General features: G+C 42.1%; 3 protein-coding genes across 7 annotated transcripts; all 3 read right to left on the reverse strand.

The window, feature by feature from the left end:
- Positions 1–6,108: 6,108 nt before the first annotated feature.
- Positions 6,109–114,293, reverse strand: LOC113008249 (collagen alpha-3(VI) chain). Of its 5 annotated transcripts, none has more exons than XM_080290466.1 (45): positions 113,959–114,293; positions 106,435–106,549; positions 103,343–103,939; positions 100,933–101,526; positions 99,482–100,105; positions 98,795–99,382; positions 25,338–25,949; positions 24,521–25,141; positions 23,768–24,358; positions 23,022–23,633; positions 22,563–22,897; positions 21,766–21,844; positions 21,521–21,666; positions 21,344–21,436; positions 21,200–21,253; positions 20,995–21,066; positions 20,863–20,889; positions 20,635–20,679; positions 20,471–20,524; positions 20,326–20,388; positions 19,984–20,049; positions 19,750–19,803; positions 19,623–19,658; positions 19,477–19,539; positions 19,265–19,327; positions 19,120–19,182; positions 18,757–18,819; positions 18,536–18,586; positions 18,335–18,370; positions 18,153–18,215; positions 17,783–17,845; positions 17,244–17,276; positions 17,084–17,120; positions 16,951–16,962; positions 16,341–16,834; positions 16,147–16,249; positions 15,241–15,942; positions 14,992–15,094; positions 14,838–14,893; positions 14,287–14,547; positions 13,340–13,414; positions 12,192–12,377; positions 8,786–8,845; positions 7,822–8,007; positions 6,109–6,931 (listed from the first exon to the last, which is right to left on the reverse strand). In XM_080290466.1, the coding sequence occupies exons 2-45, from the start codon at positions 106,523–106,525 to the stop codon at positions 6,891–6,893; spliced, it is 8,868 nt and encodes a 2,955-aa protein (XP_080146592.1). In that variant the 5' UTR covers positions 106,526–106,549; positions 113,959–114,293; the 3' UTR covers positions 6,109–6,890. The 5 variants fall into 5 exon arrangements, with proteins under 5 accessions (XP_080146592.1, XP_080146590.1, XP_080146591.1 ...); XM_080290464.1 differs by having other exon boundaries at positions 12,180–12,377; XM_080290465.1 differs by having other exon boundaries at positions 12,180–12,377; positions 18,335–18,366; positions 18,532–18,586.
- LOC145421161 (collagen alpha-3(VI) chain-like) lies at positions 29,581–36,361 on the reverse strand. The gene is made up of 8 exons (XM_080291015.1): positions 35,684–36,361; positions 34,826–35,425; positions 33,961–34,567; positions 33,120–33,700; positions 32,301–32,900; positions 31,444–32,043; positions 30,592–31,191; positions 29,581–30,337 (listed from the first exon to the last, which is right to left on the reverse strand). Exons 1-8 carry the CDS (start codon positions 36,204–36,206, stop codon positions 29,721–29,723), a joined length of 4,728 nt encoding a protein of 1,575 aa, XP_080147141.1. The 5' UTR covers positions 36,207–36,361; the 3' UTR covers positions 29,581–29,720.
- Positions 105,280–106,380, reverse strand: LOC145421162 (collagen alpha-3(VI) chain-like). The gene is made up of 2 exons (XM_080291016.1): positions 106,354–106,380; positions 105,280–106,198 (listed from the first exon to the last, which is right to left on the reverse strand). The coding sequence occupies exons 1-2, from the start codon at positions 106,378–106,380 to the stop codon at positions 105,392–105,394; spliced, it is 834 nt and encodes a 277-aa protein (XP_080147142.1). The 3' UTR covers positions 105,280–105,391.
- Positions 114,294–136,221: the final 21,928 nt, after the last annotated feature.

A 136,221-nucleotide genomic window follows, 5' to 3' on the forward strand; every position in this document is an offset into this window, starting at 1 on the left:
AGTCACCAAAGTAAAATAGTACATTTTGAATGAAAGGCTCCAAAGAGCTAATGAAAGGATTGCTGCTTTTTCACATTCTCTATGACCCATTAATTACCTCACTATAACTGAAAGAATAGTTTCCTCTGTCACACAGTTCTGAAGTTATTTGTTTAGTTCAAATTCTGCCTTGTAGCTGCAAGTTGGAAGACAGTGGTTTGCTTTGGCCTGTGCTGAATGCCCCGGCAGTGTATCACAGTGAGCCGCTGTCAGTAACTCACTCCATGCTATGGAAACTCTGACACACAATTACCAGTTTCTGTGTCGTTTTTTCTACATCAGTGAGGTCTGGCAAGTTGGTTTTAACTTCTGTAGGTCTAGTTTTACAACCTGTGAACTTGCAGTGAACAAAGCCCTGTGTTTAAAAACAAAAAAAAGACTTAATCTGCGTGGGTGGCATTCCCTCAAGTATTAGTAAAAGGTGATCTATGATCCAGGAAGCTGTATCCTACATTTAGGTCATCTACCTTGTGAAATCATTACACATAGTGTATTACACTGAGCATTTGTCCCAAAATTAAAGAAACTCTGCCAAGATCTTCCTAATATAGCTGGCTAAATATATATTTGAGTCTTGAGTCTGGAGACTGAATGTGTCACTTGGATGAGTGTTAAAATGCAGTATCCAGATAAACAGAATAAACTTTTCGAGAAAGAAGAGTTAGAGAGGCAAGATTGAGATGGTTTGGATGTGTTAAGGAGAGATAGTGGTTATATTGGACAAAGGATGTACAATATCTATTTTCCTCCTGCCAGCCAGGATATTTGATTATTCATCAAATATCAGCATAATTTTTGTCCTCGTGCATTAGTTTTTGTATCTTGTTTTTGGCAGAAAAAAAGTTCATGAAAACTATGGTAAAAATTGTTTGGCAATCAAATGAACTGTGTGAAATGACACCCCCCCCCCCCCCCCCCCACACACACACACCAAAAAGAAAAAAAAAATTCTGATAGCCCATTTGGAACCTTTATGTATACATCACATTATAATCTGTGTAAAATAACTTCTTAAAGTCTATTAAATTCCATAAAACGATCAATTTTATTTTTCTACATTTGTGTTTTTTTCCATGTTAACTGTTCGAAAAAGAAGATTTAAAAAATGAAATATACTGTTCAGAAGTCACTGCTGGTGGCTGGATGAGTTACTGATTCATTGCATCAGCTCTTGCATATTTGATCAGTTTGCACCACAGTGTGCCATCATTGCTCAAAACAAACCATTTACTCTGATAGATATAAAGGAGAAAAATGACAACTGTGACAAGTGTGTTAGTGATAAACTCCAGAAACATGCAACCCACAAATGTGTATATTCAGTATCTCAGAAGAGGATTACATGTGTACATCTGAATTTTAGCCTCAAGCAATGTAACCAATCTTTGACACATCAGACCAAAAGTACAAATTCCCACCCATGTAGAGAAAAAGACAGCACTGGTGTAAATACATCAAGTCTCACCACTAATTGTGAGCAGTTGTTTTTAGTTAAAGAACTGGTTTTGAATTATTGTCCTCTAGCGGAATGTTTGTGATATGCTAACAAGGTCTGACTGTATGTGATGTTTGTCATTCAAAATACTTTAACTAAAGCCTTAACAGCAAAGCGTGGAAAACCAAAACAACTAGATCATAGGGTGAGGTTTTTGTCTATTTATGTATCATGTCTGGAGCAGTACTTGTAAAAAAAGAAAAGAAAAGAAAAACGTTATATTTGATTGGTGTGGCCTTTTGCAAATAGAGTATTTAGCTACATATAAGTAGATATCTGAACATCACCCTTATGTGTTTGCTAAAAATGACATTCCAAAGTGTTAATCTGCTGGTTAAACTGCCTTCACTTTTCTTTCCAGTCACTCTTTCCAACCAAAGGAGAATTAGAGGCCCATCTCTGAGTACCACTACTGTGCTCAGTAATGGGCTCTGCCATATTCTATATTGAAAGTAGCCAGTTGGCATGGTTCGGTCATCTGACTTCGATGCCTCCTGGGCGTTTCCTGGGTGAAGTATTCCGGGCATGTCCTGTCCCAAGCAGGTCCTTGGCACACCCAGGATTCACTGGATGCAGGGGTAGCTGTCTCTGCTCAGACAGCTGCCCCTGCAATGCAAAAAAAGATAACCAGCAGAAAATTGATGAATGAATGGATGAGCACAGATTGTGTATAAAAGCAAAGCCAGTACAGGCTTGTCTTAAACCAGGATTCTTTGTAATGACACTCCTATGTTTGCAAAAAAAAAGTCAAGAGTATTAAAATAAATGGGTAAACCGCCCTGTGATCTGAGTAACAGGAGCTGAAGAGTTTATGGGCTCAATTTCTAGCTTCAAGTTCTATAAATATAAAATGACCATTTTGTAAATTTTGGTCCTCTAAGAATCAAAAACATCAATAAAACTGGGTGTGAACCTTGTCATCACAAGCATGAGGACATGGCTCAGTGAAACCAACAAAAGGACATCATCTACAAAAGGCAGAAACTGGACTTTGTTGCCACTGTTATGTCATCAGTGAAACTGCTCAAAGTTGGCAGATACAAAGATATTTGGCACAGTACTGATTAGTAACCACTGAGGGTTAAAAATATTTCAATCCAATAAATCAATGTCTTGATGACTGCTGGAGTGAGGGACATGATTGGCAGGTGTTTGGGGAATGAACTGTAGCCATGTTCCATCTGCTAGGTTTCACCTGAGCTAATTTTAATTACTGAACTCAAGCATTTTAGTGAAATTACTAGGCTAATAATATGGCTCACTGTGCACTTAACGTACCATCCAAGGAGTTGGTGCTTCGTTTCTGTGGACCAGGCTTGTTAACCTTAGGTGACCATTTTATCTGTCATGAGACAGCCTACGCTACTGATGTGTTGGGTGAGTGTAGCTCAGGATGTAGAGCAGGTCAGCTACTGATTGGAAGGTTCGTGATTCAATCTCTGTCTGCTCCAGTCTGCATACTAATATCCTTGGGCAAGATCCTAATCCCAAGGTGCTTTCTGATGCATTTATCTGAGTATGAACCTTTGATAGAAAGATTATAGGGGAAAAGTGCAAGGTGAGTGAGGCAAGTTGTATAAAGTGCTTTGAGTGCTCAGATAGAGTAGAAAAGCACTGTATAAGAATCATTTCATTTAACATAACTTAGCCTCCCATTCCGTCATTCAAATATGGTCATTTCTAGCTTAAAAGAACTATAATCTCAATAATGATAATATGAATCTTTTTTTAAGATGAACATTTAGTTTAACTTTCTGTTACTAATGTTACATTCTGTTGCATAATGGGAAACGAGGATGATTGTGGTAAGATACAGAATGATGATGAAAGAACTGATAATATTTAAAGACCCCATGAGTGATGACATCTGGAGATTTTGCTGTGGCTGAAGAGAAATCACATCTGCAGACTTTTTATATTCACACGCTGTTTGCATTTCTCCTCTCCTTTGTATGCTTATGAAAGATTATCTGATCACTTTGGAATCTTTAAAGCTTGCAAATACAATGTGTTGCTTTAAAAGTTAAAAAGAGAAATGATCTATGAAATGATTTACGGATGCATTACATTCACAGAATCACAAAGGAGTAGAATAAAATTTCAGTGGCTGCCCTGAGAATAAATCAGAGATCATAACTGTCAGAGACAATTAATTGTAAATATTTTGATTTTTATTGTTTCTGGGAAGTAGTCGGGATTTTAAGAATATAGTGCTGTATAAAAATAGGATAGTTATTAATCACTGACATTTTCACCATACTTGTGAAGATAGGATGAATTATTAGAATCTGTCAGTTATAAGGATTAAGGATGCAACAGGGCTTCCATAAAATTTGGTTCTGAGCTTATTGTTACTGGATTGGAGATGCTGCAAGCTGAGCTGAAGATGAGCTCTTGTTACTGTTCAAAATCACAGCTCTATCATGAAAATACAGGAGAATCTGATAGATTATAACAACTCAACTGTAGAAAAAATATTTCATAGGAAGACCTACTCAGCAGCTATCTGAAAAAGATGGAGGGTTAAAATCTAGTCTTGTAGAGCAATCTCTGGAGGGTAAGGGGTTAACAAAGGAAAAAATATATATGTGTAAAACAATAAACTTGCTTTGAAAATATTTGCAGCCAACAGGATAAAACAAGTTGAGTCTAAGAATCTATATTTCTTATTGATGCTCATCAGAAAAAACAAATGAACTGTCTTCCATCAGCTATCTGCATGCAGAGGTCTGAGGAGTCTTCCAGGAATGGTGACGTTTTTTGTTTTTCCCAGACAATTGATTTGTCACCTCTCTACAGTGATAGGCAGTGATTTCATACCTCTTGATCTCTAATCTTGAATACTACCTGCTCTGGAGCAGGTTTTGTTCACCATGTTGATACATCCTGTTGTGAAGAGAAACACATTTATAGTACAAAAAAACCCAGGGTTAGGCCCGAAGTCAATAAGCCCAAATCCAATTCATAGTACAGCCCTAATGATACTAGGTTTCTGTGTTTACTTTATGTCTATATTAATGAGTTTTAGATTTAGTGCTTTCTTGGGGTTTTTTTTTTTTTTTTGGGGGGGGGGGGGGGGGGTTGCATCTACTTAGTTGTAACAGTTTTAGTGCTATAGTAGTAACTGTTATGATCTTTCTGGTGTTTCTGCTTCCCTTATTCTGTGTTTATTCCTTGGTCCTTTTCTGTTTCCTTGTTTCTTATGTCTTTTGGTTATTTCCTCTTTTACTGTGAAAGTTTATTTTCCTTTGCAGTGCTTCCTGTCCTTCTCCCCCTGATTGTCTCGTTCCAGGAACTGTCTAATCCCCAGTTAGCCCTCCTCTAGTGTGTATGCTTAGTTCTATCTTCCTCAGTCTCTTTGTTCTCTCATCTGTTATGTTACCAGTTGTGCTGCCTGAGTTTTCTCTGAATGTTTTACTGAATGTTTTACATTTCTCTTGTGTTTCTAGTTCTTCACCATTTGATTCCTCTTTGCACAACCATCTGGGATTCATTCTGACCCCAATAAAGATTTGTAGTTTATGATAATCTGACATCATATATTACCAAAAATATGGGGGGTCGGGGGTCAGGGGAAGCCCTACTCAGCAGCTATCTGAAAATGGTGGAGGGTTTGGATCTAGTCTTGTTAAAGAGATTGCCTGGGGTCTAAAGGATTGACAAAGAATTAAGCTTGCCACAAAAAAATCAACCTAAAATTTTAGACAAATACTTGGAAAAATAACTAAGTTAACTAAGTCTACAATCCTAATGGCCACTAATTCAACTGAAAGTAAGTTCAGCACTAAAATGCTAGGTGCTTGTTGTTCTGCTTTTCTCTAGTTAATGCAATCAGATTGCCAACTAAAACTCTAAACCTCAGTACTTAAATGAGCTGTGGCCCCCTGATAGCACTGTCATCTCACTGGAGGGCCACTTTAGTGCTCAAGTTGTACAAAAATCTCCGAAAATATAGTGTTTTGTTTGTTTGTTGTTTTTTAAATATATTGTATTGCAAGACAAAACTGCAAACGTGAATGCAATTTTTTTCCCTCACTCTTAACTGAAGCCTTTCATTGAACTATCAAATAAACACATTGTTACTCTCTCTCTCTGACCAGACACGTGGCAGGACTTCTGCTATAATTTTGTTCATATTTAACAAAATAAAAATGCAGTCATAAGTGTACACAGTAGTTTTTGACTGGCAGTGAAAACTGTTTCCTTTACTCCAACTCTCTCACTGAACTAACACAGCCAGTCCCTCAACATGTATTCTCTGCTCATATTGTCTTCATATTATATAATGTTTTGTTTTACTTACGTTAACATTGCACTCAACAGCAAACAAGTCCTCCTTAACAAAAAATGTAATTTCAAGGGCCAAATTGCATTATATTTCTTCATGTCAATATACAAGTAAGTACGGTTGAAGTGGGCCGCAAATTTGATACCCCTGCTCTAAATCATGCTACTCCAATGAAGTAAACTATCACTTTGCAAATGAACTTCCATTAAACACATCTCTGTGTGACATGAATGTCTAGCATTTTACTGCTGTGCAACATTTAATTCAAAACAAGAAATAAAATGAATCAGTTGCTCATGTTTATTAGAAAGTCTAATTCATTTTTATTTCACCCTTTCCCACATGGAACATAACTTTCTGCAAATCCAAAATGAAATGAAAAATAAAAACAGCTTGAAAAGTACATTCTGTTTCTCAATAGCTGGAAATCTTGTGTTTGAGGCAACGGATCCAGAAGTGCACTAAACATTACATTAATGTTGGCATCCCAGCAGTTGGTCGCTGTCTTTACATACACACACGCTGCCACACTAGACTTGTGTAAACATTGCTGTGGATTTGGTGACAGTGAAATAGTGAAATAATCCACAGGGATGAAGTGAGTTTAAAAAAAAAACAAAACAATGCTGCTATGTGAATCTGGAATGTAAAAAGAAGACTTAACCACAATATAAAAAAAGATTACTGCTTTAAAATCCTTCATGTACTGAGTCATTGCTAAACACTGTCCAAGATATTCATACATGTTTCTTGTTTAATCATAAAACTGAATTTTAAAAAAATATGAAAACTGTGATCGTTCAAGAGAACGTGATTTTACAAAACCAAATCCACTAAATAACTTCTGTAAAACAAACATATCATGTAGCACCAGTAGGTTAAAACAAATCATGCAGCAAATTGTGTTGCTTCCTTCTTGTTGTGAAAAAGACTACTTCACGAGTTGGGGGATAAAGTCCATGTTTGTGGAATCCAGTGCAGCCACCATTACTTTATGCCCATTTTGGATGGTTCCCCTCAGAATCTGCTAAATGGAGGTAAGAGCTGGCCATGTCTGTGACTTTCGTCCTATGTTTTTATTGTAGCAATGACTCTTTGGTTCACTGGTTCTGGGGATGAAGGAAGAAGAAAACATGATTAAGTCCTTTGTATTTGACAAAATTCCACGTGTATTTCTATTAAATCTCTATTTAATCACTTGATTCTCAAGAGACTGTCTAGAGAAGTGTATGTGTTATGCTAGCAGCAACTAAACATCAATTTATTAACTCTATTTCTATGTAGATGCTTTACATTCAACCAAATATGGGCTAGCTAATTTGGTCATTATTAAAAGCATATTTAGATAAGGAAGGCAGGGGAGTTTGTGCTTAAGCCAGTTAAGAAAGGCTTGAAGATACAATTTTCTGCAACATGATAACAACCATTTTTCAGTGATAAGTGTAATCAACTTGTACTCCTTCAGAATGATGGCTTATGACTTTTAAACCTATTTTATGGGATTGTGTTGGGCGTCTCCTTGCCCATGCAAGCAGTGAAATGGTTCATAATATTGTTTTCTGAGCAGCGGCTCTTTTTGGTAAAAGAGTGAAACATAGCTCAATATCATTATAAGCTATAAAACTTTATTTTGTTATAATCAGCCTGTTTTGTGCTGCATTTTAACTCCTTACTCCAAAGTTTTTTCCTGATCTGGGGTCAATTCCTTCCAAAAAGTCACAAAATTCATTTTTAGATACAGGAGAGAAAAATAAGGGCATATTTTCATTTCTGCTAGATTTGTCTTAAACATATCTGTGACAAATAGTTAAACAATAAGCCATCTGAAAGATTTATACATCTAAGATGATTCATCACATGATTTGATTTACTTGTGCTTAATGTCTTGTTACATTTACTGTGACATTTAGCGCAGAACAGCAAGCTGATTTCAACTTTTCCATTCATTAAATATGACCAGTCCCTACTGAGAGAAGAGTACTACTAACAAGAGGAGTACCTGGTTTTCCACAAGCCTTCACACACTGCTCGTAAGTGTCGAAGCGATTCTGGTTTCCACCACAGCCACCGTACCAGAAGCGCATGCAGCTCTTGTTGGCAGCATCGTAGTGCCACTTGAGAACAAATTTGGCACAAGTACCTTCTTCTTGTGGAAGCTGGCAAATGTCCACAGCTGTAAAAGCAGCTGGGAAGAAAATGAGAAAGAATAGTATTCAGTAAAAGGATGAAAACATGTGCAGCTAAAGGTTATGCGATATGTGCTAAATTACACTTTAAATATGAGATTTGGTGACTGATGGGATCAGCAGTTTTCCATATGAGATGAGATATGTGGACATATAGGTAGATAAAGGTTTATAGTACATTTCCTAGCTGTGAGTATGTGATGGCAGTTTACTCCAAAGCTGATAAGTTACTGATGACTTAACCTTGTTATCTAATAAGCCTTCTGCTAAAAAAAAAGTAATGAATCCTTGAATATAGCTTTCTTTCCATTAATTTTCTCCATGTGACTTGGCTCACGCCATTGAGAAAAAAATATAACCTTGGCTTGGCTTTTTATTTGCACCATCAGCCATGTTTAGAGAATGTGAAGGGCAGTAGAGGATCCAGATGCCCCTGAAGACATAGTATTAATTGTACTGCAAAGTCAGCACAGCGTACAGCAGTGTGGAAAATATACGTAACACTAATATTACTTCCAAAGCCAGTGGCTGTTATGTATATGTTTAATGATGGTCTAAAAAGGTTTGATATGGATTTGCTTGCTTAAAACTAGACCAAAGGGAAAGTTTATTTTCTTCTGGTTAATATTTGCATACCATGCACATGCATTTACATCAATTTCAGCTAATCAATAAAGTGGGTTGGCAAGGAAAGCATGTGTAACATAATATTTTTGGAAAGAAGTAATCATGATATTCAGGTCTTAATATTGCCAGTGAGTGTATATTGGAGCTTACCAGGATCTGGGAGGACCTCCACCTGTTCAACTTGCTTCACCATTGGCTGAAGCTCTCCCACTGTGAAAATACAAAAATATTACCGTGGTTTAACCTTAAAGGGGCAGATGTTGTTATAAAATACATAAATAAATACCACAACATTTTTCATTGGCTGTTTCATAAGCTCCCACCCCTACTACCTGGTTTGGATGCTATTAGACTGTCTCAAAGTGAGCTGACTCCTGAAAAACTAGCTTTAGACTAGAAATAATTATTTCTGGTGTCTATGACTAGTGCCTCATTTTTAACAAGGTTTTGATTTTAAAATAATCTCTAGCAGCTTGAACTATATTAAAGGGTGCATTTTTAGGAATGACAGATGGTTGCAACTAGGCTAGGTTGGGATCTGCTAGACTTCAAACAATGGCCTATTCATGAAGTAGCTGTATGATAAGCCTTTCTATGAACTTTTGCGAGATTTCGCAAAAGTTCATCTTCATTTTTTTTTCTCCCATGTCCCTTGAGGGGCTCCGTAATATATGTCAAAAATGACAATTTAAATAGTAAGTTTTGCATATCCAGTTGAGGCCCATGTTGCATACGTTGCATTAACCAGGTGATGGCACACTCCCACTGAAATCCTGACAACATCACTTACCCAGAGGTGGGTAGTAACGAGTTACATTTACTCCGTTATATTTACTTGAGTAAGTTTTTGAAAAAAATGTACTTTTAAGTACAGTGTGTGAATGTGTGTGTGAATGGGTGGATGACTGGATATGTAAAGCGCTTTGGGGTCCTTAGGGACTAGTAAAGCGCTAGATAAATACAGGCCATTTACCATTTAAAGTACCTTTTTTGCACGATACTTTTTACTTTTACTTGAGTACATTTGTGAAGAAGAAACGGTACTTTTACTCCGCTACATTTGCAAAATTCGACTCATTACTTTTTTAAAAATAATTAGTTTAACACATTAGATAACATGCCACCAGTGGAGTTTCCGGTAACCTTTTTACCAATGAGATGTGGCCATGCAGTCACATGACCAGTTTGAAACTGTGGCGGGCAGAGTGATCCAAGCGTTTCAAAGTAGCGGACACACGGAAAGAAGAAACATGAAAACGTGGCAGAGTCTATGCTAGAGCTGAAGATGATGAACAGCATTTTCCTCACATACAAAGGATGTTTCGCTTAAAAGCAGTACAAAAGAACAGGTATGTCTTCAGTGTCGGTGTCTTCAGTGAGAGCCAAAACAAACCAACTTTTCAGCATGAAACAACTCAACTCGTGTAACCTGAGGAAACGGTAAGTTCTCTCTAAATATCTTTTTAGCTGTGGTAAGCTGGATGTCAGTCTTATGTTACAGCAGCTGTGTCGAGCTCGAGCTGCGAGTCATATTTTCGGCGCTACGTTGTAGTGAGATAAGTTTGTGGGTGTTTTGTGCAGCTTCGGCTGTCCTGTTAGCTGCTCGCTGGTTAGCCTATAAGCTAACAGCTAGCCTGGTTAATGACGCTGGAGTTCCACGAACATGCAAACAGCTTGTCTCTACTGCTTAAACTGTTAAAACAGAAGGCAATACTGCAGCTGACAGGGTTTATTATGCGAAACAGCAGCTTGTTTAGTTTAAACAGTCTGCATTAAGCTGGTCAAACACTGCGATTTTTTTTAGTCACGTTATTCCGCTCCTGCTCAAACTGTACAATTAAATAGCAGAGGTTAGAAGTTCATAGGTCACGATGCAGGGCCTGATGCTCTGATGCGACCTGAGTGCTCAAACTGTGCATCCATAACATAAAGCTTATCATACAAAATCTGTCTCTCGCTCTCCCTCTTTGTGTCTTTCACTCACACAGACACACCACCACCATCAACTTTGCTAAATTACTAATGAAAAACATTGACCAGGCAGCTGCAATTGAGCAGCAATGTCCATCCAACTCTTTTCATGGTTGTTGTAGTCGTGATAATTTTGTGAGGCCACATTGAAAAGCCTCCGATACGTAAGCGTAGAGCTGCCACCCAGGCAAAAGAAAAATAGAGCTATATCATGTTATAACGAACAATATACTTTTCATGTTTGTACAATATACATAATTATCACGTTCGAAAGGTATATTGCACGAACATGAAAAGTATATTGTTAGAACAATAAACTTTTAACGTTATAACGTGATATAGCTCTATTTTTCTTTTGCCTGGGTGGCAGCTCTAGCTTACGTACTCGGATGAGCTTGCCTCATCCTACAAGTTGTGCCTCAATCTCTTGTGTCCAGATCACACGCTGCACTGACGTGCTGCTCCACCTTTTCACTTTCATTTCTGTGTTTGTGTGTGTGCAGTGTGAGAGGTTGCGTTGAGGGGCGACAGGATTTCAAACAGGTTTGATTATCATGGGACCATATGATTGATGATTGGGAGCTGGTCGTGAGGTGTTAACTGCTTTTCGTTACCCCATGTATACTACACGATGCACACACGATTAAGGCAAAACTCGGGCCGATCCCCAAAATGGTTGCGCGAGTGAAAAATCGTCTCAAAATGGGCCAAAAATCGCACAGTGTATGCCCAGCTTTTGGAGGCTAGCTCCAAACAAACATCTGCAGCTTGGCAGTGTATACAGCACTATAATGACCAGACCTACCGTAATTGTCGGGCTATAAGCCGCTACTTTTTGCACAAGCTTTGAACCCTGCTGCTTTTAGTCAGGTGCGGCTTTTCTGTTCCGCTGTTGTACGGCACTACGTTGCCTGGCGGAAGGGCATGTGATCAGACACACAGTATCGGGGTTCAAGAGTGGTATGTTGGTCACATGTCCATCCGCCAGGCAACATAGTGCTGTACAAGTAGCGTGAAAAACAAACTTCAAAGTAGCGCTATGCATTCAGCGGGAGTCGTGGATGACGAGCGGCGATAAACTTGCGAAAAGCAAGTTATGCTCAACTCCACCGGTGGAATCTGACAGCGTGGAAAAGTGTGCAAACATCCATGATCACCAACGGATTTCGAAGGGCTGGACTGCTGCATGATGGAGAGGAGGACACCGCCATGGCCCTTCAGAGGGTGTTCGACTCTGACACTGACCGGTACCGGTCCGTGACTCGTTTGGTACCGGGCCGCGAGAGTTGAGGCTCAGGTGTGAAATGTATGGTTTTCAGGGTTTTTATCGGTTTTCAGCGTTATTTTGTTACCGTTTTTATCGTTAACTCAGCTTTCCTGGGTCTTTTCACGTGTGTTATGAATAAATTTTATTTTTTTCGGTACCGGAACTAGTTTTATTTTGTTGTATTTATCCGCAACACCTTAAAGGCCGGTCCGTGAAAATATTGTCCGTGGCGCAAAAAAGGTTGGAGACCGCTGTTTAAAGTAATGCTACTCTTACTTGAGTACAATTTTTTGATACTCAACCCACCTCTGCACTTACCTGACCTCACGCAGTTTTTCAAGCAGAGGGCCTCACTGTCGAACCTATTTCCATTCCCTCCACAACCTCCATACCAGAATTGTACACAGAACCCGTTCTTTCTGTCAAAGAACCACTTAGCCTCATAGTCTTTGCAGGGCATTCCAGGGTCATAGTCAAGCGAGCATGGGCCTGCCAATTCATTAACTAGAACATGCAGAACAAAAAACAAACAAACAAACAGATAGCTGTGATATAGCAGTGATGGAGGACAAATAGAGAAAGAGGATGCATTTGTGTGAGGATTAGATGAACAAATACAGCATACAACAAACTGTAAGCTTTGAAAGTAGCAAGTAAACAAATGTATTAGAAGTTCAGATGTATTTGAAAGGGGTTTTAAATTAGTTTAAGTGCCTGCAGAGGAAAAGAAATGGCATTCAGCATGAGACTATATCCACTACATGGGAGTCTGGATAATTGCAATATATTAGAAGAGGTTTTGCTTATTTAAAAAATAAAAAAGTTGTGATTAGAATGAAAGAAGATTATTTTTAAGTTTTCATGGATGGATCTGACAAGTTAGTTGTAACTAAATTCATTAAATGTTAGTTACTTTTGTGTTTTCATGCCTTAGTTGTGCTCTAAATTCTATGCCTTTCACAAGGACCAACAGCTATAAGGTTTCTTTTCCTTTGGTATTTTCTGATGAAACAAACTCCTTCATAGTGCCACACATTTTACCCACAAGTGCATTGTTTGTCACGATACATAAGGGAAAAGATTAGATTAACAAACCGAGACACTAGGGCTTAAACTGCCGATTTTGTAAGGTTTTGTAAACAACTTGCGGTGTATCTTTGCACGTACTAGTGACTTGATAAATAAAATATTAGTGCAGTAGTCCCATTTGATATTGCTGCATTACAGAAGACCACGATCTTTGACTTGAACCTACAGGTTTTATTTACATAGCTAATATAATACCTTGGAAACCCAGCAAAACACAACTCTATGGGGGCTACTTCGAAGATATATTACTGGCCCATTTTGATTACAGGTCCAATATACTGGTATTCCGATATATGGCTGCTAATTATATAGGAAATGTTATAAAAGCAAAGAAGTTTCCAAGCAATATACAGACACAAGCATGCAAAGTTACTCACCAGTTTCTGGTTTGTCCAGGGGTGTGGTATTTGGAGTACTTGTGTTTTGGCTGGCAAGCTTATGCTCAGCTGCTTCTGTGAAATAATAAATAATGTATTTGTCAATACAACTTTAAAAATAGAAAGCATGCAATAAATTTATTTATTTAGCTAGGAAAGGGCAATTCTTAGGGTGTGTCTGCGGCTTGAGGTGGTCCCTAAAACCAAAGAAGCTAAAACAAGCTAGTTCATTTTATTTTGCCATTTTGGGGAACTATTTAATTTGAATCACAGGGTTGGGACAGCTGTGAAATCAAGACCAGTGTTACATGGTGTTAATACAAATGTTAATACCAATGTCCACACATATTACAGTTTCCTCCTCCTGTACTGCAGTACCTATGTGGGGTAATCTGTATTCAAAGTATGGTAATCTGGTAGAGGTTGTATTCTATTCCATTCGGGGTAATTTATTTCGAGTCAAATCACACCAGTTGCCTCAGGGCACTTTACATTGCAAGGTAAAAATCCTACAGTGGTTTAAAAAAACAAAACAAAAAAACCCAACATCAAACAACTCTTTATGAGCAAGTACCTTTCAGCAAAAGATTGTTCCAATAATGAATGTACATGGTATACATCAGAATGCAGACACTTTTGTTTTGTTTATGATCTAATCACCATTAAGTTATCAGGCCTGTGGTAATTAAAAAAAACAAACTCTAATATACTGAGAATTATACACCCCTAAAATTTATTAGGATACACAACCTGTAATGGATAGTTACATCTGTAACAGCTTGAAGCTAGCTCTTTTTAAGTGGTCTCCATAAGAGCTTTTGAAGACTTCCACATTTGTGCTTGTGTACTTCTGTACCCCAATGGCATGTTTACAGTTGAATATGCAACACATGCAAAATATGAATGAATAATTTCTGAAAAAGCTAAAGCTGTCTTTATAAACTCACTTGTAGTAATGACGCCTTTGAGAGTAGAGACAATTTGGCCCTCGGCCGTGTAAGCTGTGACTACAGCCTGATACATTTGAGCACTTTCCAAGTTGTCCACCGCAAGCTCTGTACCCGACACATTGGTCTTCAGCACCAGTGCATGGTCATGGAGCCTCACCACAACAACCTCAAAGTAAACAAAGAGCTTTGCATCTGGCCTGCTCCAACGCAATTTCAAGCTGCTGGAGGTGACATTAGAGACGTGCAGCTCCTCTGCATCTGTGTGTAAGAAAATAACAGAAAAAGAGTATGTTGTAGTTGTGGTGGATGATGTCAACAAATGTTATTTTGCTGCATGGCCAAGAAGCATAAATTTATAAGTAATCTTTACTTTGTGAAGCATGATAAAAGTAATATTCTAAAACAAGTGTAAAAATATTATTGAATTATGGGCAGGCAATTTTAGCAGTTAGCGACAGTGTGTATGACTTAAAGTGACCAAAGCTGTCAGTACTTCTAGCCGAAAATGCAAAAGTAGTAAAGAAAAATTTGTTCAACAACAGTCTTACCCTTGTGCTTTCTTTCATGAACTGCTTGGTGATTTTCATGATGCTTCTGGTGTTTCCTACAAATGTGGCAATGTTAAGGGAAAAAAAATTGTAAAGAAAACCACCAATGTTTCCAGCATTAATAATACAGCATTACAAAAATTACAAAACTTACTCCACTTCCTGTGATGGTGTGAAGGGGTTTTTTAGTGGCTGGTCATTCTGAAACCACTTGCAGTTTTTGGAGACTTCAGGGGACATGTGGAAAGCATTTTCAACTGAAAAGCAATGCAACATAGAACACAACTAGTTCAGGATTTGTTAGACTGATGTAACAAATAGAATCTATTCTAAAATATTAAAAAAAGAAAAGCAAAAGGTATTGAAAATGTATCATGCCCATCAAAATATATCTTGAACTTACTACTGATATACTTGGGCAGTAGCTGGCCAAAGGTCTGGATGTTTCTGTCATAAAAGTCTGAGCTACTCTTCAGCTGCTTGAAGAAGACATCTGAAGGCTCGCTGGCCATGTTTGACAAGACACTTGCATCCTTAGCACTCAATGTTTCACCTACACCAAAGATGACGAGGAAGTAGCCCCTGCACTTGACCTCAGTGGCAATGCGTATCAGCTGCTCCTGGTCTTGTTCCACACTTCCTGTCACAAACAGTATGAGTACCTTTTTGTCACGTTGTACAGGTGCCTTCTCAAACACTTGATCCACCGTCCTTTCAATTGCCTCTGCGAGTGCCCGGCCACCTTCCAGCTGGGGTGTTTTCTCTACCAGGAATTTGATAATATCTTGTGCTGAAGTGTGTTCAGTCAAGCCAATGTCAACATGAAGGGGGGACCCAGATTTGTTATTTAGGAACTCATAAGGTGCTTGCTGAATCACAGACACTCTGGCGTGGTTAGCAGATGATGTGGGATTTGAAGACACATGAAGATGCTCTACCATGTAAGATATATAGTGTTTAATCTCGGCAAAGACAGTTGGGTAGGTAGACTCAGAGCTGTCCATGACAAAAGCAATGTCAATGTCGACATCTGAGGTGAAAGATCTCCTATCTCGGCCAGCCGTTGGGGGAACATAGTCACAGATTTGGTCCGGAGAGCAGAAATCTTAAAAAAGAAGAAATAAAATTATGCATTTTTTTTCCTTTACATGGACTGAGACAATCTGTATTCAACAGTTTTTCATCTAGTCTCTTTTTATACAATGCTTGGAAAAAATGGCTCTATTCTTAGATAAAAGTACATCAAAATCTGACAAAATAAAAGTGAGAAGCTGTTTCATAAATACTAATCCACCCAAACAGGTCTTACCCAGGCAGACATGGCAGTTCATAACCTTCTGGATGACTGAATTGTACTGTGGACTATTAGCGTTGGGAAGGACAATGACCTGGGCCAGTGCTGTGTTGTTGGCCTGGTATACAAGGAGAGGAAAGTTATAAGTTGAATACAAACTGATGGCCTATAAGATTAACATTTGCTTTGGCTGTATGTTGTTATGTTACCTGCACCGCTCTGGAGAGTGCTCTGTCCTCCTGTCTGACCAGCAGCAAAGTGGCAATTCCAGCATTGTGAAGGCGGAGGGCTGCACGAGTAATTGCTTGTGGCCGACCAACTTGATCACCTACAAAGAAGATGGCTACCTTCCTTATGAGGAAGCCACTGCGTATCCTCTTGAAAGTGTTCTGGGCCACAAAGTTCATGGCTGTTTCCAAGTTGCGGGGCTTTCTTGTCTGTGGGATCTGAAGTCCTTCAATGCGTTCCTCCAGGGCACGTTTCTTCATGGCATCAGCAAACCGGACCTCAGTGGTGACTTCGTTGTTATACAGGGTCAAAGCAACACGAGCTCCTCTTGGACAGTTACTTTCAGCGATTGTAATTTTTCTGACTATGTTTAGGACTGTGTCACGCATGTTGTTGAAGACTGGACGGCCAAGGCCTTGTGAGATGTCGAGGGCAAAAGCCAGCTCAGTGGGGTAGAGTGGGCATTCCTGCTTACCTAATGATGTCAACATAAAGGATTTTTGTTCTCACTGTGGTTGTGGATACAGTACATAAACAAAAAGTCTAAGTCGAAGAAATTATTATTTCATTAGCAAATCATTTTGCACTTACCAAAGCAGCAAGCTGGTAAAGAAAATTGCACAGAATATGGTAAGATGTTTCATGAAGCACACAGTGCATAGGCATTAATAGTTCACAAAAATAAATTAAATCACATTGCTGAAAATTACTAAATTATACTTACGACAATTGTCTCTGATCTTTCTGACAAGGTCACATTGCTGAGGGAACAAAGAAACCACAGAAACATTTCTTTAAAAAAAGGCTGTGATGCGTAGAACTGAGTAAAGTTATGAGAATTATGCTCTGTTCAATGCAGTTCACACAAATATCTGATCAAATACCACAGCTCCTTGTCCTCTTTGTCCTTTGATACCCTGTTAGAGAGAAAACAGGGTATCAGCAACTAAATAAACATCCAGCCTAGGGGTGAGAGTTACAGCCAATATAATTTGATTCAGTTTTATTTATATAGCGCCATATCACAACAACAGTTGCCTCAAGGTGCTTTATATTGTAATGTAAAAGCCCTACAATAATACAAAGAAATCAGAGAAAACCCCAACAATCATATGACCCCCTATGAGCAAGAGCTTTGGCGACAGTGGGAAGAAAACTCCCTTGTAACAGTAAGAAACCTCAGAGAGAACCAGGCTCAGGAAGGGGGCAGTCATCTGCCGCAACCAGTTGGGGGGATAAGGTGAAGAGCTTACACTAATAGGTTATAAAATAATATAAAGAAATTGGCCATAACTGTGTATTTAAACATGAAACACCTGTATCTAGGCAAAGTTATAAATGAACTTGAAATAAACTTGTTGATGACATAATGTCATGCAAATTAAATTCACGCAAGTTGTAAAATAGATTTTTTGATGCTTACATATGGCCCAGGATATCCAACTTCTCCCTTTTGTCCCTGTGTACCAATATCCCCAGAGACTCCCTGGAAATAGTTAACAGTTAGGGGAAAGAAAGAAATTCACATTTAAAGCAGTTCAGATGTCCGTACTTTCAAACAGACCATCAGTCCCTGTACTTTGCTATCTTCAAACATAAAACAAATGTGCATGCAAGTCATTTGCTGCCAAGAATGCATGATATATATTTAAACCAAAACTTCAGAACCTGTCCTCTACTTCACAACAGCAAACACATCTGCTCAGCTGAGATCTGGAACAAAGCTGGGGCATCTGATGAAACTGTAACAGACGTGTATATTAACCTTATTCAAATGTGGACTTAAAACTTACCCTCTGTCCACGATTTCCTCTGGATCCAGGTCCACCCGAGGTGCCAGGGTCTCCAGCTGCTCCCTGAAATGATGGATAAAAAGAGGATAAATGGAAATGACGAGTATCTAATAATAAGTTTACTCATCTGAGGAAAACACAACAGTTTGTTTTAAAGGTTCACTGCTAGTGTTCTGCATTACCTTGGGACCTGGGAATCCTGGGAATCCTTCATCTCCCTGTAAAGAAGAATCACATATGCATTAAGTACTCTTTGTATAAAACTGCAAAAATAATTTTTATTTTGGATGCATCAGAGCCATCACCCTGTATACAGCTCTATTCAACATTACAGAAGGGGTTGTTATCTTTAATTAGGCATGTTCAGTTCACAAATCACTTGCCTTTCTTCCTTTAGGCCCTTGAACACCAAAACCATCTCTACCATCTTCACCCTGTAAAAGAAAAACATATTTTAATTCAAAATACTGGGGTAGCAGAGGGAAAACAATAGCAACGCTATCATCTTCCCTTCCCCCCCCCAATTAAACAATAATTTCTTGCTCAATATTCAGAAAATTTACATTCAGTAACATTGCAATAAAATAAGATGATTTGCTCTTACAGGCTCTCCAAAGGGGCCAGGTGGTCCAACATCACCTTTAGGTCCTGGTTCTCCTGGCTCTCCCTACAAAGATATGAAGATAATGAAATACCTTTAGATGTAAGGTAAATGTCAAAGTGATGAATAAAGTGTGACTATATATATTTAATATGATTGGTTTACTATAGATTTAACTAATAACATGTGCTTGTTTTGCAAGGAGATCCTTAATGTTTTCTTACAGTGCTTTCTGGTTCACTGAAATAGACTCCACATGTATGTCCAGTAATGTGATAGAGCTTGGCTTAAGCCAGTGTGTTTATGATTAAATCAAACTTGTTATGAAAGAACATGAGCCACTCCAAATTTAGTTCCATTCAGTACCTTGCGGCCAAGAGGTCCTCTTCTACCTTTTTCTCCACTAGGACCTGGGGTACCTCCAGGACCCTAGAATAGAAGAAATTAGAACATTAAAATTAGATTTTGAATGCAATCAACATAGAAAATTTGACCTATTGTATTCACTCACTCTAGGTCCAGGATTTCCATCTTCTCCTCTTGCTCCCGGTGCACTATTTGGTCCAGGCGGACCCTTGGAAAAAGACAAATCCGCCATCAGTGATGCACCACTTACTTACATATTAGAGCTGCAGTACCAGTTCATGAGACAGACAGACAGACAGACAGACAGACAGACAGACAGATATGCACCAAAATAGGGTGAGAAGATGACAAACTTACCCTTGGTCCATCAATACCAGACTCTCCCTGCACACCAGGCGATCCAGGGCCTCCAACATTTCCCTTTAATGATAATGCAGAAAGATGTTACTGTCATTACGAGGGCAGGTATTAAACTCTATTTTAACAATGAAAAAGGCACTTACAGCTGGTCCAAGTGAACCTCTTCTACCATTGGGTCCCTAATAAGGAATGAGTAAATTAAAAAAAAAAAACTTCATTAACATAATCTTTGGCAAGTAAGTGATCAGAAAAGACAGTGAAAGCGTTTACCCTTCTTCCAGGTTCACCAGGGCCTCCCCTCCTTCCATCCTGACCAGGCTCTCCCTGTCATACAGGACAAACATCCCAGTGAATTAAATTCATGCTGAGAGATATCCAAAAAAAAAATAAAACAACAAAACAAACGAACAATATACAAGAGATATTAAGCCTCAAAAATTAAATTGAGTACAGAGATGCAGAATTTATTTCAGCAGCACTATAATTAGCTCAGGGGGGTATTACCGCTGGTCCAGCATCACCAGGGTCTCCTTTGGGTCCTGCCTGGTTGTTATCTTGTCCAGTTGTTCCCTATTAAACAGAAATCACTCTTTCAGTCGCTGCTACATCCAAACACCAATAAATACAAATTTGTCTTAAAAAAACCAAACAAAATAACCATATTTAAACATTGCCTTAATCACAAGAACTGTATTCATTAGAAAGTAAGTATGTGCAGCTTCACATGAAGCATTAGTAACACTCTCTTCTTACACATTCCTTTCTCACATACTATGTATGCATGCAAAATAAAAGTGATGCACATAAAATCAGTCAAAAACTATGCCATAATAATCAGCTTCTTACAGGGTTTCCTCTGATTCCCTGTTGTCCTATGTCTCCTGTTTGTCCTTTGGCACCTTTGGGACCCTAAAAAAACAAAAGAATTTCTCAGCATTAACCATATTCAGTATTAAGAAAAAAAACAACCCAGATGCATCTAGTCACTCACTCTTCTGCCAGGGTTTCCTCTTTCTCCAGGGGGCCCAGCCACACCACTTTTGCCCTAAAACCAAATCAAACACAGCCTTTAAAGCTGATAATTTTATATGATTTTGTATGATTAATTGTTAATATATGGAACACATGGCATAAAAGACAAAATACATGACTCACCTCTTCTCCATTGATGCCATCAAGACCAAGTTCTCCAGCTTCACCCTGAAATAAGGGGGCAGTGGGTTAGCCTTTTTTTGTCAGAATGTAAGAAAGAAAGAAAGAAAGAAAGAAAGAAAGAAAGAAAGAAAGAAAGAAAGAAAGAAAGAAAGAAAGAAAGAAAGAAAGAAAGAAAGAAAGAAAGAAAGAAAGAAAGAAAGAAAGAAAGAAAGAAAGAAAGAAACGTACCTTTTCTCCTGAGTATCCACGAGACCCCTAAATAGAAATAAAGAGTGTTAGATTATTGTATTCACGAACAAAACAATATATAACAATTAAACCATACAACTTGAATGGCAGGGTTAATATTAAAGGGCTTACCTTGACACCTCTCTGGCCAGGACATCCTTGGAAACCCTGGGTTCCATTCACACCAGGAGGACCCCGTTCTCCCTGTATTAACAGAACATGACAACAAAATTCACTGACAAAATACCACAGAACAGAATCTTAAGAAAGGACACAGAGAGGTGATAAATGAAGAAGATAATAGAACAACAACCATAAACAAAACATTCAAACTTACAGGTCCACCTTCATCTCCAGGATGTCCTTGACTTCCTGACAATCCTGGACCACCCTAACAGACAAAAACAAAACATATATAAGCTTTGTAATTAAAAACAAAATCTCCAAGTATAACTGAGGGGTATTTTTTAGGATAAGATACCTTAGATCCAGGCTGTCCAACTCCTCCTCTGTCTCCTCTGTTGCCAGTACATTTGCATGGCACTCCACAGATCTCTCTTTCTGCAATGTTGTCCTGTGCAGTAAAAGAAAGCATTTTCAGTTTATGGGTGTCATAAATGAAAGGCATAGTTTTTATGTATTAATCATCAGTACCCACCAGTTCTTCCAGAAGCTCATAGTCCAAGTCCATGATATTCAGTCTTAAGGGTCTTGTGTACCTGAAGCCACGACCAAATTCTAATAGCGATGCCTCTTCCAAATTGGGTACCCCCTCCAACCCAACCAGAATGAAACTGTTCACTCCTGTTTTCCAAAACGCAACATATTTAAGTTCACTAATTACCTTTGCGATTTCAGGATAGATAATACCTGAGTGCACTTTATGTTTCATCATCTTTTTACCTGACAGCCGAAGCTCCTCAACTCGCCTTTTCATTTCAGCATATGGAGCATCAATACCATCAGTCAGATGAATAACAACCTTCAGGGGAAAATAACAAAAATACAAGTTTTATACTTTCTTAATTTTCAAGTTTCCAATAGTCTTTTCACTGTATAAACTCTAAAGTTTAAACTCTACAGTTTGGCAAAAAGGTTTTTTAGCCTTGATCTTATTCTTTAATATTAAAAAAATACAATTAATATACACTGGCAGTGACCAATTCAAGGACAAACCTAAACAACTGACCCCAACAATGAGGGGATCTGGCTGATTTCATGTGAAATTTTTACTTTAGCTCCAGGAAAGATTCAAGGTCATGGCATACTAAAGCTATTCTGATGGTATATGGTGTCCCAGGTAAAAACCAACAACCTAAAAAAAGCTTTTGGTTTGTTTGTGTTTTTTTGTTTTGTTTTGGGGTTTCTTTGTTTTTTTGCTTGTTTTGTTTTGGGTTTTTTTGAGTTTTGTCGGCAATGTCTATAGGTCAAACTAACTCAGCTCAATAATTACACTAAGTTGCTAAACCAATCAAGTCAGATTATTAATACATGAATGAAACGTTAACTAAGAAGTGCACCAGTTGAAGCAAATGCACAAGAGAAATTTTATGACTCTTGTGACAATACATGACATTTTCAACATCAACTTGAGATATACATTATTTTAGCAGATATTGAAATATTCCTAGAATAGCCCTGACACCGACACATGTAAACTGCTTGGGCCATTTCTACTTTAGTATATTTGAGTAACTAACCTTGACAGTGTCATCCTGTCTGACTTTGAATCTGTTGGTGTAAGCTGATATGGTCTTGCCATTGAGAACAAAGGGGCCACGACTCCGCAAAGCTCTGAAAGCCTCAAATAACTCATCTGGATTTGTTGTGAAGTCCAGCTGGACCGGCTCAGAAGCAGAATCCATGGCCAGCATGCCCACTTGTACAGATGGAATCTGCCCATCGGAGCAGCTAATGGATGCCATTTTGGAAATCCTCTGCAAAATAGCCTCCATCTTGCTCTGGAGGTTGGTCTGAGAACTGAAAATATTCTGGGCGGACACATCAAATCCGACCAACACTTCTATATTGGAGGCTGTAAAACATAATATTATTTTACCTTAGACACTTTTGGTCACCCCAAATCATGTGACAACCTTTAATCATTTAATTTAATGTATCATCGACAAGCAAGAAACACATAATATTACTTCTCTTACTTTTAGCAAGTTCTTTCGCACCGACACACAGCTTCCCTTTTACTTCATCATCCAGAGTTTCCAGGATTTGTTCATTGAGCTCTGAGAGTTCCTGAACGGTACTTGCTCGAGCCACCATGGAAGGTTCACTTGCCAGGTTTTCCAACTCATTCTGAATGTTGCCCACTCCCACTGCAAAGACTCTCACACCTTTATTCTTCAAGCCAAGCACTGCTGATTTACTGTCATCAGCTGAGTTTCCTCCAGTGACAGTTATAAGAATTTGAGGAGTGCCCTCATCAGCCCTACTGCCCCTTTGTTTAGAAAAGTAAACATCTTGAATAGTGCGAAGGGCTGCACCGGTGTTCAGTCTGCGTCCACCTTTGTACTCTATTTGACCAAGAGCATTTAGCATATCATCCCTGTTACTGTATGTGTTGAGGTAAAAGCCATCATTGACATCTTCAGCATAATGTGCCAAGCCAATCTGTAAGTTATCTCTCTCAGTGAAGAACAGATCAATTAAGTTGTTGATAAAAATCATGATTTCTTTGAAGTCCTCACGGCCCACATTAATGGAGCCATCCACCAAAAACACTATATCAGCCTTTTTAGATGGAGGCAGGCCTGGTGCTACAAGAAGGGAAATACAGATATGTTAAGATATGTTTATATTGAAAATATTTACCTTGGTTTTTAGTCCAAATCCACAACACGTCCTAATCATTCTAGGCCCTGTAAAATGAGTACATTTTAGTGTTACTTACTTGGAGTGTCATATCCTGGTGTATCCTCAACAACATTCAACCTGTTAATAAACTTGTCCTTTATTGTTGGCAGGTTTGAGAACTTAGAAACCTGAATGACATCAGCGGAGCTCTTGGAAATACTCATCAGTTGCCTTGTGTCAGCACGATCAGCACCAATACCAATACAGTTAACTCGGGAGGTCTTGAGCAAAGGTCCATAGAGGGAAACATCTTGGGGTGAACGTCCACCTGTGAGAACCACAAGATGCTGGGAGGCCTCAGTTGGTCGAGCACCAGCAAAAGAGTTTAACTCAAAGCGCAGAACGTGATCAATAGCATCAGCCAGGTCTGACGATCGTCCACCCATCTGACGGAGTCTTCTGATAGCAGAGAGAACAGCTGCCTTGTTGTTGTGTGAATTGAGCGAAAATTCAGTTTTAACTTTGTCTGCATACTGGACAAGAGCGACACGAATTTTATCGGGCTGCACATCAAGTTGTTCAACAATTTTGAGGATGAAGTCACGGATGTGAGCAATCCCTTCAGAATCTGTATTATCTGAGCCATCAATTAGGAAAATAATGTCCTTTTTCCCGAGATCTAGAATGACTGAAAAAAAAAAACACAACATAAGGAAAGAAATGCCTCCATAACAGTGAAGGTAAATTATAAAAAGCAAATGATGTAGACAATCAGTAACTGCCTTTAGCACTTTCAGTTGAACTTAATTGGAGTCTTAAATATACAGAATGATTACACACTATTTCTTACCTTCTGGGACACGAGTATAAATTTCAGTGATATCATCGGTGGATATTTTCTTGACTGAATCAATAAGCTGTTTTTCCACCTTTGAAAAATCTCTCAAGCTGTCAACTGTATACACAAGCTCTGGCTTCATGGAAATCTGTCTCAGTTCATCTTGGTCTGCATTTCTTGTACCAATGGCCAGAGGTGCTATCAGGCTTTTCTTGAGTTCATTGGCTGAGCTGGATACATCATCAGTAGATTTGCCAGCCGTAACTAGAATGAGGAATTGAGGCACACGTTCCTCAAGACGGCTTCCGCCTGATCTCTGGTAGACTCTTCTGGCGACAAACTCGAGAGCACGTCCTGTGTTTAGATTATTTCCACCTTTGTTTCGAAGTCTCGACACGGCCTGGAGCACTTCATTTTTTGTTGAGTGTGCATTCAATAGAAATTCTATCTTTGGATCATCGCTGTACTGAACCACTGAAACTCGGACCTTATCCAGTCCTACATCCAGCTTCTCCACAACTCTTCCTATCATATCACGGATGGAAGGGAATTCACTACGCACTGCTGTTGTGCCATCAATAAGAAATACAACATCCCTTTTTTCTCCTCCTGTGGGTACAGATGGTACTGGTGCTTGAAAGGAATAGAAGCAAAATAACACAGTCTGATTACTAATCCTGAATGGAGAGTTCCTAATAGTGTACACAGATAAATATATATAACATACAGTATGATTTGGGGTATAATTCTAGCTTTAATATAGTAGTAACACAGTAATAATATAAATGAGGACTGTGTTAACCTGTAGATTTTATTAAATTCAATTTACCTTCATAAGTTGGGAACTCTGGACGCAACCTGCTGATGTCATCATCTGACAGCTCAGTGAGTTTGTTGATTAATTCTTCTTGAACTGTGTACAGGCCAGGAAGGTCATCTATTACGTGGGCGTAATTGGAGATATACGACACCACCCTCAGCTCTGTGGGGTTCACATCCCTGGTCCCAATGCTGAATGGAAGAACTCTAGATTGTTTAAGAGAAGAAGCTGCACGACGGACATCATCTGTAGAAGGCCCACTAGACACAACAATAACAAATTGTGGAACACCATCCTGTTTTCTGCTACCCCGTGCTGCTGTCAGAATATCCTGATTGAGAAACTGTAAGGCCTGACCCAGGTTACGTTGTGTTCCACCTTGCTTCCTCATTCCCTTGATGCCATTCAAAACACCTTCTTTGGTTGTATGTGTGTTTAAATACATATTAGCCCGAGCAGTGTCACCATACTGGACCACACCAACACGGATTTTATTTTCGCCCACATTGAGACTCTCGACGACCCTGCGGATAAACTCCTGGATGATTGGAAATTCCCTTCCAACGCCATCAGATCCATCAACGAGGAACACGACATCCTTCTTGGGGCCCTGTGATGCAGCTGGAAAAGACAGAAGTTGATATTAGGCTCAGTTTCATCAATGTATGACAATAAAATGGTCGTATTGGTGGTAAATTGAGCCTACATCTTTTTTTATCATGAAGATTCTGGTGCATATTCGAAGAAATAAGTCACTTTTTTCCTGTTTTTGACAAAAAAAAAGTTGTATATCTCTTAATATATCTTACTCATTTCCAAGTTTTTCAAAACTTTCAGCTAGAAAGTTTCATAAAACCCCAAATTAGATCAAATTACGAAAATTTTACATTTCAACACCGGTTCTCCAAATGAGAAACTCAAAAAAATTAGACTTTAGGTATGACCCCAAATGAATGAAAAGAAGGCCCTTTTAAAATGTTCTTCTGATAATCAAACATTCTTGAGAGCTCTATATTTAAAAAAACAAAACAACAACATAATTTTACGTCACCCAGCAGCCTAAAGCTGTTGCAGCATAACTAACGGAGGATTCAAGGTCACCTGATCCAGGAAGTTTTTAGGACAGCGCAACACTAATTAATTACAATAGTCCAGCCTAGGAGTAATAAATTCAATAACTAGTTTGTCAGCATCACTCCGAGACTTGATGTTTTTATTTTTGTTTATTCATTTATTGCACAATTGCTGCAATAAATTTAATGTGCTGAATATGCACATTAAAGGACGTATCCTGGTCAAAAATGACTGGACAAGAACGTTTGATCTGTCTTGTGGCATCTATTGTAATACATTATTGGTTTGTAAATCACTGCACAAAAAATGCCTGAGACATTGCCTGCATTTTAATGTAAATAGTTATGTATATATTTATGTTGTTTGCAAAATTTGTACATAAGTTTTTGAAATTAAATTTATATTTGACTTTCAAGTTGGGCGCCTCCTGGGTGAGGTGTTCCAGGCATGTCCCACCGGGAGGAGGCCCCGGGGCAGACCCAGGACACGCTGGAGAGATTATATCTCTCGGCTGGCCTGGGAACGCCTTGGTATTCCCCCGGATAAGCTGGAGGAGGTGGCTGGGGAGAGGGAGGTCTGGGCCTCTTTGCTTAGGCTGCTGCCCCCGCGACCCGGCCCCGGACAAAGCGGATGAAGATGGATGGATGGATGGACTTTCAAGTTATGAAAATGATCTGTTAAACATGTTTGTGGGTATATTCAGAGAGACAGACAGATCCTATTTAAGTTTAATTGCAGGACTTTATTGAACAGTCTCAAAGAATAAGAGCTCAACAGAGCTCTGACTAATTGTCAGCCTGGCTACAGTGGTGAAAAGAAAACTGGAGTTGACTTGGTTTTAAGGATCATTGGTTAACAGTAAGATATCCTGGTTATCCAGAGATCTCTACAGTATAGATAAATTTGTATAGATAGCAACATGTTTTCTAGAGCTTACATGTTACCTGCATTAAAGTATGTGTGTGTCTGTGAGTTATACAAGGGACTCAATCACTTTTGATTGCAAACTGTCTTCATCGGTGGAGCCTCAGCATTGTAATCAGTTAGAATTCATATGCATTATTAATCATTTATAACACTTTTAATGGCATTATGAGATAAAAGAAATGAGTGGGGCTAGAATTTAGGCAACTACTCTGCATGTTGGCACATGGCATGTGACAAATTGATTCATTTCATGTATAATGATTTATATTATTAAATGCTTTTAACTATAGTAGTTCAAAAAGTGACAAATTCTACAGATGTAAAAGACGTGAGGTTATTTGGTGAAAATAGCAGTGAAAGAATCGTTGGTTTAATGGATAACAAACTAAATAAGATTGGTGGCTGGGGGATAATAATGAAAACTGCAGCCTCAAAAGACAATTTAAAATGAACTTCAACAATAAGAAGTTCAAAAGAGTGACAAAAAATTAAATATCGTAGCTTAAAGCAGATGATGGAAAGTTCTGTGTTCTCACAGAAGTTCAGACGATCATACTATGTTCTCAAAGTCTTAAAGACAATAGCCTGGCCAACTTCTGTTTAAGAAAGACCAAAGCATGCTTCCAACTGGTTTGAAATGCACCAGAAAATCACATTCATTTATTTGCTTTTCCTCACTGTAGCTGAAATTAGTAACTTTTGGAGCCAGCATTAGGATGTGTCTGACAACGTACCAATTATGGTTGGTAATTCTGGGGTGACTTCAATAACTGCAACCTCCACAGAGGACTCAAGTTGCTGTTGCACTTTGGGTAGGTCAGTAAGTTCAGACACAGATAGAGCATAACTGGGCTCGCCAGTTATGGTCTGAAGTTCTCTGGGGTCAGAGCCTCGGGTTCCAATTGCAATGGTCAAGACACCCAGCTGTTTGAGAGCAGAGGCTGGTTCATCAATACTGTCAAATGATCTTCCACCAGTGATCAATATTAGGACCTGCGGAACTCCTGATGGTCGCCTGCTTCCGGCAGAGGCCGTGAAGACGTTATCCTTCAAATACCGGAGAGCTGCTCCAGTGTTGAGGGGTCGTCCGCCTTTGTGCCTCAAACCTCTGACACTGTCAAGGACCTCTCTTTTTGTGGTGTAAGTGTTCAGATAGAACTGGATGGCTGGATCGCTGCTGTACTGAACAACCGACACACGGTCTTTGCCATCATCCACACTGAGTGTGTCTACTTGTTTTTGGACAAAGTCTCTCATAGCTGGGAATCCACTTCTAGTAGCATCAGATCCATCCAGCAAAAACACCACATCCCTTCCTGCTGGCTGTCTGACCACTAAGAGACATGAGATTTACCATATGTTTAACTTGGTCAATCAAATATTTTGCAGCTAAAAAGCACCATGGTAAAAGTGAACTCTTTCTTTACAACCACAACTATTTTGTAAAAAAACAAACAAAAAAACAAACAAAAAAAGAACTAAAAAAAAAGAAAAAACAATCCACTGGCTGATTAAACACAGCAAAACCAAATGATTTCTTTTCACACTGTTTCCTACAATGATACTGGACTTTGAAGATGGGTCATGTTCTTACCAGTCACTGTTGGGGTCAAAGGTGTGACCCTCATTGGCACTGTGCTCAATACAGAAGAGAGCTGTTCTTGAACATTGGGAAGGTCAGTGAACTCAGACACAGATACAGCATGACTGGGCTCGCCAGTTATGGTCTGAAGTTCTCTGGGGTCAGAGCCTCGGGTTCCAATTGCAATGGTCAAGACACCCAGCTGTTTGAGAGCAGAGGCTGGTTCATCAATACTGTCAAATGATCTTCCACCAGTGATCAATATTAGGACCTGCGGAACTCCTGATGGCCGCCTGCTTCCGGCAGAGGCCGTGAAGACATTATCCCTCAAGTACCGGAGAGCTGCTCCAGTGTTGAGGGGTCGTCCGCCTTTGTGCCTCAAACCTCTGACACTGTCAAGGACCTCTCTTTTTGTGGTGTAAGTGTTCAGATAGAACTGGACGGCTGGATCGCTGCTGTACTGAACAACTGACACACGGTCTTTGCCATCATTCACACTGAGTGTGTCTACTTGTTTTTGGACAAAGTCTCTCATAGCTGGGAATCCACTTCTAGTAGCATCAGATCCATCCAGCAAAAACACCACATCCCTTCCTGCTGGCTGTCTGACCACTAAGAGACATGAGATTTACCATATGTTTAACTTGGTCAATCAAATATTTTGCAGCTAAAGAGAAACATCTTGAAATTGAACTCTTTCTTCGCAAGCACAACTATTTAAAAAAAAAAAAGACAATCCACTAGCTAACTGAACACAGCAAATCACATTTGGTTTCTTTTCACACTGTTTCCTACCATGATACTGGAGATTACAAAGGAGTCACGTTCTTACCGGTCACTGTTGGTGTCATGGGTGTGGCCCTCACTATCACTTTGCTCATTACAGAAGAGAGCTGTTCTTGGACACTGGGAAGGTCAGTGAACTCGGACACTGACAGAGCATAACTGGGCTCATATGATATTTTCTGCAGCTCTCTAGCATCTGAGGTCCTAGTTCCAATGCCAATCACATAAATGCCCTGCTGTTTGAGAGCTGAGGCTGGGCTATCTACATTGTCAAAAGACCTTCCCCCAGTTACTAAGATCAATATCTGTGGGACACCCTGCAGGCGTCTACTTCCAGAGGAGTTTGTAAAGACGTTGTCTCTGACGTATTGGAGAGCTGCCCCAGTGTTTAGGGGTCTTCCTCCTCTGTGTCTAAGCCCTCTGACCGAGTCCACCACATCCTCCCTTGTGGTATATGTGTTCAGATAGAAATGGACCCCTGGTTCTCTGCTGTACTGGACCACAGAGACATGGTCTTTGTTTTCTCCCACATTGATTTTCTCCACCACTCTCTCTACAAAATCACGCATGGCAGGAAAGCCATTCCTTGTGCCATCAGAACCATCCAGAAGGAATACAATATCTTTTATGACACGTGAAGCTGAGAAAAGACAGTAGGACAAAAAAATGAAAACCTTTCACAAAGCTTGTGAAATTATCTTTCACTGGCACACTAATATTTTAACAACACTAGCCTGGCCTACTTCTGTTTTAGAAAGACCACAGCATGCTACCAACTGGTTTGAAATGCACAAAAAACCTATACAAACATCACATTCAATTATTTGCTTTTCCTCACTGTAGCTGAAATTAGCAACTTTTGGAGCCAGCAATAGGATGTGTCTGACAACGTACCAATTACGGTTGATAATTCTGGGCTGACTTCAAAAACTGCAGCTTCCACAGAGGACTCAAGTTGCTGTTGCACTTTGGGTAGGTCAGTAAGTTCAGACACAGATAGAGCATAACTGGGCTCGCCAGTTATGGTCTGAAGTTCTCTGGGGTCAGAGCCTCGGGTTCCAATTGCAATGGTCAAGACACCCAGCTGTTTGAGAGCAGAGGCTGGTTCATCAATACTGTCAAATGATCTTCCACCAGTGATCAATATTAGGACCTGCGGAACTCCTGAGGGCCGCCTGCTTCCGGCAGAGGCCGTGAAGACGTTATCCCTCAAGTACCGGAGAGCTGCTCCAGTGTTGAGGGGTCGTCCGCCTTTGTGCCTCAAACCTCTGACACTGTCAAGGACCTCTCTTTTTGTGGTGTACGTGTTCAGATAGAACTGGACGGCTGGATCGCTGCTGTACTGAACAACCGACACACGGTCTTTGCCATCATCCACACTGAGTGTGTCTACTTGTTTTTGGACAAAGTCTCTCATAGCTGGGAATCCACTTCTAGTAGCATCAGATCCATCCAGCAAAAACACCACATCCCTTCCTGCTGGCTGTCTGACCACTAAGAGACATGAGATTTACCATATGTTTAACTTGGTCAATCAAATATTTTGCAGCTAAAAAGCACCATGGTAAAAGTGAACTCTTTCTTTACAACCACAACTATTTTATACAAAAAACAAAAACGAAAACAGAACAAAAAAAAAAAGGAAAAACAATCCACTGGCTGATTAAACACAGCAAAACGTAAAGTTTTCTTTTCACACTGTTTCCTACAATGATACTGGACTTTGAAGATGGGTCATGTTCTTACCAGTCACTGTTGGGGTCAAAGGTGTGACCCTCATTGGCACTGTGCTCATTACAGAAGAGAGCTGTTCTTGAACATTGGGAAGGTCAGTGAACTCAGACACAGATACAGCATGACTGGGCTCGCCAGTTATGGTCTGAAGTTCTCTGGGGTCAGAGCCTCGGGTTCCAATTGCAATGGTCAAGACACCCAGCTGTTTGAGAGCAGAGGCTGGTTCATCAATACTGTCAAATGATCTTCCACCAGTGATCAATATTAGGACCTGCGGAACTCCTGATGGCCGCCTGCTTCCGGCAGAGGCCGTGAAGACGTTATCCCTCAAGTACCGGAGAGCTGCTCCAGTGTTGAGGGGTCGTCCGCCTTTGTGCCTCAAACCTCTGACACTGTCAAGGACCTCTCTTTTTGTGGTGTAGGTGTTCAGATAGAACTGGATGGCTGGATCGCTGCTGTACTGAACAACCGACACACGGTCTTTGCCATCATCCACACTGAGTGTGTCTACTTGTTTTTGGACAAAGTCTCTCATAGCTGGGAATCCACTTCTAGTAGCATCAGATCCATCCAGCAAAAACACCACATCCCTTCCTGCTGGCTGTCTGACCACTAAGAGACATGAGATTTACCATATGTTTAACTTGGTCAATCAAATATTTTGCAGCTAAAAAGCACCATGGTAAAAGTGAACTCTTTCTTTACAACCACAACTATTTTATAAAAAAAACAAAAAACAAAAACGAAAACAGAACAAAAAAAAAGGAAAAACAATCCACTGGCTGATTAAACACAGCAAAACCAAATGATTTCTTTTCACACTGTTTCCTACAATGATACTGGACTTTGAAGATGGGTCATGTTCTTACCAGTCACTGTTGGGGTCAAAGGTGTGACCCTCATTGGCACTGTGCTCATTACAGAAGAGAGCTGTTCTTGAACATTGGGAAGGTCAGTGAACTCAGACACAGATACAGCATGACTGGGCTCGCCAGTTATGGTCTGAAGTTCTCTGGGGTCAGAGCCTCGGGTTCCAATTGCAATGGTCAAGACACCCAGCTGTTTGAGAGCAGAGGCTGGTTCATCAATACTGTCAAATGATCTTCCACCAGTGATCAATATTAGGACCTGCGGAACTCCTGATGGCCGCCTGCTTCCGGCAGAGGCCGTGAAGACGTTATCCCTCAAGTACCGGAGAGCTGCTCCAGTGTTGAGGGGTCGTCCGCCTTTGTGCCTCAAACCTCTGACACTGTCAAGGACCTCTCTTTTTGTGGTGTACGTGTTCAGATAGAACTGGACGGCTGGATCGCTGCTGTACTGAACAACCGACACACGGTCTTTGCCATCATCCACACTGAGTGTGTCTACTTGTTTTTGGACAAAGTCTCTCATAGCTGGGAATCCACTTCTAGTAGCATCAGATCCATCCAGCAAAAACACCACATCCCTTCCTGCTGGCTGTCTGACCACTAAGAGACATGAGATTTACCATATGTTTAACTTGGTCAATCAAATATTTTGCAGCTAAAGAGAAACATCTTGAAATTGAACTCTTTCTTCGCAAGCACAACTTTTTTTAAAAAAAAACACAATCCACTAGCTAACTGAACACAGCAAATCACATTTGGTTTCTTTTCACACTGTTTCCTACCATGATACTGGAGATTACAAAGGAGTCACGTTCTTACCAGTCACTGTTGGTGTCATGGGCGTGGCCCTCACTATCACTTTGCTCATTACAGAAGAGAGCTGTTCTTGGACACTGGGAAGGTCAGTGAACTCGGACACTGACAGAGCATAACTGGGCTCATATGATATTTTCTGCAGCTCTCTAGCATCTGAGGTCCTAGTTCCAATGCCAATCACATAAATGCCCTGCTGTTTGAGAGCTGAGGCTGGGCTATCTACATTGTCAAAAGACCTTCCCCCAGTTACTAAGATCAATATCTGTGGGACACCCTGCAGGCGTCTACTTCCAGAGGAGTTTGTAAAGACGTTGTCTCTGACGTATTGGAGAGCTGCCCCAGTGTTTAGGGGTCTTCCTCCTCTGTGTCTAAGCCCTCTGACCGAGTCCACCACATCCTCCCTTGTGGTATATGTGTTCAGATAGAAATGGACCTCTGGTTCTCTGCTGTACTGGACCACAGAGACATGGTCTTTGTTTTCTCCCACATTGATTTTCTCGACCACTCTCTCTACAAAATCACGCATGGCAGGAAAGCCATTCCTTGTTCCATCAGAACCATCCAGAAGGAATACAATATCTTTTCTGTCACGTGAAGCTGAGAAAAGACAGTAGGACAAAAAAATGAAAACCTTTCACAAAGCTTGTGAGATTATCTTTCACTGGCACACTAATATTTTAACAACACTAGCCTGGCCTACTTCTGTTTTAGAAAGACCACAGCATGCTACCAACTGCTTTGAAATGCACAAAAAACCTATACACACATCACATTCATTTATTTGCTTTTCCTCACTGTAGCTGAAATTAGTAACTTTTGGAGCCAGCAATAGGATGTGTCTGACAACGTACCAATTACGGTTGGTAATTCTGGGGTGACTTCAAAAACTGCAGCTTCCACAGAGGACTCAAGTTGCTGTTGCACTTTGGGTAGGTCAGTAAGTTCAGACACAGATAGAGCATAACTGGGCTCGCCAGTTATGGTCTGAAGTTCTCTGGGGTCAGAGCCTCGGGTTCCAATTGCAATGGTCAAGACACCCAGCTGTTTGAGAGCAGAGGCTGGTTCATCAATACTGTCAAATGATCTTCCACCAGTGATCAATATTAGGACCTGCGGAACTCCTGAGGACCGCCTGCTTCCGGCAGAGGCCGTGAAGACGTTATCCCTCAAGTACCGGAGAGCTGCTCCAGTGTTGAGGGGTCGTCCGCCTTTGTGCCTCAAACCTCTGACACTGTCAAGGACCTCTCTTTTTGTGGTGTACGTGTTCAGATAGAACTGGACGGCTGGATCGCTGCTGTACTGAACAACCGACACACGGTCTTTGCCATCATCCACACTGAGTGTGTCTACTTGTTTTTGGACAAAGTCTCTCATAGCTGGGAATCCACTTCTAGTAGCATCAGATCCATCCAGCAAAAACACCACATCCCTTCCTGCTGGCTGTCTGACCACTAAGAGACATGAGATTTACCATATGTTTAACTTGGTCAATCAAATATTTTGCAGCTAAAAAGCACCATGGTAAAATTGAACTCTTTCTTTACAACCACAACTATTTTATAAAAAAAACAAAAAACAAAAACGAAAACAGAACAAAAAAAAAGGGAAAAACAATCCACTGGCTGATTAAACACAGCAAAACCAAATGATTTCTTTTCACACTGTTTCCTACAATGATACTGGACTTTGAAGATGGGTCATGTTCTTACCAGTCACTGTTGGGGTCAAAGGTGTGACCCTCATTGGCACTGTGCTCATTACAGAAGAGAGCTGTTCTTGAACATTGGGAAGATCAGTGAACTCAGACACAGATACAGCATGACTGGGCTCGCCAGTTATGGTCTGAAGTTCTCTGGGGTCAGAGCCTCGGGTTCCAATTGCAATGGTCAAGACACCCAGCTGTTTGAGAGCAGAGGCTGGTTCATCAATACTGTCAAATGATCTTCCACCAGTGATCAATATTAGGACCTGCGGAACTCCTGATGGCCGCCTGCTTCCGGCAGAGGCCGTGAAGACGTTATCCCTCAAGTACCGGAGAGCTGCTCCAGTGTTGAGGGGTCGTCCGCCTTTGTGCCTCAAACCTCTGACACTGTCAAGGACCTCTCTTTTTGTGGTGTACGTGTTCAGATAGAACTGGACGGCTGGATCGCTGCTGTACTGAACAACCGACACACGGTCTTTGCCATCATCCACACTGAGTGTGTCTACTTGTTTTTGGACAAAGTCTCTCATAGCTGGGAATCCACTTCTAGTAGCATCAGATCCATCCAGCAAAAACACCACATCCCTTCCTGCTGGCTGTCTGACCACTAAGAGACATGAGATTTACCATATGTTTAACTTGGTCAATCAAATATTTTGCAGCTAAAAAGCACCATGGTAAAATTGAACTCTTTCTTTACAACCACAACTATTTTATAAAAAAAACAAAAAACAAAAACGAAAACAGAACAAAAAAAAAGGGAAAAACAATCCACTGGCTGATTAAACACAGCAAAACCAAATGATTTCTTTTCACACTGTTTCCTACAATGATACTGGACTTTGAAGATGGGTCATGTTCTTACCAGTCACTGTTGGGGTCAAAGGTGTGACCCTCATTGGCACTGTGCTCATTACAGAAGAGAGCTGTTCTTGAACATTGGGAAGGTCAGTGAACTCAGACACAGATACAGCATGACTGGGCTCGCCAGTTATGGTCTGAAGTTCTCTGGGGTCAGAGCCTCGGGTTCCAATTGCAATGGTCAAGACACCCAGCTGTTTGAGAGCAGAGGCTGGTTCATCAATACTGTCAAATGATCTTCCACCAGTGATCAATATTAGGACCTGCGGAACTCCTGATGGCCGCCTGCTTCCGGCAGAGGCCGTGAAGACGTTATCCCTCAAGTACCGGAGAGCTGCTCCAGTGTTGAGGGGTCGTCCGCCTTTGTGCCTCAAACCTCTGACACTGTCAAGGACCTCTCTTTTTGTGGTGTACGTGTTCAGATAGAACTGGACGGCTGGATCGCTGCTGTACTGAACAACCGACACACGGTCTTTGCCATCATCCACACTGAGTGTGTCTACTTGTTTTTGGACAAAGTCTCTCATAGCTGGGAATCCACTTCTAGTAGCATCAGATCCATCCAGCAAAAACACCACATCCCTTCCTGCTGGCTGTCTGACCACTAAGAGACATGAGATTTACCATATGTTTAACTTGGTCAATCAAATATTTTGCAGCTAAAGAGAAACATCTTGAAATTGAACTCTTTCTTCGCAAGCACAACTTTTTTAAAAAAAAAACACAATCCACTAGCTAACTGAACACAGCAAATCACATTTGGTTTCTTTTCACACTGTTTCCTACCATGATACTGGAGATTACAAAGGAGTCACGTTCTTACCGGTCACTGTTGGTGTCATGGGTGTGGCCCTCACTATCACTTTGCTCATTACAGAAGAGAGCTGTTCTTGGACACTGGGAAGGTCAGTGAACTCGGACACTGACAGAGCATAACTGGGCTCATATGATATTTTCTGCAGCTCTCTAGCATCTGAGGTCCTAGTTCCAATGCCAATCACATAAATGCCTTGCTGTTTGAGAGCTGAGCCTGGGCTATCTACATTATCAAAAGACCTTCCCCCAGTTAGTAAGATCAATATCTGTGGGACACCCTGCAGGCGTCTACTTCCAGAGGAGTTTGTAAAGACGTTGTCTCTGACGTATTGGAGAGCTGCCCCAGTGTTTAGGGGTCTTCCTCCTCTGTGTCTAAGCCCGCTGACCGAGTCCACCACATCCTCCCTTGTGGTATATGTGTTCAGATAGAAATGGACCTCTGGTTCTCTGCTGTACTGGACCACAGAGACATGGTCTTTGTTTTCTCCCACATTGATTTTCTCGACCACTCTCTCTACAAAATCACGCATGGCAGGAAAGCCATTCCTTGTGCCATCAGAACCATCCAGAAGGAATACAATATCTTTTCTGTCACGTGAAGCTGAGAAAAGACAGTAGGACAAAAAAATGAAAACCTTTCACAAAGCTTGTGAGATTATCTTTCACTGGCACACTAATATTTTAACAACACTAGCCTGGCCTACTTCTGTTTTAGAAAGACCACAGCATGCTACCAATTGCTTTGAAATGCACAAAAAACCTATACACACATCACATTCATTTATTTGCTTTTCCTCACTGTAGCTGAAATTAGTAACTTTTGGAGCCAGCAATAGGATGTGTCTGACAACGTACCAATTACGGTTGGTAATTCTGGGGTGACTTCAAAAACTGCAGCTTCCACAGAGGACTCAAGTTGCTGTTGCACTTTGGGTAGGTCAGTAAGTTCAGACACAGATAGAGCATAACTGGGCTCGCCAGTTATGGTCTGAAGTTCTCTGGGGTCAGAGCCTCGGGTTCCAATTGCAATGGTCAAGACACCCAGCTGTTTGAGAGCAGAGGCTGGTTCATCAATACTGTCAAATGATCTTCCACCAGTGATCAATATTAGGACCTGCGGAACTCCTGAGGACCGCCTGCTTCCGGCAGAGGCCGTGAAGACGTTATCCCTCAAGTACCGGAGAGCTGCTCCAGTGTTGAGGGGTCGTCCGCCTTTGTGCCTCAAACCTCTGACACTGTCAAGGACCTCTCTTTTTGTGGTGTAAGTGTTCAGATAGAACTGGACGGCTGGATCGCTGCTGTACTGAACAACCGACACACGGTCTTTGCCATCATCCACACTGAGTGTGTCTACTTGTTTTTGGACAAAGTCTCTCATAGCTGGGAATCCACTTCTAGTAGCATCAGATCCATCCAGCAAAAACACCACATCCCTTCCTGCTGGCTGTCTGACCACTAAGAGACATGAGATTTACCATATGTTTAACTTGGTCAATCAAATATTTTGCAGCTAAAAAGCACCATGGTAAAATTGAACTCTTTCTTTACAACCACAACTATTTTATAAAAAAAACAAAAAACAAAAACGAAAACAGAACAAAAAAAAAGGGAAAAACAATCCACTGGCTGATTAAACACAGCAAAACCAAATGATTTCTTTTCACACTGTTTCCTACAATGATACTGGACTTTGAAGATGGGTCATGTTCTTACCAGTCACTGTTGGGGTCAAAGGTGTGACCCGCATTGGCACTGTGCTCATTACAGAAGAGAGCTGTTCTTGAACATTGGGAAGATCAGTGAACTCAGACACAGATACAGCATGACTGGGCTCGCCAGTTATGGTCTGAAGTTCTCTGGGGTCAGAGCCTCGGGTTCCAATTGCAATGGTCAAGACACCCAGCTGTTTGAGAGCAGAGGCTGGTTCATCAATACTGTCAAATGATCTTCCACCAGTGATCAATATTAGGACCTGCGGAACTCCTGATGGCCGCCTGCTTCCGGCAGAGGCCGTGAAGACGTTATCCCTCAAGTACCGGAGAGCTGCTCCAGTGTTGAGGGGTCGTCCGCCTTTGTGCCTCAAACCTCTGACACTGTCAAGGACCTCTCTTTTTGTGGTGTACGTGTTCAGATAGAACTGGACGGCTGGATCGCTGCTGTACTGAACAACCGACACACGGTCTTTGCCATCATCCACACTGAGTGTGTCTACTTGTTTTTGGACAAAGTCTCTCATAGCTGGGAATCCACTTCTAGTAGCATCAGATCCATCCAGCAAAAACACCACATCCCTTCCTGCTGGCTGTCTGACCACTAAGAGACATGAGATTTACCATATGTTTAACTTGGTCAATCAAATATTTTGCAGCTAAAGAGAAACATCTTGAAATTGAACTCTTTCTTCGCAAGCACAACTTTTTAAAAAAAAAAAACACAATCCACTAGCTAACTGAACACAGCAAATCACATTTGGTTTCTTTTCACACTGTTTCCTACCATGATACTGGAGATTACAAAGGAGTCACGTTCTTACCGGTCACTGTTGGTGTCATGGGCGTGGCCCTCACTATCACTTTGCTCATTACAGAAGAGAGCTGTTCTTGGACACTGGGAAGGTCAGTGAACTCGGACACTGACAGAGCATAACTGGGCTCATATGATATTTTCTGCAGCTCTCTAGCATCTGAGGTCCTAGTTCCAATGCCAATCACATAAATGCCTTGCTGTTTGAGAGCTGAGCCTGGGCTATCTACATTATCAAAAGACCTTCCCCCAGTTAGTAAGATCAATATCTGTGGGACACCCTGCAGGCGTCTACTTCCAGAGGAGTTTGTAAAGACGTTGTCTCTGACGTATTGGAGAGCTGCCCCAGTGTTTAGGGGTCTTCCTCCTCTGTGTCTAAGCCCGCTGACCGAGTCCACCACATCCTCCCTTGTGGTATATGTGTTCAGATAGAAATGGACCTCTGGTTCTCTGCTGTACTGGACCACAGAGACATGGTCTTTGTTTTCTCCCACATTGATTTTCTCGACCACTCTCTCTACAAAATCACGCATGGCAGGAAAGCCATTCCTTGTGCCATCAGAACCATCCAGAAGGAATACAATATCTTTTCTGTCACGTGAAGCTGAGAAAAGACAGTAGGACAAAAAAATGAAAACCTTTCACAAAGCTTGTGAGATTATCTTTCACTGGCACACTAATATTTTAACAACACTAGCCTGGCCTACTTCTGTTTTAGAAAGACCACAGCATGCTACCAATTGCTTTGAAATGCACAAAAAACCTATACACACATCACATTCATTTATTTGCTTTTCCTCACTGTAGCTGAAATTAGTAACTTTTGGAGCCAGCAATAGGATGTGTCTGACAACGTACCAATTACGGTTGGTAATTCTGGGGTGACTTCAAAAACTGCAGCTTCCACAGAGGACTCAAGTTGCTGTTGCACTTTGGGTAGGTCAGTAAGTTCAGACACAGATAGAGCATAACTGGGCTCGCCAGTTATGGTCTGAAGTTCTCTGGGGTCAGAGCCTCGGGTTCCAATTGCAATGGTCAAGACACCCAGCTGTTTGAGAGCAGAGGCTGGTTCATCAATACTGTCAAATGATCTTCCACCAGTGATCAATATTAGGACCTGCGGAACTCCTGAGGACCGCCTGCTTCCGGCAGAGGCCGTGAAGACGTTATCCCTCAAGTACCGGAGAGCTGCTCCAGTGTTGAGGGGTCGTCCGCCTTTGTGCCTCAAACCTCTGACACTGTCAAGGACCTCTCTTTTTGTGGTGTAAGTGTTCAGATAGAACTGGACGGCTGGATCGCTGCTGTACTGAACAACCGACACACGGTCTTTGCCATCATCCACACTGAGTGTGTCTACTTGTTTTTGGACAAAGTCTCTCATAGCTGGGAATCCACTTCTAGTAGCATCAGATCCATCCAGCAAAAACACCACATCCCTTCCTGCTGGCTGTCTGACCACTAAGAGACATGAGATTTACCATATGTTTAACTTGGTCAATCAAATATTTTGCAGCTAAAAAGCACCATGGTAAAATTGAACTCTTTCTTTACAACCACAACTATTTTATAAAAAAAACAAAAAACAAAAACGAAAACAGAACAAAAAAAAAGGGAAAAACAATCCACTGGCTGATTAAACACAGCAAAACCAAATGATTTCTTTTCACACTGTTTCCTACAATGATACTGGACTTTGAAGATGGGTCATGTTCTTACCAGTCACTGTTGGGGTCAAAGGTGTGACCCTCATTGGCACTGTGCTCATTACAGAAGAGAGCTGTTCTTGAACATTGGGAAGATCAGTGAACTCAGACACAGATACAGCATGACTGGGCTCGCCAGTTATGGTCTGAAGTTCTCTGGGGTCAGAGCCTCGGGTTCCAATTGCAATGGTCAAGACACCCAGCTGTTTGAGAGCAGAGGCTGGTTCATCAATACTGTCAAATGATCTTCCACCAGTGATCAATATTAGGACCTGCGGAACTCCTGATGGCCGCCTGCTTCCGGCAGAGGCCGTGAAGACGTTATCCCTCAAGTACCGGAGAGCTGCTCCAGTGTTGAGGGGTCGTCCGCCTTTGTGCCTCAAACCTCTGACACTGTCAAGGACCTCTCTTTTTGTGGTGTACGTGTTCAGATAGAACTGGACGGCTGGATCGCTGCTGTACTGAACAACCGACACACGGTCTTTGCCATCATCCACACTGAGTGTGTCTACTTGTTTTTGGACAAAGTCTCTCATAGCTGGGAATCCACTTCTAGTAGCATCAGATCCATCCAGCAAAAACACCACATCCCTTCCTGCTGGCTGTCTGACCACTAAGAGACATGAGATTTACCATATGTTTAACTTGGTCAATCAAATATTTTGCAGCTAAAGAGAAACATCTTGAAATTGAACTCTTTCTTCGCAAGCACAACTTTTTAAAAAAAAAAACACAATCCACTAGCTAACTGAACACAGCAAATCACATTTGGTTTCTTTTCACACTGTTTCCTACCATGATACTGGAGATTACAAAGGAGTCACGTTCTTACCGGTCACTGTTGGTGTCATGGGCGTGGCCCTCACTATCACTTTGCTCATTACAGAAGAGAGCTGTTCTTGGACACTGGGAAGGTCAGTGAACTCGGACACTGACAGAGCATAACTGGGCTCATATGATATTTTCTGCAGCTCTCTAGCATCTGAGGTCCTAGTTCCAATGCCAATCACATAAATGCCTTGCTGTTTGAGAGCTGAGCCTGGGCTATCTACATTATCAAAAGACCTTCCCCCAGTTAGTAAGATCAATATCTGTGGGACACCCTGCAGGCGTCTACTTCCAGAGGAGTTTGTAAAGACGTTGTCTCTGACGTATTGGAGAGCTGCCCCAGTGTTTAGGGGTCTTCCTCCTCTGTGTCTAAGCCCGCTGACCGAGTCCACCACATCCTCCCTTGTGGTATATGTGTTCAGATAGAAATGGACCTCTGGTTCTCTGCTGTACTGGACCACAGAGACATGGTCTTTGTTTTCTCCCACATTGATTTTCTCGACCACTCTCTCTACAAAATCACGCATGGCAGGAAAGCCATTCCTTGTGCCATCAGAACCATCCAGAAGGAATACAATATCTTTTCTGTCACGTGAAGCTGAGAAAAGACAGTAGGACAAAAAAATGAAAACCTTTCACAAAGCTTGTGAGATTATCTTTCACTGGCACACTAATATTTTAACAACACTAGCCTGGCCTACTTCTGTTTTAGAAAGACCACAGCATGCTACCAATTGCTTTGAAATGCACAAAAAACCTATACACACATCACATTCATTTATTTGCTTTTCCTCACTGTAGCTGAAATTAGTAACTTTTGGAGCCAGCAATAGGATGTGTCTGACAACGTACCAATTACGGTTGGTAATTCTGGGGTGACTTCAAAAACTGCAGCTTCCACAGAGGACTCAAGTTGCTGTTGCACTTTGGGTAGGTCAGTAAGTTCAGACACAGATAGAGCATAACTGGGCTCGCCAGTTATGGTCTGAAGTTCTCTGGGGTCAGAGCCTCGGGTTCCAATTGCAATGGTCAAGACACCCAGCTGTTTGAGAGCAGAGGCTGGTTCATCAATACTGTCAAATGATCTTCCACCAGTGATCAATATTAGGACCTGCGGAACTCCTGAGGACCGCCTGCTTCCGGCAGAGGCCGTGAAGACGTTATCCCTCAAGTACCGGAGAGCTGCTCCAGTGTTGAGGGGTCGTCCGCCTTTGTGCCTCAAACCTCTGACACTGTCAAGGACCTCTCTTTTTGTGGTGTAAGTGTTCAGATAGAACTGGACGGCTGGATCGCTGCTGTACTGAACAACCGACACACGGTCTTTGCCATCATCCACACTGAGTGTGTCTACTTGTTTTTGGACAAAGTCTCTCATAGCTGGGAATCCACTTCTAGTAGCATCAGATCCATCCAGCAAAAACACCACATCCCTTCCTGCTGGCTGTCTGACCACTAAGAGACATGAGATTTACCATATGTTTAACTTGGTCAATCAAATATTTTGCAGCTAAAAAGCACCATGGTAAAATTGAACTCTTTCTTTACAACCACAACTATTTTATAAAAAAAACAAAAAACAAAAACGAAAACAGAACAAAAAAAAAGGGAAAAACAATCCACTGGCTGATTAAACACAGCAAAACCAAATGATTTCTTTTCACACTGTTTCCTACAATGATACTGGACTTTGAAGATGGGTCATGTTCTTACCAGTCACTGTTGGGGTCAAAGGTGTGACCCTCATTGGCACTGTGCTCATTACAGAAGAGAGCTGTTCTTGAACATTGGGAAGATCAGTGAACTCAGACACAGATACAGCATGACTGGGCTCGCCAGTTATGGTCTGAAGTTCTCTGGGGTCAGAGCCTCGGGTTCCAATTGCAATGGTCAAGACACCCAGCTGTTTGAGAGCAGAGGCTGGTTCATCAATACTGTCAAATGATCTTCCACCAGTGATCAATATTAGGACCTGCGGAACTCCTGATGGCCGCCTGCTTCCGGCAGAGGCCGTGAAGACGTTATCCCTCAAGTACCGGAGAGCTGCTCCAGTGTTGAGGGGTCGTCCGCCTTTGTGCCTCAAACCTCTGACACTGTCAAGGACCTCTCTTTTTGTGGTGTACGTGTTCAGATAGAACTGGACGGCTGGATCGCTGCTGTACTGAACAACCGACACACGGTCTTTGCCATCATCCACACTGAGTGTGTCTACTTGTTTTTGGACAAAGTCTCTCATAGCTGGGAATCCACTTCTAGTAGCATCAGATCCATCCAGCAAAAACACCACATCCCTTCCTGCTGGCTGTCTGACCACTAAGAGACATGAGATTTACCATATGTTTAACTTGGTCAATCAAATATTTTGCAGCTAAAGAGAAACATCTTGAAATTGAACTCTTTCTTCGCAAGCACAACTTTTTAAAAAAAAAAAACACAATCCACTAGCTAACTGAACACAGCAAATCACATTTGGTTTCTTTTCACACTGTTTCCTACCATGATACTGGAGATTACAAAGGAGTCACGTTCTTACCAGTCACTGTTGGTGTCATGGGCGTGGCCCTCACTATCACTTTGCTCATTACAGAAGAGAGCTGTTCTTGGACACTGGGAAGGTCAGTGAACTCGGACACTGACAGAGCATAACTGGGCTCATATGATATTTTCTGCAGCTCTCTAGCATCTGAGGTCCTAGTTCCAATGCCAATCACATAAATGCCCTGCTGTTTGAGAGCTGAGGCTGGGCTATCTACATTGTCAAAAGACCTTCCCCCAGTTACTAAGATCAATATCTGTGGGACACCCTGCAGGCGTCTACTTCCAGAGGAGTTTGTAAAGACGTTGTCTCTGACGTATTGGAGAGCTGCCCCAGTGTTTAGGGGTCTTCCTCCTCTGTGTCTAAGCCCTCTGACCGAGTCCACCACATCCTCCCTTGTGGTATATGTGTTCAGATAGAAATGGACCTCTGGTTCTCTGCTGTACTGGACCACAGAGACATGGTCTTTGTTTTCTCCCACATTGATTTTCTCGACCACTCTCTCTACAAAATCACGCATGGCAGGAAAGCCATTCCTTGTTCCATCAGAACCATCCAGAAGGAATACAATATCTTTTCTGTCACGTGAAGCTGAGAAAAGACAGTAGGACAAAAAAATGAAAACCTTTCACAAAGCTTGTGAGATTATCTTTCACTGGCACACTAATATTTTAACAACACTAGCCTGGCCTACTTCTGTTTTAGAAAGACCACAGCATGCTACCAACTGCTTTGAAATGCACAAAAAACCTATACACACATCACATTCATTTATTTGCTTTTCCTCACTGTAGCTGAAATTAGTAACTTTTGGAGCCAGCAATAGGATGTGTCTGACAACGTACCAATTACGGTTGGTAATTCTGGGGTGACTTCAAAAACTGCAGCTTCCACAGAGGACTCAAGTTGCTGTTGCACTTTGGGTAGGTCAGTAAGTTCAGACACAGATAGAGCATAACTGGGCTCGCCAGTTATGGTCTGAAGTTCTCTGGGGTCAGAGCCTCGGGTTCCAATTGCAATGGTCAAGACACCCAGCTGTTTGAGAGCAGAGGCTGGTTCATCAATACTGTCAAATGATCTTCCACCAGTGATCAATATTAGGACCTGCGGAACTCCTGAGGACCGCCTGCTTCCGGCAGAGGCCGTGAAGACGTTATCCCTCAAGTACCGGAGAGCTGCTCCAGTGTTGAGGGGTCGTCCGCCTTTGTGCCTCAAACCTCTGACACTGTCAAGGACCTCTCTTTTTGTGGTGTACGTGTTCAGATAGAACTGGACGGCTGGATCGCTGCTGTACTGAACAACCGACACACGGTCTTTGCCATCATCCACACTGAGTGTGTCTACTTGTTTTTGGACAAAGTCTCTCATAGCTGGGAATCCACTTCTAGTAGCATCAGATCCATCCAGCAAAAACACCACATCCCTTCCTGCTGGCTGTCTGACCACTAAGAGACATGAGATTTACCATATGTTTAACTTGGTCAATCAAATATTTTGCAGCTAAAAAGCACCATGGTAAAATTGAACTCTTTCTTTACAACCACAACTATTTTATAAAAAAAACAAAAAACAAAAACGAAAACAGAACAAAAAAAAAGGGAAAAACAATCCACTGGCTGATTAAACACAGCAAAACCAAATGATTTCTTTTCACACTGTTTCCTACAATGATACTGGACTTTGAAGATGGGTCATGTTCTTACCAGTCACTGTTGGGGTCAAAGGTGTGACCCTCATTGGCACTGTGCTCATTACAGAAGAGAGCTGTTCTTGAACATTGGGAAGATCAGTGAACTCAGACACAGATACAGCATGACTGGGCTCGCCAGTTATGGTCTGAAGTTCTCTGGGGTCAGAGCCTCGGGTTCCAATTGCAATGGTCAAGACACCCAGCTGTTTGAGAGCAGAGGCTGGTTCATCAATACTGTCAAATGATCTTCCACCAGTGATCAATATTAGGACCTGCGGAACTCCTGATGGCCGCCTGCTTCCGGCAGAGGCCGTGAAGACGTTATCCCTCAAGTACCGGAGAGCTGCTCCAGTGTTGAGGGGTCGTCCGCCTTTGTGCCTCAAACCTCTGACACTGTCAAGGACCTCTCTTTTTGTGGTGTACGTGTTCAGATAGAACTGGACGGCTGGATCGCTGCTGTACTGAACAACCGACACACGGTCTTTGCCATCATCCACACTGAGTGTGTCTACTTGTTTTTGGACAAAGTCTCTCATAGCTGGGAATCCACTTCTAGTAGCATCAGATCCATCCAGCAAAAACACCACATCCCTTCCTGCTGGCTGTCTGACCACTAAGAGACATGAGATTTACCATATGTTTAACTTGGTCAATCAAATATTTTGCAGCTAAAAAGCACCATGGTAAAATTGAACTCTTTCTTTACAACCACAACTATTTTATAAAAAAAACAAAAAACAAAAACGAAAACAGAACAAAAAAAAAGGGAAAAACAATCCACTGGCTGATTAAACACAGCAAAACCAAATGATTTCTTTTCACACTGTTTCCTACAATGATACTGGACTTTGAAGATGGGTCATGTTCTTACCAGTCACTGTTGGGGTCAAAGGTGTGACCCTCATTGGCACTGTGCTCATTACAGAAGAGAGCTGTTCTTGAACATTGGGAAGGTCAGTGAACTCAGACACAGATACAGCATGACTGGGCTCGCCAGTTATGGTCTGAAGTTCTCTGGGGTCAGAGCCTCGGGTTCCAATTGCAATGGTCAAGACACCCAGCTGTTTGAGAGCAGAGGCTGGTTCATCAATACTGTCAAATGATCTTCCACCAGTGATCAATATTAGGACCTGCGGAACTCCTGATGGCCGCCTGCTTCCGGCAGAGGCCGTGAAGACGTTATCCCTCAAGTACCGGAGAGCTGCTCCAGTGTTGAGGGGTCGTCCGCCTTTGTGCCTCAAACCTCTGACACTGTCAAGGACCTCTCTTTTTGTGGTGTACGTGTTCAGATAGAACTGGACGGCTGGATCGCTGCTGTACTGAACAACCGACACACGGTCTTTGCCATCATCCACACTGAGTGTGTCTACTTGTTTTTGGACAAAGTCTCTCATAGCTGGGAATCCACTTCTAGTAGCATCAGATCCATCCAGCAAAAACACCACATCCCTTCCTGCTGGCTGTCTGACCACTAAGAGACATGAGATTTACCATATGTTTAACTTGGTCAATCAAATATTTTGCAGCTAAAGAGAAACATCTTGAAATTGAACTCTTTCTTCGCAAGCACAACTTTTTTAAAAAAAAAACACAATCCACTAGCTAACTGAACACAGCAAATCACATTTGGTTTCTTTTCACACTGTTTCCTACCATGATACTGGAGATTACAAAGGAGTCACGTTCTTACCGGTCACTGTTGGTGTCATGGGTGTGGCCCTCACTATCACTTTGCTCATTACAGAAGAGAGCTGTTCTTGGACACTGGGAAGGTCAGTGAACTCGGACACTGACAGAGCATAACTGGGCTCATATGATATTTTCTGCAGCTCTCTAGCATCTGAGGTCCTAGTTCCAATGCCAATCACATAAATGCCTTGCTGTTTGAGAGCTGAGCCTGGGCTATCTACATTATCAAAAGACCTTCCCCCAGTTAGTAAGATCAATATCTGTGGGACACCCTGCAGGCGTCTACTTCCAGAGGAGTTTGTAAAGACGTTGTCTCTGACGTATTGGAGAGCTGCCCCAGTGTTTAGGGGTCTTCCTCCTCTGTGTCTAAGCCCGCTGACCGAGTCCACCACATCCTCCCTTGTGGTATATGTGTTCAGATAGAAATGGACCTCTGGTTCTCTGCTGTACTGGACCACAGAGACATGGTCTTTGTTTTCTCCCACATTGATTTTCTCGACCACTCTCTCTACAAAATCACGCATGGCAGGAAAGCCATTCCTTGTGCCATCAGAACCATCCAGAAGGAATACAATATCTTTTCTGTCACGTGAAGCTGAGAAAAGACAGTAGGACAAAAAAATGAAAACCTTTCACAAAGCTTGTGAGATTATCTTTCACTGGCACACTAATATTTTAACAACACTAGCCTGGCCTACTTCTGTTTTAGAAAGACCACAGCATGCTACCAATTGCTTTGAAATGCACAAAAAACCTATACACACATCACATTCATTTATTTGCTTTTCCTCACTGTAGCTGAAATTAGTAACTTTTGGAGCCAGCAATAGGATGTGTCTGACAACGTACCAATTACGGTTGGTAATTCTGGGGTGACTTCAAAAACTGCAGCTTCCACAGAGGACTCAAGTTGCTGTTGCACTTTGGGTAGGTCAGTAAGTTCAGACACAGATAGAGCATAACTGGGCTCGCCAGTTATGGTCTGAAGTTCTCTGGGGTCAGAGCCTCGGGTTCCAATTGCAATGGTCAAGACACCCAGCTGTTTGAGAGCAGAGGCTGGTTCATCAATACTGTCAAATGATCTTCCACCAGTGATCAATATTAGGACCTGCGGAACTCCTGAGGACCGCCTGCTTCCGGCAGAGGCCGTGAAGACGTTATCCCTCAAGTACCGGAGAGCTGCTCCAGTGTTGAGGGGTCGTCCGCCTTTGTGCCTCAAACCTCTGACACTGTCAAGGACCTCTCTTTTTGTGGTGTAAGTGTTCAGATAGAACTGGACGGCTGGATCGCTGCTGTACTGAACAACCGACACACGGTCTTTGCCATCATCCACACTGAGTGTGTCTACTTGTTTTTGGACAAAGTCTCTCATAGCTGGGAATCCACTTCTAGTAGCATCAGATCCATCCAGCAAAAACACCACATCCCTTCCTGCTGGCTGTCTGACCACTAAGAGACATGAGATTTACCATATGTTTAACTTGGTCAATCAAATATTTTGCAGCTAAAAAGCACCATGGTAAAATTGAACTCTTTCTTTACAACCACAACTATTTTATAAAAAAAACAAAAAACAAAAACGAAAACAGAACAAAAAAAAAGGGAAAAACAATCCACTGGCTGATTAAACACAGCAAAACCAAATGATTTCTTTTCACACTGTTTCCTACAATGATACTGGACTTTGAAGATGGGTCATGTTCTTACCAGTCACTGTTGGGGTCAAAGGTGTGACCCTCATTGGCACTGTGCTCATTACAGAAGAGAGCTGTTCTTGAACATTGGGAAGATCAGTGAACTCAGACACAGATACAGCATGACTGGGCTCGCCAGTTATGGTCTGAAGTTCTCTGGGGTCAGAGCCTCGGGTTCCAATTGCAATGGTCAAGACACCCAGCTGTTTGAGAGCAGAGGCTGGTTCATCAATACTGTCAAATGATCTTCCACCAGTGATCAATATTAGGACCTGCGGAACTCCTGATGGCCGCCTGCTTCCGGCAGAGGCCGTGAAGACGTTATCCCTCAAGTACCGGAGAGCTGCTCCAGTGTTGAGGGGTCGTCCGCCTTTGTGCCTCAAACCTCTGACACTGTCAAGGACCTCTCTTTTTGTGGTGTACGTGTTCAGATAGAACTGGACGGCTGGATCGCTGCTGTACTGAACAACCGACACACGGTCTTTGCCATCATCCACACTGAGTGTGTCTACTTGTTTTTGGACAAAGTCTCTCATAGCTGGGAATCCACTTCTAGTAGCATCAGATCCATCCAGCAAAAACACCACATCCCTTCCTGCTGGCTGTCTGACCACTAAGAGACATGAGATTTACCATATGTTTAACTTGGTCAATCAAATATTTTGCAGCTAAAGAGAAACATCTTGAAATTGAACTCTTTCTTCGCAAGCACAACTTTTTAAAAAAAAAAACACAATCCACTAGCTAACTGAACACAGCAAATCACATTTGGTTTCTTTTCACACTGTTTCCTACCATGATACTGGAGATTACAAAGGAGTCACGTTCTTACCGGTCACTGTTGGTGTCATGGGCGTGGCCCTCACTATCACTTTGCTCATTACAGAAGAGAGCTGTTCTTGGACACTGGGAAGGTCAGTGAACTCGGACACTGACAGAGCATAACTGGGCTCATATGATATTTTCTGCAGCTCTCTAGCATCTGAGGTCCTAGTTCCAATGCCAATCACATAAATGCCTTGCTGTTTGAGAGCTGAGCCTGGGCTATCTACATTATCAAAAGACCTTCCCCCAGTTAGTAAGATCAATATCTGTGGGACACCCTGCAGGCGTCTACTTCCAGAGGAGTTTGTAAAGACGTTGTCTCTGACGTATTGGAGAGCTGCCCCAGTGTTTAGGGGTCTTCCTCCTCTGTGTCTAAGCCCGCTGACCGAGTCCACCACATCCTCCCTTGTGGTATATGTGTTCAGATAGAAATGGACCTCTGGTTCTCTGCTGTACTGGACCACAGAGACATGGTCTTTGTTTTCTCCCACATTGATTTTCTCGACCACTCTCTCTACAAAATCACGCATGGCAGGAAAGCCATTCCTTGTGCCATCAGAACCATCCAGAAGGAATACAATATCTTTTCTGTCACGTGAAGCTGAGAAAAGACAGTAGGACAAAAAAATGAAAACCTTTCACAAAGCTTGTGAGATTATCTTTCACTGGCACACTAATATTTTAACAACACTAGCCTGGCCTACTTCTGTTTTAGAAAGACCACAGCATGCTACCAATTGCTTTGAAATGCACAAAAAACCTATACACACATCACATTCATTTATTTGCTTTTCCTCACTGTAGCTGAAATTAGTAACTTTTGGAGCCAGCAATAGGATGTGTCTGACAACGTACCAATTACGGTTGGTAATTCTGGGGTGACTTCAAAAACTGCAGCTTCCACAGAGGACTCAAGTTGCTGTTGCACTTTGGGTAGGTCAGTAAGTTCAGACACAGATAGAGCATAACTGGGCTCGCCAGTTATGGTCTGAAGTTCTCTGGGGTCAGAGCCTCGGGTTCCAATTGCAATGGTCAAGACACCCAGCTGTTTGAGAGCAGAGGCTGGTTCATCAATACTGTCAAATGATCTTCCACCAGTGATCAATATTAGGACCTGCGGAACTCCTGAGGACCGCCTGCTTCCGGCAGAGGCCGTGAAGACGTTATCCCTCAAGTACCGGAGAGCTGCTCCAGTGTTGAGGGGTCGTCCGCCTTTGTGCCTCAAACCTCTGACACTGTCAAGGACCTCTCTTTTTGTGGTGTAAGTGTTCAGATAGAACTGGACGGCTGGATCGCTGCTGTACTGAACAACCGACACACGGTCTTTGCCATCATCCACACTGAGTGTGTCTACTTGTTTTTGGACAAAGTCTCTCATAGCTGGGAATCCACTTCTAGTAGCATCAGATCCATCCAGCAAAAACACCACATCCCTTCCTGCTGGCTGTCTGACCACTAAGAGACATGAGATTTACCATATGTTTAACTTGGTCAATCAAATATTTTGCAGCTAAAAAGCACCATGGTAAAATTGAACTCTTTCTTTACAACCACAACTATTTTATAAAAAAAACAAAAAACAAAAACGAAAACAGAACAAAAAAAAAGGGAAAAACAATCCACTGGCTGATTAAACACAGCAAAACCAAATGATTTCTTTTCACACTGTTTCCTACAATGATACTGGACTTTGAAGATGGGTCATGTTCTTACCAGTCACTGTTGGGGTCAAAGGTGTGACCCTCATTGGCACTGTGCTCATTACAGAAGAGAGCTGTTCTTGAACATTGGGAAGGTCAGTGAACTCAGACACAGATACAGCATGACTGGGCTCGCCAGTTATGGTCTGAAGTTCTCTGGGGTCAGAGCCTCGGGTTCCAATTGCAATGGTCAAGACACCCAGCTGTTTGAGAGCAGAGGCTGGTTCATCAATACTGTCAAATGATCTTCCACCAGTGATCAATATTAGGACCTGCGGAACTCCTGATGGCCGCCTGCTTCCGGCAGAGGCCGTGAAGACGTTATCCCTCAAGTACCGGAGAGCTGCTCCAGTGTTGAGGGGTCGTCCGCCTTTGTGCCTCAAACCTCTGACACTGTCAAGGACCTCTCTTTTTGTGGTGTACGTGTTCAGATAGAACTGGACGGCTGGTTCGCTGCTGTACTGAACAACCGACACACGGTCTTTGCCATCATCCACACTGAGTGTGTCTACTTGTTTTTGGACAAAGTCTCTCATAGCTGGGAATCCACTTCTAGTAGCATCAGATCCATCCAGCAAAAACACCACATCCCTTCCTGCTGGCTGTCTGACCACTAAGAGACATGAGATTTACCATATGTTTAACTTGGTCAATCAAATATTTTGCAGCTAAAGAGAAACATCTTGAAATTGAACTCTTTCTTCGCAAGCACAACTTTTTAAAAAAAAAAACACAATCCACTAGCTAACTGAACACAGCAAATCACATTTGGTTTCTTTTCACACTGTTTCCTACCATGATACTGGAGATTACAAAGGAGTCACGTTCTTACCGGTCACTGTTGGTGTCATGGGCGTGGCCCTCACTATCACTTTGCTCATTACAGAAGAGAGCTGTTCTTGGACACTGGGAAGGTCAGTGAACTCGGACACTGACAGAGCATAACTGGGCTCATATGATATTTTCTGCAGCTCTCTAGCATCTGAGGTCCTAGTTCCAATGCCAATCACATAAATGCCTTGCTGTTTGAGAGCTGAGCCTGGGCTATCTACATTATCAAAAGACCTTCCCCCAGTTAGTAAGATCAATATCTGTGGGACACCCTGCAGGCGTCTACTTCCAGAGGAGTTTGTAAAGACGTTGTCTCTGACGTATTGGAGAGCTGCCCCAGTGTTTAGGGGTCTTCCTCCTCTGTGTCTAAGCCCGCTGACCGAGTCCACCACATCCTCCCTTGTGGTATATGTGTTCAGATAGAAATGGACCTCTGGTTCTCTGCTGTACTGGACCACAGAGACATGGTCTTTGTTTTCTCCCACATTGATTTTCTCGACCACTCTCTCTACAAAATCACGCATGGCAGGAAAGCCATTCCTTGTGCCATCAGAACCATCCAGAAGGAATACAATATCTTTTCTGTCACGTGAAGCTGAGAAAAGACAGTAGGACAAAAAAATGAAAACCTTTCACAAAGCTTGTGAGATTATCTTTCACTGGCACACTAATATTTTAACAACACTAGCCTGGCCTACTTCTGTTTTAGAAAGACCACAGCATGCTACCAATTGCTTTGAAATGCACAAAAAACCTATACACACATCACATTCATTTATTTGCTTTTCCTCACTGTAGCTGAAATTAGTAACTTTTGGAGCCAGCAATAGGATGTGTCTGACAACGTACCAATTACGGTTGGTAATTCTGGGGTGACTTCAAAAACTGCAGCTTCCACAGAGGACTCAAGTTGCTGTTGCACTTTGGGTAGGTCAGTAAGTTCAGACACAGATAGAGCATAACTGGGCTCGCCAGTTATGGTCTGAAGTTCTCTGGGGTCAGAGCCTCGGGTTCCAATTGCAATGGTCAAGACACCCAGCTGTTTGAGAGCAGAGGCTGGTTCATCAATACTGTCAAATGATCTTCCACCAGTGATCAATATTAGGACCTGCGGAACTCCTGAGGACCGCCTGCTTCCGGCAGAGGCCGTGAAGACGTTATCCCTCAAGTACCGGAGAGCTGCTCCAGTGTTGAGGGGTCGTCCGCCTTTGTGCCTCAAACCTCTGACACTGTCAAGGACCTCTCTTTTTGTGGTGTAAGTGTTCAGATAGAACTGGACGGCTGGATCGCTGCTGTACTGAACAACCGACACACGGTCTTTGCCATCATCCACACTGAGTGTGTCTACTTGTTTTTGGACAAAGTCTCTCATAGCTGGGAATCCACTTCTAGTAGCATCAGATCCATCCAGCAAAAACACCACATCCCTTCCTGCTGGCTGTCTGACCACTAAGAGACATGAGATTTACCATATGTTTAACTTGGTCAATCAAATATTTTGCAGCTAAAAAGCACCATGGTAAAATTGAACTCTTTCTTTACAACCACAACTATTTTATAAAAAAAACAAAAAACAAAAACGAAAACAGAACAAAAAAAAAGGGAAAAACAATCCACTGGCTGATTAAACACAGCAAAACCAAATGATTTCTTTTCACACTGTTTCCTACAATGATACTGGACTTTGAAGATGGGTCATGTTCTTACCAGTCACTGTTGGGGTCAAAGGTGTGACCCGCATTGGCACTGTGCTCATTACAGAAGAGAGCTGTTCTTGAACATTGGGAAGATCAGTGAACTCAGACACAGATACAGCATGACTGGGCTCGCCAGTTATGGTCTGAAGTTCTCTGGGGTCAGAGCCTCGGGTTCCAATTGCAATGGTCAAGACACCCAGCTGTTTGAGAGCAGAGGCTGGTTCATCAATACTGTCAAATGATCTTCCACCAGTGATCAATATTAGGACCTGCGGAACTCCTGATGGCCGCCTGCTTCCGGCAGAGGCCGTGAAGACGTTATCCCTCAAGTACCGGAGAGCTGCTCCAGTGTTGAGGGGTCGTCCGCCTTTGTGCCTCAAACCTCTGACACTGTCAAGGACCTCTCTTTTTGTGGTGTACGTGTTCAGATAGAACTGGACGGCTGGATCGCTGCTGTACTGAACAACCGACACACGGTCTTTGCCATCATCCACACTGAGTGTGTCTACTTGTTTTTGGACAAAGTCTCTCATAGCTGGGAATCCACTTCTAGTAGCATCAGATCCATCCAGCAAAAACACCACATCCCTTCCTGCTGGCTGTCTGACCACTAAGAGACATGAGATTTACCATATGTTTAACTTGGTCAATCAAATATTTTGCAGCTAAAGAGAAACATCTTGAAATTGAACTCTTTCTTCGCAAGCACAACTTTTTAAAAAAAAAAACACAATCCACTAGCTAACTGAACACAGCAAATCACATTTGGTTTCTTTTCACACTGTTTCCTACCATGATACTGGAGATTACAAAGGAGTCACGTTCTTACCGGTCACTGTTGGTGTCATGGGCGTGGCCCTCACTATCACTTTGCTCATTACAGAAGAGAGCTGTTCTTGGACACTGGGAAGGTCAGTGAACTCGGACACTGACAGAGCATAACTGGGCTCATATGATATTTTCTGCAGCTCTCTAGCATCTGAGGTCCTAGTTCCAATGCCAATCACATAAATGCCTTGCTGTTTGAGAGCTGAGCCTGGGCTATCTACATTATCAAAAGACCTTCCCCCAGTTAGTAAGATCAATATCTGTGGGACACCCTGCAGGCGTCTACTTCCAGAGGAGTTTGTAAAGACGTTGTCTCTGACGTATTGGAGAGCTGCCCCAGTGTTTAGGGGTCTTCCTCCTCTGTGTCTAAGCCCTCTGACCGAGTCCACCACATCCTCCCTTGTGGTATATGTGTTCAGATAGAAATGGACCTCTGGTTCTCTGCTGTACTGGACCACAGAGACATGGTCTTTGTTTTCTCCCACATTGATTTTCTCGACCACTCTCTCTACAAAATCACGCATGGCAGGAAAGCCATTCCTTGTGCCATCAGAACCATCCAGAAGGAATACAATATCTTTTCTGTCACGTGAAGCTGAGAAAAGACAGTAGGACAAAAAAATGAAAACCTTTCACAAAGCTTGTGAGATTATCTTTCACTGGCACACTAATATTTTAACAACACTAGCCTGGCCTACTTCTGTTTTAGAAAGACCACAGCATGCTACCAATTGCTTTGAAATGCACAAAAAACCTATACACACATCACATTCATTTATTTGCTTTTCCTCACTGTAGCTGAAATTAGTAACTTTTGGAGCCAGCAATAGGATGTGTCTGACAACGTACCAATTACGGTTGGTAATTCTGGGGTGACTTCAAAAACTGCAGCTTCCACAGAGGACTCAAGTTGCTGTTGCACTTTGGGTAGGTCAGTAAGTTCAGACACAGATAGAGCATAACTGGGCTCGCCAGTTATGGTCTGAAGTTCTCTGGGGTCAGAGCCTCGGGTTCCAATTGCAATGGTCAAGACACCCAGCTGTTTGAGAGCAGAGGCTGGTTCATCAATACTGTCAAATGATCTTCCACCAGTGATCAATATTAGGACCTGCGGAACTCCTGAGGACCGCCTGCTTCCGGCAGAGGCCGTGAAGACGTTATCCCTCAAGTACCGGAGAGCTGCTCCAGTGTTGAGGGGTCGTCCGCCTTTGTGCCTCAAACCTCTGACACTGTCAAGGACCTCTCTTTTTGTGGTGTAAGTGTTCAGATAGAACTGGACGGCTGGATCGCTGCTGTACTGAACAACCGACACACGGTCTTTGCCATCATCCACACTGAGTGTGTCTACTTGTTTTTGGACAAAGTCTCTCATAGCTGGGAATCCACTTCTAGTAGCATCAGATCCATCCAGCAAAAACACCACATCCCTTCCTGCTGGCTGTCTGACCACTAAGAGACATGAGATTTACCATATGTTTAACTTGGTCAATCAAATATTTTGCAGCTAAAAAGCACCATGGTAAAATTGAACTCTTTCTTTACAACCACAACTATTTTATAAAAAAAACAAAAAACAAAAACGAAAACAGAACAAAAAAAAAGGGAAAAACAATCCACTGGCTGATTAAACACAGCAAAACCAAATGATTTCTTTTCACACTGTTTCCTACAATGATACTGGACTTTGAAGATGGGTCATGTTCTTACCAGTCACTGTTGGGGTCAAAGGTGTGACCCTCATTGGCACTGTGCTCATTACAGAAGAGAGCTGTTCTTGAACATTGGGAAGATCAGTGAACTCAGACACAGATACAGCATGACTGGGCTCGCCAGTTATGGTCTGAAGTTCTCTGGGGTCAGAGCCTCGGGTTCCAATTGCAATGGTCAAGACACCCAGCTGTTTGAGAGCAGAGGCTGGTTCATCAATACTGTCAAATGATCTTCCACCAGTGATCAATATTAGGACCTGCGGAACTCCTGATGGCCGCCTGCTTCCGGCAGAGGCCGTGAAGACGTTATCCCTCAAGTACCGGAGAGCTGCTCCAGTGTTGAGGGGTCGTCCGCCTTTGTGCCTCAAACCTCTGACACTGTCAAGGACCTCTCTTTTTGTGGTGTACGTGTTCAGATAGAACTGGACGGCTGGATCGCTGCTGTACTGAACAACCGACACACGGTCTTTGCCATCATCCACACTGAGTGTGTCTACTTGTTTTTGGACAAAGTCTCTCATAGCTGGGAATCCACTTCTAGTAGCATCAGATCCATCCAGCAAAAACACCACATCCCTTCCTGCTGGCTGTCTGACCACTAAGAGACATGAGATTTACCATATGTTTAACTTGGTCAATCAAATATTTTGCAGCTAAAGAGAAACATCTTGAAATTGAACTCTTTCTTCGCAAGCACAACTTTTTAAAAAAAAAAACACAATCCACTAGCTAACTGAACACAGCAAATCACATTTGGTTTCTTTTCACACTGTTTCCTACCATGATACTGGAGATTACAAAGGAGTCACGTTCTTACCGGTCACTGTTGGTGTCATGGGCGTGGCCCTCACTATCACTTTGCTCATTACAGAAGAGAGCTGTTCTTGGACACTGGGAAGGTCAGTGAACTCGGACACTGACAGAGCATAACTGGGCTCATATGATATTTTCTGCAGCTCTCTAGCATCTGAGGTCCTAGTTCCAATGCCAATCACATAAATGCCTTGCTGTTTGAGAGCTGAGCCTGGGCTATCTACATTATCAAAAGACCTTCCCCCAGTTAGTAAGATCAATATCTGTGGGACACCCTGCAGGCGTCTACTTCCAGAGGAGTTTGTAAAGACGTTGTCTCTGACGTATTGGAGAGCTGCCCCAGTGTTTAGGGGTCTTCCTCCTCTGTGTCTAAGCCCGCTGACCGAGTCCACCACATCCTCCCTTGTGGTATATGTGTTCAGATAGAAATGGACCTCTGGTTCTCTGCTGTACTGGACCACAGAGACATGGTCTTTGTTTTCTCCCACATTGATTTTCTCGACCACTCTCTCTACAAAATCACGCATGGCAGGAAAGCCATTCCTTGTGCCATCAGAACCATCCAGAAGGAATACAATATCTTTTCTGTCACGTGAAGCTGAGAAAAGACAGTAGGACAAAAAAATGAAAACCTTTCACAAAGCTTGTGAGATTATCTTTCACTGGCACACTAATATTTTAACAACACTAGCCTGGCCTACTTCTGTTTTAGAAAGACCACAGCATGCTACCAATTGCTTTGAAATGCACAAAAAACCTATACACACATCACATTCATTTATTTGCTTTTCCTCACTGTAGCTGAAATTAGTAACTTTTGGAGCCAGCAATAGGATGTGTCTGACAACGTACCAATTACGGTTGGTAATTCTGGGGTGACTTCAAAAACTGCAGCTTCCACAGAGGACTCAAGTTGCTGTTGCACTTTGGGTAGGTCAGTAAGTTCAGACACAGATAGAGCATAACTGGGCTCGCCAGTTATGGTCTGAAGTTCTCTGGGGTCAGAGCCTCGGGTTCCAATTGCAATGGTCAAGACACCCAGCTGTTTGAGAGCAGAGGCTGGTTCATCAATACTGTCAAATGATCTTCCACCAGTGATCAATATTAGGACCTGCGGAACTCCTGAGGACCGCCTGCTTCCGGCAGAGGCCGTGAAGACGTTATCCCTCAAGTACCGGAGAGCTGCTCCAGTGTTGAGGGGTCGTCCGCCTTTGTGCCTCAAACCTCTGACACTGTCAAGGACCTCTCTTTTTGTGGTGTAAGTGTTCAGATAGAACTGGACGGCTGGATCGCTGCTGTACTGAACAACCGACACACGGTCTTTGCCATCATCCACACTGAGTGTGTCTACTTGTTTTTGGACAAAGTCTCTCATAGCTGGGAATCCACTTCTAGTAGCATCAGATCCATCCAGCAAAAACACCACATCCCTTCCTGCTGGCTGTCTGACCACTAAGAGACATGAGATTTACCATATGTTTAACTTGGTCAATCAAATATTTTGCAGCTAAAAAGCACCATGGTAAAATTGAACTCTTTCTTTACAACCACAACTATTTTATAAAAAAAACAAAAAACAAAAACGAAAACAGAACAAAAAAAAAGGGAAAAACAATCCACTGGCTGATTAAACACAGCAAAACCAAATGATTTCTTTTCACACTGTTTCCTACAATGATACTGGACTTTGAAGATGGGTCATGTTCTTACCAGTCACTGTTGGGGTCAAAGGTGTGACCCTCATTGGCACTGTGCTCATTACAGAAGAGAGCTGTTCTTGAACATTGGGAAGGTCAGTGAACTCAGACACAGATACAGCATGACTGGGCTCGCCAGTTATGGTCTGAAGTTCTCTGGGGTCAGAGCCTCGGGTTCCAATTGCAATGGTCAAGACACCCAGCTGTTTGAGAGCAGAGGCTGGTTCATCAATACTGTCAAATGATCTTCCACCAGTGATCAATATTAGGACCTGCGGAACTCCTGATGGCCGCCTGCTTCCGGCAGAGGCCGTGAAGACGTTATCCCTCAAGTACCGGAGAGCTGCTCCAGTGTTGAGGGGTCGTCCGCCTTTGTGCCTCAAACCTCTGACACTGTCAAGGACCTCTCTTTTTGTGGTGTACGTGTTCAGATAGAACTGGACGGCTGGTTCGCTGCTGTACTGAACAACCGACACACGGTCTTTGCCATCATCCACACTGAGTGTGTCTACTTGTTTTTGGACAAAGTCTCTCATAGCTGGGAATCCACTTCTAGTAGCATCAGATCCATCCAGCAAAAACACCACATCCCTTCCTGCTGGCTGTCTGACCACTAAGAGACATGAGATTTACCATATGTTTAACTTGGTCAATCAAATATTTTGCAGCTAAAAAGCACCATGGTAAAATTGAACTCTTTCTTTACAACCACAACTATTTTATAAAAAAAACAAAAAACAAAAACGAAAACAGAACAAAAAAAAAGGGAAAAACAATCCACTGGCTGATTAAACACAGCAAAACCAAATGATTTCTTTTCACACTGTTTCCTACAATGATACTGGACTTTGAAGATGGGTCATGTTCTTACCAGTCACTGTTGGGGTCAAAGGTGTGACCCTCATTGGCACTGTGCTCATTACAGAAGAGAGCTGTTCTTGAACATTGGGAAGGTCAGTGAACTCAGACACAGATACAGCATGACTGGGCTCGCCAGTTATGGTCTGAAGTTCTCTGGGGTCAGAGCCTCGGGTTCCAATTGCAATGGTCAAGACACCCAGCTGTTTGAGAGCAGAGGCTGGTTCATCAATACTGTCAAATGATCTTCCACCAGTGATCAATATTAGGACCTGCGGAACTCCTGATGGCCGCCTGCTTCCGGCAGAGGCCGTGAAGACGTTATCCCTCAAGTACCGGAGAGCTGCTCCAGTGTTGAGGGGTCGTCCGCCTTTGTGCCTCAAACCTCTGACACTGTCAAGGACCTCTCTTTTTGTGGTGTACGTGTTCAGATAGAACTGGACGGCTGGATCGCTGCTGTACTGAACAACCGACACACGGTCTTTGCCATCATCCACACTGAGTGTGTCTACTTGTTTTTGGACAAAGTCTCTCATAGCTGGGAATCCACTTCTAGTAGCATCAGATCCATCCAGCAAAAACACCACATCCCTTCCTGCTGGCTGTCTGACCACTAAGAGACATGAGATTTACCATATGTTTAACTTGGTCAATCAAATATTTTGCAGCTAAAGAGAAACATCTTGAAATTGAACTCTTTCTTCGCAAGCACAACTTTTTTTAAAAAAAAACACAATCCACTAGCTAACTGAACACAGCAAATCACATTTGGTTTCTTTTCACACTGTTTCCTACCATGATACTGGAGATTACAAAGGAGTCACGTTCTTACCGGTCACTGTTGGTGTCATGGGCGTGGCCCTCACTATCACTTTGCTCATTACAGAAGAGAGCTGTTCTTGGACACTGGGAAGGTCAGTGAACTCGGACACTGACAGAGCATAACTGGGCTCATATGATATTTTCTGCAGCTCTCTAGCATCTGAGGTCCTAGTTCCAATGCCAATCACATAAATGCCTTGCTGTTTGAGAGCTGAGCCTGGGCTATCTACATTATCAAAAGACCTTCCCCCAGTTAGTAAGATCAATATCTGTGGGACACCCTGCAGGCGTCTACTTCCAGAGGAGTTTGTAAAGACGTTGTCTCTGACGTATTGGAGAGCTGCCCCAGTGTTTAGGGGTCTTCCTCCTCTGTGTCTAAGCCCGCTGACCGAGTCCACCACATCCTCCCTTGTGGTATATGTGTTCAGATAGAAATGGACCTCTGGTTCTCTGCTGTACTGGACCACAGAGACATGGTCTTTGTTTTCTCCCACATTGATTTTCTCGACCACTCTCTCTACAAAATCACGCATGGCAGGAAAGCCATTCCTTGTGCCATCAGAACCATCCAGAAGGAATACAATATCTTTTCTGTCACGTGAAGCTGAGAAAAGACAGTAGGACAAAAAAATGAAAACCTTTCACAAAGCTTGTGAGATTATCTTTCACTGGCACACTAATATTTTAACAACACTAGCCTGGCCTACTTCTGTTTTAGAAAGACCACAGCATGCTACCAATTGCTTTGAAATGCACAAAAAACCTATACACACATCACATTCATTTATTTGCTTTTCCTCACTGTAGCTGAAATTAGTAACTTTTGGAGCCAGCAATAGGATGTGTCTGACAACGTACCAATTACGGTTGGTAATTCTGGGGTGACTTCAAAAACTGCAGCTTCCACAGAGGACTCAAGTTGCTGTTGCACTTTGGGTAGGTCAGTAAGTTCAGACACAGATAGAGCATAACTGGGCTCGCCAGTTATGGTCTGAAGTTCTCTGGGGTCAGAGCCTCGGGTTCCAATTGCAATGGTCAAGACACCCAGCTGTTTGAGAGCAGAGGCTGGTTCATCAATACTGTCAAATGATCTTCCACCAGTGATCAATATTAGGACCTGCGGAACTCCTGAGGACCGCCTGCTTCCGGCAGAGGCCGTGAAGACGTTATCCCTCAAGTACCGGAGAGCTGCTCCAGTGTTGAGGGGTCGTCCGCCTTTGTGCCTCAAACCTCTGACACTGTCAAGGACCTCTCTTTTTGTGGTGTAAGTGTTCAGATAGAACTGGACGGCTGGATCGCTGCTGTACTGAACAACCGACACACGGTCTTTGCCATCATCCACACTGAGTGTGTCTACTTGTTTTTGGACAAAGTCTCTCATAGCTGGGAATCCACTTCTAGTAGCATCAGATCCATCCAGCAAAAACACCACATCCCTTCCTGCTGGCTGTCTGACCACTAAGAGACATGAGATTTACCATATGTTTAACTTGGTCAATCAAATATTTTGCAGCTAAAAAGCACCATGGTAAAATTGAACTCTTTCTTTACAACCACAACTATTTTATAAAAAAAACAAAAAACAAAAACGAAAACAGAACAAAAAAAAAGGGAAAAACAATCCACTGGCTGATTAAACACAGCAAAACCAAATGATTTCTTTTCACACTGTTTCCTACAATGATACTGGACTTTGAAGATGGGTCATGTTCTTACCAGTCACTGTTGGGGTCAAAGGTGTGACCCTCATTGGCACTGTGCTCATTACAGAAGAGAGCTGTTCTTGAACATTGGGAAGGTCAGTGAACTCAGACACAGATACAGCATGACTGGGCTCGCCAGTTATGGTCTGAAGTTCTCTGGGGTCAGAGCCTCGGGTTCCAATTGCAATGGTCAAGACACCCAGCTGTTTGAGAGCAGAGGCTGGTTCATCAATACTGTCAAATGATCTTCCACCAGTGATCAATATTAGGACCTGCGGAACTCCTGATGGCCGCCTGCTTCCGGCAGAGGCCGTGAAGACGTTATCCCTCAAGTACCGGAGAGCTGCTCCAGTGTTGAGGGGTCGTCCGCCTTTGTGCCTCAAACCTCTGACACTGTCAAGGACCTCTCTTTTTGTGGTGTACGTGTTCAGATAGAACTGGACGGCTGGATCGCTGCTGTACTGAACAACCGACACACGGTCTTTGCCATCATCCACACTGAGTGTGTCTACTTGTTTTTGGACAAAGTCTCTCATAGCTGGGAATCCACTTCTAGTAGCATCAGATCCATCCAGCAAAAACACCACATCCCTTCCTGCTGGCTGTCTGACCACTAAGAGACATGAGATTTACCATATGTTTAACTTGGTCAATCAAATATTTTGCAGCTAAAGAGAAACATCTTGAAATTGAACTCTTTCTTCGCAAGCACAACTATTTTGTAAAAAAACAACAACAATACACTAGCTAACTGAACACAGCAAATCACATTTGGTTTCTTTTCACACTGTTTCCTACCATGATACTGGAGATTACAAAGGAGTCACGTTCTTACCGGTCACTGTTGGTGTCATGGGCGTGGCCCTCACTATCACTTTGCTCATTACAGAAGAGAGCTGTTCTTGGACACTGGGAAGGTCAGTGAACTCGGACACTGACAGAGCATAACTGGGCTCATATGATATTTTCTGCAGCTCTCTAGCATCTGAGGTCCTAGTTCCAATGCCAATCACATAAATGCCTTGCTGTTTGAGAGCTGAGCCTGGGCTATCTACATTATCAAAAGACCTTCCCCCAGTTAGTAAGATCAATATCTGTGGGACACCCTGCAGGCGTCTACTTCCAGAGGAGTTTGTAAAGACGTTGTCTCTGACGTATTGGAGAGCTGCCCCAGTGTTTAGGGGTCTTCCTCCTCTGTGTCTAAGCCCGCTGACCGAGTCCACCACATCCTCCCTTGTGGTATATGTGTTCAGATAGAAATGGACCTCTGGTTCTCTGCTGTACTGGACCACAGAGACATGGTCTTTGTTTTCTCCCACATTGATTTTCTCGACCACTCTCTCTACAAAATCACGCATGGCAGGAAAGCCATTCCTTGTGCCATCAGAACCATCCAGAAGGAATACAATATCTTTTCTGTCACGTGAAGCTGAGAAAAGACAGTAGGACAAAAAAATGAAAACCTTTCACAAAGCTTGTGAGATTATCTTTCACTGGCACACTAATATTTTAACAACACTAGCCTGGCCTACTTCTGTTTTAGAAAGACCACAGCATGCTACCAACTGGTTTGAAATGCACAAAAAACCTATACACACATCACATTCATTTATTTGCTTTTCCTCACTGTAGCTGAAATTAGTAACTTTTGGAGCCAGCAATAGGATGTGTCTGACAACGTACCAATTACGGTTGGTAATTCTGGGGTGACTTCAAAAACTGCAGCTTCCACAGAGGACTCAAGTTGCTGTTGCACTTTGGGTAGGTCAGTAAGTTCAGACACAGATAGAGCATAACTGGGCTCGCCAGTTATGGTCTGAAGTTCTCTGGGGTCAGAGCCTCGGGTTCCAATTGCAATGGTCAAGACACCCAGCTGTTTGAGAGCAGAGGCTGGTTCATCAATACTGTCAAATGATCTTCCACCAGTGATCAATATTAGGACCTGCGGAACTCCTGAGGACCGCCTGCTTCCGGCAGAGGCCGTGAAGACGTTATCCCTCAAGTACCGGAGAGCTGCTCCAGTGTTGAGGGGTCGTCCGCCTTTGTGCCTCAAACCTCTGACACTGTCAAGGACCTCTCTTTTTGTGGTGTAAGTGTTCAGATAGAACTGGACGGCTGGATCGCTGCTGTACTGAACAACCGACACACGGTCTTTGCCATCATCCACACTGAGTGTGTCTACTTGTTTTTGGACAAAGTCTCTCATAGCTGGGAATCCACTTCTAGTAGCATCAGATCCATCCAGCAAAAACACCACATCCCTTCCTGCTGGCTGTCTGACCACTAAGAGACATGAGATTTACCATATGTTTAACTTGGTCAATCAAATATTTTGCAGCTAAAAAGCACCATGGTAAAATTGAACTCTTTCTTTACAACCACAACTATTTTATAAAAAAAACAAAAAACAAAAACGAAAACAGAACAAAAAAAAAGGGAAAAACAATCCACTGGCTGATTAAACACAGCAAAACCAAATGATTTCTTTTCACACTGTTTCCTACAATGATACTGGACTTTGAAGATGGGTCATGTTCTTACCAGTCACTGTTGGGGTCAAAGGTGTGACCCTCATTGGCACTGTGCTCATTACAGAAGAGAGCTGTTCTTGAACATTGGGAAGGTCAGTGAACTCAGACACAGATACAGCATGACTGGGCTCGCCAGTTATGGTCTGAAGTTCTCTGGGGTCAGAGCCTCGGGTTCCAATTGCAATGGTCAAGACACCCAGCTGTTTGAGAGCAGAGGCTGGTTCATCAATACTGTCAAATGATCTTCCACCAGTGATCAATATTAGGACCTGCGGAACTCCTGATGGCCGCCTGCTTCCGGCAGAGGCCGTGAAGACGTTATCCCTCAAGTACCGGAGAGCTGCTCCAGTGTTGAGGGGTCGTCCGCCTTTGTGCCTCAAACCTCTGACACTGTCAAGGACCTCTCTTTTTGTGGTGTACGTGTTCAGATAGAACTGGACGGCTGGATCGCTGCTGTACTGAACAACCGACACACGGTCTTTGCCATCATCCACACTGAGTGTGTCTACTTGTTTTTGGACAAAGTCTCTCATAGCTGGGAATCCACTTCTAGTAGCATCAGATCCATCCAGCAAAAACACCACATCCCTTCCTGCTGGCTGTCTGACCACTAAGAGACATGAGATTTACCATATGTTTAACTTGGTCAATCAAATATTTTGCAGCTAAAGAGAAACATCTTGAAATTGAACTCTTTCTTCGCAAGCACAACTTTTTTTAAAAAAAAAACACAATCCACTAGCTAACTGAACACAGCAAATCACATTTGGTTTCTTTTCACACTGTTTCCTACCATGATACTGGAGATTACAAAGGAGTCACGTTCTTACCGGTCACTGTTGGTGTCATGGGCGTGGCCCTCACTATCACTTTGCTCATTACAGAAGAGAGCTGTTCTTGGACACTGGGAAGGTCAGTGAACTCGGACACTGACAGAGCATAACTGGGCTCATATGATATTTTCTGCAGCTCTCTAGCATCTGAGGTCCTAGTTCCAATGCCAATCACATAAATGCCTTGCTGTTTGAGAGCTGAGCCTGGGCTATCTACATTATCAAAAGACCTTCCCCCAGTTAGTAAGATCAATATCTGTGGGACACCCTGCAGGCGTCTACTTCCAGAGGAGTTTGTAAAGACGTTGTCTCTGACGTATTGGAGAGCTGCCCCAGTGTTTAGGGGTCTTCCTCCTCTGTGTCTAAGCCCGCTGACCGAGTCCACCACATCCTCCCTTGTGGTATATGTGTTCAGATAGAAATGGACCTCTGGTTCTCTGCTGTACTGGACCACAGAGACATGGTCTTTGTTTTCTCCCACATTGATTTTCTCGACCACTCTCTCTACAAAATCACGCATGGCAGGAAAGCCATTCCTTGTGCCATCAGAACCATCCAGAAGGAATACAATATCTTTTCTGTCACGTGAAGCTGAGAAAAGACAGTAGGACAAAAAAATGAAAACCTTTCACAAAGCTTGTGAGATTATCTTTCACTGGCACACTAATATTTTAACAACACTAGCCTGGCCTACTTCTGTTTTAGAAAGACCACAGCATGCTACCAACTGGTTTGAAATGCACAAAAAACCTATACACACATCACATTCATTTATTTGCTTTTCCTCACTGTAGCTGAAATTAGTAACTTTTGGAGCCAGCAATAGGATGTGTCTGACAACGTACCAATTACGGTTGGTAATTCTGGGGTGACTTCAAAAACTGCAGCTTCCACAGAGGACTCAAGTTGCTGTTGCACTTTGGGTAGGTCAGTAAGTTCAGACACAGATAGAGCATAACTGGGCTCGCCAGTTATGGTCTGAAGTTCTCTGGGGTCAGAGCCTCGGGTTCCAATTGCAATGGTCAAGACACCCAGCTGTTTGAGAGCAGAGGCTGGTTCATCAATACTGTCAAATGATCTTCCACCAGTGATCAATATTAGGACCTGCGGAACTCCTGAGGACCGCCTGCTTCCGGCAGAGGCCGTGAAGACGTTATCCCTCAAGTACCGGAGAGCTGCTCCAGTGTTGAGGGGTCGTCCGCCTTTGTGCCTCAAACCTCTGACACTGTCAAGGACCTCTCTTTTTGTGGTGTAAGTGTTCAGATAGAACTGGACGGCTGGATCGCTGCTGTACTGAACAACCGACACACGGTCTTTGCCATCATCCACACTGAGTGTGTCTACTTGTTTTTGGACAAAGTCTCTCATAGCTGGGAATCCACTTCTAGTAGCATCAGATCCATCCAGCAAAAACACCACATCCCTTCCTGCTGGCTGTCTGACCACTAAGAGACATGAGATTTACCATATGTTTAACTTGGTCAATCAAATATTTTGCAGCTAAAAAGCACCATGGTAAAATTGAACTCTTTCTTTACAACCACAACTATTTTATAAAAAAAACAAAAAACAAAAACGAAAACAGAACAAAAAAAAAGGGAAAAACAATCCACTGGCTGATTAAACACAGCAAAACCAAATGATTTCTTTTCACACTGTTTCCTACAATGATACTGGACTTTGAAGATGGGTCATGTTCTTACCAGTCACTGTTGGGGTCAAAGGTGTGACCCTCATTGGCACTGTGCTCATTACAGAAGAGAGCTGTTCTTGAACATTGGGAAGGTCAGTGAACTCAGACACAGATACAGCATGACTGGGCTCACCAGTTATGGTCTGAAGTTCTCTGGGGTCAGAGCCTCGGGTTCCAATTGCAATGGTCAAGACACCCAGCTGTTTGAGAGCAGAGGCTGGTTCATCAATACTGTCAAATGATCTTCCACCAGTGATCAATATTAGGACCTGCGGAACTCCTGATGGCCGCCTGCTTCCGGCAGAGGCCGTGAAGACGTTATCCCTCAAGTACCGGAGAGCTGCTCCAGTGTTGAGGGGTCGTCCGCCTTTGTGCCTCAAACCTCTGACACTGTCAAGGACCTCTCTTTTTGTGGTGTACGTGTTCAGATAGAACTGGACGGCTGGATCGCTGCTGTACTGAACAACCGACACACGGTCTTTGCCATCATCCACACTGAGTGTGTCTACTTGTTTTTGGACAAAGTCTCTTATAGCTGGGAATCCACTTCTAGTAGCATCAGATCCATCCAGCAAAAACACCACATCCCTTCCTGCTGGCTGTCTGACCACTAAGAGACATGAGATTTACCATATGTTTAACTTGGTCAATCAAATATTTTGCATCTAAAGAGAAACATCTTGAAATTGAACTCTTTCTTCGCAAGCACAACTATTTAAAAAAAAAAACACAATCCACTAGCTAACTGAACACAGCAAATCACATTTGGTTTCTTTTCACACTGTTTCCTACCATGATACTGGAGATTACAAAGGAGTCACGTTCTTACCGGTCACTGTTGGTGTCATGGGCGTGGCCCTCACTATCACTTTGCTCATTACAGAAGAGAGCTGTTCTTGGACACTGGGAAGGTCAGTGAACTCGGACACTGACAGAGCATAACTGGGCTCATATGATATTTTCTGCAGCTCTCTAGCATCTGAGGTCCTAGTTCCAATGCCAATCACATAAATGCCCTGCTGTTTGAGAGCTGAGGCTGGGCTATCTACATTGTCAAAAGACCTTCCCCCAGTTAGTAAGATCAATATCTGTGGGACACCCTGCAGGCGTCTACTTCCAGAGGAGTTTGTAAAGACGTCGTCTCTGACGTATTGGAGAGCTGACCCAGTGTTTAGGGGTCTTCCTCCTCTGTGTCTAAGCCCTCTGACCGAGTCCACCACATCCTCCCTTGTGGTATATGTGTTCAGATAGAAATGGACCTCTGGTTCTCTGCTGTACTGGACCACAGAGACATGGTCTTTGTTTTCTCCCACATTGATTTTCTCCACCACTCTCTCTACAAAATCACGCATGGCAGGAAAGCCATTCCTTGTGCCATCAGAACCATCCAGAAGGAATACAATATCTTTTCTGTCACGTGAAGCTGAGAAAAGACAGTAGGACAAAAAAATGAAAACCTTTCACAAAGCTTGTGAGATTATCTTTCACTGGCACACTAATATTTTAACAACACTAGCCTGGCCTACTTCTGTTTTAGAAAGACCACAGCATGCTACCAACTGGTTTGAAATGCACAAAAGACCTATACACACATCACATTCATTTATTTGCTTTTCCTCACTGTAGCTAAAATTAATAACTTTTGGAGCAAGCAACAGGATGTGTCTGACAACGTACCAATTACGGTTGGTAATTCTGGGGTGACTTCAAAAACTGCAGCTTCCACAGAGGACTCAAGTTGCTGTTGCACTTTGGGTAGGTCAGTAAGTTCAGACACAGATAGAGCATAACTGGGCTCGCCAGTTATGGTCTGAAGTTCTCTGGGGTCAGAGCCTCGGGTTCCAATTGCAATGGTCAAGACACCCAGCTGTTTGAGAGCAGAGGCTGGTTCATCAATACTGTCAAATGATCTTCCACCAGTGATCAATATTAGGACCTGCGGAACTCCTGAGGGCCGCCTGCTTCCGGCAGAGGCCGTGAAGACGTTATCCCTCAAGTACCGGAGAGCTGCTCCAGTGTTGAGGGGTCGTCCGCCTTTGTGCCTCAAACCTCTGACACTGTCAAGGACCTCTCTTTTTGTGGTGTACGTGTTCAGATAGAACTGGACGGCTGGATCGCTGCTGTACTGAACAACCGACACACGGTCTTTGCCATCATCCACACTGAGTGTGTCTACTTGTTTTTGGACAAAGTCTCTCATAGCTGGGAATCCACTTCTAGTAGCATCAGATCCATCCAGCAAAAACACCACATCCCTTCCTGCTGGCTGTCTGACCACTAAGAGACATGAGATTTACCATATGTTTAACTTGGTCAATCAAATATTTTGCAGCTAAAAAGCACCATGGTAAAAGTGAACTCTTTCTTTACAACCACAACTATTTTATAAAAAAAACAAAAACGAAAACAGAACAAAAAAAAAGGAAAAACAATCCACTGGCTGATTAAACACAGCAAAACCAAATGATTTCTTTTCACACTGTTTCCTACAATGATACTGGACTTTGAAGATGGGTCATGTTCTTACCAGTTACTGTTGGGGTCAAAGGTGTGACCCTCATTGGCACTGTGCTCATTACAGAAGAGAGCTGTTCTTGAACATTGGGAAGGTCAGTGAACTCAGACACAGATACAGCATGACTGGGCTCGCCAGTTATGGTCTGAAGTTCTCTGGGGTCAGAGCCTCGGGTTCCAATTGCAATGGTCAAGACACCCAGCTGTTTGAGAGCAGAGGCTGGTTCATCAATACTGTCAAATGATCTTCCACCAGTGATCAATATTAGGACCTGCGGAACTCCTGAGGGCCGCCTGCTTCCGGCAGAGGCCGTGAAGACGTTATCCCTCAAGTACCGGAGAGCTGCTCCAGTGTTGAGGGGTCGTCCGCCTTTGTGCCTCAAACCTCTGACACTGTCAAGGACCTCTCTTTTTGTGGTGTACGTGTTCAGATAGAACTGGACGGCTGGATCGCTGCTGTACTGAACAACCGACACATGGTATTTGCCATCATCCACACTGAGTGTGTCTACTTGTTTTTGGACAAAGTCTCTTATAGCTGGGAATCCACTTCTAGTAGCATCAGATCCATCCAGCAAAAACACCACATCCCTTCCTGCTGGCTGTCTGACCACTAAGAGACATGAGATTTACCATATGTTTAACTTGGTCAATCAAATATTTTGCAGCTAAAGAGAAACATCTTGAAATTGAACTCTTTCTTCGCAAGCACAACTATTTAAAAAGAAAAACACAATCCACTAGCTAACTGAACACAGCAAATCACATTTGGTTTCTTTTCACACTGTTTCCTACCATGATACTGGAGATTACAAAGGAGTCACGTTCTTACCGGTCACTGTTGGTGTCATGGGCGTGGCCCTCACTATCACTTTGCTCATTACAGAAGAGAGCTGTTCTTGGACACTGGGAAGGTCAGTGAACTCGGACACTGACAGAGCATAACTGGGCTCATATGATATTTTCTGCAGCTCTCTAGCATCTGAGGTCCTAGTTCCAATGCCAATCACATAAATGCCCTGCTGTTTGAGAGCTGAGGCTGGGCTATCTACATTGTCAAAAGACCTTCCCCCAGTTAGTAAAATCAATATCTGTGGGACACCCTGCAGGCGTCTACTTCCAGAGGAGTTTGTAAAGACGTTGTCTCTGACGTATTGGAGAGCTGCCCCAGTGTTTAGGGGTCTTCCTCCTCTGTGTCTAAGCCCTCTGACCGAGTCCACCACATCCTCCCTTGTGGTATATGTGTTCAGATAGAAATGGACCTCTGGTTCTCTGCTGTACTGGACCACAGAGACATGGTCTTTGTTTTCTCCCACATTGATTTTCTCCACCATTCTCTCTACAAAATCACGCATGGCAGGAAAGCCATTCCTTGTGCCATCAGAACCATCCAGAAGGAATACAATATCTTTTCTGTCACGTGAAGCTGAGAAAAGACAGTAGGACAAAAAAATGAAAACCTTTCACAAAGCTTGTGAGATTATCTTTCACTGGCACACTAATATTTTAACAACACTAGCCTGGCCTACTTCTGTTTTAGAAAGACCACAGCATGCTACCAACTGGTTTGAAATGCACAAAAAACCTATACACACATCACATTCATTTATTTGCTTTTCCTCACTGTAGCTAAAATTAATAACTTTTGGAGCCAGCAACAGGATGTGTCTGACAACGTACCAATTACGGTTGGTAATTCTGGGGTGACTTCAAAAACTGCAGCTTCCACAGAGGACTCAAGTTGCTGTTGCACTTTGGGTAGGTCAGTAAGTTCAGACACAGATAGAGCATAACTGGGCTCGCCAGTTATGGTCTGAAGTTCTCTGGGGTCAGAGCCTCGGGTTCCAATTGCAATGGTCAAGACACCCAGCTGTTTGAGAGCAGAGGCTGGTTCATCAATACTGTCAAATGATCTTCCACCAGTGATCAATATTAGGACCTGCGGAACTCCTGATGGCCGCCTGCTTCCGGCAGAGGCCGTGAAGACGTTATCCCTCAAGTACCGGAGAGCTGCTCCAGTGTTGAGGGGTCGTCCGCCTTTGTGCCTCAAACCTCTGACACTGTCAAGGACCTCTCTTTTTGTGGTGTACGTGTTCAGATAGAACTGGACGGCTGGATCGCTGCTGTACTGAACAACCGACACACGGTCTTTGCCATCATCCACACTGAGTGTGTCTACTTGTTTTTGGACAAAGTCTCTCATAGCTGGGAATCCACTTCTAGTAGCATCAGATCCATCCATCAAAAACACCACATCCCTTCCTGCTGGCTGTCTGACCACTAAGTGACATGAGATTTACCATATGTTTAACTTGGTCAATCAAATATTTTGCAGCTAAAAAGCACCATGGTAAAAGTGAACTCTTTCTTTACAACCACAACTATTTTATAAAAAAAAACAAAAAACAAAAACGAAAACAGAACAAAAAAAAAAAGGAAAAACAATCCACTGGCTGATTAAACACAGCAAAACCAAATGATTTCTTTTCACACTGTTTCCTACAATGATACTGGACTTTGAAGATGGGTCATGTTCTTACCAGTTACTGTTGGGGTCAAAGGTGTGACCCTCATTGGCACTGTGCTCATTACAGAAGAGAGCTGTTCTTGAACATTGGGAAGGTCAGTGAACTCAGACACAGATACAGCATGACTGGGCTCGCCAGTTATGGTCTGAAGTTCTCTGGGGTCAGAGCCTCGGGTTCCAATTGCAATGGTCAAGACACCCAGCTGTTTGAGAGCAGAGGCTGGTTCATCAATACTGTCAAATGATCTTCCACCAGTGATCAATATTAGGACCTGCGGAACTCCTGATGGCCGCCTGCTTCCGGCAGAGGCCGTGAAGACGTTATCCCTCAAGTACCGGAGAGCTGCTCCAGTGTTGAGGGGTCGTCCGCCTTTGTGCCTCAAACCTCTGACACTGTCAAGGACCTCTCTTTTTGTGGTGTACGTGTTCAGATAGAACTGGACGGCTGGATCGCTGCTGTACTGAACAACCGACACACGGTCTTTGCCATCATCCACACTGAGTGTGTCTACTTGTTTTTGGACAAAGTCTCTCATAGCTGGGAATCCACTTCTAGTAGCATCAGATCCATCCATCAAAAACACCACATCCCTTCCTGCTGGCTGTCTGACCACTAAGTGACATGAGATTTACCATATGTTTAACTTGGTCAATCAAATATTTTGCAGCTAAAAAGCACCATGGTAAAAGTGAACTCTTTCTTTACAACCACAACTATTTTATAAAAAAAAACAAAAAACAAAAACAAAAACAGAACAAAAAAAAAAAGGAAAAACAATCCACTGGCTGATTAAACACAGCAAAACCAAATGATTTCTTTTCACACTGTTTCCTACAATGATACTGGACTTTGAAGATGGGTCATGTTCTTACCAGTTACTGTTGGGGTCAAAGGTGTGACCCTCATTGGCACTGTGCTCATTACAGAAGAGAGCTGTTCTTGAACATTGGGAAGGTCAGTGAACTCAGACACAGATACAGCATGACTGGGCTCGCCAGTTATGGTCTGAAGTTCTCTGGGGTCAGAGCCTCGGGTTCCAATTGCAATGGTCAAGACACCCAGCTGTTTGAGAGCAGAGGCTGGTTCATCAATACTGTCAAATGATCTTCCACCAGTGATCAATATTAGGACCTGCGGAACTCCTGATGGCCGCCTGCTTCCGGCAGAGGCCGTGAAGACGTTATCCCTCAAGTACCGGAGAGCTGCTCCAGTGTTGAGGGGTCGTCCGCCTTTGTGCCTCAAACCTCTGACACTGTCAAGGACCTCTCTTTTTGTGGTGTACGTGTTCAGATAGAACTGGACGGCTGGATCGCTGCTGTACTGAACAACCGACACACGGTCTTTGCCATCATCCACACTGAGTGTGTCTACTTGTTTTTGGACAAAGTCTCTCATAGCTGGGAATCCACTTCTAGTAGCATCAGATCCATCCAGCAAAAACACCACATCCCTTCCTGCTGGCTGTCTGACCACTAAGAGACATGAGATTTACCATATGTTTAACTTGGTCAATCAAATATTTTGCAGCTAAAGAGAAACATCTTGAAATTGAACTCTTTCTTCGCAAGCACAACTTTTTTTTAAAAAAAACACAATCCACTAGCTAACTGAACACAGCAAATCACATTTGGTTTCTTTTCACACTGTTTCCTACCATGATACTGGAGATTACAAAGGAGTCACGTTCTTACCGGTCACTGTTGGTGTCATGGGCGTGGCCCTCACTATCACTTTGCTCATTACAGAAGAGAGCTGTTCTTGGACACTGGGAAGGTCAGTGAACTCGGACACTGACAGAGCATAACTGGGCTCATATGATATTTTCTGCAGCTCTCTAGCATCTGAGGTCCTAGTTCCAATGCCAATCACATAAATGCCCTGCTGTTTGAGAGCTGAGGCTGGGCTATCTACATTGTCAAAAGACCTTCCCCCAGTTAGTAAGATCAATATCTGTGGGACACCCTGCAGGCGTCTACTTCCAGAGGAGTTTGTAAAGACGTTGTCTCTGACGTATTGGAGAGCTGCCCCAGTGTTTAGGGGTCTTCCTCCTCTGTGTCTAAGCCCTCTGACCGAGTCCACCACATCCTCCCTTGTGGTATATGTGTTCAGATAGAAATGGACCTCTGGTTCTCTGCTGTACTGGACCACAGAGACATGGTCTTTGTTTTCTCCCACATTGATTTTCTCCACCACTCTCTCTACAAAATCACGCATGGCAGGAAAGCCATTCCTTGTGCCATCAGAACCATCCAGAAGGAATACAATATCTTTTCTGTCACGTGAAGCTGAGAAAAGACAGTAGGACAAAAAAATGAAAACCTTTCACAAAGCTTGTGAGATTATCTTTCACTGGCACACTAATATTTTAACAACACTAGCCTGGCCTACTTCTGTTTTAGAAAGACCACAGCATGCTACCAACTGGTTTGAAATGCACAAAAAACCTATACACACATCACATTCATTTATTTGCTTTTCCTCACTGTAGCTAAAATTAATAACTTTTGGAGCAAGCAACAGGATGTGTCTGACAACGTACCAATTACGGTTGGTAATTCTGGGGTGACTTCAAAAACTGCAGCTTCCACAGAGGACTCAAGTTGCTGTTGCACTTTGGGTAGGTCAGTAAGTTCAGACACAGATAGAGCATAACTGGGCTCACCAGTTATGGTCTGAAGTTCTCTGGGGTCAGAGCCTCGGGTTCCAATTGCAATGGTCAAGACACCCAGCTGTTTGAGAGCAGAGGCTGGTTCATCAATACTGTCAAATGATCTTCCACCAGTGATCAATATTAGGACCTGCGGAACTCCTGAGGGCCGCCTGCTTCCGGCAGAGGCCGTGAAGACGTTATCCCTCAAGTACCGGAGAGCTGCTCCAGTGTTGAGGGGTCGTCCGCCTTTGTGCCTCAAACCTCTGACACTGTCAAGGACCTCTCTTTTTGTGGTGTACGTGTTCAGATAGAACTGGACGGCTGGATCGCTGCTGTACTGAACAACCGACACACGGTCTTTGCCATCATCCACACTGAGTGTGTCTACTTGTTTTTGGACAAAGTCTCTCATAGCTGGGAATCCACTTCTAGTAGCATCAGATCCATCCAGCAAAAACACCACATCCCTTCCTGCTGGCTGTCTGACCACTAAGAGACATGAGATTTACCATATGTTTAACTTGGTCAATCAAATATTTTGCAGCTAAAAAGCACCATGGTAAAAGTGAACTCTTTCTTTACAACCACAACTATTTTATAAAAAAAACAAAAAACAAAAACGAAAACAGAACAAAAAAAAAAGGAAAAACAATCCACTGGCTGATTAAACACAGCAAAACCAAATGATTTCTTTTCACACTGTTTCCTACAATGATACTGGACTTTGAAGATGGGTCATGTTCTTACCAGTTACTGTTGGGGTCAAAGGTGTGACCCTCATTGGCACTGTGCTCATTACAGAAGAGAGCTGTTCTTGAACATTGGGAAGGTCAGTGAACTCAGACACAGATACAGCATGACTGGGCTCGCCAGTTATGGTCTGAAGTTCTCTGGGGTCAGAGCCTCGGGTTCCAATTGCAATGGTCAAGACACCCAGCTGTTTGAGAGCAGAGGCTGGTTCATCAATACTGTCAAATGATCTTCCACCAGTGATCAATATTAGGACCTGCGGAACTCCTGATGGCCGCCTGCTTCCGGCAGAGGCCGTGAAGACGTTATCCCTCAAGTACCGGAGAGCTGCTCCAGTGTTGAGGGGTCGTCCGCCTTTGTGCCTCAAACCTCTGACACTGTCAAGGACCTCTCTTTTTGTGGTGTACGTGTTCAGATAGAACTGGACGGCTGGATCGCTGCTGAACTGAACAACCGACACACGGTCTTTGCCATCATCCACACTGAGTGTGTCTACTTGTTTTTGGACAAAGTCTCTTATAGCTGGGAATCCACTTCTAGTAGCATCAGATCCATCCAGCAAAAACACCACATCCCTTCCTGCTGGCTGTCTGACCACTAAGAGACATGAGATTTACCATATGTTTAACTTGGTCAATCAAATATTTTGCAGCTAAAAAGCACCATGGTAAAAGTGAACTCTTTCTTTACAACCACAACTATTTTATAAAAAAAACAAAAACGAAAACAGAACAAAAAAAAAGGAAAAACAATCCACTGGCTGATTAAACACAGCAAAACCAAATGATTTCTTTTCACACTGTTTCCTACAATGATACTGGACTTTGAAGATGGGTCATGTTCTTACCAGTTACTGTTGGGGTCAAAGGTGTGACCCTCATTGGCACTGTGCTCATTACAGAAGAGAGCTGTTCTTGAACATTGGGAAGGTCAGTGAACTCAGACACAGATACAGCATGACTGGGCTCGCCAGTTATGGTCTGAAGTTCTCTGGGGTCAGAGCCTCGGGTTCCAATTGCAATGGTCAAGACACCCAGCTGTTTGAGAGCAGAGGCTGGTTCATCAATACTGTCAAATGATCTTCCACCAGTGATCAATATTAGGACCTGCGGAACTCCTGATGGCCGCCTGCTTCCGGCAGAGGCCGTGAAGACGTTATCCCTCAAGTACCGGAGAGCTGCTCCAGTGTTGAGGGGTCGTCCGCCTTTGTGCCTCAAACCTCTGACACTGTCAAGGACCTCTCTTTTTGTGGTGTACGTGTTCAGATAGAACTGGACGGCTGGATCGCTGCTGTACTGAACAACCGACACACGGTCTTTGCCATCATCCACACTGAGTGTGTCTACTTGTTTTTGGACAAAGTCTCTTATAGCTGGGAATCCACTTCTAGTAGCATCAGATCCATCCAGCAAAAACACCACATCCCTTCCTGCTGGCTGTCTGACCACTAAGAGACATGAGATTTACCATATGTTTAACTTGGTCAATCAAATATTTTGCAGCTAAAGAGAAACATCTTGAAATTGAACTCTTTCTTCGCAAGCACAACTATTTAAAAAAAAAAAAAAAAGACAATCCACTAGCTAACTGAACACAGCAAATCACATTTGGTTTCTTTTCACACTGTTTCCTACCATGATACTGGAGATTACAAAAGAGTCACGTTCTTACCGGTCACTGTTGGTGTCATGGGCGTGGCCCTCACTATCACTTTGCTCATTACAGAAGAGAGCTGTTCTTGGACACTGGGAAGGTCAGTGAACTCGGACACTGACAGAGCATAACTGGGCTCATATGATATTTTCTGCAGCTCTCTAGCATCTGAGGTCCTAGTTCCAATGCCAATCACATAAATGCCCTGCTGTTTGAGAGCTGAGGCTGGGCTATCTACATTGTCAAAAGACCTTCCCCCAGTTAGTAAGATCAATATCTGTGGGACACCCTGCAGGCGTCTACTTCCAGAGGAGTTTGTAAAGACGTTGTCTCTGACGTATTGGAGAGCTGCCCCAGTGTTTAGGGGTCTTCCTCCTCTGTGTCTAAGCCCTCTGACCGAGTCCACCACATCCTCCCTTGTGGTATATGTGTTCAGATAGAAATGGACCTCTGGTTCTCTGCTGTACTGGACCACAGAGACATGGTCTTTGTTTTCTCCCACATTGATTTTCTCCACCATTCTCTCTACAAAATCACGCATGGCAGGAAAGCCATTCCTTGTGCCATCAGAACCATCCAGAAGGAATACAATATCTTTTCTGTCACGTGAAGCTGAGAAAAGACAGTAGGACAAAAAAATGAAAACCTTTCACAAAGCTTGTGAGATTATCTTTCACTGGCACACTAATATTTTAACAACACTAGCCTGGCCTACTTCTGTTTTAGAAAGACCACAGCATGCTACTAACTGGTTTGAAATGCACAAAAAACCTATACACACATCACATTCATTTATTTGCTTTTCCTCACTGTAGCTAAAATTAATAACTTTTGGAGCAAGCAACAGGATGTGTCTGACAACGTACCAATTACGGTTGGTAATTCTGGGGTGACTTCAAAAACTGCAGCTTCCACAGAGGACTCAAGTTGCTGTTGCACTTTGGGTAGGTCAGTAAGTTCAGACACAGATAGAGCATAACTGGGCTCGCCAGTTATGGTCTGAAGTTCTCTGGGGTCAGAGCCTCGGGTTCCAATTGCAATGGTCAAGACACCCAGCTGTTTGAGAGCAGAGGCTGGTTCATCAATACTGTCAAATGATCTTCCACCAGTGATCAATATTAGGACCTGCGGAACTCCTGAGGGCCGCCTGCTTCCGGCAGAGGCCGTGAAGACGTTATCCCTCAAGTACCGGAGAGCTGCTCCAGTGTTGAGGGGTCGTCCGCCTTTGTGCCTCAAACCTCTGACACTGTCAAGGACCTCTCTTTTTGTGGTGTACGTGTTCAGATAGAACTGGACGGCTGGATCGCTGCTGTACTGAACAACCGACACACGGTCTTTGCCATCATCCACACTGAGTGTGTCTACTTGTTTTTGGACAAAGTCTCTCATAGCTGGGAATCCACTTCTAGTAGCATCAGATCCATCCATCAAAAACACCACATCCCTTCCTGCTGGCTGTCTGACCACTAAGAGACATGAGATTTACCATATGTTTAACTTGGTCAATCAAATATTTTGCAGCTAAAGAGAAACATCTTGAAATTGAACTCTTTCTTTACAACCACAACTATTTTATAAAAAAAAACAAAAAACAAAAACGAAAACAGAACAAAAAAAAAAGGAAAAACAATCCACTGGCTGATTAAACACAGCAAAACCAAATGATTTCTTTTCACACTGTTTCCTACAATGATACTGGACTTTGAAGATGGGTCATGTTCTTACCAGTTACTGTTGGGGTCAAAGGTGTGACCCTCATTGGCACTGTGCTCATTACAGAAGAGACCTGTTCTTGAACATTGGGAAGGTCAGTGAACTCAGACACAGATACAGCATGACTGGGCTCGCCAGTTATGGTCTGAAGTTCTCTGGGGTCAGAGCCTCGGGTTCCAATTGCAATGGTCAAGACACCCAGCTGTTTGAGAGCAGAGGCTGGTTCATCAATACTGTCAAATGATCTTCCACCAGTGATCAATATTAGGACCTGCGGAACTCCTGATGGCCGCCTGCTTCCGGCAGAGGCCGTGAAGACGTTATCCCTCAAGTACCGGAGAGCTGCTCCAGTGTTGAGGGGTCGTCCGCCTTTGTGCCTCAATCCTCTGACACTGTCAAGGACCTCTCTTTTTGTGGTGTACGTGTTCAGATAGAACTGGACGGCTGGATCGCTGCTGTACTGAACAACCGACACACGGTCTTTGCCATCATCCACACTGAGTGTGTCTACTTGTTTTTGGACAAAGTCTCTCATAGCTGGGAATCCACTTCTAGTAGCATCAGATCCATCCAGCAAAAACACCACATCCCTTCCTGCTGGCTGTCTGACCACTAAGAGACATGAGATTTACCATATGTTTAACTTGGTCAATCAAATATTTTGCAGCTAAAGAGAAACATCTTGAAATTGAACTCTTTCTTCGCAAGCACAACTTTTTTAAAAAAAAAACACAATCCACTAGCTAACTGAACACAGCAAATCACATTTGGTTTCTTTTCACACTGTTTCCTACCATGATACTGGAGATTACAAAGGAGTCACGTTCTTACCGGTCACTGTTGGTGTCATGGGCGTGGCCCTCACTATCACTTTGCTCATTACAGAAGAGAGCTGTTCTTGGACACTGGGAAGGTCAGTGAACTCAGACACTGACAGAGCATAACTGGGCTCATATGATATTTTCTGCAGCTCTCTAGCATCTGAGGTCCTAGTTCCAATGCCAATCACATAAATGCCCTGCTGTTTGAGAGCTGAGGCTGGGTTATCTACATTGTCAAAAGACCTTCCCCCAGTTAGTAAGATCAATATCTGTGGGACACCCTGCAGGCGTCTACTTCCAGAGGAGTTTGTAAAGACGTTGTCTCTGACGTATTGGAGAGCTGCCCCAGTGTTTAGGGGTCTTCCTCCTCTGTGTCTAAGCCCTCTGACCGAGTCCACCACATCCTCCCTTGTGGTATATGTGTTCAGATAGAAATGGACCTCTGGTTCTCTGCTGTACTGGACCACAGAGACATGGTCTTTGTTTTCTCCCACATTGATTTTCTCCACCATTCTCTCTACAAAATCACGCATGGCAGGAAAGCCATTCCTTGTGCCATCAGAACCATCCAGAAGGAATACAATATCTTTTCTGTCACGTGAAGCTGAGAAAAGACAGTAGGACAAAAAAATGAAAACCTTTCACAAAGCTTGTGAGATTATCTTTCACTGGCACACTAATATTTTAACAACACTAGCCTGGCCTACTTCTGTTTTAGAAAGACCACAGCATGCTACCAACTGGTTTGAAATGCACAAAAAACCTATACACACATCACATTCATTTATTTGCTTTTCCTCACTGTAGCTAAAATTAATAACTTTTGGTGCAAGCAACAGGATGTGTCTGACAACGTACCAATTACGGTTGGTAATTCTGGGGTGACTTCAAAAACTGCAGCTTCCACAGAGGACTCAAGTTGCTGTTGCACTTTGGGTAGGTCAGTAAGTTCAGACACAGATAGAGCATAACTGGGCTCGCCAGTTATGGTCTGAAGTTCTCTGGGGTCAGAGCCTCGGGTTCCAATTGCAATGGTCAAGACACCCAGCTGTTTGAGAGCAGAGGCTGGTTCATCAATACTGTCAAATGATCTTCCACCAGTGATCAATATTAGGACCTGCGGAACTCCTGATGGCCGCCTGCTTCCGGCAGAGGCCGTGAAGACGTTATCCCTCAAGTACCGGAGAGCTGCTCCAGTGTTGAGGGGTCGTCCGCCTTTGTGCCTCAAACCTCTGACACTGTCAAGGACCTCTCTTTTTGTGGTGTACGTGTTCAGATAGAACTGGACGGCTGGATCGCTGCTGTACTGAACAACCGACACACGGTCTTTGCCATCATCCACACTGAGTGTGTCTACTTGTTTTTGGACAAAGTCTCTCATAGCTGGGAATCCACTTCTAGTAGCATCAGATCCATCCAGCAAAAACACCACATCCCTTCCTGCTGGCTGTCTGACCACTAAGAGACATGAGATTTACCATATGTTTAACTTGGTCAATCAAATATTTTGCAGCTAAAAAGCACCATGGTAAAAGTGACCTCTTTCTTTACAACCACAACTATTTTATAAAAAAAACAAAAAACAAAAACGAAAACAGAACAAAAAAAAAAAGGAAAAACAATCCACTGGCTGATTAAACACAGCAAAACCAAATGATTTCTTTTCACACTGTTTCCTACAATGATACTGGACTTTGAAGATGGGTCATGTTCTTACCAGTTACTGTTGGGGTCAAAGGTGTGACCCTCATTGGCACTGTGCTCATTACAGAAGAGAGCTGTTCTTGAACATTGGGAAGGTCAGTGAACTCAGACACAGATACAGCATGACTGGGCTCGCCAGTTATGGTCTGAAGTTCTCTGGGGTCAGAGCCTCGGGTTCCAATTGCAATGGTCAAGACACCCAGCTGTTTGAGAGCAGAGGCTGGTTCATCAATACTGTCAAATGATCTTCCACCAGTGATCAATATTAGGACCTGCGGAACTCCTGATGGCCGCCTGCTTCCGGCAGAGGCCGTGAAGACGTTATCCCTCAAGTACCGGAGAGCTGCTCCAGTGTTGAGGGGTCGTCCGCCTTTGTGCCTCAAACCTCTGACACTGTCAAGGACCTCTCTTTTTGTGGTGTACGTGTTCAGATAGAACTGGACGGCTGGATCGCTGCTGTACTGAACAACCGACACACGGTCTTTGCCATCATCCACACTGAGTGTGTCTACTTGTTTTTGGACAAAGTCTCTCATAGCTGGGAATCCACTTCTAGTAGCATCAGATCCATCCAGCAAAAACACCACATCCCTTCCTGCTGGCTGTCTGACCACTAAGAGACATGAGATTTACCATATGTTTAACTTGGTCAATCAAATATTTTGCAGCTAAAGAGAAACATCTTGAAATTGAACTCTTTCTTCGCAAGCACAACTTTTTTTAAAAAAAAACACAATCCACTAGCTAACTGAACACAGCAAATCACTTTTGGTTTCTTTTCACACTGTTTCCTACCATGATACTGGAGATTACAAAGGAGTCACGTTCTTACCGGTCACTGTTGGTGTCATGGGCGTGGCCCTCACTATCACTTTGCTCATTACAGAAGAGAGCTGTTCTTGGACACTGGGAAGGTCAGTGAACTCGGACACTGACAGAGCATAACTGGGCTCATATGATATTTTCTGCAGCTCTCTAGCATCTGAGGTCCTAGTTCCAATGCCAATCACATAAATGCCCTGCTGTTTGAGAGCTGAGGCTGGGCTATCTACATTGTCAAAAGACCTTCCCCCAGTTAGTAAGATCAATATCTGTGGGACACCCTGCAGGCGTCTACTTCCAGAGGAGTTTGTAAAGACGTTGTCTCTGACGTATTGGAGAGCTGCCCCAGTGTTTAGGGGTCTTCCTCCTCTGTGTCTAAGCCCTCTGACCGAGTCCACCACATCCTCCCTTGTGGTATATGTGTTCAGATAGAAATGGACCTCTGGTTCTCTGCTGTACTGGACCACAGAGACATGGTCTTTGTTTTCTCCCACATTGATTTTCTCCACCATTCTCTCTACAAAATCACGCATGGCAGGAAAGCCATTCCTTGTGCCATCAGAACCATCCAGAAGGAATACAATATCTTTTCTGTCACGTGAAGCTGAGAAAAGACAGTAGGACAAAAAAATGAAAACCTTTCACAAAGCTTGTGAGATTATCTTTCACTGGCACACTAATATTTTAACAACACTAGCCTGGCCTACTTCTGTTTTAGAAAGACCACAGCATGCTACCAACTGGTTTGAAATGCACAAAAAACCTATACACACATCACATTCATTTATTTGCTTTTCCTCACTGTAGCTAAAATTAATAACTTTTGGAGCAAGCAACAGGATGTGTCTGACAACGTACCAATTACGGTTGGTAATTCTGGGGTGACTTCAAAAACTGCAGCTTCCACAGAGGACTCAAGTTGCTGTTGCACTTTGGGTAGGTCAGTAAGTTCAGACACAGATAGAGCATAACTGGGCTCGCCAGTTATGGTCTGAAGTTCTCTGGGGTCAGAGCCTCGGGTTCCAATTGCAATGGTCAAGACACCCAGCTGTTTGAGAGCAGAGGCTGGTTCATCAATACTGTCAAATGATCTTCCACCAGTGATCAATATTAGGACCTGCGGAACTCCTGAGGGCCGCCTGCTTCCGGCAGAGGCCGTGAAGACGTTATCCCTCAAGTACCGGAGAGCTGCTCCAGTGTTGAGGGGTCGTCCGCCTTTGTGCCTCAAACCTCTGACACTGTCAAGGACCTCTCTTTTTGTGGTGTACGTGTTCAGATAGAACTGGACGGCTGGATCGCTGCTGTACTGAACAACCGACACACGGTCTTTGCCATCATCCACACTGAGTGTGTCTACTTGTTTTTGGACAAAGTCTCTCATAGCTGGGAATCCACTTCTAGTAGCATCAGATCCATCCAGCAAAAACACCACATCCCTTCCTGCTGGCTGTCTGACCACTAAGAGACATGAGATTTACCATATGTTTAACTTGGTCAATCAAATATTTTGCAGCTAAAAAGCACCATGGTAAAAGTGACCTCTTTCTTTACAACCACAACTATTTTATAAAAAAAACAAAAAACAAAAACGAAAACAGAACAAAAAAAAAAAGGAAAAACAATCCACTGGCTGATTAAACACAGCAAAACCAAATGATTTCTTTTCACACTGTTTCCTACAATGATACTGGACTTTGAAGATGGGTCATGTTCTTACCAGTTACTGTTGGGGTCAAAGGTGTGACCCTCATTGGCACTGTGCTCATTACAGAAGAGAGCTGTTCTTGAACATTGGGAAGGTCAGTGAACTCAGACACAGATACAGCATGACTGGGCTCGCCAGTTATGGTCTGAAGTTCTCTGGGGTCAGAGCCTCGGGTTCCAATTGCAATGGTCAAGACACCCAGCTGTTTGAGAGCAGAGGCTGGTTCATCAATACTGTCAAATGATCTTCCACCAGTGATCAATATTAGGACCTGCGGAACTCCTGATGGCCGCCTGCTTCCGGCAGAGGCCGTGAAGACGTTATCCCTCAAGTACCGGAGAGCTGCTCCAGTGTTGAGGGGTCGTCCGCCTTTGTGCCTCAAACCTCTGACACTGTCAAGGACCTCTCTTTTTGTGGTGTACGTGTTCAGATAGAACTGGACGGCTGGATCGCTGCTGTACTGAACAACCGACACACGGTCTTTGCCATCATCCACACTGAGTGTGTCTACTTGTTTTTGGACAAAGTCTCTCATAGCTGGGAATCCACTTCTAGTAGCATCAGATCCATCCAGCAAAAACACCACATCCCTTCCTGCTGGCTGTCTGACCACTAAGAGACATGAGATTTACCATATGTTTAACTTGGTCAATCAAATATTTTGCAGCTAAAGAGAAACATCTTGAAATTGAACTCTTTCTTCGCAAGCACAACTTTTTTTAAAAAAAAACACAATCCACTAGCTAACTGAACACAGCAAATCACTTTTGGTTTCTTTTCACACTGTTTCCTACCATGATACTGGAGATTACAAAGGAGTCACGTTCTTACCGGTCACTGTTGGTGTCATGGGCGTGGCCCTCACTATCACTTTGCTCATTACAGAAGAGAGCTGTTCTTGGACACTGGGAAGGTCAGTGAACTCGGACACTGACAGAGCATAACTGGGCTCATATGATATTTTCTGCAGCTCTCTAGCATCTGAGGTCCTAGTTCCAATGCCAATCACATAAATGCCCTGCTGTTTGAGAGCTGAGGCTGGGCTATCTACATTGTCAAAAGACCTTCCCCCAGTTAGTAAGATCAATATCTGTGGGACACCCTGCAGGCGTCTACTTCCAGAGGAGTTTGTAAAGACGTTGTCTCTGACGTATTGGAGAGCTGCCCCAGTGTTTAGGGGTCTTCCTCCTCTGTGTCTAAGCCCTCTGACCGAGTCCACCACATCCTCCCTTGTGGTATATGTGTTCAGATAGAAATGGACCTCTGGTTCTCTGCTGTACTGGACCACAGAGACATGGTCTTTGTTTTCTCCCACATTGATTTTCTCCACCATTCTCTCTACAAAATCACGCATGGCAGGAAAGCCATTCCTTGTGCCATCAGAACCATCCAGAAGGAATACAATATCTTTTCTGTCACGTGAAGCTGAGAAAAGACAGTAGGACAAAAAAATGAAAACCTTTCACAAAGCTTGTGAGATTATCTTTCACTGGCACACTAATATTTTAACAACACTAGCCTGGCCTACTTCTGTTTTAGAAAGACCACAGCATGCTACCAACTGCTTTGAAATGCACAAAAAACCTATACACACATCACATTCATTTATTTGCTTTTCCTCACTGTAGCTAAAATTAATAACTTTTGGAGCAAGCAACAGGATGTGTCTGACAACGTACCAATTACGGTTGGTAATTCTGGGGTGACTTCAAAAACTGCAGCTTCCACAGAGGACTCAAGTTGCTGTTGCACTTTGGGTAGGTCAGTAAGTTCAGACACAGATAGAGCATAACTGGGCTCGCCAGTTATGGTCTGAAGTTCTCTGGGGTCAGAGCCTCGGGTTCCAATTGCAATGGTCAAGACACCCAGCTGTTTGAGAGCAGAGGCTGGTTCATCAATACTGTCAAATGATCTTCCACCAGTGATCAATATTAGGACCTGCGGAACTCCTGAGGGCCGCCTGCTTCCGGCAGAGGCCGTGAAGACGTTATCCCTCAAGTACCGGAGAGCTGCTCCAGTGTTGAGGGGTCGTCCGCCTTTGTGCCTCAAACCTCTGACACTGTCAAGGACCTCTCTTTTTGTGGTGTACGTGTTCAGATAGAACTGGACGGCTGGATCGCTGCTGTACTGAACAACCGACACATGGTCTTTGCCATCATCCACACTGAGTGTGTCTACTTGTTTTTGGACAAAGTCTCTCATAGCTGGGAATCCACTTCTAGTAGCATCAGATCCATCCAGCAAAAACACCACATCCCTTCCTGCTGGCTGTCTGACCACTAAGAGACATGAGATTTACCATATGTTTAACTTGGTCAATCAAATATTTTGCAGCTAAAAAGCACCATGGTAAAAGTGAACTCTTTCTTTACAACCACAACTATTTTATAAAAAAAACAAAAAACAAAAACGAAAACAGAACAAAAAAAAAAGGAAAAACAATCCACTGGCTGATTAAACACAGCAAAACCAAATGATTTCTTTTCACACTGTTTCCTACAATGGTACTGGACTTTGAAGATGGGTCATGTTCTTACCAGTTACTGTTGGGGTCAAAGGTGTGACCCTCATTGGCACTGTGCTCATTACAGAAGAGAGCTGTTCTTGAACATTGGGAAGGTCAGTGAACTCAGACACAGATACAGCATGACTGGGCTCGCCAGTTATGGTCTGAAGTTCTCTGGGGTCAGAGCCTCGGGTTCCAATTGCAATGGTCAAGACACCCAGCTGTTTGAGAGCAGAGGCTGGTTCATCAATACTGTCAAATGATCTTCCACCAGTGATCAATATTAGGACCTGCGGAACTCCTGATGGCCGCCTGCTTCCGGCAGAGGCCGTGAAGACGTTATCCCTCAAGTACCGGAGAGCTGCTCCAGTGTTGAGGGGTCGTCCGCCTTTGTGCCTCAAACCTCTGACACTGTCAAGGACCTCTCTTTTTGTGGTGTACGTGTTCAGATAGAACTGGACGGCTGGATCGCTGCTGTACTGAACAACCGACACACGGTCTTTGCCATCATCCACACTGAGTGTGTCTACTTGTTTTTGGACAAAGTCTCTCATAGCTGGGAATCCACTTCTAGTAGCATCAGATCCATCCAGCAAAAACACCACATCCCTTCCTGCTGGCTGTCTGACCACTAAGAGACATGAGATTTACCATATGTTTAACTTGGTCAATCAAATATTTTGCAGCTAAAAAGCACCATGGTAAAAGTGAACTCTTTCTTTACAACCACAACTATTTTATAAAAAAAACAAAAAACAAAAACGAAAACAGAACAAAAAAAAAAGGAAAAACAATCCACTGGCTGATTAAACACAGCAAAACCAAATGATTTCTTTTCACACTGTTTCCTACAATGATACTGGACTTTGAAGATGGGTCATGTTCTTACCAGTTACTGTTGGGGTCAAAGGTGTGACCCTCATTGGCACTGTGCTCATTACAGAAGAGAGCTGTTCTTGAACATTGGGAAGGTCAGTGAACTCAGACACAGATACAGCATGACTGGGCTCGCCAGTTATGGTCTGAAGTTCTCTGGGGTCAGAGCCTCGGGTTCCAATTGCAATGGTCAAGACACCCAGCTGTTTGAGAGCAGAGGCTGGTTCATCAATACTGTCAAATGATCTTCCACCAGTGATCAATATTAGGACCTGCGGAACTCCTGATGGCCGCCTGCTTCCGGCAGAGGCCGTGAAGACGTTATCCCTCAAGTACCGGAGAGCTGCTCCAGTGTTGAGGGGTCGTCCACCTTTGTGCCTCAAACCTCTGACACTGTCAAGGACCTCTCTTTTTGTGGTGTACGTGTTCAGATAGAACTGGACGGCTGGATCGCTGCTGTACTGAACAACCGACACACGGTCTTTGCCATCATCCACACTGAGTGTGTCTACTTGTTTTTGGACAAAGTCTCTCATAGCTGGGAATCCACTTCTAGTAGCATCAGATCCATCCAGCAAAAACACCACATCCCTTCCTGCTGGCTGTCTGACCACTAAGAGACATGAGATTTACCATATGTTTAACTTGGTCAATCAAATATTTTGCAGCTAAAAAGCACCATGGTAAAAGTGAACTCTTTCTTTACAACCACAACTATTTTATAAAAAAAAACAAAAAACAAAAACGAAAACAGAACAAAAAAAAAGGAAAAACAATCCACTGGCTGATTAAACACAGCAAAACCAAATGATTTCTTTTCACACTGTTTCCTACAATGATACTGGACTTTGAAGATGGGTCATGTTCTTACCAGTTACTGTTGGGGTCAAAGGTGTGACCCTCATTGGCACTGTGCTCATTACAGAAGAGAGCTGTTCTTGAACATTGGGAAGGTCAGTGAACTCAGACACAGATACAGCATGACTGGGCTCGCCAGTTATGGTCTGAAGTTCTCTGGGGTCAGAGCCTCGGGTTCCAATTGCAATGGTCAAGACACCCAGCTGTTTGAGAGCAGAGGCTGGTTCATCAATACTGTCAAATGATCTTCCACCAGTGATCAAGATTAGGACCTGCGGAACTCCTGATGGCCGCCTGCTTCCGGCAGAGGCCGTGAAGACGTTATCCCTCAAGTACCGGAGAGCTGCTCCAGTGTTGAGGGGTCGTCCGCCTTTGTGCCTCAAACCTCTGACACTGTCAAGGACCTCTCTTTTTGTGGTGTACGTGTTCAGATAGAACTGGACGGCTGGATCGCTGCTGTACTGAACAACCGACACACGGTCTTTGCCATCATCCACACTGAGTGTGTCTACTTGTTTTTGGACAAAGTCTCTCATAGCTGGGAATCCACTTCTAGTAGCATCAGATCCATCCAACAAAAACACCACATCCCTTCCTGCTGGCTGTCTGACCACTAAGAGACATGAGATTTACCATATGTTTAACTTGGTCAATCAAATATTTTGCATCTAAAGAGAAACATCTTGAAATTGAACTCTTTCTTCGCAAGCACAACTATTTAAAAAAAAAAAAAGACAATCCACTAGCTAACTGAACACAGCAAATCACATTTGGTTTCTTTTCACACTGTTTCCTACCATGATACTGGAGATTACAAAGGAGTCACGTTCTTACCGGTCACTGTTGGTGTCATGGGCGTGGCCCTCACTATCACTTTGCTCATTACAGAAGAGAGCTGTTCTTGGACACTGGGAAGGTCAGTGAACTCGGACACTGACAGAGCATAACTGGGCTCATATGATATTTTCTGCAGCTCTCTAGCATCTGAGGTCCTAGTTCCAATGCCAATCACATAAATGCCCTGCTGTTTGAGAGCTGAGGCTGGGCTATCTACATTGTCAAAAGACCTTCCCCCAGTTAGTAAGATCAATATCTGTGGGACACCCTGCAGGCGTCTACTTCCAGAGGAGTTTGTAAAGACGTTGTCTCTGACGTATTGGAGAGCTGCCCCAGTGTTTAGGGGTCTTCCTCCTCTGTTTCTAAGCCCTCTGACCGAGTCCACCACATCCTCCCTTGTGGTATATGTGTTCAGATAGAAATGGACCTCTGGTTCTCTGCTGTACTGGACCACAGAGACATGGTCTTTGTTTTCTCCCACATTGATTTTCTCCACCATTCTCTCTACAAAATCACGCATGGCAGGAAAGCCATTCCTTGTGCCATCAGAACCATCCAGAAGGAATACAATATCTTTTCTGTCACGTGAAGCTGAGAAAAGACAGTAGGACAAAAAAATGAAAACCTTTCACAAAGCTTGTGAGATTATCTTTCACTGGCACACTAATATTTTAACAACACTAGCCTGGCCTACTTCTGTTTTAGAAAGACCACAGCATGCTACCAACTGGTTTGAAATGCACAAAAAACCTATACACACATCACATTCATTTATTTGCTTTTCCTCACTGTAGCTAAAATTAATAACTTTTGGAGCAAGCAACAGGATGTGTCTGACAACGTACCAATTACGGTTGGTAATTCTGGGGTGACTTCAAAAACTGCAGCTTCCACAGAGGACTCAAGTTGCTGTTGCACTTTGGGTAGGTCAGTAAGTTCAGACACAGATAGAGCATAACTGGGCTCGCCAGTTATGGTCTGAAGTTCTCTGGGGTCAGAGCCTCGGGTTCCAATTGCAATGGTCAAGACACCCAGCTGTTTGAGAGCAGAGGCTGGTTCATCAATACTGTCAAATGATCTTCCACCAGTGATCAATATTAGGACCTGCGGAACTCCTGATGGCCGCCTGCTTCCGGCAGAGGCCGTGAAGACGTTATCCCTCAAGTACCGGAGAGCTGCTCCAGTGTTGAGGGGTCGTCCGCCTTTGTGCCTCAAACCTCTGACACTGTCAAGGACCTCTCTTTTTGTGGTGTACGTGTTCAGATAGAACTGGACGGCTGGATCGCTGCTGTACTGAACAACCGACACACGGTCTTTGCCATCATCCACACTGAGTGTGTCTACTTGTTTTTGGACAAAGTCTCTCATAGCTGGGAATCCACTTCTAGTAGCATCAGATCCATCCAGCAAAAACACCACATCCCTTCCTGCTGGCTGTCTGACCACTAAGAGACATGAGATTTACCATATGTTTAACTTGGTCAATCAAATATTTTGCATCTAAAGAGAAACATCTTGAAATTGAACTCTTTCTTCGCAAGCACAACTATTTTATAAAAAAAACAAAAAACAAAAACGAAAACAGAACAAAAAAAAAAGGAAAAACAATCCACTGGCTGATTAAACACAGCAAAACCAAATGATTTCTTTTCACACTGTTTCCTACAATGATACTGGACTTTGAAGATGGGTCATGTTCTTACCAGTTACTGTTGGGGTCAAAGGTGTGACCCTCATTGGCACTGTGCTCATTACAGAAGAGAGCTGTTCTTGAACATTGGGAAGGTCAGTGAACTCAGACACAGATAGAGCATAACTGGGCTCGCCAGTTATGGTCTGAAGTTCTCTGGGGTCAGAGCCTCGGGTTCCAATTGCAATGGTCAAGACACCCAGCTGTTTGAGAGCAGAGGCTGGTTCATCAATACTGTCAAATGATCTTCCACCAGTGATCAATATTAGGACCTGCGGAACTCCTGAGGGCCGCCTGCTTCCGGCAGAGGCCGTGAAGACGTTATCCCTCAAGTACCGGAGAGCTGCTCCAGTGTTGAGGGGTCGTCCGCCTTTGTGCCTCAAACCTCTGACACTGTCAAGGACCTCTCTTTTTGTGGTGTACGTGTTCAGATAGAACTGCACGGCTGGATCGCTGCTGTACTGAACAACCGACACACGGTCTTTGCCATCATCCACACTGAGTGTGTCTACTTGTTTTTGGACAAAGTCTCTCATAGCTGGGAATCCACTTCTAGTAGCATCAGATCCATCCAGCAAAAACACCACATCCCTTCCTGCTGGCTGTCTGACCACTAAGGGATATAAAGTTTTCAACATGTTTATCTTGGCCTGTCAAATGTTCTTCAACATAAAGCCATTTATTCAACTCACACTCATTGTTTTCTTTTTTCTTCTTTAATTAGAAATACAGTTGCTGATTAATTTTTACTCACCTCTAATTCACTTGAATAAAAACTACATATTAAAATTAACGTATTAAATTTGACAACTCATTTAAATTCTTACCTCCCATTGTTTCCCCTTCAACTGCCATTTTAGTAAAGTGACTCTTCAAACTTTCCTGAATTCGAGGCAGATTTACAAAGTCTGGGACTGAGTATTTGAAATTTGGGTTTGATGAAATCATTTCCATCTCAGCTGAATTGGACATTCTTGATCCAATTGCAAATGTAGTGACACCTGCTGTTTTAAGCATACTTGCTGGTCCTCTTGGAGAATCTCTTGATCTTCCACCAGCCAATACAATAAGTATTTGTTTGACTCCTTCATCTTGTCGACTTCCAGCATTTGGAACAAAGACATTATCCTTCACAAATTGCAGTCCTGCCCCAATATACTGTGGCCTTCCACCTTTGGGTTTAAGACTTGTAATGTGCTTTAGGACATCAGCTTTTGTTTTGTAAGTATCCAGATTAAAGTTAAGTTCAGCATTGTTGCTATACTGCACAACTGCAACTTTATCTTTTCTTTGGTCCAGGTCAAAGCTCGCAACCATTTTGGCAACAAATTCACGTATGGCACTGAAACTCATCCTGACATCATCAGATCCATCAATGAGAAATACAATATTTCGTTTTATGCTGGATCTTGAACCTAAAAAAATTCAAAATCATGTAAATTTCTAAATGTTGTTTCTAACCAATTCAACAGTCATCAAATTACTGTTGAAGACACTTCAGCATGAGGTTTACAAGGTTTGTATTTAAATAATATTAAATGAGATATTTGTTTAATCAAACTTCATATCATCAAATGTTATTTTCACTTACCCACATGAGGTGTGATAGTACTTTTGAGAGAGGATATGACAGACAGCAACTGCTCTCTCACATGAGGAAAGTCAGAAGTATTCTTTATAAAATACATTGCTGTAGGAGCTAATTGTTCCATCTCAAACCTATCAGCATTATTCACACCAATGCCAAAAAGAACAATTCCCACATTTCGGAGCCTTTCTAATGGACCTAAGATTTCATCATTTGAATTTCTTCCACTGAAGAGTATCAGTATCTGTGGGACTGCATGCAGTGCTCTGCTTCCAGATGAAGCAGTGAAGACATTATTTTTCACATAATCAAGGGCTACACCAATGTTCACAGTGGACCCTCCTTTCAGTTTCATGTTGTCCAAATGATTAATGATATCATCTTTCATTAAGTATTTGTTTAGAAGAAACTCAGTTGTGGGCTCTGTGCTGTACTGGATTAAAGCAACTTGTGCTTTTCTTGGCCCAATTTCTATTTGCTTGACAAACTCTCTGACAAATTCCAAAGCTTGTTGTTCACTTGGTTGCATATCATCAGATCCATCAAGAAGAAAAACAATATCAGCACTCTGGAATCCTGTTTCTGCTGTCACAGATGTATCTGAAATGGGTTATGAAATATTTTACAACATTTACCTCTTACATATAACCTAAACGATAATCATGATATGCAATCATGTCCAGAAGGAAGCTATTATAAATTGTTGTTACTCTTACCAATAGTTGAAAATTCAGTTGTTTCTTTAGTGCCCCTCAACATGGCTTCCACTGATGGATCTAAGCTTTGTAGATTATTATAGTTTGTGACATAAAAATAATGTGCTGGTGTATAGGAGATAGTTTGCATTTCCAAAGTATCAGCATTCTCCGTTCCAATACTAAAGGTTTTGATGCCATTGTCTTTGAGTGATTGTGCTGGTCCTCTGACATCATCTCCAGATCTTCCACCACTAAAAACATACAGATACTGAGGGACCAAGTCTGCACGTCTGCCTCCAACTGAAGCAGAAAAGACGTTGTCTCTGACAAACTCCAGTGCTTTTCCAATGTTCAGTGGTCTTCCAAATTTATGTCTCATTGTTCTTATGGAATTGAGCACATCATTCTTGGAAGAATAAGAATTCAAGTAAAAATTAACAGTGGCATCACGACTGTACTGAACAACAGCCACTTGGTCTCTATCATTGCCCAAATTTAAACTTTCCACAGTTTTTTCAATAAAGCTTCGTATTTCTTCAAAACCATTCAGTGAGTCATATGATCCATCAATGAGAAACACTACATCATTTTTCTTAGAATCTGCAAAAAAAAAAAAAATGTAAACAGAATGTGACAATGACGGTTTCTGAAAATCCTCCAAACTCTCTTCTTTACTAGATAATGAAAACATTGATTCTTACCGAGACCTGCTGTGGGAGCAATTTGTTCTACATGGTGCAAAGCCTCTCTTATCAATGCCAACACATCTTCCTGAACACTAGGAAGTTGTCCATATTCAGCAACTGGGAGCGCGTACTTGGGTTCATGAGCTATTGTCTGTAGCTCTAGAGTGTCAGCATCAGATGTCCCAATTACAACTGAAATGGCACCAATTTGCTTCATCATTCTGGCTGGGGTTCTTATGTCATCTGCAGATCGTCCACCAATCAGTAGTATGAGTATCTGTGGAATTCCCTCCTGACGTCTACTACCAGACATAGGGGTATATACATGTTCCTTCAAGTACTGGAGAGCAGCTCCAATGTTGTGAGGATAACCCCCTTTGTGTTTCAGACCATTTACTGCTTTAAGAATATCATTCTTTGTTGAATAACGACTCAAGTTAAAATTAATCTCTGCAGTGTCACTGTACTGGACCACAGCCATGCGATCTTTGTTTATATCGACGTTTAGATGCTTTGTTATCCTCTTTACAAAGTCAATAATATCTGGGAATTTTTGCTGAGAATCATCAGAACCATCAAGCAAAAAAACAATGTCTCTTCCGTTGGGATCTGTAATCAAGAGGAATTTGAACAAACTGGTTGATGATGACATTGAAAAATAAAATTGTTCTTGTAAATATGCATTTATCCTGCATACACAGCTTGTGCTTCAATTACAACTAATCAAGCAAAGGATTCTGTCAAGCAAAAGATTTGAGTGTGAAGGAGTTCATCATCTATCGTTCACCGAAAATAAGGGATTTCATGTCTGCAACAATCTGACAATCCATTAAGTCGCGCGCCCAGTGTAAGAGCTAACCATTACAACCTTACCGTGCGATGGTGGTTTGATGGCAGGGTTTTTAATCTCCTTCATGGTAGAAATGATTAGTTGTTCAATATCTGATAGATTATTGATATCTGCTGCATGGAAAGCACGGTCTGATTTTTGTGCAATAGACTGAATCTCAAGGGTGTCTGCATGATCTATTCCAACCACAAAAGTTGTTACACCCATTTCATTCAAGTTTTCAGCAGCATTTCTGACATCATCACTGGAACGTCCACCAATTAAAAGAATCAAAATCTGGGGGACACCTTGCTGGTGCCTACTTCCAGAGGAAGCTGTTAAAACATTATCCTTGACATACTGCAGGGCTGCACCAGTATTGAGGGGTTCACCTCCTTTATGCCTCAACCTTCGCAAACTGTCAGCAACATCTTGCTTTGTGTTGTATGTATTTAGGAGAAAATCAACAGAAGGTTCTCTGCTGTACTGCACTACTGAAACACGATCTTTGTTTTTGTCCACACTGAGTGTCTCCATGATTCTTCCAACAAAGCCAAGAACAGCATTGAAGGTTTTCTGCATTTTATCAGAGGAATCCAGTAAAAACACAATATCACGTTGAATGGGTTCATTTTGACCTGCAGGATCTTGACAGAAATGATGATGCTAAGTTAGAGTTAAGCATTATAAGACAGATAGACCATGAAAACATCAATAAAAAGCCTTACCTAAAGGACTTTGTGATTTTTGTCTTGGCTGCTGCCGAGGAACCCTTTTTAGAAGTGACACAAGTTGATCATTCATTCTCTCAATATCATCAAATTGAGTTATGGAGAAGGCATAGGAAGGGTCATGTGCAATCATTTGGAGCTCAAGTATGTTTGCATTACTGGTACCCACACAGACTGGAACAATTTTTTCCTGTTTTAGAGCAGCAGCAGCACTTGCAACATCATCTTGAGATCTTCCATCGCTCAGCAGAATCAATATCTGAGGGACACCTTGTTGATGCCGACTACCCGAGGACTCGGCAAAAGCATTTTTTCTTACATAGTCAAGAGCTACCCCAGTGTTGAGGGATATGCCTCCTTTGTGGTTCAAACGTTGGATTGCACCGAGAACATCTTGTTTTGCCATGTAGGTGTTCAAATTGAAATGTGTCTGTGGATCTCCGCTATACTGAACCACAGAAATACGATCTCTGTTCTCATCAACTGTGAGTGTTTCTACCATTTGTTCCACAAAACTCCTTATTGCTGGGAACTCACTTTGTGTATTATCCGATCCATCCAAAAGGAATACTATGTCTCTTTGAGGAGATTCTAATTCAGAGAAAGAATATGAAAACCTCGTTTAGCAGTCAAACATAAACATAAGCCAAAATGTACTGTAGTGCAATAATTAGCCATTATGTTGTTGGCAAATATACTAAAACTGGTAATGAAATTCAAAGAATTATTGTTTTAAACGATGTGTTAGATGCAACAATTTGTAGGAAAACTGGCTAACAAAGAAAGATATTGAGAAATTACAAGCTAAGTAGCATATTCATCTTTCACGCATGAAAGATAGATTAAAGCCAAACAAGTTCTTTTGTTCAAAAGAACATATTTTCAGTCAATGATGTGATTATCACTGGCTCAAGGGAGAGCTTAAGAAAAGAAAGAAAAGCTCTCTGGAGTACAAGAAAAAAAAAGGATGGCAGCCAACCAAGAAGCAAGTAACACGTAAGATGTGTCTGGCCAGTGAAGAGAATTTAACAAATGTGAAACTGAATCAATGACATTCTTCAGAAAATAATTCAGTTTCATCACATTTGAAATTAAGAAAGACCAAATGAGCAAGAACAGAAACAGCGAGTCAGTTTAAATTTAAATTATATATTACATTTGTTTCTTACCTACAACAGTAGCAGGCTTAGCTGATATTTCTGTCTGGACAAATGCTACTAAATCTGGCTGAATGGACAAAATTTCAGCAAAGAAAGGCAAGTTGAAAACATATCTGGAGGAGAAGGCAATTTTTTGAAGTTCCTCTTGTCCAGCATTTTTCATTCCAATTGCAAAAGACATAACACCGATTTGCTTTAGTCCAAATGCAGCTCTGGAAACATCATCTTTGGATTTTCCCCCAGTGAGCAAAAAAAGAATCTGAGGAACTCCCTCCAGGTGTCTACTCCCAGATGAAGTTGTGAAAACATGGTCTTGCACAAACTGTAAAGCAGCTCCAGTATTGCGAGATTTCCCTCCTTTATGTCGAAGACTTCTTACAGCATAGATAATAGCTTTTTTGGATCTGTGAGTTATTAGGTTGAAGTAAATTGAGGCATCATCACTATACAGTATAACGCCCACTCGAACCTTATCTTCGCCAACGTCCAACTCTTCAACCATTCTTCTGACGAACTCTCGAATAGCTGGGAGACCATTTCTGGAGTCATCTGACCCATCAAGGAGAAACACTATGTCCCTCCGTGTGTCAACTAGATGATACAAGGATGGATAGAAGATTTGCGAATTACGCATTTGAGATGTTCTAACAGTCATGCATATTTATTAGCATGAGCAAGTCAAGCTCAGTGAAAAAACTGAGCTGTAAAGATGTGAGCTATTGCTCTGAAAAGTGGGAAGAAAAACATCTTTTTACCAAAAAAGATGTATAAGACATTTGAATGACTGATCTTCCAAGTGACTTCAAAGTAGTAAGTGAAATGGACACTTGGAAAGAAAAGATAAAACCGAAAAACACACCAAAATTTATTTCTTTTTCAGCTAGAATAGGCTTTTTAGTGAGAACAATCATGAAATTTACACAATAGAAATGGCTTAAATAATGGGGTGAATAATTACCAAAATCACCAAATAAAATCTTATCAATCATTCGAGTTTAGGGATATGTTAGTTTTATGAGAAAATGCAACTGTGCTAAGGAGTAAAACTTGTCCTGATGAAATAATATTAGCTTATACACTGACATGACAGCTTTGTCTTGAGTGTCTTTGTGTCTGTTCAGTGAAATAATAAGTTGTGACTGGACTGAGGGTAATTCAGAAACCTTATATGTGAAACTAGGTTTGAGCGCAATCATTTCCAACTCTGATATTTTGGCATCTCTCACTCCAAAATGTTATGTAAAATGTAATGTTCTTTAAGAGGAAAAGCTGGGCTTCTTGCATTATCAGTGGACAGTTTGCCACTTAATTAAAATCTGGATGATTCCTTTTTAGTCTTCTGCTACCCATGGAGGAAGTAAAGACACTATGCATCACAAACTGTAGAGCTGCACCAATATTATGGCATGTCCCTCATTTGTGCCTTAAAATGTCTATCGCATTTAAATTGTAATTCTTTGTCTTGTGAGAATTTAGATAAAAGCTGACCTGAGTGTTATCTGCAAACTGAACCACAGACAGTCTGTCTTGGTTCTCACTGATATAAAGGTTCTCTGTTATGTTTTTAATGAAGTGTTTAATGTCTGTCAATCCATTTCCAGTGTTATCAGTGCCATCAACTAGGAGCACAATATTTATTTTTACAGCATCATCTTGTGTTAAGACAACAATAAGAATCTAATTAAGATTAAAATGGGGTTAACATAAGTTAGATGAGATATAAAGCACCAAAAATTGCAGATTTTGTGAGTTCCGGACACCCGAAAAAAAATAATCTTACCTTGCTGTAGGACGACCTCTAACTCTTCCCTTGGTAGGCTCACATAATTATTCAGTCTTTGCGGTATGGTGCTGAGCTCACTGAATTCCTTAACGTTGAAGGCAAAAGAAGGGTTGTGCGAGATGGCCTCAATCTGCTTTGGGTCTGCGTCCTTGACACCAACACCAAACGGTACAACTCCATCTGTCTTCAGTGCTCCAGCGGGTTCCCTTACATTATCCGTAGATCGGCCTCCAGTCAAAACAATCAGAAACTGAGGGACATTTTGTGCAGCACGACCACCATAACTGCCAGACAGGATGGTGTCTTTCATGAATCTCAGAGCGGATCCTGTGTTTAAACTACGTCCACCAGTCACTCTGAGTCCTTGGACAGCTCTTATCACTTCATCTTTGGTTTTATAAGTGTTAAGGTAAAAACTTAGAGTTGGCCTTTCACTGTGTTGAACCACTGAAACTCGTACCTTGTCATCTCCAATGTCAAGTGGTTCGATTACTTTAATGATAAAATCCTTTATGTAGGCAAAATCTGCTTGAACTCGATCTGTGCCATCAATGAGGAAAGCAACATCTCTTTCAGCTCCAACAACTGAAGGAAAAAAATACAATACACATTTATTTATGTTTTGCCAGATATACAGTTGATCATATTTTTATTAGACAAAGAAAACAGAAATTCCAAACTAACCAGTTTCCTCTTGGAATACTGCCACGTCGGTATCGCCAACCACTGTTACCAACTCTGGCATGATTTGTTCAGCAAGGCCTGGTAAACCAGAGAAGCTTCTTGCATGGAAAGCCAAAGTTGGAACAAAGGCAACATTCTGGAGTAGGGCCTCATCTGCTTGTCCAGAACTGACGGTGAAAGTCAAAACACCAGCCAGAGCCAACCTGTCAGCCACAGATTTAACCTGATCTTGGGGTGGACCACCTGTGATCAGAACCAACACCTGCTGGACTCCTTGCCTTCTGCGTGACCCCCTTGATGAGTGAAACATGTTGTCCAGGGCATAATTCATGGCAGCTCCTGTATTCACAGCTGAGCCTCCGGTCAGCCTGAGTTGAGAGATTTTTTCTACAACCTCTTCCCTGGTCCTGTAGTTGCTCAGGTAAAATTCTATTTTTGGACGGTCAGCAAACTGCAGGAGACCAACCTGGACCCTGTCAGGACCTACATCAAGTTGGTTGATCGTATTGATCATAAAGTCTCTCACATAGGGCAAATTACTGCTTCCAACATAGTTTGAGCCATCCACAAGAAAGACAATGTCTCTGACCATTTTTGTAGTCTCCACTATGGTTTCCTCCGTCACTGAAGAAAAGCACAAAAAATGTATTAATTACTCTCTGTGTAATGCCAAGAACATGTGCTTTCAGTAATAGTGACGCATTGACTGTTGCAACATTTCTCTCTGTGCAAATGAAGAATTTAACATGTAAAGTGCCCAATATTTATTACTTCAATTTGTATTTTTTTAACAATTATTTACAAATATAACAGTGAAGAATATTTCAAACCACAAAGACGTAGTACCAAAGTAGGGGAAAAAATGCCAACTAAACATTAAAAATGTCACTAACACAACTACTTACTCAGGATCAATTTATATTTTTCAGCTGGCATGAAACTGACTCTTGTGTTTATACTCCACACAAATCACAGAATTGTCCTAGTTTTCAATTTTGAATGGAAACTTTTGCTTTAGTTGTTTTTCCACATATTTATTCAAAGTTTTCCTTATCTATCACATTTATCAAAAGTTCATTTTAGTCCTAGGTTTCCCTTTCTAATTATCCTGAATTTCACTGAAAGACAAATCATTACTGACCACTTGAAATGAAAGCAACCAGACTTGTTTTTGATTTCTTAAACTGGACTGGACTTTCCCCTGTGACATTAAGAACCAACTCTTTGATCGACACGGTGGCTCACATGATTGTAGAGTGGGTTAACGACTATCAGTAACAATTCCAAGGGGATAACCCCACCATGGGTTAAATACCTCGGGCTCGCCACAGGTTTTTGACCTGAAAAAGACCCTTGGGTGAGATCGAAATTTCTTCACAAACCAAAGGGTGTCCTGTTGCCTTCATTTCAAGCACTTAGGGGCTCAACAACCTATATAGATGTAGCATTACCTGTTGTGGTGGGTACTCCTCCAGCTAAAGTAGAAAGAGCACTTATCATTTTCTCTTTCTTGGTTCTAATCAGTGGTCGTATATCCTTGTCGTAGAACACAGCATCGTCACTAATGGCAATCTGCTTCAGCTGCTGCTCATCAGCTGCCTTTGCGCCTGCAGCCAAGGTCAATACACCTAGTTCCCTCAGGGCACTTGCAGGTTCTTCCACGCTGTCACTGGATCTTTTGCTGGTTAACAACATTACAAGCTGGGGTACACCCTGCTGAATACGGCTGCCCTTCTCTGGCTGCAACATTCTTTCCCGGACAAAGTTCAAGGCTGCTCCGATGTTGACTACCTGTGCTGGTCTTGGTTTGATAGTACTCAAAGCAGAAATGATTTTCTCCTTGGTCCCATGGGTGTTGAGATCCATCTCAACTCTCGGGGAAGCAGAAAACTGTGCAATACCCAATTGAACTTGATCTGGACCAATTGGCATGCTTTCCACAAACTCTCTGATGAAATTCCGCACATTGTTAATGTTTGCTGTTCCCATTGTACCGTCAATAAGGAAAATGATGTCTCGATTTCCAACTGTTTTTGACTGAATAACTGGAAAAAGAAACAACAAAGAACATTACAGTTAGGAGGGAATATTAGATGCTATAATAATCGGTCTATAAGACTAAGTTTTTGGCTGACAAAACTCTGAAAATATATTCTGTTAATAAATGTATATTTTGTATTTGCATTAAATTATTTGGCATGAGGGTAAAGTATTACTGACATGGAAAAAAGTAGGACAAATTCAGATGCCTTCTAATAGACATCAATTACAATTTACAAAATGTTAGAAATGTTGTAACAGCTATAGATCAAGTGATAAAGTGATTTATTTTATTTCCTGAAACCCATATATTTTTATATTTTTACAAAGTACAGCTAGTGTGCATGCTCCTTTGAAAATAAGTTAAATACGCTAAAACTATCAGATTTTAAAAATCAATTTAAACTGCATAAATAATACAAATGCACAAAGCTCTTTCTGTTAACTGATTTAACTAAGATGATCTTATGCCATTGTTAAAAATATATATTGTCTAATAAACCACATTTTGAGCAACATACATCCTAGTTACCTAAAAAAAAAAAAAGCTGTAACTCTTTGTAAAATGTAATTTAAAAAGGAATTCGATTATCTGCTAAAAGCTTAAATTCTGCATTTAATTACAATGATTACAACCTATCAGATACTGAAACTGAGAAATTTGTTTATTGAAAAATACATTATCATTTTGATTTTCTTTTTTCCAGAATCACTCTGGGAAAAGAAGTTGCATCAAATGATTATAAAATAGCATCCCAGAGAGTTAGAGACATTCACTGCTCAGTGATAAACACTTCCACAATTTGAGAATACAATTTCTGAACACAAAATTGAAGAAATAATAAACAATAAAATTTGGATTTCAAAATCTACAGGTATTAAATATTACATATTAAAATATTCTGAGAATCCAAAGACATTTTGTGTAAAAAGGTTGAGGGCCAAAATCACAATGGAACAGTGGATTACCTTTGTAGTGAAAAATAACTGCTGATAAGACTTGTGAAAAGTTTTAAACACATTAGAATCTTACTATTTGCCCATACATTGTTGCCTCTTACATTGAATCTTTTTAATGAGAACATATTTTCCAGCAACATAGCTTTGTAGTAAAAGAGCTTAGATGCTAAACTGGCCTTCCTGCAGTCCAGACCTGTACTCAATTGAAAACATTATGAAATAAAACAATTACAGAAAAGGCCACTGCTGAGCAGATAAAATTATTTACCAATCTTGAATTCACAAAAACTGACCTACAAGACAAGCTAAACATATATACAATCAATTCCAAAAATGTTCTCAGTTTCAACATTTGATATGCTGTTTTTATAATGATTTCTTCTTATTGACATCATATTCCAACTTTTATGGAAACACAAGCACCAGACCTACATACAAATATCTTTTTCTTATTAGGCTGTCTGGTACTAATGACATCTTTATCTTCATCAAACATTTATGTAAGTTAACCCTCTCAGGCTCAAATTAAGTTTTTTGTTGCTAATGCACAACCAAGTCCTGCAGTGGTACTTCTGAGTAAAAGAAAACCTCATAAAATATGTATGTGGGGTAATCAGGTTGTTAGTTTTTAACTGTTGCAAATCGGCAACGTCTGCCTTGAGAGGGTTAATGGAATGGAGTCAAATTTCAAATATTTTTAAAATGGTAATAAGACTTCTAAGTGTTACCACTTCTGTTATAAACTTAAAATTAGGGATATAGAAACTAACCTACCATGTGCACTATAACATATCAATTGAATTATGAAGTCCCCTTCCACAACCGTAATGCCCCGCCAGGGTTTACTGAGAAGTTACATACCTTCTGTGAACTCATTCTGAACTATAATAGTGCGCTGGATCACCCCGTTAATGAGTGGAAGCAGTTGGTCACCAATGTTTGCAACTTCTCTGACATCAGAGGCTGACTGGACAAAACTTATATCTGTAGCAATTGTTTCCAGATCTGCAGTGGCAGTGTCACCAATCGCCACGCCGAATGTGATAACACTGGCCCTCTTAAGAGCTCGGTCACCAGCACCAGTATCATCAGTGGATGGCCCAGCAGTGATAACCACCAACATCTGGGGCACACCCTCGTCAGCCCTGCCCCCAGATGTTTCACTTAAAAGGCTCTCGGCCACTTCCTCCAAGGCAGCCCCCAGGTTAGATTCATCGCCCCCTGTGTAGGTGAGGGCTTTCACAGCATCCAGGAGTGATGATTTGCTGTAAAAGCTATTTAGATAGAACTTTATCTCTGGGCTGCTGTTGTACAGGACCAAGGCCACCCGAACAGTGTCCCTGCCCACATCAAGGCGCTCAATGATTCTCAAAACCAATTCACGCACATAGGGGAAGTTTGCTGCTCCAATGTTCTGTGATCCATCAATTAACAGTACTAGGTCAGCTGTGTCTTGTGCTTTAAGGAGAGAGAGAGAAAACAAAACAAAATGGAACTTGTGAAAGCGTTAAATAAGTGAATCTGAGACAGAGACATAAATCAAAGAACTCGTGCTAGCTGTGTCATTCAGTGAATAAATCAACAACACTGCAAAACATCATACTGCATGTTGGCTGAACCAAGGAGATTTCCTAAAGTCCTGTAATTTGTCGATTACTTTGCTCCATAGATTTTTTTTTTTTTACTTGAATTCAATTCTAATTACAGTAACACTAGAATTTATGTACAGAAAAGTCACAGTGTTTAAACTTTTTCTTATCTACATGTCTTCTGAACAAAAATACATTTTTCTATATGTTTTGAGACAATGTTAGGTCTTAGAGTTGGATGTATCTCACAGTTTTCTATGGGAATAAATTGTGACAGAACATGATCTGCTATTTAAAATCTGGAGCATCTAGGAACATAAAGAACTAAAAGAAAATCTGCAGATGGGCATAATGCATTAAGAATTTCCATTCTAGAGGAAAACAAATGATTAAATATATAAAGAGATATAATCTTTTATGATATTTAATATTTAAAAAATAATGTAATATGCCCATTTGTATGAGCTCCGCTGAGTTCAACCACTCCATGCAGACTCTTGTTACAGACCTCAGATGACGTGACCAGTCATGACCCTGTGAACCATCCTTGGTGCCTGCATATTTGCAGTCATTGAGACGTATGATTTTGTTTAAAAAGAGCAAAACCACATATAATGGCAATGCTTCATTTGAAATGAACATGTACCCTTTGGATATTTGAGTATCTTAAATTACCATTCTTCATTACCGTTCGCCTTTCTTATGTCATTAAATTATGACAGCAAATAGATTAGGCTATTTAAAGATAAAAACATTCTCAAAGTGCTTCTACAGGTCAAGGATGTCTCCAGACAGGTTCATCACTGTTTCAAAAACAGAATATTGCACATATTTTACACAGATAGACATTGTGATTGAAAAAAGACAAACACACATGTGCAGGACACATAAGCAGTGGTGCATGGTTAGCTATTGTTAAAAGCTCACAGTTTGATTTTCGGGGGCTTTAAAAGCTTTTAAAGTGTCCCAGAGACCTTGTTATCTTCCAAAGGTTTTAGAAGAGGACACTGGGGAAGATCTGATCTTCTGAAAATGGCGTGTTGAATTATAACAGAAGCCATTTCAGCCTCTATCAGAGACCTACCTTTTGCAAAAGTACCAGGTACAACACCTAATGCAGTAAAGTGAACACATGCAAATCGTACTGTGATCTTTGAAGCATTAGAGGTATATTACATGTTGAAAGACGAATCAAAAAAGTGGTGTTAATGTTGCAGGTGAACAGTGGAAGGTTACTGTGGTTAAAAAAATCGTTATGTTAATTATAAAAAGGTCCAGTCACAGCCGCATGTGCAGCAGCTTCTTTCTGCACATGTAGACATTAGTATGGTAGTGACGCTGGTCCCATTTCATTACCTGTCCCTCCTCCAGCCACAGGGGCCTCATTTGCCACAGGAAACCCCCCTGACTGGGTCACTGCATCACAAAGTCCCACAACTAAATCTTGAATTATACTCTGTAAGGCTGGGAAAGTGTCTACACTGAAAACGTGAGTGCTTTGAGGTTGGCTAGCCATCTCCCTGAGCTCCCAGTCCACTGCATCCTGAACTCCAACTGCAAACATCTCCACGCCTGCCATCCGCAGCACTTGAGCTGGCTCGGCAACATCATCCTGCGAGCGGCCGTCTGTTAGCACCACCACCACCTGGGCGACTCCGTCAGCAGCACGGCTGCCCGAAGCAGCAGTCAAATGTGTATGTATCAGAAAATCCAAACCCAAGCCAGTCCGCGTGCCCCCACCACGGTAAGACATAGCCTTGATGTGTGCCAGGACTCCCTGTGCAGTTTTGTAGCTGTTGAGCTGGAACTCAGTGTGAGGCCTGCTATTGTACTGTACAAGGGCAAATTTAAACCTTTCTCCTCCGACCTGGTGCAGAGATTGTATCAAGGTGTACAGAAAGTGTCTGACATGCTCAAAGTTCTCTTGACCCATACTCCATGATGAATCCACTAGAAAGTACATATCAGCTGCCAAACCTTGTGCACAATCTTCCAAAGGGAGTGTTGGGAGGACAAAAGTAAAGACCAGTGAAAAGATGCTAACAAAGTGCACAATATAAATGTACTTCAGTTTGATAGCATCAGTCTGTTTATGTATGTTTAATGTGTCAAATGTATCAGACTTACTCTACTATAGTATCTCTTGAGGTTTTATATTCTAAGTTTTATGTCCCATTTTGAGGTTAACTGTTTGCATTCAGTCTTGAAAGCATAATACATGTAAAAGTCAGAAATGCAAATACAGTTTTATAATCCCTTTGCTTGCATTTGATATTTAAACACTTGCTTATTGAGACCCGGTTCTATCATCTGTAAAATGAGTGCTGCTGCTGACTGCAGTGAGATTAAATTAGTTAAACTTACCTTCATCTTCCTGGGCATCGAGTTTAGGAAGAAGTCCTGCAAGCAGGACGACCAGAAGAGCACGTAGCGGTAGCAAATGATGACTCCTCATCTTCAGAAGAAACTAAGAAGGCACCTGTGAAACCAGAATTAGCGAAATATGAGCTATAAAGCATGAATATAAAGTTTATTAACCATAACCATAAAAGAGGTTTTGACACATGGTCAGTGGGCACAGGTGACTCTAGGCAGTGACTGTTAGCTAGGCTTCAACTCAGCAAATTCATGTACCTGAACTGGACCTCTGGTGGTGCTTTTCTAGAATGTTGACAAATAATATGCTTTAGTGTTCAATTAATTGCACTAATAGCTGGTTCAAAATATCTGTGTTCCAATTTTGGTGTGTGGAATGCTGTGTGTGGGAGATGCACCCATTGTACTAGCTGAATGTAGCCTAAAATGTGGTCATGTTGCCTCTTTAATTTCCCCATTCCAAAGCTATCTTTCCAAGGGAATAACTCTGCGATGAGTTATTTTCATTGCACTGTGCGTACATTTTTGCGTGTACTGATGTACATTCATGACAACCTATTTCCACAGTAAGTGAAGGAGCTACAGCATGTGCCGGAGTGGAGAGGGATGATGATCAAAACCACCTGTGAAAATTACCATCCAGTGTGCCTTAGTAATAAACTCTGCCTGGCAGGGACTCAGTTTTCCAGCTCACAAAAATAATGTGCTCTTAAAAGCGGTATTAGACTGGAAAGTCTGGTTTCACAGAGGATGTGCTTTTTTTTCTACTTAGTTAGATTTTCCTTCATTATGATGAGCGGTAACATCACAGGAAATGAAAGAGAGGTCACACATGGTTCACTTAGGACCTTATGAGACCTAAGCGCAAAGAAAGGTCTCAACCCATCAAGAGCCTGAAAAGACAGATCTACAGGTACAGGCAAAACACACACACACACACACACACACACACACAGTGGAGGACTTGTCTTTGACATGATTCATTCCCATAACCATCATAACCCATAAATCCCAGCCCACAACTCATTCAAAGCCCTTCATGAACAGAGAAGTCTGTACAGCTTTTCAAGATCCAAGAGCATAAAAGCAAAGTGCAAAAATCGTATCTAAGAAGAAGCTGACAGAGCGGAAATAAACATATGCTTGTAACATCTGCATGACTCACCACTCAAGAAGCATTTCAACTCAAGGAAGTGAATGCAAAAACAAAAAGGTTAATACTTACGAATGAAATGGCACACATGGCCTTTGACCAATAAATTCTTCTTCATTAAGGTAATGATGGATATTAAACCAAACCCAGAACAGTCTTTTTAATAGCATCAGAGCCTGTTAGGAAAAGCGCTAAAAGCTCAGCACTCGGTGGTTAGGTGTGAGAAAAGTCACATTTTGGATCATAAAGGGTTTATGGTAGATGTCTTTAGTTTATAAAAAGGGGAGGTCTTTTTCATGTCAACAAAGTTTGTATTTTCCAGTGCACAAAACGCAAGCTAAATAAACAGACAATTGACCTCTGGTGGAGAATGCAGATATAGCACCTTTTATAATAAAGTAATATATATCAAATTTCTCCAGGGATTGTTTGACCTTGATCCTGTGGTCTTTGTCAAAAAATCTAATTTTGAATGAGCACCCTCAATATCAGGGCCATTTTCTACAGTATTTTACATTTTTCTTGTTCTTTTTTGTTTGTTTTAGTCAGCTGGAACTTGGCTAATGCCATATTTTATTGTTAGCTTATTTTTATTGTGCGAGCCAGCATATAGCTGCCTTGTTGAAGTTATGGAAACTCCTCTAGATTTCCATGCCATGCATGAGCCCTTAAATCTGATCTTAAAAATGTCATGTGGTCAATTGAATGCCAGGTAAAAGCATGTTAGTGAGTTTAAGTGGATTATGCAGCAACTATTTGGTCCAAAATTAGTAGATATTGAAAATGAAAACACAAAAGAAGAATTTTCTGGCAAGGTGTTTAAAAACAACATTAAATTACATCAAGGCACTAGTGTTAGACTTGGAAGAAAAAGCCAAAAAAGTACTATGTCTGCTACAGTAGATTTAATCTATAATGAAGTCTAAACACATTGTACTCTATGCAGAATTGCAGGCACTGAGTCATGGTGTTTACACTTTGCTGTGCACTCTGTTTGTGCAGGCCATGTTTTGCAGATGACCATACAACTCTGTATTTGTATTCCCATCTTAGACAAGTGAGCCAGTATGACCTTTCAAATGCAAACAAAACATAACTTTTCAAAAGTTGGCCTGCAGATGAATGCTGGTGAAGGAAATAAAACTACTGAAAACAGCTGCAGAGCTGTGTCACACAAATAATATCAATCACATTTATAGGGTCAGTGTATAGTGCCCATAAAGTCCACGTTTGGAGTTATTCCTTAAATTTTCAGCATTAGTGTTTGCTTTATGAAACAAACATATACAGTATATAGATCAACCACATAAGGGAAGTGTAAAATATCCCCGTAGTCCCCAGATGCTGTTACTCTCCATATTGGGCTTAAACCAGTAAGAGCATTCATTTCAAGGAAATCTAAGCTGCCTTGGACACTGCGGCAGATGTTTGTGTTCACCCATGTGATTTGGGGTCACACAAAAACCACTGCTCTGAAGAGTTCAGCCAGGCTCGTCCAGTGTGTGAACACTATGGATTCCCCTCATCACCGCAGAGGAAAACATAGCAGGGCAGGAGAATCTTGTTTTCACTGATAGAAGCAACCAAAACAATGGCAGCACGGGGGACAGAGCATTCATGAAGAAAATTAGCAACTTAAAGCTGCAATTTTTTCCCACTTCATCTCTAAAAACAAGCTGAACAGTTTGTTTCTGGCATGCTACCATCAGGTCCAGGTTTTGATAGCAAACAACAGAGCGCTAATGGAACGTCCAAGCCACAAAGAACAAACAGGGAAAGGTGCAAAAAGGCTCATCAGTGAGCCACTGAAATCAGCACACATTATTCTTTGTCATTTAATCTACTGTGAAGTACACACTGGAAGAGTATCTCTCTGTGGGTTTAATGTGAATAGAATCTTTAAAAATACCATTAAAGTTGTGTTTGAATAGAAATGAGCCAGTAACTGCAATAGCTGTTTTGATCTTTGTGTAGCTTGTAGCCCATTACATATCTTTTTTTCACAGCTTCCACTGGGTGGCGCCGATGTTTAGCCTTTTTACATTTTTAACTTTAGCAAGTTTATGATATTTTAGGTCATTCAACTACCTATATCATCTAGTGTACCTCGGTATGTGTACTTCAGTGAATATGCAACATCAACACTTTGTCTGTGATCAAGTCACGACCATGAAGTGTCAGACTGAAAACACATGCTTTAAGTTACACAAGCAGAAACACTCCACTTCACAGTGTATACAGTCGATTTACATTTACAGAAGATATGTGCTGCAATGTGCCTGCGAACCCTCTGTAAATACAATCGCAGCTGGTCCTCACACACACACACACACACACACACACACACACACATATATATTGGGGGGACATCGGGTGGCACCCACTCCTTCATAATAGTGCCCCACCCACCAATGTCATTAGATGAGAGTGTGGATAAAACCAACAATGAAATATAACTATGTATGGTAACTTAAGTAAATTATGGAAAGTTTTAAAGTACAAGTATTTTATCAAGTAATGCTTTGTACTTACATTCCAACATATTTTCAATGTAAATGTGTACTTTGTACTATAGTGAGGTTCATCACTTGATGTCATGTACACATTACTCAATAGCTGTCTGCCATAGTTGATGTGATGCAACCATTTGCTGCTAGGGGAACATGTACTCCCCTGGTTGGCAGTGGTTCCTGGAAGAGCCTGGCTTACACTGGGATTTCACTCAAATCAGTTGGAAAGAAGGTGCTGTACCAAAAACCTCCTGTGTGATTATTGGTTGCTAGCAGATTGCCAAAGTTGCCTGTAGTTCCAACTATGAGCCCAGCAGTAGTAAAACTTGAAAAAGTGTGACACATACTGGAAATGGAAAAGGTTTGCCTTAAAAGTAAAAGCTGTGGCTTTTGAAACATGTTGACAGCGCTGAGGCACAACTCTTTACATTGAAGATGAACATTCTCCATTTTCACTTTGTGTTCCACTTTTCAGTTTTACAGCAGCTCGGAAAATACCCGGGCAGTTTTTGTAGACAGGTTTGTCACTGCTATTCAAACTACCACCTGTGAAATAAGCTAGTGACCAAGCAGGTTTTTGCCAATCTGTTAGGGAATACACCTTTTTCCCTAGTGACAAGTGTAGACTTACATTACTGAGACTTTCATTATCCCTGCAAATGCCATCACACTCCAAGCACCACTCACAACCATTTGGGACAAACTGTTTCCACCAGTATTTAGGCCTCTGTTACAGAGGCGTTATTCACTTCATCTGGACAACCTGGCAATCATGTTGACATGAATGATTAAGTGGCAGACAAGTTAATGTAAATGGTCAGTGGTCATGTGTCTGCCAAATTTATTATTTTAGATTTAGAATTATAAATCTAATGTATTATGGTGTCATATGTTAGAACTACAAAGTAACTAAATAACTAACTTAATAACTATGTCATTAAAATCATAAAAACTGTGACTCTGTAATGTAATTTGTATGTTTCTACATAATGAGCACTTTTATTTTACTCACTTTAAGTATAGTTAATGCTGTTTAATTTTTTGTACACCACACACACATTCTCAATGTGGATCATATTAACCTATAGGTTTTCACCATATGATGGCTTGTTTTTGCTCCAGCCAAGCACTAAACACTCAACGATTACAGATTTTAAAAACCCGTGTGTTAAACAGTGAACCTGGCCTGAAGTATACAAATTTAAGGCCCTGTGTTCAAATTAAACTATTAAAATTAATGTTGATGAAAGAGCTGCATTTATATAACACAGTTGGCATTTAGCCCTTACAGGTATATTTGGGACATTAAGTCTTTTACTTTGAAATATAATACTATCCTAACTTTAAAATAAAAGTGAGCCAGTGTCAATGGCAGTAGCATGTCTTCTTACATCACCTCAACTACTGGGAGCCACACATGATCTTTCATCTCACTGTATAAACAAGATGTTGTTATATTTGCTCCATCATACTAGCTAATGGTTTCCATTAATTTACTTTAATATAATTGAGTCATTAACTATAAATCTACACGTGCACTGCTGGAGAAAAGGGGGAACATTCTAACTGTTAGTTTAAATAAGCAAATAGAGGATAAAATCCACCTAACAGGAAACTTTAATGAGAAATCCACACTTTAATGAGTCATAATAAAGGCTGAACCAGCATCTACACTTTTATATCTTTCTTTTATTGTTACATTTAATGCCACTGCCAATCCCCACAAATCCGTTTTTAAGGCCTGCTCTCTATGCACAAGATGTATCTTTTATATCAGATAAGTGAAATCACAAGGCATGAGATTCTTACAAGTGTTCTGATCGTGAGGTGGTGCTACACCGCCACTCGCTGGTGAACAAATATCACTTGTGACTTTGTGCTCCAGCATGTAAAAGTCAATCCTGCATCTGTGAGGACCTGCACATCCAACCGCACGCCACCCCTCAGCTGTAAGGATGCAATGTGACATGTGTGGAGCAGATGAGAGGAAGATCAATGATGAAGTTAAAAAGGCGGGAGGGGGAGGCTGGCTGAACAGGCAGTTCTACACAGCTGGTGTGTGTTAGACCGTCTGACACCTGGCAGATGTGTGCTCGATCTGAGCCTGTTCACATATTAAACCTGACACTCCTGTAGCATTGGTAAAGACGAGAGAGATGCACACGCTGGATCAACTTGTAGCCAAGGAAAAGGTCTGTTTTAAAGCCTGATTTCCTTCTGATATACCTTTAAGCTGACCTGTGCAAGTGATTGCACTATAATTAATCTGTCTGCACGCTTGCAGCCACTCAAACGTGCTTTCACCAACCAGAATATGCTTCAGATTTCTTACAATTATTCATGGTTGCCTTCTTAAAAAGAGAAGATTGGGGTACTAAATCCCTGAGACTAGAGCATTCTGAAAACTCTTCCAACTTTCCAAACATCTGCACTGCATCACGGAAAAAAAGAGACAAAAGCTGGAGAGAGCAGAGCAGCTATAAAACACATTAATCGTGATTTATTCTGTATATCTAAAAATCCCTTTTGTTAAGAATCGTCCCGATGCACCACTGCCAATAAAGGTTTTGATACCAGCTTACAAAGGGAGCTGCAGCACTGTCGTAATGCTGGTAGTAAATCACGTCGAAAAAAAATTCAAACACATAAAACCAAATCTGGAGCGCACACCAAGTTTCCTCTAGCATATTTGAATCGCGACCAAGCTCTTCCTCTCTGTATCACAGCAACGGGTTTACACGCAAAACACACAAGTACGTGGAACAGTAGCTCATGAGAATTACTCATGATCATTTTTCCAGTGCATTCTCATTACGTTTGGATTCAGAAGAATATGACAAGTTAATTCATCAAATCCCACATGGATACACTGAAACACTGCTGAACTCCTCCATCTCCGCTTGGACAGTCGTACAGGAGAAATGGAAGATTAATGACTCACACCTGGTCAACTAAACCCTGCAGCTCCCCCTTCTACCACCACCAGCACCACCTCTCATCCACCCACCAATAGACTAGCCCTCTTTTGGCTCTCCTGGTGCATCTGGCCAGAAGCATGGAACACTTAGTTCACACTTTTCCACTTGTGCACTGGTTTCAGGGAGGGTGTGGTATTGGGCTGCAGCGGAAACATCTAGCCATTCGACTATTCTTCATTAGAGCTCTCATGTGGGTGGGGAGACTTTAAAATTTGGTTACTATAAGAATCCCCATTCGATCTAATGGAACAAATTATCCTGTTCTATCCTCAAAGACAAAAACAGTAGTCCTCACATCTTGATATTAGTTATTTAGTGAAATCGCAAAGCATGGTGCTTGTGGTTTTACTTGCTTAAAGGATAATTGTATATCATATGGTGCAAAGTAATGCCTTATTTTTCAAGACCTTATGTAGTATCTCTGGGATTTTACACCACATATTTATTTGACATTTATAAAGCAAAGACAAAAAAGTCACACAGAAGACAAAGTTTTAACAGAAGGGGCAAACATGCTTCTCTCTCCACTCACATGTATCATTCACTACATTGCTGAGGTCTCCTCCTTCACCCTAACTGCGGCTCACCTCTTGCCCTCACAGCACTCTCACCACTAAAGTATAGGTTTCAGTGTTAGTGCTAAAAGCATGCTGTTTGATATTTATGAGGTAGATGCCAGAAAGTCTTGCACAAACCTCCTATTATCTCACCCATCATGACTTTACATGTTCTGACTTGAAACTATGCTATGGTCAATGCACTATATATAATCATGTAAAGTGCAACTGAGGTCAAACTTAAAGTAAAAGTGAAATTGAGCGAGCATGCAAACTTTTTCTGCAACAACACCACCGGCACATTCAAAACTTACCCTGAGCTGAAGTAGCTGTACTCCACTGGATTCGTTTTTGAGGAAAAATGATATCAGTTATGTAAAACGACTGAGAACTAGACTACTGGGCATTATCCTCCTGGTAAATTCCCTTCGCTGGCTTTTCCAGCACCCCCCGAAGGAAGGTAGCTGAGCAAAGCAGTAATAAGGCCACTGATAAGAGATGCAGAGAGAGAGACAGAGAGAGGTCGTGAATGAAAAGGGGAAATGGTTGAGAAAGAAAGAAACAGGCACCCTCCCGGTCTCAAACCAGAGGAGCTGTGGTGCTGAGTTCAAGGCTGAGATGGGACAAACTTCTAAACTCCTGGAGTTCTGCCATCTCTCTTCCTCCGCCCACTTTCTCTAAAAAAAGAAGAAAAAAAGGAGGGAGAGGAGAGAAGAGAAGAGGGGGAGAAAAGAAGTAAATGAAAACCAGACACATGGCCCTGTTTGGTCTGGATGGAAGCAGCGGGGAGGATGATGTCACACATCTGGAGTGGGCTTTTCTCTTTACCTTTTCCTACATATTGTCATTTCTTCCTCTATCTCTGCAAAGCCCCTTTTTTCAAGCCTTTGCCATGTCAGCTAACTTGGTGTTCATTTGATTTTGAGATTTCGAATTGTCAATGCATCCTCCTTTTGATGTTGGACTCAAGTGACTCAAGTAAAAGCACAATGCAGTTTAACTAGCTTCCACCAATCAATCTAGTATTGTCAATGACTTATTAGAAGCTATGTCATTTTCTACTGTCTAGACAGCTGATGAAATGCACTGTGTGCGCTGGCCATTAAGTTTCACTAGCTCACCAGTAAACATAAAGCACAGTCAGGACAGTGCACTGGCGCACACTAAAAATTTGAGTCCTGCTAATACATTTTATTGCTCTGCAGCAACAAACCAAAATCAGCCATGAAGCCACGCATAATGACACTGCTTATGAGTTCATTTGTGTAACCACTGTGTCACAGGATGTATTTCACGCTGGAAAACTGAGAGAAGGAGCTAAAAAATGAACATCCACATAAACAATGTTGGTACTTGTTTCTGCTGGATGTGCATGTAGCCTGTTTGCATTTTTCTCTCCTTCATCTTTTTTTTTTTTTAGCATGCAAGTTACAGCAGATGCATGAAGCTGGTTTCTCCAGAATCAGTGGAAAAGTATAGAAACATACCTTATAACAAAAACTTGTGCAGGCACAAGTAGTTAGAAAGCTAAATTAGCACATACAGAGCCATGCCATATGTATTTTTTTGAAATTCTTTTAAAACATCATTGTGCCGTGCCTGTCCAGCTACAAAGTACACTGGTATTTTATCAGCAAGCAGCCTGTTTGCTTCTTCTTGTATCATGTTAGTACCTAACATATACAGGACGAAGAGACATATAAAGGACTTTTCCACTAAACTGCCACAAGTTAGTAAGCCTTGAGAGGAAGTACGGAACATTTTTACTCAAGGCGTAAACAGGAGGTCTAGTTAGAGATTTCTCAGTTGATCATGATCATGTTAGCATTTTAGCTAACTTAATATTTTTCTAGCCGTCAACTGTGTTCCTGCTAATTCACAATAGAAAACCTTTGCAACAAATTCCTTAAAATAAATGCTGTGTATCTCAAGCGGACACAGTTAGCAACTAGCTGGCAAACACACTGGGGCATTTAGCCATTTAGCAGCTGAAGAGATATATTTTTCTTGAGGAGAAGAAGAAGAGAATAAAGCTCAAAACATATGAATAACATGAATGTCTCTCATTTGTGTCTTTTCTGTGCTAAAATGCATGTTTAACAGCACATTTACCAAATAAACCTATTACTTGTTACTGCTGTAGATAGCATGATCCTGGAGTCGCTAGAGTTGGATGAAATATTTGAATTCCAAACCCTGATCTTTTCATGGATCATTTATATCATAAAATGATGCAAAAAATCTTAGAACGTGCAGATGTTACATACAAAATGTGCCCAACCATTTGGATGCAAATGGTGGACCACTCTTAAGCTGTGCTATGCTGCAACAGTTAGCATTTTCAAGTTGTTGGTAGAAATTTGAGTTAATAGACAGTGAATATTAGGACTCTGTGCAATGTTGCTGTTAAGCTAAATTTATGACAAAGGAGGCAATGAACTTGTGAAGAGCTGAAACCCCATATCAAGCAAGAACTGTAGAATATTCTGCTTTCCTCCAGTCATTGGCCTTCTCACTTACCAAAGTCCATCCATCCATTCGCTTCCGCTTATCCTTTTCAGGGTCGCGGGGGGCGCTGGAGCCTATCCCAGCTGTCATAGGGCGAGAGGCAGGGTACACCCTGGACAGGTCGCCAGTCTGTCGCAGGGCCAACACACAGGGACAGACAACCATTCGCACTCTCATTCACTTGCACATTCACACCTAGTGGCAATTTGGATTAATCAATTAACCTATCCCCACAAGCTGCATGTCTTTGGACGGTGGGAGGAAGCCGGAGTACCCGGAGAGAACCCACGCAAACACGGGGAGAACATGCAAACTCCACACAGAAAGACCCCGGCCTGATGGTGGAATTGAACTCAGGACCTTCTTGCTGTGCGGCAACAGTGCTAACCACCATGCCACCGTGCTGCCAAAGTGCGTATTAATGACAGAAACAATGACAAAACCAAAGTGTGTATTTAAAAGAGAGGTTATTGAAACACAATGAGAAGCATGTTCCTGTTGCAGTTTTCTTAAAATGCATTGTTCACATTATATTTTAACATGTCTTTGAACTGTTTTCACCTAAATATAGTCATTAATTACTCACAAATCACTGCAATCTGTTTTTATAATGGGATAGTAGTCTGGAATCCATTATAAGGCAGTGGACTAAAGTGGATGTTAAAAAGAAAGGACTCATCATCACTCTTCTAGCTGAACTCTTAAAATGTTCAGACCAGATGGAGGGAGGATTGCTGTCGCATATTTCTGCCAGGGAGTTAAAACAGACTTTGCTCCTGGAGGTCAGTATGCTGCATCTGACTTAATTCCCTGATATCTGTGGGGGAAAAAACACTAGTAAGTGGAGGTACAACAACAGTTGATTATAAGACAAGATAACCTTTTATTCCACCGAGCTCTGTGTGCAGTCACACTTCCACAAACTGCATCCAAAAAAGGGATTTGAAAATGCACCATATGGAAGCATTTATAACAGTGGAGCAGTGCATCCATGTTCTGTTGTCTGAAGGTCATTACTCACACCACCAAAAATTTCCTGCAAACTCTGCACTGTTATGGTGCTGCTAGGCAACCCCACTGCTATAATATTGTGTGAGTAACAAGTTGTTATATGTTCAGAGAGGAAGTGAAGATGGATAAGCAGCAACTGTCCCAAATACCAAATGATGAATGAAACTGCTGACAAAATTCTGGGTTCTTATTAAATTCATTCATGTATGTTATAAGTTAAGATCAAAGTGAGATGTGGGTCGGTTGAATCCAAATATTCCTTCATCACAGAAAACATGTCTTACATATATTCCCTTGTGAGTGAGCAGTAACTGAACACAGACCTCTCACAATCAAAGCATTCAATAGTGTCAGTGTGAAAAGGACAGCTAATTATATTGTTGGCTGATGCTAATGTCCTGCTTACAGCTTTGAACAATTGTCTGAAGTAAGGCGATACTTTGATGCACACCACCAAGGTGACTTTGTGAAAGTGCGGCTCATTGTTTCTGTCATTAACTACCCGCAGGTAGAGGTGGGACTCACTTAACCTTTAATCACATCAAACAAAAACCCAAACAAGGGGGCACTTTCTTCGGCAACCAGACGATGTTTTGGGTGTGACTTTGGTAGGTTCTTACAGTATATGGAAATTATGAAAGGCCCTGTAAAACACCAAACACACATTCACTGTTTATTTTATTCACAAATGAAAGCATGAGACTCCCTTTCACATAAGTGAAGTATTCAAACTGCTTGCTTTCCATTCCTGTGAAGGCTTTAGCATTAGGAACAAACTGTTCATTGGCTTATTTGGGGGAATGTGTTGCTTTCACCAACACACTTGTTTCCAATGGAGCATAAGCAAATAAAAGGGAAGAGGAGTGCTGCCCTTACGTCACTCATACTGTTTCCGAGGAAAGTATTAATAGTAATAACAGTAATGTAGAAGTTCAAAGATAGTAAATCCCACTGAGGATTTTTACCTTTTTAAAGCTTCCTCACATTGGGCATTACCATATAACCATTACAAAGGCATAGGTTTTTTTTTTCCAAGTCTTGTAAAAAAGTAGTTATATTCTTTTTATTTTTACTTAAATGCAATTCTAAAATGCCTTCTGTGTTTGTTAGGTTTACTGAAAGCTTTCAAAACAGCCCCCAAATAGGCAAATACAATGTCAGCCTGAAAAATAAAGTTTATATGGAAAAATTTCATTAAAGTGTACATTATGATTAATAAAAATGTATACATTGTCCACCATACATGCCATTCTTGCTATATTAATGGCTCTACGGTAAGGGAGTAAGATTTTAGGCATATGAAATTCAGTTCAGAAAACAAGGATCCAAAATTAGCCAGTTAGCCTGACAGTTAAAGTCAGAATCCAATGAAATCTGGGGAATATCTCCATACTAACTGGTTTTCCTGGTTTCCATACTGGTTTTCCTATTCCTGAAAATGGTATAATCCTAACTGGCTTTCCAGTGCGTTCCATTTTTTTCAAGGAGTTTGACTCAGTACCACCCAATGACTCATGAAAGTATGAGTTGCATGAAACCGTCATTTTTCTTTATTCCACATAAAAACCTATGGTGTCTTCTTCGTGCACCAAATCTAACAAACAGCACACTTCGAAGTGAACCGTGTATGTACTACATCACAAAAAAGGTCTACATAATTCACAGTTAATTTTTCAGTGCACATGGTTGACCTAATAATAGTATAATCAGAGGTGCTCTTTGCTGTGCCAGAACTCTGGACTCCAAAAACAAAGGGTGGGACTTTGAGAGACTTTTTTTCTGTTTCCAGCAGGTGGCCTTATTCAAAATCCAAGCTATCATTTATTTCCTGATGTTGGATATGGCCATCACATCTGGACACATGATGGAAACTATTTAAGGAAATTCTTCTGTGCTTTGACTTGAATAACTGACTAAAATGCTGAGTAATCATTCTGCTTTCGCTTGACAGTGATGGAGCCTAGGCTTGCGCTTAAGACCTCTTAAGTTAAATATGTATGTTTTCATCCAGGTGTGTCATATACTCCATGTGTTACATTGTTATAGACAAGGTGTCCTTTGTCTACAGTAGCTAGCAGTGGGAATTGATGAGAATTTAGTCATTACAAATCAATTATCGATATCACTTATGGATTAGATTCTTTGTCAATTATCTTCTCGATTCTCACTGGGTTCTCACTGACTCCGCTGTGAGACTCACCACCATCTCTAAGCAGCATATCAAAGACATTACATTCATGCATGCTGTGTGGGCAAATGTTTGTCCAGGTTGGAGGTATTTCCCTTCTAAGCACACTATTGCCTATTTTTTTTATTTATTTATTTTTTTCAGTTTCCACAATCTTATTCTGTTCACTTTATTTTAAAGGACAGGTTACACACCAAAAAATACCAAACTAAACTTTGTTACCTTCAGGTAAGAAAAAAAACCCTCCTTTAGATCATTAACCCTGAAAGATTTATTTTGTTTGATTGTTTTCTTAGCCAAGCTGACACACAAGGAGTGACAAACCTTTATGCATTAATTCAAGTAAGTACTGTATATTTTCTACATAATTTATTTAATATACTAACCAGATTGCTCTTAAATCCAAGTGAAGTGTTGCATATTAATCTTAGAAAGTTGGAGTGGCCTTTCTTTGTTTTCCTTTGAATAAAGATGTATCTGGTCATATATAAAATCAGTGATTTGTTCACTATTTCTCCTTACTTCTGATGTAATATATTTTGTGTGGAGGATGATATTCTTTTAATTTCAGCAAAATTAAAAGAACTATTACTGCCATGCATTTTTAAATATATATATATAAACAAGCTTTCTTTCTGAAATGAATACATACAAATAATTCATAAAATTAATCTCTCTTTTTTCCCTCTAAATGGCGTATAGTGCTTTGGTAATTACCATTAGTTGTATACAACTTTTCATGAAGTACAGTAGGGTCATACTCGCTGTACGTTAGGGCAGCACAAAAAATATTATTCATTACATAACCAGTGTTGGGAAGTTTACTTTTTTTTTTTTTTTGCCTGTCCCGTTTGGCTCTTTTGCCATCAGAATTATTGTCTAAAGGCAAAGAAAGATGCCCAACGGATTTACTTACAAATTGACCATTCCAGCCTTGCCATAATGGTCCATTTGATTCACCTTTGATTCACCCCCCCCCCCAGCAGTTTATGTAACAAAGTCATACTGTGGTCATGTGATTGGTCAAGTCGCAAACCTTTTGCATGCCATGAACTGTGGATCTGCTGCCTCTAATAAGCAGTAGATACAGGTTACAGATGTGTGTGTGTGTGTGTGTGTGTGTGTGTGTGTGTGTGTGTGTGTGTGTGTGTGTGTGTGTGTGTGTGTGTGTGTGTGTGTGTGTGTGTGTGTTCAGGTGTTGAAGTAAACTGCCTACAGATGGTAAAGGAGGGAGGTTGAAGGGAAAGAGAGTGAGGAAACAGACTTATCTCTGCTAACAGGAATGTCTTAGCAAGCTGTGTTGTTTTGTTATGTCGTGTGTGTTTCTGAGTGCAAATGTGTGTTTTTCCTTATCCCTGCACTCGCTTGAGCATGGTGTTTTGCTATTGTGTGAGGGTTTGTGAACTATTTTGACCATTAAAATAACAGCATTTTTGTCAAGCGAGGTCATTCTGTCCAGACGGTCGGCCCTGGCTTACTCTTATGGTTGAAAATGTCGAGTACTGATAAAACGAGTCGGCAATTAAGTTGTAGTGTGTTAGCAGGTATTAGTACATTCTATTATAGTAGAAATAACACCAACTGAATGGTGCTTTTCAAGCCTTTTTAAGCCTTGAAACACTGTCCACTGAGCGTAAACCCATACAAAGTTCAGTTTTGTATGATTTCATATTCTGTAAGTCCTCCAAGGTTCTATTGTCTCCGAAAATGAGACCGTTTTTCTTTTTCCAGAGTCACTCCATTTATTCAGTTGTTCACATTGTTTGGTACCTAGAAAAGGGAATAGCCGTCCTCTCTATTTTCTCTGGAATTTTCATAACTGATTTCAAACAGAATTGTGTAGTGAAAGTGAGCCAATCTAAACCCTGGTGGTTTCATTATTGTGTAGCCATTACATAACACAATAAACAACCACTTCATTATTAAAAACTTCAAAGTTAACAGCTTCCTATTTCCGAATTTTTTTTTTTTTTTTGTGCCTGTCCCGTTTGGCTCTTTTGCCATCAGAATTGTTGTCTAAAGGCAAAGAAAGATGCCCAACGGATTTACTTTACCAAATTGACCATCCCAGCCTTGCCATAATGGTCCATTTGATTCACCTTTTATTGTTTATTTTATTTTCACTTGCTGAATACGGGACAGACTTGACTGGGGGAAAGAAGGGGAGAAAGAAAGAGGGAAAGAGAAACAGCTGAGAAGAGGGACGGGGGAGAAGGGCAAAAAACAAAAACCAACAGAACGGGCAGAAAAAAAAAAGAAAAGAAAAATGCATATATCAATCACCTGGATCACCTGCTGAGAAAGAAAAAAGAAAACAAGCAGAAGAGAACAAGAGTAATAGAATAAACAACATCACAATGATATATGGGAATATGACAGTAAATACTAAATATTAAACATTATTGTGCAGCACATAAGATCAACAGAACACAGAGTGCTTTGAGGTAGGAGCCAAAAAGGGTGTAGTTTGTGGGTGTGATCACCCGTGTGAACACCTGTGAGCATGGACGCGCTTGTTTTTTTTTTTTTTAAAGGTTCCTTCATGTAATGATCTGCTAGAGGGTGTGGGGGGGGCCACAGCCCCGTCCTCCAGGGCATGAAGCAGGTATGGAGGAGATCAAAACTCCAGACATCCAGAGGCCCCCAGAACACAAGAGACCAAGGAAGACCAACAGAGGGGCAGCCGCGCCACTGTCCCAGAAAGAGCTGAGGAGAGTCCCAGATGAGGGTTCACTCAGCAGCCGCGGAGCAGAAGCCAGGGGGAGTTGCAGTGACGTGCCCGTGAGCTCCGCCGGCAGCCACCTGTGCCTGAGTGACCGAGCCCCAGGCCGAGAGGCCGGGGGCACCCCACCTCCGAAGTGGCCCGAGCGAGCCCCAGGCTCCAGGCCCCGATAAGCGGCCGCCAAGGAGTGAGCCGGTGTGTACCTGGACGCCCATCCCCGGACACAAAGAACCACCAACGCACCGATGTCTGAGGGAGTCCGCCACTGGCAGGGAAGTTGTGGTAGGGGGAGATAGGCCTCCAAACCTTGGAGGGCCTAAGATGTCCCCAGAGAGGTGGCGCCTGACACCCAACCTGACATATAGACACAGACATACAGGCACACACAGATACAAACATCCATTCCCACCCGCATGCTCTCATATGCACTTACTCCACACTCAACCAACGTGGAGACAGACATAAAGAGACGCTGTACACACGATCACACTCCCCAAGCGTACTCTACAAACCGGGTCTAGGTACCCTTGCCCCCGGAGGGGGGAACTGCACCCAGACCCAGGTGGTGTTACCCTTTTCCCTGCGGTGGGGGGAGGCAGACCGCCCCGACTCCACAGCAGCAGGAAGGCCCCACACTCCAGACCGCAGTCGGAGTGTGGGGCCCCAACTCCAGCAGGTCGCAGAGAATGGGGGTGAGAGAAGACTCCAAACCTCCCTCCACCCGCTCATTGTAGTGTTGATGCATGTGTGTTCTAAGGTGCATTTAAAACCCAGGAGGGCATGGAGCTACCTGCCAGAGAGCAGCAGGTAAGCGCATGGTCCCTCCTGCTAGCCCTCAATGTCTACGTGTATTTAAAATTGAGAGGTGGGCAACGACGCCAGGGGTGGGGTATACACCCTGATGGTACTTTGGATTCCGTGTATCGTGCCCACCCCCAAGATCCTATATGTATGTGTAATGAGAGTGTGAGTAATGTGAATGTCTAAGTTGTGGGATAAAATTGAGGCAGAGGCAGCCAGAAGGGGACAGACGGGGGGGGGGGGGGGGGGGGGTAGCCTCCTCTGCACCCTGGTGACATACCCCTACTCCAAGGTCCTGCATGTGTGGGTGGTTGTGGTGGAGCGGGATTTTAATCTGGACTCCCACCCTGACGAAAAGTGGGCTACTGGAACAAGAAGGCATTGGTGGGCAAGAGACGAAAACAGATAGGAGAACAGCAAGGCTGGAGACGGAGCAATACTGGAAGAGCATATGGGAGAAGAACGCAACCCATAACGGCATGCTCAGTGGCTGGTGGATATGAGGGCAGACCACAGCGACCTCCCTGAACAGGGTCCAGTAACCATCACAGTGGCAGATATCCAAGAAAGGGTCTCCAGTATGAAGAGTTGGACAGCACCAGGGCCCGACATGGTTCACGCCTACTGGCTAAAGAAGCTGACTGCACTCCACGAGGGTCTGGCAGCACAAATGAACCAGCTGCTAGTTAACGGGAGACACCTGGAATGGCTAACCGAAGGTCGGACAGTCCTGATCCCCAAGGACCCCAAGAAGGGACCGGTCCCCTCCAACTACCGACCAATAACCTGCCTCAGTACTACATGGAAGCTCCTGTCAGGCATCATATCGGCTAAGATGAACAGGCACATGGGTCAATACATGAGTGGGACACAGAAAGGAATTGGCAAGAATACCAGAGGCGCAAAATACCAGCTACTGGTAGACAGAACAGTCAGCCGAGACTGCACGACCAGACTGACCAACCTGTGCACTGCCTGGATTGATTACAAGAAGGCCTATGACTCAATGCCCCACAGCTGGATACTGGAATGCCTAGAATTGTACAAGATCAATGGGACCCTAAGAGCCTTCATCAGGAACTCAATGGGGATGTGGCGTACAACACTAGAGGCCAACTCCAAGCCCATAGCACAAGTCACCATCAAGTGCGGGATCTACCAAGGAGATGCTCTGTCCCCACTGCTGTTCTGCATAGGCCTGAACCCCCTCAGTGAGATCATTAACAAGACTGGCTACGGATACCGACTACGGAAGGGAGCAGTTGTCAGCCACCTCCTGTACATGGATGACATCAAGCTGTATGCCAAGAGTGAACGAAACATCGATTCACTGATCCACACTACCAGGCTATACAGCAATGACATTGGAATGTCATTCGGACTGGAGAAGTGTAGTCGGATGGTAAGAGAGGGAAGGTAGTCAGAACTGAGGGGATTGAACTACCAGAAGGGAACATTGCAGACATAGAGGACAGTTACAAGTACATGGGGATCCCACAGGCGAATGGGAACCATGAAGAGGCCGCTAGAAAAGCTGCAACCACCAAGTACCTGCAGAGGGTCAGGCAAGTCCTGAGGAGTCAGCTGAATGGTAAGAACAAGATCCGGGCCATCAACACGTACGCCCTGCCCGTGATCAGGTACCCTGCTGGGGTAATAGGCTGGCCAAAGGAGGGGATAGAAGCCACTGACATAAAGACAAGAAAGCTCCTTACCATGCATGGAGGGTTTCACCCCAAGTCCAGCACCCTGAGGCTGTACGCTAAGCGGAAGGAAGGGGGCCGGGGACTGGTGAGTGTCAGCACCACAGTCCAGGATGAGACAACGAACATCCAAGAATACATTGGGAAGATGGCCCCAACTGACCGAGTGCTCAGTGAATACCTCAGGCAGCAGAAACCCAAGAAAGAGGAGGGAGACGAGGAACCATCATGGAAGGACAGGCCCCTGCACGGTATGTACCACCGGCAGATAGAGGAGGTGGCTGATATCCAGAAATCCTACCAGTGGCTGGACAAAGCTGGACTGAAAGACAGCACAGAGGCACTAATCATGGCAGCACAAGAACAAGCTCTGAGCACAAGATCCATAGAGGCTGGGGTCTATCACACCAGGCAAGACCCCAGGTGCAGGCTGTGTAAAGATGCCCCAGAGACAATCCAGCACATAACAGCAGGGTGCAAGATCCCGGGAATAACATCGGAGATCTCTGTCCAGAAGAGCGCAGTCCTGGGAACAGCTAAGATACTGCGCAGTACCCTCAAGCTCCCAGGCCTCTGGTAGAGGACCCGAGCTTGAAGGATAAACCGCCCGCAGGGGCGTGCTGGGTGTTTTTTTATACACACACACACACATACATATAAACATATATAAACACATATATACATATATATATATAAACAGTCATGTGGAACTAAAGGTTTTCACATGATTCTATGCAGACCTGTGAAAAACTAATTACACCTTCTGATTCTGCAGCTTTTCGAACCATCTAGATAGATTACTGTGAGCAGCAACCCGCAGTAATGGATTTCTGCATAACTTTATCGGTCTCTCACATCACTGTGGGGGATTTTGGTCGACTTATTTTACAACGTGGCTTCACTTCATTTAGGTCCCACCACAGCAACTCAATTAGTTTGAGGTGTGGACTTTCACTGATTCATTGCAACACCGTAAGTCTTTTCTTTCTCAGCTACCTTGTTGTAGATTTGCTGCCGTGTTTGGGATCATTGACATGTTGCACGACCCAATGTCAGCCAAACTTTAGGTTGGATTTAAATGTAAGGACTGCTCAGCGGGATTTGATAAACTGAGATTTTAAAGTTTACATGTAAGTCATTCTTAAATCTGTATATGATGTGAAGTTGTGTTTTTCATATTGTGAAACTTCAGCAAAACAAACTGAACTTTGTGCTATTTAAAGGGTGCATTAAAATGAAGGATAAACAGATTCGTTTGCTGTATTACTATGATGTATTTAAAGTAAAGAGCATTGTGTTGAACTGTCGCATAGCAGCTGTGGTGTTCATGGTCAACCTTCACACCAACTTTATACTGTCTATTTAAAGACAGCATAAACAGTACATTGTCAGTGTAGAGCATGGAAATCAATCAAGACAACTAATGAAAACTTTGCTTACATCTTGCATTTAGGTGTGTAAATCCACAAAAAGCAGTAAACTTCAGAGCAGCAGCAGAGGTCAGCTGGTCACAGCCGATACACTAAGAATATCTATGTATTAATTTAGGGTCCACCTTACAATATAAAGCACCCTGAGGCGACTGTTGTGATTTGGCACTGTATAAAGAATTGAATTTAATTTAATTGAATCTACTGACCTCTCAATAGAAATTATTGTGAGTTGTGATTTTTTTTTCCCCCATGCTTGGTCTTCTCTGCTAGTGTTGGTCAGAAACAAGGTCAAAAACTATTTATACTATTTATACAAGCCGTTTCCTCTTTGGGAATAAACCCACCCCGTATTCTGTCTTAACGCTGTTGTGGAATTACTTATCACATCATGCATCTGTTTGGTCTCAGATCCTTAAAAAGCTGTGCTTCATCTCAGTTATCTGCTGGGCCTCACATCTGCAGGGATGGTCAGGGAGAGGCAGAGAATCTTGTGGCCTTATGTTTTATTCAGCTTCATCATCACAAACTTCAAAGCTTTAACATCTGACAAAGTTATAGATAAACACTGCAATATGCAATCATTACAAAGGTAGGAGGCAGGAATGAACAGTCTTTTATTTTGCTGTTTCCACACAGTAGGAGGTTCCCACTTACCTCTGCTTTGGCATTATTATGTCTTTTATTTGGACATGTTGTTTTGTTTATGAGATAAACAATGGCAACCATAACTGGAAAAGCATGGTGAATGTCCTTTTTATTAAGTCATTCTACTTAGAGCTAAAATATTCACCTACAGTACAGCCTTCTTTATATGATAAATAAAAGCATTTCTGTCACATAAGCATAGCCTGTAAGATGCAAATGGTTTGTGCTGTAATTTTTAACACCATCTACAGGGTCACTGGGAAATAGAGGAATTCTAACAAATCAAAACTAAATAGGAAGCAGGGAGGGAAAGCAGCTGGCCGAGAGGAAAAAAACAATTTAGGCCAGCAAGGAGTTATAAAATAGAAATGTGTTGCACACATGAGGAGCTCAGCTGCGTACCATTCTTCAGTGATCCCATTTCCTTTGATTTCCCTTGCTCTTATTGGAATTAACCACTGATAACCTGGAATTGCACCAAGGAGTCCAGATGAGTGGTGGACATCATACTGTTGTGGCCTGAATCTTTATCTGGTTTCATCTTCTTACAGTTTTGCATTTTTCCTTTTTTCCTTTCCTTTGCTTTTTAATTCCCCTTTATTTTTTTATTAGTATCTGCTTAACATTTCTAAATTATAATATGCAATTTCTCAGGAATTCAGATGTTTGCATATAAAAATATAAACACAGCATTCATTTTCATTTTATTTACTGTATATACAATATTGCTTATATGCTTTTTGCTTAATTTCACACAATTGTGATAACTTCTCTGGTGTGTTTGTACAGACACCTCAAAGCATTAAAGTTAAGCATTTTGCATAACTTTTCTTTAATAAGTGGAAGATGTATTAGGGGAGGGAATCTGAGTTCTGATAGTAACCTTATAAACACTCTGGTCAGGTTTTGAATGATAACATCAAATCGCCGTCTTCCACTTCTGGTCGCGTGGAGGCCAAACCAAACATTGTTATGTCATCATCCCAAGCTGAAATATCATCACTGGGATCTTGGTGAAAGCCCCCATTAACAGAGTTCAGTTTTCTTTAGTGCAAAAGAGGACTGGAGCCCTCAGTTGTGCTAGCAACTCTATGAGAATGTACTGTGGCAAAGCAAGTAATCTGCTGAACTTTTTAATATTTACATTACCTGACAGGATGTCATGCACTAGTCTCTGGACGCTGCATTTTGAAGCCTCAGCATGTTTTATCATGTTTTGGAGCCACAAGTGACCATAAGACGGTGGAGAGGTAAGTTACAAGCTAACTGCTTGAGCATCAAAAACAGCTAGTTAGTGCTAAGTAACAGACTTATGTACTAAGTACTACAATGTCACTCACCAAAGGTTGAGCACAAACTTTCTACTACACCATAAGCCATATAATGCCATCAGATAATTCTATTTAAAAAAGCTAAAAAATGCACATAGTCAAAAGGCCCTGTTCAGTGACCTAAATTTCAGAAGTGAGGCCTAGCAGATAGCTACAAGCCACAGCTCTTTGGGTGTGCACAACTATCAATCAAAGCAACAAACTTTAATTTAAAAATATTCACCCTGTTCGTGCAGTTGCTATGAAGTGAGAAACAAGCTATAGACCTAAACCAGTGTTTTCGGTTTAGTATGTCCACACGCTGGCTTCCTTTCTCAGTAACCTTGATGGCTGCTGCTGCACAGTACCACACAGGCAGTCAAAAATATGTCAGTTTTCTTTAATGAGTACTCAAATGGATTGAAATAAATGCATCGGACCAACAGAAAGTCAAAGGTTGTGGTATCAAAGCATCTTCACGCAAACCACTGAAGTGCCTTGAGGCTTCAACAACGTATAGCGTTCAGTGTTTGCAGACATGTATGAGGCTGTTGTAGCTTTCTGCAAGAGCAATGTCAAGAATCTGTGGAACAACCAGAATTCTATTGCTATTACTGTTTGTGCCTTGAATAGAGCTAACAAAGAACTTCACAGCAGACGTTGTCCACAGTTCACACTTCTCTTGTACTCTGCTGTGGTTGTTCCCTTTCTATCGCAATCTCAATCTTTGAAATTCAGTCTACACAGCATCATCTCCCAGAGGTGCTGCACCTTTACTTTGTTGGAGGATTACATGCTAGTGCGTCTCTGTGGTATCCATGTTGTTGAATTCCAAGATTCCTTCTATTCTAGAGCAACACAAACATGGGATCATGTATCAGAAGGAGTTCTGGCTGCTTTTGACATTGTAATAATCTGCATGTGTACGGTATAAAAACACGTTGTGCATATGTGCTGTGGTGGTGTCGGCACTTCAACACAGCAAGAAGACAATCTTGCATGAATAGTTTTATGGCAAAATCCAATGAATATGGCATGTAATCTGATTTATTAACTCCATATGATGTAATACATTCATACATTTTGAATCTTCACTTTAGTAGTAAACAACGTATGCAAAATAGAAAAGATTTGAACAATGAAAGTAAAGCCATTATACAACATAAAAGATTTTTAAGTGCCTCTTGTCAGGGATTTTATTTGGAAGCTTTCAAAGGAACAAGTCATTCCCTTCCAAGTGTCTCTTTGCTAACATGGGTCCACTGTTCTTTTTCAACAAGGCCTCAGTAACACGGGCAGTCACGTGATGCGCACATATTTCCACCCATTTTGGTTTGGAAAGTCATTCTGGAATATTCTTCTCTTAGTTTTCCCATGTCCAACCTCAGACCGCCGTTACACCTCTTCTTACATGACAACTGATGGCACAGCTGACCACACCTCCTCACCACACCACCTCCTCGCCACACCACCCACTCAATCTCACTGGGAGGTAAACTCAAAAATTGGACCAGATATACTCAAATCAAAGTTACAGAGGAGACTGATTATGTTCTGATGAGTTAATGCTATCAAATGTTTTCCATTAGGTTTTGGGGGGTAACATTAATATTCAGTTATTTAAACCAGCTTTTAAGCAAATGTCTACTCTGCAGAAAAGCAGTTACTTGGCTCCTGCTTGTCCCCACAGAAGAGGCAGAGGCTGAATGCCTTTCCAACACTTAACTGTTGCTGTAACGTGGTTCTGGTGTCTCACATGTCCCTCTTGCCCTGCCAAGTATGGCCACAGAGTCCCCCTTCCTCCAGTGCTTCTCTGACTCACAGATCCGACTGAACAATGCCTACCATTGAACTCTCAACGCATGTCTTTAATTGACAGCTGGAATCTATTAATGCAGAGTCCAGTAGCTATGACAACTCCACAATAAATCACATACATATTCATGATTGGAAATACATTTTCGGCCTCATTGAAGATGGAAACGTGGTGGGACTCTGTCACAGTCCTAAGCTGTCCTGAAAAGGCCCTTCAGAGCTGCTGATGTTTACGAACTGACTCATTTCACCGTCGTGTTTTCCCCCCGTCGTCCATGAGTGGTACTTACCTTGAAAAGTTGTAATTTCCATGATTTGGAAAAATGAGTTGCCTTGTTTGACATCTGGAAATAATTGTTACTCATCAGGCTTACAGTTGCGTTCCCTCGTCTGTCTTAATGTAACATGCGGTGCTGACAGTGTTTTGCACCATGGGGATGGGGTGATTAGATAACAGGACATGACTGTTGACACATTTAAAATTCATAGCTACACAACCCCCTGTTTAGTTTTGTTGATGTGACAAACATGCCGTTTTCACACTCTTGCTTTAAATCAATCTAAAGTTGCTGCAACAGGGATTGTAAACCAGCTGTCTGCAGCTGGATAATCGTTACAGTCAAGAATGACTCATTTTTAAAAGAGTCTCCAACTCACCATCATGGCATAGAGTATATCAAACAATATACACCATGTAATCATGAAAAGCGGAAACTATGTAGTAAACAGCATAGTGAAGTAGAGGGCAAGAAGCCAAGCGAGTGAAATAGCAAGTGGAATAATATTTAAGTCTGAATGTTCCGCCTTAGAGGTTCATGTAGGGGAGCAGCTGTTACATAATGTGGCACAAGCGTGGCAAACACTTTGACATGGGAGGAAAGCAAACACTGCTAGCTACTTCAGGATGGCACAGAGTTCAGTGATAGATCTTTGGACCCTCTGCCTCTCATAAATGACTTTGGCTAATTGTGGTAAATCACCATCTCACATCCATCTGAATCCAGATCCAGAAATAATTAGACATTAGAGAACATTAGAACGAAAGAAGCAGGACAGAATACACATGTGTGAATGAGAGAGACACAGGTGGAAAGGTAAAGATGCAAGGAGCAGAGGTGGTGACTGTGGATGAGTTTAAATGGCTGGGTTCAGACATCCAAAGCAAAGGACTGTGCACAAGAGAGGTATGGAAGACAGTGCAGGCAGGGTGGAGTGGGTGGAGACGAGTTTCAGGAGTGATTTGTGAATGGTTTTAGATGGACGAAAAGACATGTAGCTGAGCTAAAGATGTTAAGAATTGCATTGGGAGTGACCAGAATGGATGAGAATAGAAATGAGCACTTCAGAGGCACAGTTTGGAGACACAGTCAGAGAGGCAAGGCTGAGACAGTACATACATGTGCAGACAGATGCAGACTGCAGTGGAGATACTGGACCAAGGATGTTGAAGATGGAGCTGCCAGGCAGGGGCAAAAGAGGAAGAGCTGAGGAGATTTATTGATGTAGTGAGAGTTGATGTGACAGATGGGGCTGTAGGGCATAGGGTAAGGTGCAGGCATCTGCTGTGGCAACCCCTCACAACATGTGGGTTGCCCTAACTTAATCATCTTAAGTAAACAGTACTTAATTTTTCTTTTTAAGGCAACGAGTTTAAAAAAAAAATTTACATTTCTGGAAACTAATTACATTTAACAGTGTATAGGGAGCCAAAAGAAGAAGCTAGAACATCAACAACAATGGAGTGTTTCCAGGTTGCTGATGAGAAAATTAATTAAAGTTTCAAAGTGTTTAAAGCCAACTATAAAATTCATTATACCCATCATATCTAGATCACATAATAAACACTTGCCTTTAACCTGAGCTGATGAGCATTTTAACAGTTAACCAGTGACCCATGGTCATGAGCTTCACTGCTTGGAACCTCAGGCTCAATCCTCACTGGACTCACCCAGACCACAACCACTCGCCTTTCCCCGTCCAGCTCCTCCAATGCGTAAGACTTTTAACATTTTCTTTTTTTTTTCATTTATGTTTTTGAAAGGCACAGAGACAGTACAAGAACAAGATACATCATACAGTTGTTTCAAAAGACTTTTGACATTTTCATCTGGACTTTGCTCACTACTTCTCAAGACCACCCTGATTCCCTTTTCCTTCTGTTCCTAGTCCATCAACTCTCAAGCCACAGTTTCCCTGCCAAGCCCAGCCAGTTGTTAAGTTCATGTTCCCAGCCTTCCTGCACTAGTGTTTCATAGCTCATGTCTCTTGTATTCTAGCTTGCTAATCACAGTACCTGTTTTTGTTCTAACCTGGTTCATAGCGTTAGTACTTGGTCATTTTGTTTTCCACCTCTTTGTAAATAAAGTTTTCTGGATTCTTAGCTCTGAGCCTTCATGGCTTTTGAGTCTGTTCCTCACTGCTGGCGACTGAGCCGTGACAATTCCTGGTCTCTTTATCCTGCTGTCAGCTTTACTTCCTACCTCTGTCAGTCCTACCTACTGCTTAACTGTCTGCCCAACCCTCAATATTTTCAACTGTCTTGAATTTGTCACTTCTGCTTCTACTTGGTGTCTATAATCCCCCTCTCTTTCTCCTGCAAGTAACTAGATTGTCTTTATCTCATGACTTACGGCATTTCCATTGTTCCTTATGTTTTTCTTCGTGTTTCTAACTGATCACCATAACTTTTTGGACTGTCGTTTAATGTTGCCACAGTTGTCACAGTTGACAAATGTAAGGGACTTTCTATAAATTATTCTGCTCTCGATAATTTTCCTCACTAAAATTTAGCCTGCATTTAAATCACTGTTCATTGATTTAAACGTGGTCATAACAGACACTTTATTTATCAGTTAAGAAATTAGAAAAAATTAAAATAATAAGTCCACCTACCAACAATCTTTTATTGTACATGAAAATTTAACAGGGAAGGTGGGTCATAGTTAACCAAAGTTGGTATGTGAGGTAAGATGGATGTTAATACAAGATAGTTTGGTTCATTGCAATCCTGCCATCATGATTTAAATATCCTGGATAGATGGTGACTATCCGTGTAGAGAAATTGTGAATGTTCTCCCAGTATCTTGATAGATTTCATCCAGGTGTACCCACTTTGTCTTATCTTCCTGTGACTGGCAATCTGTCCAAGATATTCTCAGCTCTAACAATCATGTCTTCTTCACTGTCTTCTTCTAAATGTACTGGCAGATGAAGGCTGTTTTGAATGTGGTATATGTTTTAAATCTTACTTTTTTGCAATGCAATAACCCGCTATCAGCTTATTGTACACTTTCACACAGTGCACCAAGTTGTTTGTCTGGTTCAGTCACCGTCATCACCGTTTTGAAGTTAAGTGTCTTTTGAGAAGGAACATTTCATTTCTAAGTGGCTCTTCAGCTTGCTGTGAACAATATTAGAATTTGCCAATTTCCTCAGACAGATGATGCAGTCAAGCTGAAAGCTAATGAAAACTCTTCTCACCAGCTGAACATTGTATACTATAAAAAATGAAAGTGTTTGTCAGAGCTGTGATAATCCAAAAATCCTAATTATGCTGGTCTGAGGCCCACTGTGCTTGTATAACAATTGTATCTTTCAAGTCATATCGGCTCTTTGTATTTGCAGACATGGAGAAGCTGATTCATGCAGCAATTGCCTCATTAGTGTAACTCCATTTATTCATGGCTCATCAAGAAAAATGTCTCCATCTGCAGTCACTACAGAAAGTTGTTGCCAGCCTCCTAATCCTCTCCAAGGGATGAGGCCATATTTTTTCTTTCAGTCCCTTCAACCCTTCAGTGGTTTCTTGCCAGCTTTACAATTTTAAGTGCACCCACAGACTGATCACTGCTGAAGATTTTTTGGCCTTGATCCTCTTACCAGATAACTTGGAAAGAACATGATGCTGCACACATCTGTTGCTCTCAGTAACCCAGTGCTTTTGGAGGAAGCATTGGTGGGAACAGTGGACCCAAAGGATACCCGGATACAGAAGACAAAGATTTTCCAACGTCACTGTGTTAACTGGATGTTCATGCATCTTGCACCACACCACTTTCAGCTTTAAACTTGTATTGCACAGTAATCTGTATCCAAACCTCTAGAATCTCTAGGCAAGAGATTTGTGGCACGTAAAGACTTAAAGTTTGATTGGAGATCTACTGAACAGTAACAAATGAGCAGTAAGAGGTCCCAGAATTCTGAAATCTATCAGAGTAGGGTTTCAAACAACACTTTTCTAGTCTTACTGACAATAGCCAGACCTTGAATCAGGGCCGTTCATGCATCATCATGCTGCTGAAGTAAAAGGAAACTTTTAAAGGTTTTGATGTAATTTGTGATTGTGCTACATCTAACGTTAAGAGCTGCTGGTGTCAACTGCCAGGTCTTCATAAAGATAAAGGACTTTCTCTGGTGTAATTAAAACAATTTAAAAAGGGACAATAGTTTTATACTTACCAATAAGATAATGTTCAGTCATATGAAAGCAAAGAGAAGAAAGCTGGGGCATTTCCCAAAACTTCAGACTTACTTTGTGGAGTGTATTACATGATCGATCATACTGAGAGCTTCTTCCAACTATTGCACGATAACAAGCATAAGAACGCTCAGAGGCTTATGAGTCCCAGAGTGCATTAAAAAGGTATGATTCATTTTCCCTAAGCAGTGTAGAAAGAGAGGCTGAGCAGCACACTTGACAGCATACTTAACAAGACAAAGTATCTTTAAATTAAACATTTTAGCACCAGAGTGTGGGTGCTGCAGACCAAATGACAAAAACACCTTTTGTAAATGCTGTCCAGATGCCGGGAACAAACCGATGACATCATTTTTTTTACTGACATGTCAACAAAAAATAAAACTGTTTACGAATCTGACACACCATCATTTTGGTTCGGTTTAGGGCTTTTTGGAACAACTGCGGCCAGGATTTAAGGAAACCGTGGTCATTGGCTGGAAACAGTAATCAAACCAAGTCACATGTTCAAATCTTCTGTTTTTCTTTTAGACAAACAAAATTCACAAGTCGCATCGCTTCTGCGTTGATTCCTTTTTGGGAATTTGCTTAAATAACATAGCCTGTAGTTTTTCTAAAGAGGACAGTCAGAGGTTAAGTAAAATACCTCTGGATTTTTTTACACTCCAAATATGTGACACAAAAGTACAAAAACATTCATGCAAAAAAGGAAATGGAAAGGGAGATTTTTTTCACTCTCTGTTGTGTGGATTATGTGACTGCAGCACTAAAACTGCCTTTAGAATGAGCCTTTGTCAGTTGGTCCAAACAGATTTCACATAAGAAAAAAATGCAAGGACAGCCAGCAGTGCCCAGCTGGATGTGTGAAAGGAAACTTTTCCAGCTAAAGCCTCTGCAGTCTTAAAACAGGGGATTCCCATAAAACTACTGCTGCGCTGTGTTTCCCATTAGAAAGTGCATAAAGAACCTTTTAACATTACAATATCTTTATTCTAATCTTGGTCTTACTTTACTTAAGAATGATTCAATAAAAATTCACTAAGTGAAAAGACAGTGACCGCAATATTAACACTCATAATAAAAGTGGGCTCCTATTTTACCATCTAATGCTAAATTCTGGAAACAGAACCACAAACCTTTCTGATGCAAACAAGGATTGTGCTCACTCCCTGTCTGCTGGCTGAATCTGATGACGGACATGATGTCAGTACAAATTTCCATATTCAAATTCTAAGAAATAAACAACAAAGAGAAGTGCATAAATTAGTTTAATTAAGTTTTTTATATATATATATATTAAAGTTGTTAGTGTATGTTAGAACATAAACTGCCAAATTTATGAATCAAAGTGCCAAACTGACATAAAAAATCACAAATGTATACAAGAGAAAAACTCTGAAATATATGAGAAACAACTGAAACTATAATGGAAATCATCCAGCAGTCTGTGGTAGCGAGTGGCATCTATTTTGCTGTTGTCTGGGGGCAGCATTAGTGCCAGAGATGCCAGCAGGATCAACAAACTGATCCACAAGGCTGGACTCATCACTGGTCAGAATATGAAGGCGTTTGAGTCAGTGAGGGTCAGGAGGTCAGTGAACAAACTACTCTCCATCATGGAAACCCCATCACACCTGCTCCACTCCAACACTTCTGAGGCAGCAGAGCTCCTTCTTCTCAGGCTGATTCAGGAAATCATTCCTACCAGTATCAGGTTTGTTCACCTGTCACAGGATGTGACAGGTGAGGCATAAGATTACAAAGATATTTTTGTGTTTTAACTTCATGCAACTAGTTTTCTTACATTTATAGTGTACATATTGTTTTTAATGCAATTTGCACTTCTCTCTTACACAATGTCAGGCTTACTTTTACTGTTTTTAACTAACATTATTTTTACCTGTTTCTTTAATCACATTTGTAAATATATAAATTCCTTACCAGGCACTGGTGACACTTTTATT

The sequence above is a fragment of the Astatotilapia calliptera genome, chromosome 16 (genome assembly GCF_964374335.1).
Source record: "Astatotilapia calliptera chromosome 16, fAstCal68.1, whole genome shotgun sequence".
Lineage (NCBI taxonomy): Eukaryota > Metazoa > Chordata > Actinopteri > Cichliformes > Cichlidae > Astatotilapia > Astatotilapia calliptera.

What these genes read in the sequence shown, in the direction of transcription:
- LOC145421161 (XM_080291015.1), bottom strand. Translation starts at nt 36,206, where the DNA reads ATGAGAGACTTTGTCCAAAAACAAGTAGACACACTCAGTGTGGATGAT. An exon ending in TTTGACCCCAACAGTGACTG is followed by an intron (nt 32,044 to 32,300) that starts GTAAGAACATGA and finishes CATGTCTCTTAG; the next exon opens with TGGTCAGACAGCCAGCAGGA. An exon ending in AGAATTATCAACCGTAATTG is followed by an intron (nt 30,338 to 30,591) that starts GTACGTTGTCAG and finishes GTCTTTTCTCAG; the next exon opens with CTTCACGTGTCATAAAAGAT.
- LOC145421162 (XM_080291016.1), bottom strand. Translation starts at nt 106,380, where the DNA reads ATGATAGAACCGGGTCTCAATAAGCAA. An exon ending in AACCGGGTCTCAATAAGCAA is followed by an intron (nt 106,199 to 106,353) that starts GTGTTTAAATAT and finishes ATACTATAGTAG; the next exon opens with AGTAAGTCTGATACATTTGA.
- LOC113008249 (XM_080290464.1), bottom strand. Translation starts at nt 106,525, where the DNA reads ATGAGGAGTCATCATTTGCTACCGCTACGTGCTCTTCTGGTCGTCCTG. An exon ending in ATGGCATCAATGGAGAAGAG is followed by an intron (nt 20,525 to 20,634) that starts GTGAGTCATGTA and finishes ATTTGGTTTTAG; the next exon opens with GGCAAAAGTGGTGTGGCTGG. An exon ending in AAAGAGGACAAGGAGCTGTG is followed by an intron (nt 17,121 to 17,243) that starts GTATTTGATCAG and finishes TTGTTCCCTCAG; the next exon opens with CAATGTGACCTTGTCAGAAA.